The sequence below is a fragment of the Neoarius graeffei genome, chromosome 7 (assembly GCF_027579695.1).
Source record: "Neoarius graeffei isolate fNeoGra1 chromosome 7, fNeoGra1.pri, whole genome shotgun sequence".
NCBI classification, from domain to species: Eukaryota; Metazoa; Chordata; class Actinopteri; order Siluriformes; family Ariidae; genus Neoarius; species Neoarius graeffei.
In genome coordinates, this window is record NC_083575.1 from 13,775,527 (window position 1) to 13,899,412 (window position 123,886).

At 42.4% G+C, this 123,886-nt stretch overlaps 1 protein-coding gene across 1 annotated transcript; it reads right to left on the reverse strand.

The window, feature by feature from the left end:
• Positions 1-27,339: 27,339 nt before the first annotated feature.
• On the reverse strand, positions 27,340-110,909 carry ablim1a (actin binding LIM protein 1a). The gene is made up of 25 exons (XM_060925314.1): positions 110,822-110,909; positions 77,960-78,094; positions 69,022-69,205; positions 68,652-68,764; positions 54,941-55,067; positions 54,338-54,431; positions 48,641-48,728; positions 48,424-48,488; positions 48,193-48,237; positions 43,865-43,942; positions 42,993-43,148; positions 42,544-42,588; positions 42,007-42,042; positions 41,774-41,903; positions 38,739-38,822; positions 38,331-38,378; positions 37,932-38,069; positions 35,983-36,071; positions 34,275-34,386; positions 33,909-33,970; positions 33,751-33,811; positions 33,638-33,645; positions 32,366-32,440; positions 28,932-29,012; positions 27,340-28,440 (listed from the first exon to the last, which is right to left on the reverse strand). The coding sequence occupies exons 1-25, from the start codon at positions 110,907-110,909 to the stop codon at positions 28,327-28,329; spliced, it is 2,256 nt and encodes a 751-aa protein (XP_060781297.1). The 3' UTR covers positions 27,340-28,326.
• Positions 110,910-123,886: the final 12,977 nt, after the last annotated feature.

Below are 123,886 nucleotides of genomic sequence, written 5' to 3' on the forward strand. Positions count from 1 at the left end.
CATATTTTTTCTATTACCCAACCAGTAGAACGTCAAGTGGATAAGTCCGCACGCAAGTAGCAGTAACTAAAACCCTGAGTAAACAATCTCTCCATCATCCTTTACAAAGGCTAATGCTAGGAGGATTACAGTTGGTACGTGTGACCTAGCATTTGCCCACACACACATGCATCCACACCCAATGCAGCCTTCGTTTTTCCCACGAATGCTCAGAGTAAACAGTAATTCCTAAAACAGACAGCTGTGGGATGGCGTCAGATCGTCTCCTCGAAGCAAATATTCAGCTTCTTCTGGCATCATGTCAAAGTTCTCACCTTTTACACAAGCACCAAGTTAATGATGATGGGAACTGAAGGAAAATAAACAAAAGTCAAGTAATGCTGTTCCTGTTCTGGAACATAAGTGTGGGCATAAGCATACAAAACAGTTAGCAGTTAACACATCTATTTACTGTCCAACAATTCTGTACTAGTTAGCGACTGACTAAAACTCATATTGAATAACATTGTAGCAGTAACTCTTCTAGTAAACCAAGTCAAAAGCCAAAGTCCCTCCCACACCAGGAACTGGTCTTCCCAGGCAGTCTCCTGTCCCAATATTAACCAGCTTTGCCAATCTCCATTTTTATAGCCCCTGGCCTCTCGCCTATTATACAGCTAGGGTTACAGGGGGGCTAGCTCTCTAGTAACCATGAGAGTTTGACTCCCTAATCTGTATTGCAGTGTGCCTTGCCAAAAGGTACCATTTTTACGATGGTCTTTGGTATGACCCGACCACGACTAGAACTCACGATCTGCTGGTTGAGAGACAGACATGCTAACCATTAGGCCAGCTTGCAGCATCTAGAAAGCCAGTTATGTTATATGAAATGAATGGAAATGAATTGTTGTACATATTTCAGATAACTGGCTTCAGATGCAAAACTAATGCATTTCGCAACCCTACTCACTTCAGAGATGCTAACAATCACAGTGGGAACAGCACAGTTTAGTTTATTTATTATTATTATTATCATTATTATTATTATTATTATGTAGAGTTAGGGTGGCATGGTGGTGTAGTGGTTAGCACCTTACAGCACACCTTACGGTTTTCCCCACAGTTAAAAAACATGCAGATTAGGTAAATTACCCAGCCACTGGGGTTGCACAAGCCAGTGTATACTTGTCACATCTGGATAGATTAGGGAGGGTTGTGTCAGGAAGGGCATCCAGTGTAAAACCTATGCCACATCAAATTTGTGGAATAGATCTGCTGTGGCGACTGGGAGCAGCCAGAAGAAGAATTATTGTTACATAGAGTTCTCAACATTTGTAGCATGAAAATATATTGAAACCAGGGGCGTCACTAGGCCTTTTTTACTGGGGCACGTGCCCCAGTAAAAATCAGCTGTGCCCCAGTAAGAAAATGTTGAAAGATTTTCGTAACAAACTAGTTTCTTTGGCAGATCATTTATCTACTGTAAGTTGTAGGACAGAGTGTGTTTCAAACTTCTATTGCCTCTTCTTTCTAACTAATTTTCTGATTGGTCTGGGAGATTCTCATTGTAAACATAGCGTGCGTGCGGCGTGCCATGAGTCCATTTAGCCTACTGGAGAGATGAGTCTACTCTTTGGATAAGTCAGAGAATGGGCTCTGGATGAGTTAAGGTAGCGCGAAGTTTTTGCAACAAAACTAAGCAAACCATATTCTAACAAACCCATTAAACTACATCGAATTAAACGATATTAAATTACTTTTCCAGATGGATATCAGACAATTCTTCTCACGAAGCAGAGACAGGGGCAGGGAAACAGTGACAGATGAGGAGGAGGGTGAGAGAGGTAAGATTAAGGTTGTAGGCTATGTGCTAATCAGTCATAACTAACCAGCTAAGTTCGTGAATCGTGAGAGTTGAGGTGACACATTTAGCATCAGCATGCATTAAAAGCCCAAATGCCAACAATAAATTTTTTGGGGACTGGGATGTGTTTTCCGTCTCGTTGACCTATTCCTCGCATAACTTCATCCACGAGAGCATGAGAATTATCCACTTTGCATAGGTTGGGGACAGGAACGTTAAGGTGCATTGTGCGGGGGGCATTTTGTGTGTGTGTCAGCGGGGGGGCAGTGCCCCAGTAAAGCTTAATTCCTAGTGATGCCCCTGATTGAAACAGCTCCATATCTGTATATTCTAACAGCTCAGCCTCCATGGTAGTGCAGTGGTTGGCACTGTCACCTCATAGCAAGAAGTTTCTGGGTTTGAGCCCAGCGGTTGATGGGGGCATTTCTGTGTGAATTTTGCATGTCGTCTTTGTGGGTTTCCTGGCTACTCTAAATTGCCCATAGGTGTGAATGCTGGACGGTAACTGTTTGACACCTACCCTGTGTAGCTAGCTAACAAATACCCTGTCCACACTAGGGATTTTGTACCGATACGTAACTACTTTCATACCGCAACACCTGTCCACACTAGCAACTATGGACCCTTTTCACGTGACGTCACGACAAACGCGGCCGCCATTTTGGACATGTACTACCAGTAGTTTACCACAGCCAGCATTGAGGAACGGCAGCAAAGAAAGTGTTTATTTTCAGCAAGACTTCCATCATGCCACTATATTGTTGTGCACCTGGATGTAGTAACCATCAACAAACAAGGCAAGGTTTATCATTTTATCGGATCCCGACGGAGAAGATGGATAGCGGCCAGTAACAGATTGGCAGCCCTCGGCATACCAGCACTTGTGTAGTGACCACTTTGTTGGAGGTAAGACGAATAAAATTAGCCAGAAAAGGCATTACATTGCTGTTAACATTCTGTGGCGGCGAGTGTGTAACCAAATAGGCTAAAATAACCCATTGTAACCTCTTTGTTCTTCTGTAGTAGCTATTAGCTAACGACATTAGCTAGCGTTGTGTTCCTTTGCTGTTGGTAGACTGTAGGACAGATCAGAGGCAGTGTCCTACAAACAGCGCTTAATTTGAGGGGGAGCAAGCCGGAGCGCGCTCCGGAACCTCGGGCGTTGGCTCCGGCAGCTATTTACACTGGATCCAGTGATCCGACACCTCTTTTGACTATGTAACAAAAAAAAAAGATTGTCTTTAGGCTTGCCATCCTTCCACTTGCGAGTGGTAAGTGATCTGCGCTGGGATCACACACACAGCGGCTCAGTCCCGAATCGTGGCTCGTGCACTTCACTCGCGCGCTGTGTGAGCTGCGCAGGGCCGGAGTGCGCACCCTCCAGAGGGCACTCGCTGTTCAAGGCAGAGTGATTTGGAGCGCAGGATGCCTGCGGAGCCGAGCGTATCCGTGTATTGGTGTTGCTGTGTGCAGACGAATCGTGTATTGGTGTTGCTGTGTGCACACTAATCGCTTTTAAAAACGTTAATCTGATGATCCGCTGATACGGTCTAATGTAAACATGGGCTAAGTGTTCAAAACAAGAGGAACATGTATTTGTCTCTTAAATTCAGGCCGTTCCCTGTAATCTCTAACAATGGTTGGAGAAAGTAATGGCAAATAGTGAGTGCACAAACCATAGAAGGTAAACTGTACACAGCGCCAGGGCAGTGTGATGGTATGTCTACTTTTAGATTGTGTTAGCTTATCAATGAACACACTCGTCACTCGACAAGTTTCACGTCTTTACGACGGATACTTAAATGTGTGTTAGGTATTATTGTTGCAGTCTAAGCAGTCATTGTAGCAGCTAGATGAGCGAGAACCGAAAGGGTCTGTGCCATAAACCCTTATTTCTGTACGGCGTTGCTAATGTGTCGTTACTGTTGTTATTTCTCCCTCTGCTCGCCCTGTAAATGCCCTACATCGCTGGATAGTGAAGGTGTTTTCTGCATCTCACTCCTTTTTCTTGTATGTTCTCCGTTTGTCGCCTTCCTCGCATTCAAACCAATTCGAGCCGAAGTCCGCTACATGTCCAAAATGGTGGTCGCGTTTACGAAGGTCACGTGACTGAAAAGGGTCTATACCGGTACTGTAGCGGTATAACTGTATCGGTACGAAACCCACAAATGTATGGGTTTCGTACCGGTACAGTATCGGTACTGTAGCACTTCGCTGTAGTGTGGACAGATGAAGCGGCTCTGTATCGATACAAATATAATGCACATGCGCAAAGTCACACACCTCAATCGATGTCTTCGCTGAATAAAATAGTGAAGAACGGAGATTCGTTTGTTTCTCTCTCAACTGCCTCGCGCGTTTTATACAATTCGACTGAATAAATGACCACCAGAAATACAGACTGTACATTGACAACAAAAAGCACACACACGTTGTTTCATCCACCGTATATTCTCGGAAGGAAGGTTACTCGGTAACCACGGAAACATTTCGCGCACATGCATTTCAACTACCGTGAAAGAAAACCGCAAACATTTCTCACTAGTGTGGACAGATGCACTAAACTGTACCGGTATACTTTGTATCGATACAGTTATACCACTATCGTACCAGTATAAGTGTGAACTCAGCAAAATTTGCACTAAGCAGTCAACTTTGACTGCTGACGTATGAGAAGAAGAAGCTTTCAACATCAATGCTAATACCACTACTAGCCAAGCCTAGTCTCTGCCATTATTGAATCCAACACTTGCTCCAAAGTATCTGCTATTTGTAATAACAATGCACTGAATTGCTAGTCTGGCTAACGCGACTGCAAAGCTCTACGAGCTATTGGTCTGGCCAAGATATTAAGCCCAACCGTTTCCCAGAGCCCGTGGTTGACCCGCCTCTCTGAAATGCCTCAGTTTGCTACTGGTCGAAGCCAGAAAAGGCTGTGACGAAGCTTAAACCAATCACATCACTCTTTCCTCTGATGTATGTGACGCGACGGGGCTAACTGGTAGATTAAACTCTTACCGAAGCCGGTCGGGAGCAAGGCGAAAACGTCCTTCCTTTCAATAAATACCTCCAGGGCTGCTCTTTGCTCCGTTTTCAATGAGAACTTCCCGTTGAATGCTTTCAATACAGCATCTATGCGTAATAGATGTGGAAGCGTGAATGAAGCGCTTCCGGCATAGATTCTGTAAACAATCTATGGCTTCCGGTCGCAGTTCTACTACGTCACTGCCTTGAACATGCCTCTACCCAGGGCCGTTGGAGATGCTCAAAGTTGATTGGTTCCCGATTTTTCGGGAGCTTGGAAGAGCTGTAGATAGCTTGCCTGGCCAGACTAAGCTCACAACAGACCCTCATGTTGCGTCACGCTTAGGATGGGCGGGCCCAGGCTACTGAATTGCAGGAAACTGCACTGAATTAAGTTATGAGGAGTCCCCCACCACCACCACCAAAAAAAAGCTTCGAGTAGTCTACTAGATGCTATCTCCAGTAATAATATGAACAGTGGTACAAATGACAACCGTATTCAACAAGGCATACATACAGTTATACCTAGAAATCTGTCTATCCAGTGTTGTTGCCTTATACATCTGAGTCAGAGCAGATGGCGAAACATAATCCCTGTGTGATCCGCTGCATTTTTAATCCTGGCAGCTTTACACAAATCCAGAAAGGAAAGATGACTTCCCTAATGTTGCATTCTCACTCTCACTGCATCTTGTCTAAGCTTTCCAGATATTGACTGGCTTTTTAGTCATGTGATTTTTATATTGTGGTTGCAATATTTCATACCAAACGTAACTGGAGGCTAAAATTACTCACTTTACTTTAACAAAGCTGATAATATCGACTATGTGCACGTCAAAGCATTCAAAAGCATAGAAGCCTCATGGCTCGTCATGTCAAGGGTGTGTAAATGATCCCAGGGTCATTTATACTTATAATTGACTGCTCGAATACACTTCACTGAATAAGTCTTCAACAAGTAGCATCAGGGGTAGAAAATCACTTGATCATCATAAAGAGGGTAAGTTGATTTTTCGCTATCAAACCAACTCTCACTAATGTTTGTGAGAAACTTCTCGTAATGTAGCTAGCTAATGCTCAGATCAGACTACATGATATTTTTGTCTTTCATGATGGTCACTGTGTCAGATTAGGCAATCATAGTGCCATAAATTCTTGCCATGCAATTCTTGGTCAGGAGACTGGCAACACTACAAGTTTGACCTCGACCAATCATCATTCACGTCCTTGCACATAATTGAGGAGGAGAGTCAATAAATCATCAATCATGGCTACAGAAAGAACATCAATGAACACGTCGTAGGAGCAAGTTGTCAAACTAGGTGAGAAAATACAAAATCTTCTGACATGCTAGACTTTTTGTTGGAGTGTCATGGGCTTTCCCAGGCACCACATCACTGTTCTTCAATTATGTCACACTTTCAAGGTCTGTTCATCGTTCCTCGCATTCATATTCAGGCCTGACATTGAGAATTTTTCATCCAATTAATTCATGGTCTGATCCTGACATACCGTAACTAACACAGCTATAAGGAAGCATGACAGTGAGGATCTGCTCTACTGACAATACAATCTTCTTCATTAAGCTCCCACGCAAGTACATGGATGGATGCAGTTAATTTCTTTTTTGTTCCTCAAAATGGCAGCGATCTTAAGTGTGAAGTATGTCAACAAGGAAACCTTTCTGAATTTTTGAATTGAGAAAATGAACAATGGCCATGTTGATTAACTCAAGACAGCAGTTCGTGCTCATGTGTAATGTTTAAACCTACTTTGCCCCAATGCCTTTCAGTCATTACATTTACATTTCATGGACACTAATGTTATATGACATTTTATATACTGTACTAATATAGCAATATTCAGAATTTGATCCAGGTCATGTAAACAGTATTCCATTTGGGGATTCCAAATTTAGCATTTTTCTTATGAAGACGTAGGACATGCTGATATTATTTGGGTTTTAGGAGCATTTTTTGGACATGTATACAGCGCATTTGGAATGTGCGTCTCATCTAAGGTTTTTATAGCAGTTTGTGACACACAGCCTCTTGCCTGTTTATGGTATGAAATTTGAGAGCATTTTACATTAATCTGACTATGCATGGCTGCGTGTAAACAGCAACAGTAGTGGAATATTCATTTTCATTAGCCATGTAAACAGCTTATTAGGTATTTTATATATATATATATATATATATATATATATATATATATATATATATATATATATACCTCACAGTGTCTTGCAAAAGTATTCATCCCCCTTGGTGTTTGTCCTGTTTTGTCACATTACAAGCTGGAATTAAATTGGATTTTGGGGGGGTTAGCACAATTTGATTTACACAACATGTCTACCACTTTAAAGATGCAAATTGTTGTTTTATTGTGACACAATCAAAAATTAAGATAAAAAAACAGAAATCTGGAGTGTGCATAGGTATTCACCCCCTTTCATATGGAACCCCTAAATAAGAGCTGGTCCAACCAATTCACTTCATAAGTTACATAATTAGGATGCAGTGCTGCAGCACAGCAACCTATGGGCTCCCCTAGTGCAAAGCACTGCAACTATTGTTCTTCTACGTGTTTCTTCTTATTATTAGGATGCAGTGCTGCTGCACAGCAACCTATGGGCTCCCCTAGGGGAGCCCATAGGTTGCAGTGCAAAGCACTGCAACTATTGTTCTTCTACACGTTTCTTCTTCTTATATTTATCATTCCTACGCAAATTTCGATTTCAAATAACTCAATAACCGTACGTCGCACACAGACAAACAATATATCAAAACGTGCGGCTCGATCGGACTCGCTATGCTATTACTTTTCTCTACAGAATACGATTTTTTTGCGACATAGTCGTGAAAAAATCACCCAAAAAAACCCCATTCATTTCTATGGAATTAATTGAAAAAAAAGCACTTTTTCAAACATCCGCTGCTCTGGCATGCTTTCACCTAGAGACGTGATTCAAACTCTAAAATGTAGGAAAACTTCTCCTCTGTGGATCTGGCATTCAACTTTTCTGCTAGGTTCTACACTTTCGGATCAGTCCCGGCTCAAACGCCATGTGGGTTCCGGGAGAAAATCCGGCTTTTGAATGGGTGTCTATTGTGTTACACACCAGTGAGCTCGTTTAGTTAGTGTGTAGAGAGCTTGAAAAAATAGCTCAAACTTTCTCGCTTAAACTGTGGTTTCAGCCACAAATTTCACTCTACAGACATGCATTTCTCAAAAGTAGTAGTAAAACTTGTCCTGATTCACACAATGTGTCTACCTAAACGATAGGATTTACAGTTTTTGAATGAGAAGCCTCAAACTGAGGAGAGTGCAGCCGAGAGGCCTCATTGACACCCATTATAAACGTGACAGAAAAGTCACTCATTTTTAACTCGCTCTAGTGTCCTCATTTTTAACACTACAGACAAAAAATTACATCAGTTTATTCAGGAGACCCTTCTAGTGCTCACTGTGAAATAATTTTGTGAATAGCTGCTTTCGTTTTCGAGTTATTTGTCGTTGTTCGAGGCCTGCTCCTGAGCAAAAACCAGCAGAAAACTGACAAAATCTTGTGTGTGTGTCTTAACGCTCCTGCTCAGGCCCGTGGCCATGCTGACTGGGGCCAGTGAGGGAGCAGAGAGAGGGGGGGCTGCTGTCTCAAGCACACACATAAATCATGGCATTGTAGCTTCATAGCAGGTCACACATTCACGGCCAGCAAACATGCGTGACCGAATTGCTTCGTGCACTGCATCCTCTCACAATTTCCCCCGGGGAATTGTCCGGTCTAGTTATTATTCCTACGCAAATTTCGATTTCGAATAACTCAATAACCGTACGTCGCACACAGACAAACAATATATCAAAACGTGCGGCTTGATCGGGCTCGCTATGCTATTACTTTTCTCTACAGAATACAATTTTTTCGCGATGTAGTCACGAAAAAAATCGCCCAAAAAAACCCCATTCATTTCTATGGAATTAATTGAAAAAAAGCACTTTTTCAAACATCCACTGCTCTGGCATGCTTTCACCTAGAGACGTGATTCAAACTCTAAAACGTAGGAAAACTTCTCCTCTGTGGATCTGGCATTCAACTTTTCTGCTAGGTTCTACACTTTCGGATCAGTCCCGGCTCAAACGCCATGTGGGTTCCGGGAGAAAATCCGGCTTTTGAATGGGTGTCTATTGTGTTACACACCAGTGGAGCTCGTTTAGTTAGTGTGTAGAGAGCTTGAAAAAATAGCTCAAACTTTCTCGCTTAAACTGTGTTTTCAGCCACAAATTTCACTCTACAGACATACATTTCTCAAAAGTAGTAGTAAAACTTGTCCTGATTCACACAATGTGTCTACCTAAACGATAGGATTTACAGTTTTTGAATGAGAAGCCTCAAACTGAGGAGAGTGCAGCCGAGAGGCCTCATTGACACCCATTATAAACGTGACAGAAAAGTCACTAATTTTTAACTCGCTCTAGTGTCCTCATTTTTAACACTACAGACAAAAAATTACATCAGTTTATTCAGGAGACCCTTCTAGTGCTCACTGTGAAATAATTTTGTGAATAGCTGCTTTCGTTTTCGAGTTATTTGTCGTTGTTCGAGGCCTGCTCCTGAGCAAAAAACAGCAGAAAACTGACAAAATCTTGTGTGTGTGTCTTAACACTCCTGCTCAGGCCCGTGGCCATGCCTACGCAAATTTCACTCTACAGACACTGTGAAAGAATTTTGTGAATAGCTGCTTTCGTTTTCGAGTTATTTGTCGTTGTTCGAGGCCTGCTCCTGAGCAAAAAACAGCAGAAAACTCACAAGTCCTTGTGTGTCTTGGCTCTCCTTGCCAACTGGGGCCAGTGTCTTGGCTCTCCTTGCCATGCCAACTGGGGCCAGTGAGGGAGCGGGGGGGGGGCTGCTGTCTCAAGCACACACATAAATCATGCTCAAAATTTCAAACTTAAACTGTGTTTTCAGCCACAAATTTCACACTACAGACATAATTTTCTCAAATGTAGTAGTCACACTTGTCCTGATTCACACAATGTGTTTACCTAACCGATAGGATTTACAGTTTTTGAATGAGAAGCCTCAAACTGAGGAAAGTGCAGCCGAGAGGCCTCATTGACACCCATTATAAATGTGACAGAAAAGTCACTAATTTTTAACTCGCTCTAGTGTCCTCATTTTTAACACTACAGACAAAAAATTACATCAGTGTATTCAGGAGACCCTTCTAGCGCTCACTGTGAAATAATTTTGTGAATAGCTGCTTTCGTTGTCGAGTTATTTGTTGTTGTTCGAGGCCTGCGCCTGAGCAAAAAACAGCAGACACCTGACAAAATCTTGTGTGTCTTAACGCTCCTGCTCAGGCCCGTGGCCATGCCGACTGGGGCCAGTGAGGGAGCAGAGGGGGGGGGGCTGCTGTCTCAAGCACACACATAAATCATGGCATTGTAGCTTCATAGCGGGTCACACATTCACGGCCAGCAAACATGCGTGACCGAATTGCTTCGCACACTGCATCCTCTCACAATTTCCCCTGGGGAATTGTCCGGTCTAGTTAGTTGATTAAGATCCACCTGTGTGCAATGAAAGTGTCACATGATCTGTCACATGATGTCTGTATAAAGCAACCTGTTCTGGAAGGACCCTGACTCTGCTACAGGGGCGCCGCTAGAAATCTTGGGCCTTATGAAAGATTACAATTTAGGACCCCCCCAGTAAAATTTTCAAGCTCAAGCAACTGAATTTGAAGTCTGTTTTTGGCTGGCACTTCTACTTTACTATGCATGTGATCAGCTACCCCATATGGAAAAGAAATAGAAGAAACTTATAAAAAAAATATAACTTTCCATCACCTTCAGTTTATGTTTCATGTATTGTGCATCATATAAGGAATATGATTTACTCCTGAAAGTGGCCACTTTTGCATTACTGTCATATATTGTTCTGATAAATACGCAAATCATACAAGTTTCATTTTGTTCAAATTTACTAAGGATCTTATATCTGGTTTCACTGTTGTATGCTTTACATACAAGTTTCAGACAAAGGACATACAAATTTTATAAGATTTATCTACATCTTTTCCATATAGAACCTAGCAAGTTTAGGTGATACAATTATTTGGTATATGAACATTTTAAATGCAGAACTGTCAGAATTAGACTGAATAGACTGTTGCCTTAAAATGAAAATTCCATTATATATATATATATATATATATATATATATATATATATATATATATATATATATAATAAATTTTTTTTCTTTTATGAGCAACTATTATTAGGCCACTCAGTAGCCTATGGAGTTCATTCAGTCCAAATGTTTGTGTTGAGAGAAATTGCATGCATCACTGTATCAGTATGGATTTATAACATTCTGTATGCACATTATGGATACTCCAGAGCCCTCCAGCAAACATCGTCAATAATCAGGATTACAAAATGTATTCCTTTGTTTCCTCCATTTATTGACTTATTGTATGTGATCAAATGTATGCCTTGATGAATAACTACACTAGTTTTTTGATACAATTACAGAGTGCACTGCAAGAAATCCACTAAGTGTTTTTGGTTTCTTTAGGCATCACACATTTATTAGAAAACACAGCAAATGTTCAAATATTCAAGTTAAATACTTAGCAACAGTATCAATAAATCCACACATGAACAATAGCAATGATATCTATGACCACAGCTAATGTGCAAAATATTAAAGTTAAATACTTAACAATATCAACAAATCCACACATGAATAATGGCAAAACATCTAGACTTAATTATACAATAAAGATACCTATGAAAAAAGGTGATTTTTTTTCACACACAGTATGATATCCGAACTTCATAATTCATCACACCTGCTTCTGCTTAGCAACTTCTAGAATGTACAGCTCTGTTGCGCACATAGAAAAACTCCCAGCGGCTCTAAGCTGCGCTAATAGCGGCGCTGTGCACACACGGAGCTACACATTTCACTGTCCCGCTCCCAGAATCAGACTGTACCATTAGCAAAAAGGGTGGAGGGGTGAAATGACAATGTCATAAATAATTCAAGAAAAATGTTATAGCAAATCATAACCATGTATAATTTGCATATTTTAATAGATGAAATGAAATATTTTATTTCAAAAACTTACACAAGGCAATACTATTAAAATAATATTAATATCCCTCACAGGCCCCCCTGTCAGTGCCAGGCCCTTAGAATCGTCCTAACTTTTCCCCCCCTAGCGGCGCCCCTGCTCTGCTACACTACTAAGCAAGCAACATGAAAACCAAGGAGCCTCCAAACAGGTCAGAGACAAAGTTGTGGAGAAGTGTAGATCAGGGTTGGGTTATAAAAAATATCCCAAACTTTGAATATCCCAGGGAGCATCATTAAATCCATTATAGCAAAATGGAAAGAATATGGCACCACTACAAACCTGACAAGAGAAGGCCGCCCACCAAAACTCACAGACCAGGCAAGGAGGGCATTAATCAGAGATGCAACAAAGACACCAAAGATAACACTGAAGGAGCTGCAAAGATCCACAGCGGAGATGGGAGTATCTGCCTATAGGACCACTTTAAGCTGTACACTCCACAGAGCGGGGCTTTATGGAAGAGTGGCCAGAAAAAAAGACATTGCTTAAAGAAAAAAATAAGAAAACATGTTTGGAGTTTGCCCAACAGCATGTGGCAGATTACCCAAACACATGGAAGAAGATTCTCTGGTCAGATGAAACTAAAATTGTTCTTTTTGGCCATTATGGGAAATTTTGTCCACATAAACATAATGATTGTCCTCAGGCTGTTCGTACAGTAGGCAACATGGGGAGGCATTAAAAATCATCTCACTTCCTGCTAAGTGTTCTCCAAAGAACCATGGTAACCCACAATAGGTCCTCCAGCCTATACAGAGGGAATACCCACAGAGTCTATAGTCTTCCTCTGTGTACTTCTCTTGAATGGTTAACTCTTGTGTCTTCTTCAAAGTTGTTCAAGCACGAGTGGTGAAAACGATTAATTTTGTATTTCTGTTTAGATGTCAGCTTATCACAATGGCAAAACATTCTTAAGAACTAACCGGCAAGTAAGAACACAGCATGAAACGATTCTTGAACTCAGGAGGCATTGTCAGTCAAGCAAGAGAGATTTGATCATGCAGAAAGCAGTTGCATTTATTCAACTGATTATGAAATGGCCTACAGATGACAGTAAACCTGGTCTGCTTGAGCCTGCCTGTTCTGACAAGATAGCAAATAGGTTAGCATGGCATTTCACGCTTTTAACACTGTTTTTTTTGTTTGTTTTTTAAATCATCTTTCAACAATGAATCTGAGAAACTATGCATTTACCCCTTACAGGGTTTCTTCAAAGAAATGATTGACCTTAGAGAGGTTGTTTTTTTAAACCACTGAATGCACAAAATATTGCTAACTAACATCCATTCTAATGCTAAATTTTTTTTTATTAATTTACTTTTCAATAATTTCAATAACAGGGTTGAACAATATCACTGAAAATAAAGAAAAAAGAATGAAAGAACTTGCTTTTCCTCTTACTCCATTTTCTTCAGGAAATTCAGATGATGCAGCTTCCTGTTGGACATGTGACTTGTGGAATATTCCAATTGTAGTATTTCTTTGGAGTGAAAGTGTTAAATTAACAGTGTGAAGTAAATGTTATGAATGTGTGATAGTGGCTAAGTGTGCTAGCTTGTCAATCTTGTGGTCTTATGGATATACAGCATTAATAAGATGCCATCTACAAGTAAGCATGACGCTAATGCACAAGAACAAATACCTGGTTAATTAAGTAAACACAGCTAATTAACAACTTCTGTTCCTCTATGTGATTAGCATGATGTTAAACACCACACACCTCAGTCTACATTGTACAGCTTGAATTTTTAATTCCCTTGGATGACCAGTGCTGAGTTCTAGTACTGTATATGTAGTCTATGATGTTTGTACACCCCTACTCATTCATAGGTAGTGCTGTATTGTGACTATTTTCTACACTGAAGAACAATACTGAAGACATCAAAACTATGAAATAACACATGGAATATATATGGAATTATGTGGTAAACAAAAAAAAATCTTTAAAAAACCCCCAAAACGTTTCATATTTTAAATTCTTCAAAGTGTCCAATGTTTAGCTTGATGACGCTTTGCACACTATTGGCATTATCTTAACCAGCTTTATGAGGTAGTCACCTGGAATGCTTTTCAATTAACAGGTGCCTCATCAAAAGTTAATTAGTGGACGGGTTTCTTGCCTCCTTAATGCGTTTGAAATCAAACAGTAAATAGTAAATAATAAAAATACAGTAAATAGCCCTATACAACAACTATAGTAATCCATATTATGTCAAGAACCGCTCAACTAAGTAAAGAGAAATGATCATTACTTTAAGACATGAAGTGTCTTTTAATTAATAAAAACAAAGAAATAACACTGAATTAGAAGGTGTGTCCAAACTTTTGTCTGATTCTGTATGTTCTGGCCAGACTGGTTTGAGCTGACGGCTACTGTCACTCACTTTCTACAAACATGATGAGCAGAAAAGCATCTCAAAATACACAAAATGCAGGATTCGATTTAATCTCTCTCTCTCTCTCTCATTAATTTATATCCATGCTAGCGAAACTGTTCCAAACATAAAAATACAGGAGCTAGAAAATTGCTGTGTTTGCACCAGACATTCTGACACAGTTCATGACTCATACACTTTTCACAGTCATTAAGGCCTGGTGCTTAAAGACACCCTGCGGTCTCGCACGTAGCCTAGACACATAAGGAAACATTATGCTGAAAGCATTTTTACACCTTCACACTAAAATCAGCAACTCAGCTACCTAGGGGGTGCAGCACAGTGCACTTCAACACTCATTTACACGCTAACACAAGAATGTACACAGAAACCTACTCACTCCAAATACACTCATGCTTCAGCAGATTGTTCAACTAGGAAGCCAACTTGATTTTTAAGACTTACTCAACTATAGGCTAGTTCAGTTTCATTAAACCCTCTGTAATGACTGGGTTTTAAAAAGATAATGATGTTGATAATAATAATTAATAATAATAATAATAATAATAATAATAATATGAAGAGGTGGCTTAGTTTTTCACCAGGACCCATTAAACTGGCAAGACAACTATAATCTCGAGGCTTTGTGGTTATTTCTATTTGTGTATTTGTGTGTATTATCAGCCCCCAGGCTGAGGTGCAAAGGGCAAGCATGAGCTTTTTCCTAAATTAAAAAAAAAAGCTGAAGCTCACCCAAACCCCCAGCAGCTTACCCAGGAGGTCTGAGAGTTAACACATTACTGGAAGCAGTCAAGGAAGAGTAAACATTCACTCACCCCTGCTAACACACACGTGTGTGTCCCACGTGTGTGTAAAATGTTAGCATGACTTATGCATACACACTTATTTACACTTAAACTACGTTATTATTTTTGCATCATAACACTGTTCCACTTTTAAACACACACAGAGAGAGAGAGAGAGAGAGAGAGAGAGGATTGTTCACATATTCATCTGTGTAACTTATGTGTATCTAGAGGATTAAAAAGCCCTATCCACTAGGGGGAAACATTGGTATCAGTGGACCAATAAAACCTTTTAACTAGCCCAGGTGTTTAATTCCTAGTGGGAAAAACTTACCATCAGGTCTCTGTTCCTGTTCTCCAGCATTTTCCATCTCCATTAGTATCACACCTATTTCTATTTATTATTGCATGCTTCCATGTTGACCTGAAAAATCATTCTCATGCCAACTGTTCTGTCAAGCTTGTTTGTCGCTGTGTACGTGACATCACCGGATGTGGCTAACTGCAGATGGGCTGTATTAGCTTCTCTTCTGAACTTTCCACCTTAGATGTTCTGTGTACTGAAATGATGTCACATAATACTACAGCGCCTACTGTTGACACTGGAATTTCACCACGTGGTCGTACACAAGCGATGCTCCAAGCAAACTCAGGAAAGGTGCAGCAGCCATCTTGTGTGGAATTTATAGTGTGTTTGGGACAAAATAATCCAGCAATACAAAAATACTACAAAATATTATATTCTTTAACTTTCTGCATTGAGCCAAAGTTCCCCAGGGAACACTGACTAATTTCCCCATCAGCTTTCTCATAAGCTTTTGAATTGAATTGATACTGTATATTAAGCATATTTAACAGTTTCAGAGGGAAGAGGAAGAATTTGTGGTTATGAGTTACCAGCACTTGTGCAGGTAGAGATTTAAGGACAATACAATCTTAACGGGTATCAAAAGATACAAAAAGATGCTAATTCGCTCACAAGCATGTTTGTTAATAAATGAAGCCATTGCTCAATACTGCTCAGTCAAAGTAAATACAAAACAGCCCGCATTTTCATCTGATCATACATGGATATCACAAAACCTCCAGAAAAAAGTGCGAGTGTAGCTGGATTCAGGTTTTAACTCTCTAAGAACAGTTTTGGTATGGCTTTCTCTCATGGCTGCCATCTCAAAACCATTATTGAGAATGTGTAACTTTTGAACAGCTAATTTGAATATATTTACTTTTCATTTCCAAATGAAATAGCTAAATCTGTCAAAATAGACTGTTGCACTCCCAATTTTGTTCATCACTAACATTTGCTAGCTTCCAAAGGCCATCCTCTAATAATTAGCTAATCTGATGTCATTGGCTCAATGAAAGAAATGTGAATTGAGACCTGTGGTAACATATTTTAACCCAAACACCAGTCTCTATAATCAGAATCATCCAAAAGGAGTTCATGTTTCTTTCAAAACAAGATCAAGGTTCAGGAGCCGGCCAAAGGATCCGCCATAGTGATCCAATTTAAGCTCCTGTTACACTGGTTCCAGTTACTTTTATTCCCTATGAGAATTCTGATCTGCTTCCTTTCAAGAGGTCAAGGTGAATGACCTATTGGTAGGAGTGTCTACTGCCTGCGAGGTCCTCTGGGCATTCTAAATCAAGGGAGGGAGGAAAGAAACACATCTTTCCCATTTCCTGGTGTGGACGTCCTTCACATATCTACTGGGTAACTAGAAGAGCAGTAAAAGTGAGCTTCAGTGATGACTCATACAGGCTGATTGAGAGGAAATGCCCATGGGAGTGTTCTTGGCGAGAGAATGTTGTTCTCTTGACTCTTAAAGCCTTGAGCCAGCAGGAGTTTAATTAAAGACAGGATTGTTAACAACTGCACTCTGTGAGAGGAGTCATGGTATTGATTACTGTATGGTTCTTTTGCACCAACACACAGACGTAAACACACCCAGATAATAATAATAACAATAACTCAACAATAAAAATTGTTGCGATACATTTGCTGTTGAAGTCTCTATTCATTTCAAAGAGGAACACCTGTGGCATGACTGTTAAAATAAATAAATAAATAAATAAATAAATAAAATGTGTTCAGTTGTCAACAAACTGGAACGGTCACTTTACGTTCACACCAAATGCAGCGAGAGCGTTAAAATTTGCTCTGGCTGCCCTGCCTACCACATTGGTCAGTTCATGGATGCTCTGTAACGTAGATGAAACAAGCAGCTAAAAAGGTCGTTGAGAATGCTTCGTCTTGCAACCGTTATTTAAAAGAACCGCAAACACGTCAACTGGTACATTATATCTTAATAAAAATAATTTTTAAAATACAATAATTTAAATAACTAAAATAATAATTTAAAAATATAGTTAACAATACCATTAGGGAGACTTTGTGTCATGTTCTGCCCCGGACATCCACTCTGGAGATTACGCATCTCTCACGCCAGCGCCGATTCGGATCCGGGACAGGAATTCCACCTCACCTGTATTCACTTCCTGGTTTTCACCGCTGCCTATAAATACGCCATTCTCAGACTCTGACTTTGCCAGAACGTCTCATTTGCTACTCTAGCCGTTTCTGTGCCTTTTTGCGGCTCATAGTTTTTGCTCTAGCTGTTTTTCTGGTTCATGGCTTTTTGCACTAAGGTTTTTTCTTGTTCATGGTTTTTGCACTAGCGTTTATTCTTGTTCATGGTTTTTTGCACTAGCATTTTTGCCCTTACCTGTCTCGTGTCTTTGTCAAGTTTTTTGTCTCTTTTTTTTTTCCTGGACTATTTTTTGCCATTTGTTTTTTTGTCCTGTTTGTTTACCTTTTTGCCACACCCTTTTCCCCTGGATTAAATCACCTCATTTATTGGATAACTGTCTGTGTTCTGCTTTTGGATCCTATCTCACCACACCTCCACCACCCCTAACAGTATGTTCTGGCCAAACATGGATCCAGCAGAACTCACCCTTCTGAGAACGGCCATCCAACAGCAAGGGACTCTCCTCAGGACCCATCAACAAGGCCTCCAGCAGATCACCCAGAACCTCGCCACCCTGTCCAATTCGCTCGACCTCCTCACACAGATGCAGCGATATCAAGCCGTGCCTACCCCTGCCCAGCCGTCTCCAACTTCAGCTCCTGCCACTGCATTTCTCCACGAACCGAGACTCCCAGCACCTCAGCCCTACGATGGAGAGCCAGGTACTTGCAGATCATTCCTATCTCAATGCTCATTGATCATGGAGCTGCAACCTCTGACCTTCCCCACAGAACGCTCCCGGGTGGCATATATCATCACGCTCCTCACTGGCAAGGCCAGGGAGTGGGGAACAGTGGTCTGGGACGCTGATGCTCCCTGTTGCTCCAGTTTCAAAGATTTCTCCGAGGAGACGGGGTGATCTTTTGATTGCTCTCTGTCCGGCCGGGAGGCGGCTAGGGAACTCATGGAGCTGCGGCAGGGGTCCCGGTCTACCTTGGACTATGCCATTGAGTTCCGGATGTTGGCGGTGCTGTGCCGTTGGAACGAGAGCACCCAGGTCGACACGTTCCTGCATGGCTTGTCTGATGCCATTAAGGATGAACTGGTATCGCAGGAACTGCCGTCGGACCTCTCCAGTTTCATGGACCTTGCCAACCGTATCGACGCCTGGTTCCAGCAACGGAGGAGAGAGAAGACCCGCCCCAGCTTCGCCTTCACTCCACCTCCCGCCTCGTCCGTCGAACCCATGCAGGTAGACCGGGTACAGGTGTCAGCAGAGGAATGACAGCGCCAGCGGAGCACAGGGGCCTGTTTCTACTGCGGTCAGCGAGGACACATCTGCTGAGCCTGCCCGCTAAAGGGAACGAGACCACCAGCGAATCGAGGGGCCCTGGTGGGCAATGCTCGGAACCAGCCCCCAGCTGATTGACTGTTATTCCCTATCATCGTCATTCATGACAACCAGCATCACCATCTCCAGGCCCTCATCAACTCAGGGGCAGACAAGAACCTGATCTGCTCCGCCACCGCCAAGCGTCTGGGAATCCCGCTACTCGCCCTCGACGTCCCTCTCACAGTCCTGACACTCAATGGCACCGGCTTGACCACCATCACCCACCTTACCACCCCACTCACCCTGAGGATTTCTGGCAACCACTCTGAAACCATCCAACTCCACATTATGAACAACCCCCATGTACCCATCATCCTAGGATTACCCTGGTTAACGCAGAACAACCCCCACCTAAACTGGGCTGATAACACTAGGCTGGAGCCATTCCTGCCTAGCTTCCTGCCTGAACTCCGCTCTGCCTCCCGCCAAACCACCGCAGCCTTCAGCCAGCAAGTTTCCCAACCTCTCTCACATGCCTCCGGAATACCTGGACTGAAGACTTGTCTTCAGCAAGACCCAAGCAGTGTCCCTCCCTCCTCACAGATCCTATGACTGTGGAATCGACCTCCTGCCTGGGACGGCACCACCCAAAGGGCGACTCTACTCTCTCTCTCCTGCCAAAAGGCAAGCTATGGAGAAGTACATCTCCGAGTCTCTTGCAGTTAGGATCATCCGCCCTTCCTCCTCCCCAGCAGGGGCAGGATTCTTCTTCGTGGAGAAGGACAAGTCACTCCACCCCTGCATTGACTATCAAGGTCTCAACGCCATCATGGTCAAGAACCGCTACCCACTACCGCTCATGACCACGGCCTTTGAACTACTCCAGGGAGCCCCTGCTGGCCTGCTAAGACCCCTCCCGATTCCTCATTGACCCTGGTCTTACATCGCCCTGGACTTCATCACAGGACTCCCCAACTCAGGTGGCAACACATGCATCCTCAGTTATTGACCGTTTCTCCAAGACAGTCCATTTCATCCCTCTACCCAAGCTTCCCACAGCTAAAGAAACTGCCGAATTACTCATCCTTCACATTTTCCGCCTACACGGACTCCCCACTGATATCGTCTCTGACCAGGGTCCTCAGTTCACTCCGCAGTTCTGGAGGGCCTTCTGCAAACTCATTGGGGCCTCCTGTAGTCTCTCCTCAGGGTTCCATCCTCAAACCAATGGCCAGGCAGAACAGGCGAATCAAGATTTGGAGGTGGCACTCAGGTGCATGGTGTCCAGGGATGTTCTTGGAGTAAGTACTTACCTTGGGTCAAGTACGCTCACAACACTCTCCTTTCATCTGCCACAGGTCTCTCGCCCTTCCAGTGCTCCCTAGGTTACCAACCACCACTCTTCCCCTGCCAAGAGTAGGAGGTCACCATAACCTCAGCCCAGACCTTCATACGCCGCTGCAGGAGGACGTGGGCATTGCCCCGGAGAAGACTCATTCGCTCCGCCCTAGTATCCAAGAGGCAGGCTGACAAACGCCGCTCTAAGGTACCCACCTACCAGGTGGGGCAGCAAGTCATGCTCTCCACGCGGCATCTGCCACTCAGACCCATCTCCCGCAAGCTGGCCCCCAGATACCTAGGACCCTTCCTCATCAGCAAGGTAATCAATCCATGTTCCGTTAGACTGGCATTACCACTTATCATGCAACGTATTCACCCCAATTTCCACGTGTCACAGCTTAAACCTCTGGTCTCTAGTTCTTTGTTCCCACTCTCCACTCTGCCTCCTCCTCCCAGGCTCATTGATGGCGGCGAAGCCTACATGGTCAAAAAGCTGCTGAAGGTGCAGTGGCGAGGCAGAGGACTCCAGTACCTGGAGAACTGGGAAGGTTATGGTCCCGAGGAGAGATGTTGGGTCCCCGCCAGGTTCATCTTGGACCCAACCCTAATCTCTGACTTCCACCGGCAACACCCCGACGCTCTTCCTAAAGCGCCTGGAGGTGCTCGTTGGGGGGGGGGGGGGGGTAGTGTCATGCTCCGCCCCGTACATCCACTCCGGAGATTATGGATCTCTCACACCAGCGCTGATCCGGCTCCGGGACAGGAATTCCACCTCATCTGTATTCACTTCCTGGTTTTCACTGCTGCCTATAAATACGCCGTTCTGAGACTCTGACTTTGCCAGAATGTCTCATTTGCTACTCTAGCCATTTCTGTGCCTTTTTGCATCTCATGGTTTTTGCTCTAGCTGTTTTTCTGGTTTATGTTTTTTTGCACTAAGGTTTTTTCTTGTTCATGGTTTTTTGCACTAGCGTTTATTCTTGTTCATGGCTTTTTGCACTAGCATTTTTGCCCTTACCTGTCTCATGTCTGTCAAGTTTTTTTGTCTCTTTTTCCTGGACTATTTTTGCCATTTGTTTTTTTTGTCCTGTTTGTTTACCTTTTTGCCATGCCCTTTTTCCCTGGATTAAATCACCTCATTTATTGGATAACTGTCTGTGTTCTGCTTTTGGATCCTATCTCACCACACCTCCTCCACCCCTAACACTTTGTTTTTACTGTTTTTTGTCTTGTTAAAAAAAATTGGCAAAGGTGACTGCTTTCATTTTAACATACCCAACCTACACATCTCATCTCGCAATACCTTCTAAGTCGCATGTCAGTAACCAGCCAATACTCTTTTGCATGCTATGGTGCAAGTTAGTATGCAACTCCCTCCTATCGTCACAAAGTACACTTCACCAACACCTACAGCTTCCGACTCCTTGGTTCATGCTTTGTTTTTTAGTTATATCCCTGTACACAACCAGGGACACATCATAAATAAAAGGGAAACCCACCACCGCGATTATCAATTTCTCCTCCATGGTAGGCTACTTGGGAATGGTTTGAAAGGAACCAAAATTTACACGACTGTGTTCTCTGGGACTCTTTACAGCGGAGCACTTCTAAATTACAATTGGTTGCTGCCAAACCACATCATAGCTTATTACCATCAAGTTGCCTGGACTTCAACTTTATTGCAATGCCCCCACCACCCAAGAGATGTTGGCTGATATAGAAAATGAATGACTTCCTGTCGTTTTGACACTCTGGCTGCATTTGGTATGAGTGGAGGATTATAGTTCAAGATCCTGACAACTAATGTACCACAGCACTGTTGAATTTTCAAATCTGATTGGTCAGAAGATGTTAATTAAGTTTCTATAACATACATATATGTGGTAGCAGAACTAACTTGACTATAACATCAACATTCAATTTGACTATGAACAAATAATAAGTGCATGACAGTATTTAATAAATTTTAAAAATGGCTGGCAGACTGAATAAAACACTTCCCAATAGGTAAAAAAAAAAAGCACAGCAAGGCAGCAAGAAATCTCAGTGCCTCAGGATACTTGAGGATACAACATTGTTTTCGTCAAGTGTTCACTCTCAACTGGGGAAAAAAGTGAGATAAAGCAGCACTAGATGAGGATACAGTGTATATAATAGATAATTTCTTGGGACCTGTGTACACTGGATGTAGCCCAACCCTGTAACCAAAAACAGGGTTTGTTTGTCTCTCAGTTTGAGAATTTATGGGCCACGAAGCTGTAAAGCAGCTGAGCTACTTAACCTACTCTGCTCTCTTTATGGTTCTGCTTCTTTGTCCAAAATCAGACAGCCATGATACAGTGTCTTGCAAAAGTATTCCTCCCCCTTGGTGTTTGCCCTGTTTTGTCATATTACAAGCTGGAATTAAAATGGATTTTTGGAGGGCTAGCACCATTTGATTTACACAACATGCCGAGAACTTTTAAGGTGCAAATTGTTTTTTATTGTGACACAAACAATAATTAAGATGAAAAAACAGAAATCTGGAATGTGCATAGGTATTCACCCCCTTTCATATGAAACCCCTAAATAAGGGCTGGTCCAAAAAAATTAACTTCATAAGTCATGCAATTCCTTGATTAAGATCCACCTGTGTGCAATGAAAGTGTCACATGATCTGTCACATGATGTCTGTATAAATCAACCTGTTCTGGAAGGACCCTGACTCTGCAACACTACTAAGCAAGCAACATGGAAACTAAAGAGCACTCCAAACAAGTCAAAGACAAAGCTGTGGAGAAGTATAGATCAGGGTTGGGTTATAAAACAATATCCCAAACTTTGAATATCCCAGGGAGCACCATTCAATCCATTAGAGCAAAATGGCACCACTACAAACCTGACAAGAGAAGGCCGCCCACCAAAACTCACAGACCAGGCAAGGAGGGCATTAATCAGACATGCAACAAAAACATCAAAGATAACACTGAAGGGGCTGCAAAGATCCACAGCAAAGATGGGAGTATCTGTCCATAGGACCACTTTAAGCCGTACACTCCACAGAGCAGGGCTTTATGGAAGAGTGGCAAAAAAAAGTCATTGCTTAAAGAAAAAAAGTAAGAAAACACATTTGGAGTTTGCCCAAAAGCATGTGTCAGACTCCCCAAACACATGGAAGAAGATTCTCTGGTCATATGAGACTAAAACTGAACTTTTTGGTCATCATGGGAAATGCCACGTGTGGTGCAAACCCAACAGTTCCCTGAGAATACCATTCCTACAGTGAAGCATGGTGCTAGCAGCATCATGCTGTAGGGATGTTTTTCATCTGCAGGGACAGGAAAGCTGGTCAGGACTGAAGGAAAGATGGATGGCACTAAATACAGGGCAATTCTGGAGGAAAACTTGTTTGAGTCGGCCAGAGGTTTGAGACTGGGACAAAGGTTCATATTCCAGTAGGACAATGACCCTAAACAAACTGCTAATGCTACACTGGAGTGGTTTAAAGGGAAACATTTAAATGTCTTGGAATGGCCTAGTCAAAGCCCAGACCTCAATCCAATTGAGAATCTGTAGCATAACTTGAAGATTGCAACGCGACCAACACAACCCATCTAACTTGAAGGAGTTGGAGCAGTTTTGCCTTAAGGAATGGGCAAAAATCCTAGTGATGAGATGTGCTAAGCTAATAGAGACATACCCCAAGAGACTTATAGCTGTAATTTCAGCAAAAGGTTGCTTTACAAAGTATTGACTTTTTTTGGGGGTGGGGGGGGGGGTGGGGGGGGGTGAATACCTACTGTATGCACATGCCAGATTTCTGTTTTTTCATCTTAATTATTTTTTGTGTTACAATAAAGCAACAATTTTCACCTTTAAAGTGGTAAGCATTTTGTGTAAATCAAATGGTGCTAACCCTCCAAAAATCAATTTTCATTCCAGCTTGTAATGCAACAAAACAGGACAAACACCAAGAGGGAGGAATACTTTTGCAAGACACTCTGTGAAGTGATCTGGTCTGGTATCTACCACTGGCAGATCTAATAATTCAGGATAAAAATACTTTATCTCAATTGTCTTCCAAATTCAAAGAGGATAACATTAAAAATGAAATAGAGAGCACTTCAGTCTCTGAAGAACAATGAGGTCATGGTTCAGGATCATGTGTGTCAACTTGGCCATAGAGCAACTTGAAGTGATTACATTGTTGCTGTGAAAATAATCTGGAGTGAGATGTAATGAATGAACACCTCTCTGGAGAGCCTAGTTATAGACCACAGGAAATTTTTTCCGCAGGGCTAAGTGCGAGGAATGAGCTCACAGTGTCTCAACTAAACCTTAGTTTAACCTTATAGTGCCATCTGGTGTTGTGACCATGTGTTTCTGATCAGGTGTAAAATATTTGTATTTCCAGATAGATACAGTATATTTTATTGCATTAATATATAGATAGAACAGTGAAAAATAGCATGAAATTATCTGAATATTAGGATATAAATATGTAATAAAATTTAATTTTCTCTAAAGACATACAACTATGGATTGTTGATTATTTTCCTGTAACAGCATGCTCCATTGTATTTTATTGCTAATTATGACTTTGAATATTGTATAGATGTATCTATAGTATCTAATCATGTGCTATTGGAATATCTTTCAGAAGAATGCTATTCATTCCTGCAGTATATACAGTGCATTAAATAAGTATTCCCCCTGAGTTACAACTAATGAAATGAAAGTGATTTAATTGGGATTGTCATGAATCTCCATCCATCCATCCATCCATCCATCCATTATCTGTAGCCACTTATCCTGTTCTACAGGGTCACGGGCAAGCTGGAGCCTATCCCAGCTGACTATGGGTAAGACGCGGGGTACACCCTGGACAAGTTGCCAGGTTATCACAGGGCATCATGAATCTCAAGTACAAAATATAATATTGAAGTGGTTGGAAAATTAAAATAGCTTGCAAAATTATTTATAAATAAAACAGTTCCAGTATGGTGATTGAACACATTCACCGCCCCATGAAACTCCTCAATAATTTCTGGAACAATTATTTGCCATTAGGAGTCACATGATTAGAGAAGCTGAATGAAGTGTACCTTTGTGCGCTTGTGACATCTGAAGTTTCAGACTCCAGAGCAAACAGTATCAAGGAGAAGTTTTGGAAGAGTATGAAGAATTCAACCAGATAACAATGGTGAACAAAACCATGGTGAGCAGAAAAGCATGTCTTCCAGATTCCTGATGTTAGCTGACAGGAAAGGGACCTGATGGTCTTCTACTGATGTTGCTCATCTGCCTCAAAATTCAGTGTGTTGTGCTTTCTGGGAGGCTTTTCAGCTCAGCGTTGTTGTAAAGAGTGGCTCTTTGAGTTAACCTAGCCTTCCTGGCAGCTCGAACCAGTCTGGCCATTATCTTCTGACTGCTCTCATTAGCAAGGCAGTTTTCCAGAAGATCTTTATTTTCTTCTTATTTTTTTCCAGCAGCTTCTGAAACACACAAACCTGGCATCTGGTACCAACAAACATGCCATGGTCAAAGTCACCAAGATCATATTTTTTCCCATTCTGATGTTTGGTGTGAACATTAACTACAGTTTGTGACTTGTATCTGCATGATTTTCTTGTACTGCTGCTAAATGAATCACATTTCTTTGTCTTGACGTACTTGTAGACAATCGTATTCTTCACCAGAAGTTATGCAGTATGACAAATTTAGGCTACATCCACATGACAACGGCAACGAGATTTTTTTTTTAAATATCGCGTCCACATGGGCAACGGATCAGTAAAATATCAGGTACATATGGCAACGCAACGCTTGCTGAAAATGATGCAATGCACATGCCACACCTCTACGTGTGCTGTAAGACGGTCCCATCGGAGACACCAGAACAATAGAAGAAGTAGACGCATGTGCATAAACCCCTTCTTCTGTAGCATCAGCCACATAAAGTTTTGATTATTAATCAGTAGCGTAAAATGAAAAAAGCGGAAAGAGGAATGAATGGGGGTAGATGGAAGCCGGTACACCAACATTCTGATATCCTCCAGAATTCTTTAATGGTCCGGAATAAATTGAATGCTACACGTTGATGGATTACTTTGTTCTTCTACGCCCTTTTTGAGGAATGTATTGTCAGACTTAAACCAACATCTGAAGAGGTGAGATCGCTCCTTTTTTTTTCCTATTTTTGCTGGCGGGATTGTTTTTGTTTTTGGAAAGCGCACGGGCGGTGCGCGGTTTGGTACTGCTTCCGCAGTGTTTGGACTAAAGACTCTGCCCTAAGGGCTATTCTCTCACTCTCTCTCTCTCTCTCTCTCTCTCTTTCTCTCACTTTGCACCATTACACAATAAATATTCACAGTGAAAATATTTTGTAAGCGCGTTTCATGAACCAAGTTATAGGATTTGTTGACAACTCGCATCGAGTTCGTTACACTTCTACCCAGCGTGAAGCACTGACAGTCATGTGGTTGTGACGTCATCGTAAACAAATCCGTTCTACTCATCCAGACGACTTCGCAACGGCACCGTTGCCAGATTTTTCCACTCTGGAACCCGTTCTCAAAAGATTTCATTTTGGGGCACCCAAAACGCCGGTGCCGTGTGGATGCCAGGCCAAAACGATAAACAATTTTATCAGATTCACCTGAATCCGTTGCCGTGTGGACAGGGCCTTAGACAACACCCTTTTATTTTCAATTAAATTGTAACAATAAGTATGAAATCTGCCATTATTTTATTTGCAACACTGAACTTTAAGACTGACCTCGGACAGTACATACAGTAACAAACTACTTCATGGCTGTTTGACTCAAAATGTTATTAATGCAATGTACATTTTCCCACCATTATTGTTTGTCACCAAATAATTACTGTCACAAAAAGGAATGAATGACAGTTTGATGGAAAAACAAAAGGGTGGTCTGAGTTTTGCATAACACTGCAAATGTGACATGTGGTGTTGCAAAACAGTCAGAAACAAAGACAGAAATATGCCACCTGATTTGCTGCATTTTATTAATAACGAGAAGCTTGTTACATCAATAAAATATTTCATCCTTGAAGAGTTTATGTTTGTTGCTTGTCAAATCTTTGCATTTTGCAAGCAGTTGGATTAACAGGGCAATTAGTTTCAAACAACAAAGAAAGTTGAAAGAACTTGTTACTGTGTGTATGGTTTTGAGTGTGAAGACACAGAGAGAGAGAGAGAGAGAGAGAGAGGAAAAAGCCATGCCATTCCTTGACCTACCACCAAGCCAAAGCTACAACAAAAATTGCTCTGACGTTGGTATCAGATACTGTAATTTACACGAGCAATAAATGTTTGGTCCTATTAAGCCTTCAGTGGAAAGGATCCTGAGAAATACCCAGTGCTATACTTTACAGTATTTGCTCTCTTCGGCATGGCAATACCTTTGGTGTTGCTGTCTATCGCACAGTTTATCAATCGTTTTGCTTGTAATATCATTCATACATACAATAAATGGCAGTGCGGATTTCTGTTTGAATAGAACAAGCCAGATACAGCTCGTTTTCAGGATGCGAAGTGTACAGTGCAAGTTTGAGTGAAAGTTCAGCACTGCTTTGATCATTAAATGATGAGGACAAAAATACAAGCCTACATGAAAGCTCATTACATCTACGTTAATTAACAGTGAACTCATAGTGAACTGAACAAAACTTCTTATTACATGAGTGGGAGTTACCTAAGAAGTGAGGAGAAAAAGAAAAGGTAATTTATTGAGGAAAACAAGCCCAAGATACATAAAGACAAAGTTCTGAACATCTGATGCTTGTGCACTAATGCAATGATTTGCCACTTTTTAATTTAAAATAATGGGACCATCATATTATGTTCCGCTAACCAATCAACATAAACCAATGAAATCACTTAAGATCCCTTCATATTCACACACAAGGGCCACAAGAGAAAGAAAAAGAGATTACAAGCAAACAGCTACCTTACAGAAGGGTATGGCATGTTTTTATGGTTAAAAGAGTCTGGCTTTCTTCTTCATGTCGTTGCGTTTCCAAAGAGGTAACTTGTCGAACTCCTGAATCTCCATCCCAAATAGCTCAAAGAACACTTCTGGAGCCAGGTGCCGCTGAAAAGAGCATGAAAGGGGAACAAAATCCTTTGAGAAATTCAGTAAGTTTGGGTAACATTTGCTACCTAACATTAGCAGTAAAGGTTATGAACATTTACGAATGTAGCATAACTCCAGTGTTTCTTCATGTAGGTTCAAAGAACTGTCTTTCAGTCCCACTTGGGAACTGAACCCACAGACATGCACATATTCACAAAGGCCAAATTCAAACCAGCAACCACAAACCCACAAAATGTCACATTGAGTTTATCCTGAATTCCAACAGGCCAGAGAAACCATAATGGATTATAATGAGTGCGTTAATATAATCCTGTGATTTTGAGCATCCCTACTGTCAGAGCTGCTGTTCTACAGGGAATAAAACACAATAATCAATGCAAGTATGATGCAGTGCAAAGTAAAGCAGAGTTACTCTTATGAAAGCCCTAAATGTTTTTACAGTTACATGAAACTTCCATAAACACATTGGAGGACTGGAGGACCATTACCTCCAGCCGGGTTCTGTCCACGTCTCTGGGCAGCATGGCTCGGCCACGGCTGGTGACTATCAGCATTTCGTATGGATATACCTTCAAGAGAGATACCCATCAGTCAAGAATCAGAAGTGCAAGTGGTTATTAATTCAAATGTTTGAATTCTAGACTAAGCAGCTCATGCAACATTATGCAAGACAACATATTTTACATATTATGTAAAATATGTACATGTCAGTATATACAGTCTGAGCTTCACGTCATTATGATTATCTGCTTGGAGTTAATTTCCAGTCAGGAGTGACAGCATGTGACTGCAACACAGAAACTGTACCAAAATTATAATTTTATGAATCGCAATTCTTGAGGTCCCTGATGCTATCCACCTGGTTCTGGCCCCTCCCACTGAACTCTCCAGAGATGCCTACTTCCACCTGGCATCCCAGCCCCACCCACCCCATCAACTGCTTCGAGCTGTCCCCCTGAGTCTACCTTCTGAACCACATGGAGTGATCTTGCTGGTCCTGCCCTCTCAGCCCTTTAGAGCTGTTTACCTAGCTCTACCCCCTCAAGTTCCAGGATCTGTCAACCTGGTCCCACCTCTTCAACTTCCTATCTAGCCCTGTTCTCCAAACCATTTCCCATGGTCCGACCCTATCAGTGTTCTAGACCTGTGCTCTTGACCTACAGTAACTCCCTCAACTCCCTGAAGCTGTCAAACCCTGGTCCTCAGGTCTCTGGAGGTCTCTGCTTGGCCCTAGTCCTTTGGGAGCAAAACTATTGATTGGTAAATAGTATGACTGAGCTGTAAGTATTGACTCAGTGGCAGCTCAATTAACAGTCATTGCACATGATTGGAAGATTGTGAGTTCAAATCCCAGGACTTCCTGAAAGTTCAGCAAGGTCCTTAAACATTACTTGATTTGATTGTGTCTTCTCTTGAATGTAAGCCATTTTAGATAAAAGCATCAGTGATCTGGGGATAGTACAAGGATCCAATCACATTTGCAGATTTATAAATCTGCTTATGGATTTGCAATTCATAAAATTATGTTGTCATACATGCAAATACTTTTGAAAGGAAAATTAATTGCACAAATCATGTCATATGTCTGAAATGCTAGATTTCATATTTGTACGACTTGACACCTGTTATTTATTCATAGCAATGAGTGAATTTTAGTACTGAGAAGTAGCGAGTTGGTTAGTAATTGTAAGACACTGTACAAGATTAAATATTTAAAGAATGGAGAAATGTAATTATTCATACAATTAAATTTAATCCCACTAACTGTTAGTTATACAATTAGCTAGCAGATTATTGACATTAGTGCATCTTATAGCATTCTCCTTTAGTAATACTATATCCATGTCCATTGTTAAAGACATGCTATTTTAAATTTATATGATGATGGAAACATCAGCATTTGGGCTAAATCAATGACAGAAGGAAACACTGAACAGCAATGGTGTGCATGACAGGGTTGCAAGGAGAAAGCCACTGCTCTCCAAAAAGAACATTGCTGCTCGTCTGCAGTTTGCTAAAGCTCACGTGGACAAGCCAGAAGGCTGGACTCCACCAATCCCATTGATTGAAATCAGGTGTGAGTGGGCACCCTGTTTTATTTAAAGAACAGGGATCTATCAAAGTTTGATCTTCACAACACATGTTTGTGGAAGTGTATCATGGCATGAACAAAGGAGATTTCTGAGGACCTCAGAAAAAGCGTTGTTGATGCTCATCAGGCTGGAAAAGGTTACAAAACCATCTCTAAAGAGTTTGGACTCCACCAATCCACAGTCAGACAGATTGTGTACAAACGAAGGAAATTCAAGACCATTTTTACCCTCCCCAGGAGTGGTCGATCAACAAAGATCACTCCAAGAGCAAGGTGTGTAATAGTTAGCGAGGTCACAAAGGACCCCAGGGTAACTTCTAAGCAACTGAAGGCCTCTCTCATTCTTTGGTAGAACAACTTGTGTGCTTAGGGTCGTTGTCTTGCTGCATGACCCACCTTCTCTTGAGACTCAGTTCATGGACAGGTGTCCTGACATTTCCTTTAGAATCCGCTGGTATAATTCAGAATTCATTGCTCCATCAATGAAGACAAGCCGTCCTGGCCCAGATGCAGCAAAACAGGCCCCAACCATGATACTACCACCACCATGTTGCACAGATGGGATGAGGTTCTTATGCTGGAATGCAGTGTTTCTCCTTTCTCCAAACATAACGCTACTCATTTAAACCCAAAAGTTCTATTTTGGTTTCATCTGTCCACAAAACATTTTTCCAATAGCCTTCTGGCTTGTCCACGTGAGCTTTAGCAAACTGCAGATGAGCAGCAATGTTGTTTTTGGAGAGCAGTGGCTTTCTCCTTGCAACCCTGTCATGCACACCATTGCTGTTCAGTGTTCTCCTGATGGTGGACTCATGAACATTAACATTAGCCAATATGAGAGAGGCCTTCAGTTGCTTAGAAGTTACCCTGGGGTCCTTTGTGACCTCGCTGACTATTACCTTTTACAGACTTTTACTAATACTTTTTACCTATTATCGCCTTGCTCTTGGAGTGATCTTTGTTGGTCGACCACTCCTGGGGAGGGTAATAATGGTCTTGAATTTCCTCTATTTGTAAACAGTCTGTCTGACTGTGGATTGGTGGAGTCCAAACTCTTTAGAAATGGTTTTGTAACCTTTTCCAGCTTGATGAGCATCAACAACATTTTTTCTGCGGTCCTCAGAAATCTCCTTTGTTCGTGCCATGATACACTTCAACAAACATATGTTGTGAAGATCAGACTTTGATAGATCCCTGTTCTTTAAATAAAACAGGGTGCCCACTCACACCTGATTGTCATCCCATTGACTGAAAACACCTGACTAATTTCACCTTCAAATTAACTGCTAATCCTAGAGGTTCACATACTTTTGCCACTCACATATGTAATATTGGGTCATTTTCCTCAATAAATAAATGACCAAAGTATAATATTTTTGTCTCATTTGTTTAACTGGGTTCTCTTTATCTACTTTTAGGACTTGTGTGAAAATCTGATGTTGTTTTAGGTCATATTTATGCAGAAATATAGAAAATTCTAAAGGGTTCACAAACTTCCAAGCACTACTGTACATGTGGGAACTTGTTATATTACACAAACAAGAAGTTTGCTAGCCATAGTAGCCTACTAATTTAATTGAAGAAACAATATTTGAACAATCAGCATGCCTCTACTTACTGAGCTGAGGTAAGTGAAAAATTCTGAGATGATGGTTTTATTAATGCTGATCATATGGATGGTATGATCCATGGTAATAGAATCAGGGATGCAAGCTTGCTTATAATAATAAGGTATGGGATACATTTTCATATTTTCCCAATCATAGAGTATTATGAAATATTTGTGCATGGAAGAAAGATCAGTAACCACTGCACAGGTTTGATACTTGCTTTTGGTTCCAGCATATTGGGCATCGAAACCCCCCTGTCCATTCTGCTGACAGGCTGATGGCCATCCTGCAAGGGCTATGAACACACAAATGGACTGACTGTCAAAAATACCACAAAACTAGATTTTAATGTTCATGCAATTCAATAAAACAAACAAAAAAAAATGATTGGTCCAAAATTGTTCTCGGCAGAGTTTATTTTATTATACGGACATCGTACGATTGTGACAGCCATCAAAAATCGATACATTACCATATTCTCTTAAGTATGGAGCTCCGCTCCACTAACTTGCATCTGCTGAATATTAATAATTTCCAAATGGTTTTGATCAAACTAACTTTAGATGGTGGATCACAATATTCCAAAAATGATCTAAAAACATTCCTAATGATTGATCCTCATGGCCCAAATGTCACAAACCTGACAAAAAACAAAACAAAACACAAACCTTAATAAAACAGTAACGTTATCTCTGAAAAACAAGCTTAGAATTTCAATCAAATCCATCTAATACACCCTCAGTTATAGGCTGACTGTAGATAGTTCATCTATACATGACAGCTGTTTCAACTTCATTACTTATTTGTGCTAGCTAGTCAGTTGCAACTGTCCTCGGTTTAAAGCAAACTGATTGTAGCTGATCATCTCATCTCATTATCTCATCTCATCTCATCATCTCTAGCCGCTTTATCCTGTTCTACAGGGTCGCAGGCAAGCTGGAGCCTATCCCAGCTGACTACGGGCGAAAGGCGGGATACACCCTGGACAAGTCGCCAGGTCATCACAGGGCTGACACATAGACACAGACAACCATTCACACTCACATTCACACCTACGGTCAATTTAGAGTCACCAGTTAACCTAACCTGCATGTCTTTGGACTGTGGGGGAAACCGGAGCACCCGGAGGAAACCTACACGGACACGGGGAGAACATGCAAACTCCGCACAGAAAGGCCCTCGTTGGCCATGGGGCTCGAACCTGGACCTTCTTGCTGTGAGGTGACAGCGCTAACCACTACACCATCATGCCGCCCCTGTAGCTGATCAATCGCCAGCAAAATTAATACTACATAATTAACCCCTTCATCATATTGTGAGAGAAAGTCCATCAGGACATGTTAGATTTAGCATGGAAATGCAGTATGTAGGTTCTGGAGCAACTGATGCATTCATGACACTGAGCCAAATAATTTCAGCTACATTCAACTGAAATATGAAAAAATGGTGTAATGTAAGGCAGGAAGTGAATGTCTGATGCTGTCACACTTACCTGAAACTCTGTAAAGAAGGAAGGAAGGCAAAAACAAATTCAGTAAATTTGAACTGACTATTAACTAATAGGATTTAACTACTTAAGGGAAGGAAATGTGTTTGTTATCTAACCTCGTCCTCCACTAGAGATATCGCCATAGCTGTCGTACTGTGTAAAATCAGTTGACTGAGGCTGCAGAAAGGATGGAAGGCAAGACAGTCTCATGAGGGAGTTAAAACAGATATAAACTGACTGCAGTTTCAAAAAATTAATAAAATAAGCTGCTTACCCGATGCAGCCCACTTCGTCCGTAGCCAGGAAGTGAGCCTGTTTTGGCAGGAGAATTTGGATCTGCAATTTCAAGAATACAATAAGTAAATATTAGGAAAACAAGACATCATTTAAAAAAAAACCTCTTAAATCTAATATCTATCGATAACTTGACAATTGTGCTATTAGGATTGAGTAACACATTCTATTTTTTCAAGAGTCATGGTGTCAGTTGAACACTGTGAGTCTCCTTGTTTTGTCAGAAATGTAGATTTTTTCTGAAGTCGTCTGAAGCTAAAAAGTCACTTTATGGTTTTCCAAATGTAGGACTACAGTGAAAATATATAAATAGTGAATAGAAAGTGGAGTTACCAAGCACACACACCTGCGTTGCCGTTTGTTTGTCTTTGTGCAGACAGACTTCGTGCGTGACGTTCTTGAAACAACTGCTTTTCCTTCTCCTCCTTCAGAATGAGCTTCCCAAGACCAGATTGCATCTGTTCTCACACACAGTCCAGTTTACACTGATGTGTTTATCATGCATTGAGTTGAATTAGAATAGTTTACAGTGAATGAACCACCTGAACACAAAAGGAATAAAAATTAATTTAAAATACTATTTAATATAGTATTTAATATTCATGATGTATGACCTAATTCATTGCTGTGAGAGTTAAATTGGTACTTTAGCCAGGAGTGCTACCTCATGATGAGTTGTGAAAATAAAGAGACTAGTGCAGATTTGATCAAACATTCATCATTTATCACCTCATTCTTTTTTCTTTTTTTCTTCTTAAACACATTTATCGTTCAGACCCAGTGGTGGCTTACTATAGGGGAAGGTGAGGCAGAGCTCCACTGTTTATATCAGCAGCCATTTAAACAAATGTAAGTCTTCCGAAAGTCCTCATTTTAGACAGATACCAGCTAATGTTCTGTTCACTTGCTTGCATTAGATGTTCCACAAGCACTACCCCACTTATGCTTCCATAGAGTTATTACTGCACCTAGTAGTTGTCAGTGCAATAATTGGGGAAGGATACCTAATAGTGAAGGTGGAACAGTGGACAAGGCAGTTCATGACAGGGTTGCCAGATTGGGCTAGTTAAAAAAAAAATCTAAGGATGCTCAGAGAGTGCAGACCTCCACCAAGGCCAAAAGTCGTATCTCACAGCTTTACCAAAAGTGAAATTAAATGCATGGATCCTCCCCGTGACTCAGATCTGCGCCAATATTTAATGGGTTCTTTGTTGACCCATGCTACACCCTTTCACCAAATTGAATTGAAATCAGGTTAGTAGTTTTTGCACAATCCTGCTTACAGGCAAACAACCTGACAGACAAGAACTTGTAGAGAATCATTTCTATTGGAATATAGTATATTGCAAATATTAGAAGATGGAAAGGGAGATTGTGGAATAATGTCCACACCTCAGAAATATGTAGAAAACAAGTATTTTCCATGCTGAGAAAGACTGAGAAAAAGATGAAAATGTCTCCTTTATCCGATGTCCATTTTTGGGGTATACTTTCAGGTCTTCTGTGTGTTTTTTGAGATGAAGTTGGGCTAGAATTTTTGCTGAAACTTGTCAACCCTGGTTAATGACATGATCTCAACCACAGTTATACAAAAGTATGTTTACAACTAGCCAAAATGAGCTGTTAACTGTGCACAGGACGACTGCATGATGACGACCCTTGACTGCCTGTAACAGGGTTACTCTAAAAATTCACCAGACTGTAGCCTATAGCATAAATCAAGTGTGATAGCTTCTCAGATTAATTTTGTTTAAGGCTACATCATTATTAATGTCATTCTACTGCATCAAAATCTGTGTTCATGAGCCACTGCTGCTCATACAACAAAACTACGACTAACATGAAGGTTGTGAATAAATATTCTCGAAAGAAAGACAATGGTAAAACATGTGAATGGAAACTCATCACTTTAACTCATTAGTAACTGATAATCATCCATCACTGGACTGTGTCCTTTGTGTTGGCTCTGTGTCATTTTTTGCATTTAAGCAAACTGCCTTGCTCATCCATTGGCGTGGGTAGTTTTTCTTAGTTCTGTCCATGTTTGAGATTACCCTGGTGAGATGTTCTTCCTGGAGTTGTCTACGTTTTTGTTGCTCCTCCTCATCCTCCTCTCGGGATCTCCGTCTCCCTCCATCAGAGCCTGAAATATCAACAGGAAATGTCACATACCTAGGGTTCAATATGATTCAATATGTATCATGAATCAATATTAAATATGATTTTTAACACACCCTTGTTGACTGTCCTTTCAAAGCTATTAAATAAAGTGAATCATTTTAAGCTTTTGTGATTTTAAGTATTTTATTGCATTTACATTCGAAAAAGAATTGGCTTCAGATCACAATTCTCATTTGGTTCTATAGTCAAAACTCACTTGTCCATGACTCACTCCAAGAGGAAAAGGGAGAGGACAAGTTCACAAGGGCATATTTTAAAAAAAAGTACAGTCTATTCCACTTCACACTTCATCCTAACTTTAAAATCTACATGTACAAAGTTTTCCCTACACCTTTATGACAATGAATAAACGGATGAATAATGATATATTTCATGGTTGTGAAAAATAAAGATGAAATCAAGACAAGCAGGCTGATGTCAGGTGACTGGATAGCTGTTGCAGCAACTTTATAGGCACTTGTTCTTGCGAAATAGTTAAAAAAAACCTGTAAAGCAGCTGCAACAACAAAAACACACTCTTAAAAAAAGGTTTCTCAAAGGTTCTTTGAAAAATTAATGGCTTTAACTGAAGAACCTTGAAGTGTGTCAAATTTATAATTGTTTTCTAAGAGTGTGGGAGTTTTCCCATCTCTGTCCTTGCACAAATTTTGGCAACTATTATTGTCAAAGTCATTAAAAAGTTTACAAGGGCAGAGATTAAAGAAACAGGTAGGTGTTTACACGTGCAGTGATCAGTTTTCACCTTCAAATTAACTTCATACATTTTGACTTTGCAGCTGTCATGTAAATACAACTACAAGGTAAACAAACCTTCATGTCTTTACCAGACAGACATTAATAATGAGATGCCATTACAGTGACTTACATAAATATTCACCCCATCCCACCCCTTCGGACCTTTCGACATTTTCCACTGTTATAGCCTGGAATTTAAATGAACTTAACTGGGATTATAAATCATGGATCTACACAAAATTGCCTTTAAAGTGAGGGTAAAAGACAGAGGATATTAAAGTGAGGGTAAAATAAATGTAAGTTCTATTAGAAGTAGAAACAGAAACATTAAAAAAAATAGTGATCCACTGGTGTGAAATTAGTTCTGGTACAAACAGGGGATTATTCAGCAAAGCAACCAAGAGGCCAAGAGTAACTTAACATGATACTACCACCATTATGCTTCACAGGATGGCCTTCTCAAAGTAATAAGCAGATTTTTTTATTTGTAAACTATATAATTTTGCAAACTATGTTGATTATCTCCCTAATTCAACATTAATTGTTATTTTGTGAAGATTCTTGACATATTATCCCAATTACTGTATTAAATCCATTTCAGTTCCTGTTGTTTTCACTACTCCTGGTGGTGAATACATATGCAAGACACAGTACGTAACATATAGTATATTTCCTCCATGAATCAAGATTTTAAAAATGTTAAAATGAATATATAATTGCATATAGTTTGTTGATCATTTAGGTGAAAATGATGTGATTGCATAGCTGAAAAGGTTAATAAGAACCAAAGCTCAAATTACAATTGAAAAGAAATTTGAAGAAGCTTTTCCAAACACCAATGCAGCTTCATAAATCTATTTAAAATACGAGCAACTGCTTTTCCAGTGCGTTCAACAAAAACAGAAGGAAACTAAAGGGAAAGCCATCACTCTGCATCCACTCCTTAGTTGCACAATTGAAAGCCTCAGTGGACAAATCCATTTAATCCATTAAAAGGGGGAGGAGGGGGACAGCAGGCCAGGAGCAAGCCAGTAGTGGTGGCCATAACAAACAGGCTTATAGTGCGGACATACAGTACCTAGGGTACCACTGGTTGACACACACAGCCAGCACTCGGTCTCTATCTGAGGTACGTCTTCAGGTTCGGGAGCAAGTGCAGAGGGAAATTTGGCCAATTTGATGATGTCGTCTGCAGAACTGCTTTCGGCTGTAAAGGCAGCCAGATCTAGATTGTAAAGCAGGGGGAACTAGAATATAAAAATGAGGCTGGCCCAAAGGTCATTTTATAAACAACAGGATCAAAGATGTATACAGCAGTGGGATTTTTTTTAATTATCTTATTATGCACTAGGCATCTTGATTTGGGCTGACTGATCAGGATTTTAACTGGAATGCTGCAATCCTGTTGCTAGCTCATGTACATAGGCATTTAAAGCTTTGACTTGAACCTTGCATTAGCATAGAAGAGAAACTGTTCTGTCTGTACCATGCTGTTTGTAGATTGGTGGCTTCCTGTACATGTTGACGCTCTGGTCTGGAAGAGAAAGACAACAAGGTCAGTAATTTAATAGTAAATCACGATTTAAAAAAGAACTCTACCACTAAGAGATCTACGAGCAATAGATCTGCCATGCATCATCACAAGACATGGTAGAGAGTGTAAAGCAGTTGCTATGAAATGGTGTCCCTGAAAGGTGGGAACGAAAAAGAAGAAAAAAAATTCACAGAACTTTTCAGATTTTAATTTTTCTCACCAAGGTTCCTCATTTAACACCAAACATGACTCGACCATGTGAACACACAATACAGCTCGAGGACAACATACGAAGAGTGAACCATCACGATCTGACTACACACACACAGGACATTAGGAGTTGCATCACATCCTCAATACCTGGCAGATGGAAATGTTTCGGGGTTGGGGGGAGGGGGGGCGTGCTAGCCCCAGGGGAGCTCCGCCCGCTGGACGGCTCGGGGCCTTGAATCAAAAAGGTCATAGGTCAATGAGGGAGGAAGTTTAGGGCTGAAGACACCCTTAATAACCAAAACAAGTGAATGACTACATGAAGTCCATATCAGGTCCAGAAGACAATCATTAAAATCGTATGTTAGAGGAGGATGTGTGTGTGTGTGTGTGTGTTACTGTGGAATGAAATAGCAGGAGCTACAACAGCAAACACAATAATCAAATATCAATTATTTGTTATTGTCAGTTAAATATTCAATTACATATTAACATATTCAGATGTATTCATAACAGTTATTCTTTTTTTCATATTGCTTAAATAACATTCAATTGTTTAAATAACATTCTTAAATAATAATGTATCTAATAGTTTGCTGATATGAAAAAAGATATCATATACATTTATAAAATAAATTCAAGAATAAAACAGAACAAGCTGAATGAACAAATAAGAACAGGTACATGCTAGGGGTGCCAGAATATAGTGTCATGGCATGCTGTGATAATTTAAAAACAAACAAACAAAAAAAGTATGTATTGTTGTGGCATATATTTAAAACATTTAAAAATATAGTTTATATAATAAGTATAGTCATTTTTAAGATCAAAAGCATTTGCATATTGTCAGATAAACACGGATTTCTATCACTTAAAGTTAGACGGCCTTTCGATTTCATAAAATCGGTGAAATTTATTTCCCTCTGAAATTTGGTCATTGTGTTATATGTTCATCTCATCTCATTATCTCTAGCCGCTTTATCCTGTTCTACAGGGTCGCAGGCAAGCTGGAGCCTATCCCAGCTGACTACGGGCGAAAGGCAGGGTACACCCTGGACAAGTCGCCAGGTCATCACAGGGCTGACACATAGACACAGACAACCATTCACACTCACATTCACACCTACGGTCAATTTAGAGTCACCAGTTAACCTAACCTGCATGTCTTTGGACTGTGGGGGAAACCGGAGCACCTGGAGGAAACCCACGCGGACACGGGGAGAACATGCAAACTCCACACAGAAAGACCCTCGCCAGCCACGGGGCTCGAACCCAGACCTTCTTGCTGTGAGGTGACAGTGCTAACCACTACACCACTGTGCCGCCGTGATATATGTTTATTTCTGTAATATCTCACAAAATATTAGGCCATTCTGTGGCTGGGAAGTTGTTTAATTTGAGGGGATTCTCTAGCAAATAATGTGCATGAAATCACTTGCTTCGCGCAGTCAAGCAGACAGAGGAAGTCAGTGTGCGCATGCGCAGGTTTAACTGCTTCTTCCTCTTTTGGGTTTTATGGCAGCTGGCATCCATAGTGTTGCATTACTGCCATCTACAGGTTTACCTTTGACCGTGCACCGACAGTTAGATTAGAGATTAGATTAGACAGAACTTTATTGATCCCTTTGGGAGGGTTCCCTCAGGGAAATTAAAATTCCAGCAGCATCATTACAAGATAAACAGAGGATAGAAAATAGAGAAAACTTCTAGATAAATTAAATTAAGTATTTACATATACAAATATAAAAAAAGAATAAGATATGGAAAAAGAAGAAAGAAAAATTTAAAAAAAATCCAGCAGGAGAGGTATTGCACATTATATTGCACATTGTCCAGTATTGCTTTTTGTCAGGCTAGGCTAGGCTACTGCTCCTTCCCGTCCTCTGTCCTCCTGTTACCCTTCCTCTCCACCCCCCGCCCCCTGAGAGGAATTGTACAGTCTGATGGCATGAGGGACAAAGGAGTTTTTGAGTCTGTTAGTCCTGCACTTGGGAAGGAGCATTCTGTCACTGAACATGCTCCTCTGGTTGCTGATGACGGTGTGCAGAGGGTGACTGGCATCGTCCATGATGTTCAGTAGTTTGTCCATAGTCTTCTTCTCTGCCACCGTCACCAGAGAGTCCAGCTTCATGCCGACCACAGAGCCGGCCCGCCTGATCAGTTTGTCCAGCCTGGATGCGTCCTTCTTGGATGTGCTGCCCCCCCAGCACACCACGGTGTAAAACAGGACACTGGCGTCCACGGACTGATAGAACATCCACAGGAGTTTCCTGCAGATATTAAAGGACTGCAGCCTCCTCAGGAAGTATAGTCTGCTCTGTCCCTTCCTGTACAAGTAGTTGGTGTTGCAAGTCCAGTCCAGCTTGCTGTCCAGCCACAGCCCGAGGTGTTTGTAGGAATCCACAGCCTCCACCTCAACTCCCTCAATCAGAACTGGTCATGACCTCCCAAAGTCAATGACCAGCTACTTGGTCTTCAAGGTGTTGAGCTGCAGATGGTTCCTGTTGCACCAGACGGCAAAGTCCCTCACCAGGCTCCTATACTCCTCCTCTCTGTCGCTAAATGACAGATAGGAGGAGTATAGGAGGAGTTACATCATTCTGTCGCTAAACAAACAGCTGATCACACTGAGGTGCTCGCTGACTGCTGATATTTATTAATTTGGTCCTGTGTTTCTTTTCCTTCACAACATAATGTCTTTTCTTCTCGCTTTCCATTACTGCAGTCAGTCTTTCATGTTTCATTCGCACACTCACCTGTTTCAAATTTGTATCCCACAATGCCTTGTGCAAATGGGGAAAGCCCACCACATGATGCATGATGTAGTATATTGAATTGGATCATGGTGATGCAGGAAAAAATAGCTGAAAATTTAGGGCCATGTGGCCCTACATTCATTAACTGTTCTATTAAAAAAAAAACTAATAAAATTGGAAGTCTGTCGTTTGAATTCAGTCACTTTCGGTCCACTAAACAAAAATAATTGGGTGTCAGGGAAAATTATTTTTATGACCTACACTTGAAAAATCTGAAAGGCAGTCTACCTTTAAGCATCTTCACTTAACTAGTCTTAAAAAATATTTATCAAAATAATAAAGAAAATTCTTGCCATTTTTAACGATTCGCTAAAAATTTCTCATACCCATAATGTATGTGTGCAGTTGAAGGCAGAAGCTTTATCTCACCTGGCCGGTGAAAGTGCTGGGGTGAGCGAGACATGGTCGGCGTATAACAGTGGCGATTATAGATGGGCGAACCAATAGATCCCTGACTTGTAGACCGCTGCAGCATGTGACCCCTCATGTCATAAAAACTCTAAACACACGCACAATTCATGTCCAATCACAAACTAATGATCAAAACCTGTAAACTGTTTAGTGTGTGAAGAATGATACTAAGACATAGGTACTGTACGTACATCTGCAGATGGGATTGGTGACATGGTTCTTGGTGTCTGAAAAAATTCAAATAAAAACAGTTTCATGTAGTCTCATTGGAGAGAATGAATTGCAGTGTTGTTGTTTTTTTTAAATATTCATTTCACACATTATTGCACTGTGCAGTGTTGGCAACTCTGTGACTTTTTAAGACTTTATTTTAAAAAAAACCCAGATCACATCATAGCTCGTGGTTATACGGGTTGATGATATACAAATGAATTGTTTCAAAAAAGAGCTGAAATGAGTTAGCAACACTGGACTGAGGATGGAGATGAAATCATGAGAAGGAAAAAGAACTCATTTACGACTTAGAAGACACTGATGTACACACTGGGGAAAAATGTGGCTCTCATATTCAAAAAATAAACCCACTCTTGCGACATGGATGTGACTACTGACACACACACACAAGCATGCATATGACTGATCCATACAATGAAAGCAACTGTGGCTTATAGACAATGTGACGAGGTAAAGGTCACATGTCAAGGTCATCTATCTGGAGCACGACTTACTCGGTCATCTGGCATAGAAGAGCGCTCGCGCCTCAAGGTCTGAAGCTGTTAACAAAGTGTAGGGGCCAAAAGTCTGAGTCCACTACCAAGAACTGCTTTTATTTCATGAGTTATGAACAATTTATGAGTTATATTTCGATATTAAAAAAAACAACAATAAAACAAAAAAACAAACAAATGAAAAACCATGTGGCATGCAAACAAGAATAGGTTAAGCAACTGATTTGTCTTAGGAAATAATATAATAATGATATTGGATCATAGATTTCAACATAATTGAAGATAATTAATAAAATAAGAGCAGTTATTATTATTGGACTCAGACTTTTGCACCCTACTGTTAAAATAAGGATATAATTTATATACATATCGTGCAATTATATAGTGCTGTTCACACACACACACACACACACACGAATAAACACCGTGCTCTTGGAGTTTTATTTTACCTCTCCCACACTCTCTCTCTCCTCCATCTCATCAAGGGAAGTGGTGTAAAGTGGCTCATAGTTGATCAGATCGGGACGTTCAATGTCATAAATGGCTTTGACTTTGGGAATAGCGGCGAGATCCCTATAATCAAGGATCTCATTGTCTACTTTTGCCTGGAGGGAAAAGACATCACACAAGCACAAACAGGGAGTGATGATAAAAGGACTCTGCGTATTACAACATGACTCCAGCACCAGCACAAACATTCACATGGACAAGTGGTTATATATGTATATATATATACACACACACACACAAGAATAAAGAACAAATCAGACTTTTTATACTTACAATTAATGTTGTGGAAGGGCCACAAAACACGTTATCACTTACATTACAGCAGCGACAATCATTCTATAACAAACCTTAATTTTATTCTCTCTTGAAGTTAATAAGACAAAAAATAATAATAATACATCTTGTCTTGAAGACTTTTCCATGTTGAAAAAGTTCCAGGTTTACCTCTGATTGTTATGAAGCACCGACACTGGAGACTCCATCCAGAAATGTTAAATAAACATCTTATACTCTTTTAAAAAAATATTTTTATGTCAAGTGTCCACCATTAGATACATTCCTGGGTAAGCTGTTCTGAGAAATTATAAGGTATTATTTGCCTTGTAGTTTAACTGTTTTCCAAGCTGCTTTTATTGAGGAATATTCAAAACCAATCCTCCTGACCAATCAGAATTGAGAAGTGAACATAAGATAGGAAGATATAAATAGCAGATATAAGTAAAAGAAAGAATTTTTTGAAAAGGTAAGTGAGCTGATGTTATCGGCTGTTATGATCACATATAACTGTGTGTGTGTTTTTGACAGCACTTACATATATGGTGTGACCCGGTGAGCCAGGTATGCTTGAACCAGGTCTGGAACACACACTCTCAGATGACGAGCGTGTCGGCTGTGGAGTGAACACAGGTTTAGAACCAGCAACTCACACACTCACTGTTAAGGCCTATCCACCAGCTTGCACTTTGGTTGCTAATGAAACACACACACCCACAATGAATGGCAGGATCATCTGAGTGGTAAGCAGGAGGGACTGTTTTGATATAAATTGTTTATCAGTAAATAAATCTAATGCATCTAACTGGTTTGCACACTGTTTTAGAAGGCATCTCTACTAGAGGGGTTGCCAAAACTTTGTGTTTGCTAATTCTATGCTAAAAACTCAAATCAAATGTGATTATTGTCAGAGATGGATTAACAGCATACATTAAAAGTTCTCAAACGACAGAAAATAAAGTTGCATTTTTTAAGACTTAATAAACCAAATGGCAGCACAGTCAAGGAATCCCCCATGTACGTCTGAGTTACGAGGAGAAGTCACCAAGGGTGTGGTCAAAGTAACACAGGAACCCACCCAGAGCATGATGATCAGTTGTGGGAGAAATAATGAATGTAATTATGAGACAGGTTAAACATGATTTACAGAGAGGAATGATGGCCTATGATGGAGCTATTCCTTTAGGTGAATACATTTCAAGTGACACCTTGTCCAAACCTGATCCATCAGAAAAACTGATGATGATTATGACCTGAGCTCAGTGCCAGAGATGGAGAATTATATTAATATTAGTATATACCGCAGGGTCCAGAGGTCTCATGGGTCTGAGTCTACCACCAACACCTTTATCTGTTTCAAATTTCATGAAGTTTAAAACGAGCACTTCTCAGTTTGTCCCGCTGGTGGAATCCTTAAAAATTCATCAGCAGAGGTTTTCCCTTGAAAAGGCTTAAAGTACAACAACTTTAGAAGATAGAACCATTTGCCAAACAAAGAACCTTTTGAGGAACTTTGGTTATGTTGTACGTTAAGGCAAGTTTGAACTTATTATCAAATAAAAACATTAGCAATAAATAACACACAATGCAAATTTACCTAAACAGGTTCCACAATGGTTCATTGGATAGGTAAGAGTTCTTTGGTTACTAAAGGGTCCTACTCAAGCCTTTCTGAAACCCTTTGTTAAAGGTTCTATGTAGAAAAATTAACCGTTTCCCAAAAGTGACAAACTAAAGAGCACTTGCAAATTGATATCTGCATATAATTCGTTTTCATGTAAGTACTTGCAACCCTGATTCCAAAAAAGTCAGGATGCCATGTAAAACATAAATATAAACAGAATGCAATGATTTACAAATCCTTTTAAACCAATATTCAATTGAATACAATACAAAGACAAGATATTTAATGTTCAAACTGACTTGTTTTTTTGTAAATGGAAACTCATTCTGAATTTGCTGCCTGCAACACGTTCCAAAAATGTTGGGACAGGGGCATGTTTACCACTGTGTTACATCACCTTTTCTTTTAAAAACACTCAGTAAGCATTTGAGAACTGAGGACACTAATTGCTGAAGTTTGAAGAGTGAAATTCTTTCCCATTTTTGCTTGATATATGACTTCAGTTGCTTAACATTCCAGGGTCTCTGTTGTCGTATTTTGTGCTTCATAATGCACCACACATTTTCAGTGGGAGAGAGACAGGCCAGTTTAGTGCCCACACTCTTACTACGAAGCCATGCTGTTGGAATGCATGCAGAATGTGGCTTGACATTGTCTTGCTGGAATGAGCAAGGACAGTCTGGCAGCATATTGCTCCAAAACCTGTATGTACCTTTCAACATTAATGGAGCCTTCCCCGATGTGCAAGATACCCATGCCATGGGCACTAACACCCCCCCATATCATCACAAATGCTGGCTTTTGAACCTTGTCCTGGTAACAATGTGGATGGTCCTTTTCCTCTTTAACCCAGAAGACACATCCTCCATGATTTCCAAAAGCAATTTGAAATGTCGACTTGTCAGACCACAGCACACTTTTCCACTGCGTCAGTCCATCTCAGATGAGCTCGGGCCCAGAGAATTTGGTGGCGTTTTTGGATGTTGTCTATATATGGCTTTCGCTTTGCATGGTTGATGCAGTGACAGCCCTTGTTTTCTGAAGTGTTCCTGAGCCCAAATAGTCATGTTTTTTATACAATCATGTCAGTTTTTAATACATTACCACATAAGGGGTCAACGGTTACAGATGTTCTATGTTGGTTTTTGGTCTTGCCCCTTAAGTGCAGAGATTTCTCTGAATTCCCTGAATCTTTTGATGATATTATGGATTGTCGATGGTGAAATCCATAAATTCCTTGCAATTGTATGTTGAGAAACATTGTTTCTAGACTGTTGGGCTATTTGCCCACACAGTTTTTCACAGTGGTGAACCTCGCCCCATCCCTGCTTATTAATAACTGAGTCTTTCCAATTACTAATTAACCTGTAGAATGTTCCAAGCAGATTATTTTGAGCATTCCACAACTTTCCCAGTCTTTTGTTGCCCTGTCCCAACTTTTTTGGAATGTGTTGCAGGCATTAAATTCAGAATGAGTGTACATTTACAAAAAAACAATAAAGCTTATAAGCTTGAACATTAAAAATATTGTCTTTGTATTGTATTCAACTGAATATAGGTCAAAAAGTTTTTGCAAATCATTGCCTTCTGTTTTTATTTACATTAAGACAATGTCCCAACTTTTTTTGGAATCGGGGTTGTATAAAAAGTTCATGCTTACACAAGTGATTCAACAACTGAAATGCTATTTAACCCCCATAAAACATAAAATTTATTTTCTATAATTTCTGCATATTGATTATTAAACAAAAACATTAAAATCTGTTCAGCCATCTCAGGCCAAAAAAACTGCCCTTATTTGGGGACATGGGTTGAACTTATTAACATAGAATTAGCAAATACACAAAACATGGTTGACTAGCATCCATATTCATGCCATAATGAGATTAAGAACATCCCAATGATTTACTTTTTGAATTTACATTTACTTTCAATCTATAATTTGGGTAACATGGTTGTACTCTCAAAGTCAAATCACAGCTTTATTTAAAAAAAAAAAAAGGGAATTCAAGAGCTTCTCTTTCTTCTTCCCATGATCTATATGAAATTTGGATGATGCAGCTTCAGGTAGCAGGGTTAGGTGAATGCTGTGGAATACTAAAATGTGCATTTTTAAAAAATAACATTTCATTCCAAAATATTATTTTTGAAGGATTTTAATGATTATATTTCAATGTAATGTGTACTTTACCTTGGGCTACAACTTGCAAAATGTACTTCTATAATTGAGAGAGGTTTTGCATGTGTGTGCATGTGTGTGATCACTGCTTCAGATGGGTTAAATGCAGAGAGGAATTTCACAAGTGTGTGATGAATAAAGTTGTGCTTTCTTTCTTTTATTAAGGCTTTAAGTTACTGACCTTATACCTTTACTTTAGTTCCATATTTGTAAGGATATAAATAACACCCCAGTGGTGGAATCACCATCATGAAAAAAAAAAAAGATCAGTCATGGACTCAGACATTTGAACCATGCTGTATATACAGAAATAGCGTTTTGTTGTGTAAGCAGGTGCTTGTGAATGTGGCTGAATTTTTGCACGTGTGCTGGCTAAGTGACCATCGGCATGTGCACTTGATAAGGTGACACGCATCAAAAACCAACACAGATAGCATTAAAGCTGCAGTTTGTAATTTTTCAAAGAGTTTCTATAGTAACCATATAATGTCTAAGAAATTGTGGTTGAGAATATGGACTCCTTTCAGTGACGCTCTTTTCATTTAGTTTGTTCATTTTAGGCTTCTGTTTAGATTTTTTCTGGCACATAAATAAGCTCCACCCTTTGCTGAAGAAGAGCTTGTACATTATGTAACATTAAGTACACATAATTTCAGCTGAGGGAGTGTGAAATGGAAGGATTTGGTGGAAATGGAAGGCTGGTTGCTATTTTTCTTAAAATTCCAATTGTAAATGCAGGTAGCAGAGGGATGGAGAAATTACAAACTGCTTCTTTAAGCACGATACACGACATGGCCAGTATAATGGCTCATGAGAATCTGGAATGTATGAAGAGCTATATTAGACAATCCAGCAAAAAAGGTAATCAATCACAATGTCATGTAAGACTTTTTCAGCCAATGGTGAGGTGAATCACACAAAGCTAATCAGAGCATTGATAATTGTGCTAACATCTCAATGAGAAAATGCCAGTGGCTGATCATGTGAGCATTCTGACTAGCAATGGAGCTCTGAGCCAGGGAGCATGGCATCCGTGTGGCGCAGCCGAGAGCAAATACAGTACCTGCCTTTCGGATTTGGCGAGGAGCGCTAGCGACGCAGGCAACAGCTGTGGAGGAAGGCAAAGTGGAAGTTGGACAACACCTCTGGTGTCTAGGTATTGGGATAACCTAAATACGGAACCTTCATACCCTAATGCTCTGAGAAATCTTAGTGTCACATGTATTTACATACAAAACAGAGAGACAGGAGGACAGGATGAAGCACGTCGGAACAGGTAAAGACATGATAAGACACTCACCCTTTGTCTATCCTCTGTTCTCGTAGAGCTCTTGCATCCTGGATGCCAAACAGTCGATCCTACAAAAAAAACCCACCCATATACACAGAATTAAGGAACACAATAGTTGGAATGTCAGTGAACTAGAACCTCAAGAATCTGTTTGTTTCAGAAGGCTGAGAAAAAACAACAGTCAAATGTTTTCGAGTTTATGTGAAAGTTACAATCGAACCTTGCAGGTACATCTCCTCTCCTTCAGTGAACATCTGATTGCATCTGCTACAGCGAGCACAGCTGGGATGGTAGTGTCTGTCCCCTGCCTAGAGATCACACATACATCAATACATGGCCATGTAATATGTTCCATTATATGACACACATTACCACTATACAGGCAAAAATATGCGGACACTCGACGTATGTCAGTCTTCCCCAAACTGTTGCCTCAAAGCTGGAAGCACACAAGTATATTGGATATCACTGTGAGATGTAACATTACAATTTCTCTTTCATCATCCAACATCAGACCATGACCTCATGAATGTTCTTATGGCGGAACGAACGATTAATTCCCCATAGCCACATTCCAACATCTAGTGGAAAGCCTTCCCAGAAGAGTGGAGGTTATTCTAATAGCAAAGGAGAGACTAGATCTGAAATGGGATGTTCAACAAGACATATGGGTGTGATGGTCAGGTGTCCACAAACCTTTGGCCACAGAGTCATATTTGTAGACTGTTTTCCAGTAAAATATTTTGGAGACAGATATGTTAGAGATTAAGAATATATTATAGATTTCAAATTCTTCTGTATTGGAATTAACTATTGCTGCACTAAAGTCATTTTTTTGGTGACACGCCCCATATGTAAAAATAACAGTAGCCATTTAAACATTGCGACAACTTGTTCGAGGTCAAGTTGCAAAATACCAAAAAAATAAAGGGGTGATGAGACCAGAATTGTGTTTGCTTTGTGAAATTCTTCTTCTTTTTAAATAAATAGTCAAGTCAAGTTTATTTCTATAGCGCTTTTAATAACAGACATTGTCGCAAAGCAGCTTTACAGCATTTGAATGACTTTAAACATGAGCTAATTTTATCCCTAATCCATCCATCCATCCATCCATCCATCCATCCATCCATCCGTTATCTGTAGCCGCTTATCCTGTTCTACAGGCAAGCTGGAGCCTATCCCAGCTGACTATGGGCAAGAGGCGGGGTACACCCTGGACAAGTCACCAGGTCATCGCAGGACTGACACACAGAGACAAACAACCATTCACACTCACATTCACACCTACGGTCAATTTAGAGCCACCAATTAACCTAACCTAACAGTCTTTGGACTGTTGGGGAAACCGGACCACCCGGAGGAAACATCCCTAATCTAAAATAATAATAATAATAATAATAAAATCTAAAATAGCGGATTTGGACTTCAGAAGCCAACCAAAATAATAAATAAAGCTAGCTATACACAGAATAAACTAAGTTTCTAGGTCAAACAAACAAAAAATTAAGCTTCCTAACCCATAAAAAGGAGAAAATAGAAGAAAAAATAAATGGAGTTGACTTCCAGCTTATCACTATTTATGATGTATTTGTGTACAAGTGTGTGTGCGTGTGCGTGTGCACTTTATGGAATTGACATACAAAGTGAGCCACAATAAATGTCCACAAAATAAGACTGCCATTTAATCTAATTCATGATATTGACCATAAATGCTCACCGGAAATTTAGATCAAACCCCAATTTCTGCCTCTGCATGAACACTAAATCTGCGCCACACCACATAGAAGGTTCTAGAACCCTTACAAGATAATTTACATGCACACTGACAGCTGTTAAACTGTTTAGAGCACATCATGCCATATAATAATGTTTATTTGCATTCACAACATGCACTTAAAAAGGTAAAATCTTGCATTTTACTTCCATATTCTTGTATTACAACTGTGGAATATTTAGAGATGTTCTTGTTTCTGTACTCACCTGCCTGAAGCTCCTAAAGGGGCTACGTACTTTGCTGACTCCTAAACCAAAGTGCACTTTATATGTGTAGAAACAAGACCCAAAAGCCGTATTCACTTTCAAGAAGCTCTTAGATGAGAAATTACCTTGAGTGTGAGAACTCTCTCTTTCTCGCTCGCTCTCTTAAAGATGCCACTAAGTAATTACTCATATAATTACAGCTAAAAGTGTTGCAAGAAGTAGAGGACATATTCTCGAAGCTACAAGTGCTCATAATCGCAAACACACCCGTCTCTTGCTTTTGCATAAGCTTACCCACACACACCATTGTGTCTAAAGTCAGTCCTGTCATGTGGCTGTGCTCCAATTTAACTTTGAATGAAACCCGTTAAAACATGTCATGTGGAGCGTAAATGTCTGCAACATTCTACATACAGAAGGATATGCAGAAAAGTCAGAAGAGGTGGCGCCATCTAATACTGATAACCAATCAGAGAGCAGTTGTTTGCAAGGGTTTTTTCATGTTAAGTATGAGAAATCAATTTTAAAGGTGCCATAGTATGGAAAACTGTATACACCTTGGCAAAGTGGAAAAAGAAGACTTTAGTATCTGACTGACAGTAGTGTAACAATAGACACTCAAACACTGTTGAAACGCTCTTTCAAAGGCATGCAAAACAGGCCAATTCCTAAATCCTGGGGTGTTTCTTAACAGTCCAGACTCATCAATATTCATGTTCTAAAATTTGCATACACCTGCTCATGTTCTAGCTGGGGAATTACTTCTGCTTCCATCATCAGTGGCTGTTTTGCCTGTAGCTCTGTCCAAAATTTCCTTTGGATCAATAAGGTATCTATTTATCTATCTATAATGAACCTACACAACTGAAACTTCAACAGTTCTACAGGTATTGTTAAGAATCAAACAATGAAAAATTCACCAGGGGATTCACCAGCCATCCTCCCCAGAAAACAAAGCCATGACAAGCCAGAGTGCTCATAAGAAATGCCACGGAGCTCTTCAGAGACATGGCTTTTGACTGGAACGAGCTCCTATTCATCGGTGGCTTAACACTGCAAAATAATCTTCTGGACTTTACATTTCTCCAAAAAACTCACATGGGGATTCACCAGCCATGCTCCCGGAATGGAGCTCATGGGAAACACCACGGATTTTGACTCAGCAACAACATGGTCGAATTGAAACTGCTGGTAAGAACGACAAGTGGCTTTTCAACTGCTTTCTGCTTCAGTGAGACGTGGTTAAATGAAACTACTCCCAGTGTTGCAGTGGAGCTTCCTGGCTTGCATTGCGCAGAATGGACAGGGACCCCACACACTCAGAAAACCAAAGGCGGAGGTACTGTAAATAGCTTGCCATACTGTGTGATTTTATCCACTTTATGACGATTGAAGATCATTTTAAAAGGAAAGTTTCAGATTTAGCTAACAACTTTCATTTATTGTTGTTGTGATCAAAAGCAATAATGTTAGCTATGAGCAAGCTTCAAGTAGCTAACATAGTTAACTAGACAGCAGGCTTGTAGTACTCGAGTCCAACTTGTGCCCTAATTTTAATTTTTAGGGGCGGCACGGTGGAGGGGCGGCACAGTGGTGTAGTGGTTAGCATGGTCGCCTCACAGCAAGAAGGTTCCGGGTTCGAACCCAGCGGCTAGCGAGGGCCTTTCTGTGTGGAGTTTGCATGTTCTCCCTGTGTCTGCGTGGGTTTCCTCTGGGTGCTTCGGTTTCCCCCACAATCCAAAGACATGCAGTTAGGTTGACGTGGGGCGGCCTTGGGCTGAGGTGCCCTTGAGCAAGGTACCTGACCCCTGACTGCTCCCTGGGCGCTTTGGTGTGGCTGCCCACTGCTCTGAGTGTGTGCGTGTGTTCACTGCTTCAGATGGGTTAAATGCAGAGGATGAATTTCACTGTGCTTGAAGTGTGCATGTGATGAATAAAGGTTTCTTCTTCTTTTCGTGACCTGACTTGGACTTGAGCACTGATGACTTGGACTTGGACTCTGACTTGTGCATTAACTGCATTCGGACTCGTAAATTAGAGATGAGGACTTGGATTTTTTCTTTATTTTTTTGTAACATGCCATAATAATTTGGCTTAAGATATTTATATCTACATTCATTTTTATACTAATTTCGTGCAAGAGAATGCACATTCACCTGTTCATGTCATGTTCAGGAACAAACTAACATTAATGGCGTTAAAATGCATGGAGAGAACGCCCCTAGGATTGTCCACCTTGCTTATACAGACTTCTCATGCAGTGGGAAAAAATGCACTGCTATGTGTTCCATATGTAGAAGAACTACTGAGGAGATGACGGGGACAACCTCAAACTTCAATCATCATTTGGCAAGACTCCACCCAGAGAAGTAAGTGACACGCTATGTTCATTGCTTTGTTGATAGCAGGGCTTGCTTGCTAATCGATGAACTAGCTAGTGTTAACCCTGTCTCATGTTATTTGCCCTGTTGATAGTGGGTGGGGCTTGCTGAGCGATGAACAACCTTTTTATCTGGAGCCTATTAACTAAAATGGGGCAGGCAAGCCCCATTTTGTTCATTTAGTCCAACACAGTAGCAGAGACGGTTTCACATAAAGGCAGCAACAGCCACTGTCAAATGGTACGGTTGGAGTCTAGTTCTCTGACTCGACTCAGATCAATAGTGGACTCGACTTGAAATTTTCTTTAATGACTTGGACTTGGGGTGGCATGGTGGTGTAGTGGTTAGCGCTGTCACCTCGCAGCAAGAAGGTCCGGGTTCGAGCCCCGTGGCCGGTGAAGGCCTTTCTGCGCGGAGTTTGCATGTTTTCCCTGTGTCCGCGTGGGTTTCCTCCGGGTGCTCCGGTTTCCCCCACAGTCCAAAGACATGCAGATTAGGTTAACTGGTGACTCTAAATTGACCGTAGGTGTGAATGTGAATGGTTGTCTGTGTCTATGTGTCAGCCCTGTGATGACCTGGTGACTTGTCCAGGGTGTACCCCGCCTTTCGCCCGTAGTCAGCTGGGATAGGCTCCAGCTTGCCTGCGACCCTGTAGAACAGGATAAAGCGGCTAGAGGAGATGAGATGAGACTTGGACTTGAACATTGGGGACTCGAGACTGGACTTGGACTCAAGGTTTAATGACTCGACTACAACACTGCTAGACAGTATGATGACCTACATTATGTCCACGGAGGATCATTTTGTTTTCCTACCCATGTCCCTTTCAAGAAATAGGCTGTGTTGTCATATAAATCTGTCATGTTGGGACCAGATGGTGTTTCAAAGCAGGACTTCTGTGTCGCATTTTCAGGCTGTATTTCCCAGAGTGCACTGCAACTTACGAACAATCACGCGCTAATGAGGCAAACCTTCAGAGCAGAGCTCAACAACATATTAATAAGCCCAACAAAAAAAAGGGAATATAGGTTGTTTCATTCTAGGGCCGGAGTTTGCATGTTCTCCCCATGTCTGTGTGGGTTTCCTCCGGGTGCTCCGGTTTCCCCCACAGTTCAAAGACATGCAGGTTAGGCTAATTGGTGGCTCTAAATTGACCGTAGGTGTGAATGTGAGTGTGAATGGTTGTCTGTGTCTGTGTGTCAGCCCTGCGATGACCTGGCGGCTTGTCCAGGGTGTACCTCGCCTCTCGCCCATAGTCAGCTGGGATAGGCTCCAGCTTGCCTGCAACCCTGTACAGGATAAGCGGCTACAGATAATGGATGGATGGATGGATGGATGGATGGATGGATGGATGGATGGATGGATGGATTCTAGGGCCAAATCATAGGGTTGTTAAACTGCATCAGCGCATTTTTCACCTTGAACAGGAGTGAAAGGAGTCACATACCTTCTATACAGACATCAGAGAACAATTTAAAATACTGAATACAGTAAATACATTCGATGGCACCTTTAATAAATGACCAGAAGGAACAAGGAAGAGGAAATCTTTCTACCTCCAGTACTTTGCCAGTGATGAACTGGTGGCAGGCTTCGCAACGCACTCCAAAATGGAGCTGATAATCTTTCTCACAGTACGGCGCGCCATCTCTGGAGACCACACATAGTAAAAACAACATAATTAGAAAGAGGCAACAAAGACAGTATTTAAGGTAAAACAATCTAAATATTTCCTGATTAATCATACTGCTTTGATCACAGTATCAATTGAGTCGTGTCAATTTTATCAGTGGAGTTTCAAGATACTGCAACTATGCTATGCTATGCAGCTGACATTTTTTTTTCTATAATGTAGCAACTATTATCTGCACCTGTCATGTTCAACATAATTATATCACAGCACTGGTGAATTCTTGAATCCTGTCTATAATGTATAAATACAAATACAGTATGATTTTTTTAGTTCATTTAGAAATGCAATTGTTGGCAAAGTGTTGTGGTATAAGAGGAATAAAACGTCCATCCATTCGTCTATCAATAATCTGAATCTTGAGTCCAGAAAATCGACTTAACCAGGTGCTTAATCCATCTCACAGTCTGGAAAATTGAAAGTCCATGTAATAGGTTAGAATATGTGTGTGTGTGTGTGTGTATCTTACTTGCTGATGTACTCTCCTGTCAGTACTTTGCCACAGGCTTTACATTTGAAGCAGCCCAAATGCCACTGTCTATCCAAAGCCAGCAGAGCCTGTCCATTCTTAATGTCTCTGCCACAACCTGCACAGGCTGTAACACACACACACACACACACACAGGTATCTCAGACATTTCTTGGGTACCTGCACAAAAGTGGTCACAAAATTATTGTTCAGTCTGTAGAGTATGTGTTATCCAAAGGTCACACATGAAAACACTAGATGGCATCAGAGTTGCACACGATTCCTCTTATCTGAGCTCTAAAGCATACTTTGGTTTAAAAATAGCGAAATATTAAAGCAGAACAATCAAGTGAATCAAAGATTCACAGCAACACAAAAGATAGATATTCATTCTTGGTCATGCATCATAAAGAAGTGTTTTGTCATTTGAAAGCAAAGGGTTAACTGGGTGTCTGTGAATATAATGACAATAGGGAACTGAAGAAATTTCTGGTGTGAAATTGGCTCATGTCTCTGGTCTTTGCATTCCTTTTATTTATTTCTAATTGGACAATTCTAATTCATGTTATTTTTTAATAATGTATTTATTCTACACTCACTGGCCACTTTATTAGGAACACCCATCCACCTGCTGTTTTATGCAGTTATCTCATCAGCCCTTGACAACAGCACAATGCATCAAATCATGCAGATACAAATCAAGAGCTTCAGTTAACATTCACTTCAAACAACAGAATGGGAAAAACTGTGATCTTTGTGACTTTCACTGTGGCATGGGTGTTGGTTTGAGCCAGATGGACTGATTTGAGTATTTCAAAAACTGCTGATCTCCTGGGGTTTTCACACACAACTCTAGAGTTCACACAGAATGGTGCAAAAAACAAAAAACATTGAGTGAGCGACAGTCCTGTGGGTGGAAACAAATGCCTTGTTGATAAGAGAGGTCAGAGGAAAATGGACAGATTGGTTTGAGCTGAGGCGGTACGGTGGTATAGTGGTTACGCTGGTTTACACACTTCCTGGTTCCTTAGTTGTTTGTGCCGAGTCCTTTTTCCCGCGAGTGCCAGCATTAATTACTAATCCTTTTTTTAAAACTTTTTTCTACAAATAAATTTCCAGTATCCTCTTCATTTTTATTGTACTGTCGCTTTCCTTTTTGTACTTTTCACTTTCCCTTTCTTTTTTCCGGGTTTTTTTTCCGGTTTTTCTCTTTCTTTTTTCGGAAGAACGCCGAGACCGGAAGCTTTCTTTTTCTCTCCTCCTGTGTAAAGACCACAAGTGGAGGCCATCCACATCAGATCTGCTTTAATATCAACAGATCTTCGTTTAAGGTACGTGAATCTTTTCATCATGGCACACCTTCTGCCTGTTCAGTGTGCTGAGTGCAGGATGTTTAGTCATTCTTCCTCCGTCGCTAGCGATAGCTTTATTTGTGATAAGTGCAGATTAGTTAGCTCTCTGACGGAGAAGATTACAGTGCTAGAAGCGCGTGTCCAGGCTTTAGAGCAGATTAGTGAGCGTGAGAACAGTGTAGCTTCTGTAGGGGAAAGTCTGGATGCCCTAGGTGGAGTTAGTAATCCCCCAACTCCGGCATTAGAGCCCTTACAGTGGGGCGAATGGGTGACGGCTCGGCAGCATAAGCGTAGAGCCAAAGCTACCGCTGAGGCTCGCCCACGGGAGCACCACTCCTCTCCGCGTCACATGCCGAACAGGTTTGCTCTCCTTAGTGATGCACCCGCTGAGAAACCTGAAAGAACTCTGGTTATAGGGGACTCTATCATACGGCATGTGAAATTAGCTCAGCCTTTAGGGGCACCAGCAGCTTTAGTCAGGTGTATACCAGGAGCCAGGGCGCCGGACATAGCAGGTAATCTTAGGGTCCTAGGCAAGCACAGGTTCCCAAAGATAGTTATCCATGCAGGAGCTAATGATATACGCCTTTGTCAGTCTGAGGTTACTAAGAGTAACTTTGTAGAGGTGTTTAAATTAGCGAAGGCGATGTCCGATGCTGTAGTATGCTCTGGCCCCATCCCAATGCGGCGTGGTGATGTAGCTTACAGCAGGTTATGGTCGCTGAACTGCTGGCTGTCCAGGTGGTGCTCTGAAAACAGTGTGGGCTTTATAGATAATTGGGCTAATTTTGAGGGCACTGCTGGCCTGTTAGGGCGGGACGGTATCCATCCCACTCGGGAAGGTGCTGCTCTCATTTCCTGCAGCATAGGTCATAGTCTCAGAACAGGCCTAGTTAATTTCTGACAATCCAGAGCCAAGGCCAGGGAGCAGACGAACAGGCTAAACCGACTGTCTGCTAGCTGCACAGAGTCATCACTCAGGGTCCACTACATCGAGACTGTGTCTGTTCCCCGGGCTAAACTAAAAGGAAGAAATTTTCAGAGAGTTTGTTCCAGTAACCTAATCAATATAAAATTAGATCATACTGACTGTACAGCTGCTGCCAGCACCTTTGATCTAAAGGTGGGGCTATTAAATATTAGATCTCTTACATCTAAAGCGCTAATGGTTAATGAGCTCATTACTGATCAGGAGTTTAATGTACTTTGTTTAACTGAAACATGGATTAAGCCGGGCGGCACGGTGGTGTAGTGGTTAGCGCTGTCACCTCACAGCAAGAAGGTCCTGGGTTCGAGCCCCGTGGCCGGCGAGGGCCTTTCTGTGTGGAGTTTGCATGTTGTCCGCGTGGGTTTCCTCCGGGTGCTCTGGTTTCCCCCACAGTCCAAAGACATGCAGGTTAGGTTAACTGGTGACTCTAAATTGACCGTAAGTGTGAATTGAGTGTGAATGGTTGTCTGTGTCTATGTGTCAGCCCTGTGATGACCTGGCGACTTGTCCAGGGTGTACCCCGCCTTTCGCCCGTAGTCAGCTGGGATAGGCTCCAGCTTGCCTGCGACCCTGTAGAAGGATAAAGCGGCTAGAGATAATGAGATGAGATGGATTAAGCCAAATGAATATATAGCATTAAATGAAGCGAGTCCTCCTGGATACAGTTATATACACCAGCCTCGTCTAACTGGCAGAGGAGGAGGCGTTGCGGTTATTTATAACGATTATCTAGGTGTAACACAAAAACCTGGTTATAAATTTAATACATTTGAAGTTCTTCATACTCATATAATGTATGTAGCCTCGAAAAATAAGTCTACCCAGTTAATTCCATTGCTTATTATTTACAGGCCCCCGGGGCCATATTCTGAGTTTCTTTCTGAATTTGCAGATTTTATCTCAGATCTGGTTATTTCCTTAGACAAAGCTTTAGTTGTCGGAGATTTTAATATTCACTTTGATAACCCAGAAGACCCTTTAAAAACAGCGTTTGTGTCCATCTTAGATTCAGTCGGGATTAAGCAGAATGTCATAGGACCGACCCATAATGGTGGTCACACCCTTGATCTAATACTAACATTCAGATTAAACGTAGACAATATAGTCATACTTCCACAGTCTGAAGTTATCTCAGATCATTATCTCATCTCATTCAAACTATGTCTGAGTAATAATATATGCACCTCACCACGCTACTGTATTAAACATACTTTCACGTCAACTACTACACAGAGCTTTATAAATGATCTCCCAGAGTTGTCAACTTTGATTGGGTCACTGTCAGCCCCTGCAGAACTTGGTCAGGCAACTGAATGCTTAGAGTCAACATTCCGCCATACTTTAGATAATGTAGCTCCTCTAAAAAGGAAAATGGTCAGAGACAAAAAATTAGCACCCTGGTATAATGATGACACTCGCACATTAAAACAGACCACTCGAAAATTGGAACGTAAATGGCGTCAAACAAAATTGGTAGTGTTCAAATTAGCTTGGAAGGAGAGCTTCCTGAAGTATAGAAAAGCTCTTAGTGCTGCGAGATCAACATATTTCTCCTCCCTAATAGAAGATAACAAAAATAATCCTAGATTCCTATTTAATACTGTAGCAAAATTAACCAGGAATAAGTCCACTATCGACACATGCACACCTGCAGTATGTAGTAGCAACGACTTCATGAATTTTTTTAATGACAAAATTGAGAATATCCGACACAAAATTCAAACTACTAATTTAAGGTCAGACAATGAAAGTGACCTTGTAGTTAACTATATATAACTGTATCAGATCATCAGTTAGAATGTTTTACTCCCCTTAAAGAAACTGAATTACTTTCATTAATCTCTACATCAAAAGCCTCAACTTGCGTACTAGATCCCTTACCTACACATCTATTCAAACAGATAATGCCTGGAGTAATTGAACCGCTTCTAAAAATAATAAATTATTCTCTTATGATTGGCTATGTACCCAAATCCTTTAAACTAGCAGTTATCAAACCCCTGATTAAAAAACCTGACCTTGATCCCTGTCAGCTGTCCAATTATCGGCCAATATCAAACCTCCCCTTTATCTCCAAGATCCTTGAAAAAGCTGTGGCACAGCAGTTATGCTCATATTTACATAGGAATAACATCCATGAAATGTATCAGTCAGGATTTAGACCTCATCATAGCACAGAGACAGCACTGGTTAAAGTAGTAAACGACCTACTGTTGGCGTCTGATCAGGGCTGTGTCTCGCTACCTGTGTTGCTTGACCTTAGTGCAGCATTTGATACCACTGATCATTCCATTCTTCTGGATAGACTAGAAAATGTTGTGGGAGTTAAGGGAATGGCCCTCTCCTGGCTCAGGTCTTATCTAACTGATCGTTATCAGTATGTTGATATAAATGGTGATATTTCTAGACGTACCGAGGTAAAGTTTGGTGTTCCACAAGGTTCTGTCTTGGGTCCACTGCTTTTTTTCTCTACACTGTAAAAAAAAAAATTGTTGTTTTAACTTAAAAAAGTTAGTGCAAGGGCTGACTTAAAATTTTGAGTTCACTGGAATTCACATAGTAAGTTAAATTGTTGTGGTAAATTGTTACTAATTTCAGTGAACTCAAAATTTTAAGGCAGCCCTTAAGGCAACCCTTGCACTAACTTTTTTAAGTTAAAACAACAAATCATTTTTTACAGTGTATATATGTTACCTCTGGGTGATATTATTCGTAAACATTGTATTAGTTTCCACTGTTATGCTGATGACACACAGTTGTATGTCTCTGCAAAACCTGATGAGAGACACCAGCTTAATAGAATTGAGGAATGTGTTAAGGACATTAGACACTGGATGCTTATTAATTTTCTTCTGCTTAACTCTGACAAGACTGAAGTACTTGTACTAGGACCACATACAGCTAGAAGTAAGTTTTCTGATTACACAGTCACTCTGGATGGCCTTTCTGTTTCTTCACGTGCAGCAGTAAAAGACCTCGGAGTGATTATTGACCTCAGTCTTTCATTCGAAACTCACATTGATAACATCACCCGAATAGCTTTCTTTCATCTCAGAAATATTGCAAAGATAAGAAATTTAATGTAATTGCGTGATGCAGAAAAACTAGTCCATGCTTTCGTTACCTCCAGGTTGGATTACTGTAATGTCTTACTGTCTGGATGTTCCAATAAGTGCATAAATAAGCTCCAGTTAGTTCAAAATGCAGCAGCAAGAGTCCTTACTAGAACTAGAAAATATGACCACATCACCCCTGTCTTATCCACACTGCATTGGCTCCCAATCAAATTTCGTATTGATTATAAAATACTACTATTGACCTTTAAAGCACTAAATGGTCTCGCACCACAGTACCTGAGTGAACTTCTGCTCCTCGATGACCCGCCACGCCTACTTGGATCAAAAGGTGCAGGCTATCTGCTGGTACCTCGTATAGTGAAAGCTACATCAGGGGGCAGAGCCTTTTCTTACAAAGCCCCACAGTTATGGAACAGCCTTCCAAGTAATGTTCAGGAATCAGACACAGTCTCAGCATTTAAGTCTAGGCTGAAAACATATCTGTTTAGTCAAGCCTTTTGTTAATGGTGTTTATGAGGTAAAGGTGTAGATCTAGAGGGTCCTCAGACATAGAGTATTTTGGTAAACTGGGATGTATGGATGCTGTCAGTCCCCACTCGCTTGCTCACTCGAGTTTGTTGACGGTGTAGTGGCTGGCTGCTTTATGTCCCAGGACTCCCTCATGCCTGTGTTACCTTCTGGCTCTCTCCTTTTAGTTATGCTGTCATAGTTAGTTGCCGGAGTCCCTGCTTGTACTCAGTGCAATATGGCTCCTACTTATTCAGGTGACATTGGGCATACCTAACAACCTGTGTTTTCTTTCCCTCCCATCCCCCACCCCAAATCTGTCCCTCTGAGTTACATGGAGTCAACAGGAAATCTTTTGGTGGAGAGGGTGGAGACCTCGACTGGCTATCGTAGTCTGCAGGGAATCGGCCGTCAGACTTTCTGTCGCATGTCCCAGACCCGGTGAAATGTAACTGAATTGTCTTGGCCAGCCCTAAGGGTCCCATCTGCATCTCATCATTGCTGAGGAGTGTGCTCCCATCACCCAATCAAGCATCCAGCCAGAGCAGGTCATGATATATTTTTTACCATATTAACATGCCATTGTTGTGTGTTATGCCTGATGTAAAGACTCTCGTCTCTGCGAGCCTACCACACAGATTTAATACTTGTCATTTTTAGGGCATACCTAACAACATGTGTTTTCTTTCTCTCTCTCTTCCCCCCAATCTGTCCCTCTGAGTTGCATGTTGGTCCTGGGGTTGAGGTGCTGGCCTCTTCTGCCCCTCGGACCTGCTTGATCCATCCTGGTGCCCTGTGTCTGGTCGGAGTTTTATCGCACCGCTCCTGTGGAGGACGGCCCCATGAGGACAGTTGAGGGTTATACCTGGAGGATGCTCTGGACTCTTACAGTAATGCTTTTATGGCTGAGGACTACAGTTGTCTTGCTAACTTTAGGACTGCAGTTATCATGAACAGTTTTGCACTCAAGTTTCCATCAATGAAGAGTTATAACATCAACAAAACTGTCCTCATGTTAAAACTGTTAATATTATAGTCAGGCTGTCTGTTGTTGCCCAAATGAGGATGGGTTCCCTTTTGAGTCTGGTTCCTCTCGAGGTTTCTTCCTCATGTCGTCTGAGGGAGTTTTTCCTTGCCACCGTCACCACAGGCTTGCTCATTGGGGATAGATTAGGGATAGATTAGGGATAAATTAGCTCATGTTTTTAAGTCATTCAAATTCTGTAAAGCTGCTTTGCGACAATGTTTATTGTTAAAAGCGCTATACACTTGACTTGACTTGGTTAGCACTGTCGCCTCACAGCAAGAAGGTTCTAGGTTCAAACCTAGTGGCTGACAGGGGTCTTTCTGTGTGCAGTTTGCATGTTCTCCCCGTGTTTGTGTGGGTTTCCTCTGGGTGCTCCGGTTTCCCCCACAGTCCAAAGACATACAGGTTAGGCTAATTGGTGGCTCTAAATTGACCACAAGTGTAAATGGTTGTTTGTCTCTGTGTCAGTCCTGTGGCATGATGGGGAACAGGTGTGCTCCTAATACTCAGGCGGGGCGATGTGGCGCTTGGGAAATATAGTCCGGAGCAGCCATGTTTGGATGCCGTGCCGAACTTAGACTTTCGGCACTATTACTGACACACTGTTACATATAATTTTAATAATGTGTAATTTAATAACCTTGGTGAATAATAGTGGACATTCACAAAAATGGGTTCTCAGCACTGTTACTGTACCTCTCAGTCAAGTCAAGTTAATTTGTATCGCACTTTTAACAACAGACATTGTCATAAAGCAGCTTTACAGAAAATTAAAGACTTTAAACATGAGCTAATTTTATCCTGAATTTATCCCTTATTTATTTAAGCTGTGTGCCTGTGCAGTCTTGCACTTCTGATTATACTCCCAGTGTATAATAAATTTGTGAATGGACCATTTCATAGGTGTCACAGTAGTGTAGTGGTTAGCACTGTCACCTCACAGCACAAAGGTTCTGGGTTTGAGCCCAGTGGCCGACAGGGGCCTTTCTGTGTAGAGTTTGCATGTTCTCCCTGTGTCTTTGTGGGTTTCCTCTGGGTGCTCTGGTTTCCCCCAAAGTCCAAAGACATGCAAGTTAGGTTAATTGGTGGCTCTAAATTGACCGTAGGTGTGAATGTGAGTGTGAATGGTTGTTTGTCTCTATGTGTCAGCCCTGCGATGACCTGGCGGCTTGTCCAGGGTATACCCCGCCTCTCACCCATAGTCAGCTGGGATAGGCTCCAGCTTGCCCGCGACCCTGCACAGGATAAGTGGTTACAGATAAAGGATGGATGGTTTAAGCTGCCAGAAAGGCTATAGTAACTCATAGCAACTCTTTATAAATGTGATGAACAGAAAACTGTGGGTGGTAAAAGAGAGCAACTGGACTTGCTTGAAGATTCTTGAAGACGTTTCACCTTTCATCCGAAAGGCTTCTTCAGTTCTGTCTGACTAATAGGGAGTATCAGGTATTTATCCTCTCATGGATGAAAAGCAATCCTAAAGTGTCGTTGAGTCATCCTGTTGGTGTAGCTCACTGGGGGCTGGGTGCGAACGGCCTAGAGAGTCGTTGGGGGTCAGTGGGTTGCTGGTTCTCTCTGTCCTCCTGTGAGTCACTGAAAACAGCTGGGTTTTGGTGTGCATTCAGTTGTCTGGGAAGTGTGCCAAGGACTGCATTGTAGGTGGCTGATGAATGGTGTCTTAGACCACCACCTCTGTTCAGTGATGGCCGTTCCAGGTTGACGAAGATGGCTTCTTTAACTCCTTGCTCATACCAACGATCCTCTCTGGCTAAAATGCATATGTTGCAATCCTGAAATGAGTGTCCTTTGTTGTTAAGATGAAGATAGACAGCAGAGTCCTGGCCTGAGGAACTGTCTCTCCTGTATTGAGCCATGCGCCTGTGAAGCGCTTGTTTTTTTCCCCAATATGTCTATATTGGGGAAAAAAAACAAGCGCTTCACAGGCGCATGGCTCAATACAGGAGAGCCAGTATTCAATACAGGAGAGCCCTTTCACTGACATCACCCGAAACCGGAAGTAAACAGACCCTGCGCCATATTGGAAGACCAACAAACTCGTGATTAGGGGGAAATAACGGCAGCGGTATGTGAACCCACGAGAATAAAGTGGAGTGGCAAATGACTTAAACAAACAAATCTGAGCTGTTTTATTTATGATTTATTGGCCCAACAGTAGACTTGAAAGAAACCTGTGTGAGACTTGGCAAAAAACTGTGGATATAATGGATAAGTCTGTGCATGATCTGTGGACACTTTGAGGTAAGCAAACGCAAGAAATTCAGATTTAAAACATGCTAAATTGGCCCCAAGTTGATAACTGTATGAGGAGCAAGCCTCCCAGACTTCTACAATTTAATAATAATTTAGGATGGTTTGGGGCTTGCTCGCTGCTGCCAGGTTGGTTGTTGAGTAGCCTGACTGTTTGTTTGTTTTTTTCTTGCGTGTGGTATCATTGTTGACACGAGGTTGTTTTTTGAACATGCCAATGCAGACACAATTTCCCCTGATGAGTTATGACTTCAGACGCGATGCGTGTGTGGAGGTGTGGAGTCCGCGTGATATGTGCGTAAGATAGGCTTCTCATGTGTTTGGAGATCCACGCGCCGAGACAAGCGCAAGGCTTCTCATGTGTTTGGAGATCCGTGCTCCGAGACAAGCGCAAGCGCCCCAAGGGAAAAAAAGGGACCCCCCGAAAATATCGGCATAGTTCGAACACTGAGTGTAGGCACTGGGTGTAAACAACAAATAGTTTACAATGTCTGGGTAGCAAACAGATGGCAGAATTGGTGTCAGGTCCTCCTTATGTTTCCATTCTCCCTTGCCGCGAGTCTTATCATATGGGTCAAACCCATCAATCACAGCCAGTTTCTCCACATACCGTGCCCTTTCTGCAGCTGGTAATGTACTCACATAACCCGAATTATCATCCATCGTGTCACTTTACTCTCGCTCGTACTTTGTTTTATATTGTGAGTGCATGTACTTGGTCTTCCAATATGGCGCCTAACAAAATCTCGCGGCGCGGTGACGTCATGTGAAAGGGGTCTATATGAGTCCGTGCATTCCTCACTGCACTGAATTGCATACACTAACGTTGTCCTGTTTGTGTCTGGGTATTCTGTCCTTAGGGTGGACCAGTTTCTGCTTCAGGGTGTTACTGGGTCTGAAATGTACCGGAATATTGTGTTTGTAGAAGAGCCTCCTGAGTTTCTCAGATAGACCAGAAATGTAGGGAATGACAATGTTCTTGCATTTGTTCCTGTTATCTTCCTTGTCCGTTATGTTCCAGTTGGGATACCCGCAGTTCTGAAGTGCTTTCTTGATGTGATTTTGCTCCTTCTCTTTTCCTTCTACCATTGTAGGAATGTTCTGAGTCCTGTGTTGCAAGGTCCTAATGACCCCCAATTTGTGTTCCAGTGGGTGGTGTGAGTCGAAGAGTAGGTACTGGTCTGTGTGTGTGGGTTTCCAGTAGAACTCGATGCTAAGGCTTCTGTCTTGTCTAATGTGTACATCACAATCCAAGAAGGCTAGATTATTCCCACTGACTTGGGAGGACCCCAACTGGGCTTTCTTCAAGAGCAGAAAAAGGAACATAATGGACAAGGAAGATAACAGGAACAAATGCAAGAACATTGTCATTCCCTACATTTCTGGTCTATCTGAGAAACTCAGGAGGATCTTCTACAAACACAACATTCAGTACTGGGTACATTTCAGACCCAGTAACACCCTGAAGCAGAAACTGGTCCACCCTAAGGACAGAATACCCAGACACAAACAGGACAATGTAGTGTATGCAATTCAGTGCAGTGAGGAATGCACGGACTCGTATATTGGGGAAACAAAACAAGCGCTTCACAGGCGCATGGCTCAATACAGGAGAGACAGTTCCTCAGGCCAGGACTCTGCTGTCTATCTTCATCTTAACAAGAAAGGACACTCATTTCAGGATTGCAATGTATGCATTTTAGCCAGAGAGGATCGTTGGTATGAGTGAGGAGTTAAAGAAGCCATTTTTGTCAACCTGGAAAGGCCATCACTGAACAGAGGTGGTGGTCTAAGACACCATTCATCAGCCACCTACAATGCAGTCCTTGGCACACTTCCCAGACAACTGAATGCGCACCAAAACCTAGCTGTTTTAAGTGACTCACAGGAGGACAGAGAGAACCAACAACCCATTGATCACCCCAACGACACTCTAGGCTGTTCACACCCAGCCCCCAGTGAGCCACACCAACAGGATGACTCAATTACACCTTAGGATTGCTTTTCATCCATGAGAGGATAAATACCTGATACTCCCTATTAGTCAGACAGAACTGAAGAAGCCTTTCGGATGAGAGGTGAAACATCTTCAAGAATCTTCAAGCAAGTCCAGTTACTCTCTTTTACCACCCACAGTTTACTATGACCTGGATGACTGAGAATCTTCACAGAGATGAGCAGAAAAGCATCTCAGCATGCAAGAAGACCACATTGGGTTCCACTCCTGCAGCCAAGAACAGGAGTCTTAGAATCAAGAACGAGTTCCTATTAAAGTGGCTGGTGAGTGTATATATTTAATTCGACCACATTTCTGTTGAATTCTCTCATTTATTTGGTCAGAAGGTGTTGATTAATTTTCTATAACAGCAGCTCTGATAACAGTAACCTCTGTAATTGAAATGATAAGCTTATATTAATGCACTGTGTCATGCAATTATATGTACAGTACCAGTCAAAAATTTGTACACCCTGACTCATTAATAGGTTTTTCTGCATTTTGTATTTTCTACATTGTAGAATAATACTGAAGACATCAAAACTATGGAATAACACATGGAACATATATGGAATTATGTGGTAAACAAAAAAGTGTTTAAAATTATTATTTTTTTGATATTTTAGATTCTTCAAAGTATCTAACATTTACACCTTGATGATGCTTTGCACACTACTGGCATTATCTTAACCAGCTTCATGAGGTAGTCACCTGGAATGCTTTTATGTGTGCTTCGTCAAAAGTTAACTAGTGACCAGTTTCATGCCTTTTTAATTTGTTTGAGATCAAACAATGAATAGTAAATAATAAAAAATATAGTAACTAGCCCTATTCAACAACTGTAGTAATCTATGTCAAGAATTGCTTAACTAAGTAAAGAGAAATGACATCCATCATTACTTTAAGACATGAAGTAACTTTTAATTAATAAAAATAAAGAAAAACCCTTGAATTATAAGGGTGTGTCAAAACTTTTGACTGGTACTGAAATTCTGCGAATTCCATTAAAGCTGAGGTAAAACTTGAGGTTGTCTGACATGGGAGCTTCTTCAGGATGGAGGAGTTTATATTTTGCAGTTTCACAGTTGCATGACAAGTTGCGTATTTATAGCTGCTACAACAGAAATGATAACAGGTACTAACTTGCTTCATAGATGTTCCACACCAAGAAATGTGACTATAAACAGATTTTTAAAAAATATGATTGGCAAATTGCTGTACTATGAAGAGTGAAACACTTGCTAGTAAAGGAAAATGTGCGGAGCTGCATCACACCACCTCATCACTGATTGTTTTCCTCTTATAGCATACCACAAAGTGTTTTGTTCCTCATACCATAAAACTAAATAGAAATTCTAAGGCATTGCGGTAATCCCAGCACTGTAGTACTGGATATCATGCTTCATAAGTAATAGAGCACAAATGATTACCATGAACAATGATAATCTCTATTAGCTTATATGTCAGGAAGAAAATATATAGGGGGAATATTGTGATAGGAAAATAATCAATGACAAAAGTTAGTGTCCAGTTAATTTTTTTCAGTAATAACTAGGGCTGTCGAAGTTAACGCGATAATAACGCATTAACGCGATCTCAATTTATCGCGATTAAAAAAAATAGTGCCATTAACGCAAATTCTAATTTGGCCCTGCGAGTCACCCGTAGTTCCTGTTGAGTCTTGTCGCGCGCTGTGTCAGTAAGAGTAAGTGTGAGTGATGGAGAAAGGTCTGTTAAACAGGAAGTTTCATTTCAAAAGAAGAGTGTGATTGAGTTGGTTTTGGTATGCACTTTGCAGTTCTAAAATACTTTTGTAAAGTGAGATTTCAGTATGCTGTAGCACTGTGATATGACACTAAATGTCTTTATTGAAGTCCAACTGCAATTTATTTTTGTTTGCACAGTACTGTGAAGTCCTATAGGCTGTGACTGAATACAATTCCAGCACAACTGAAGTTTTATTTCATTTTTATTTTCTTTTGTCACACATGTCTGAACTGAGACACAGTAGTATGTGACTACATGTTTTATATTTGAGACTACAGCTCCCTAATCCATCACAAAATCCAATTTTGTGTTTTGTATGTTCAGTACTGCCTAGTATGTGAGTGAATAAACTCCCTTACCATTTTCTCTTGTCCCAGCAGTTTTTAACAAGTACTTTTACCATAAAATGTGTTCACCATTTTAATTGTAACATTTCACTTTAAAAGCCTTATTAATTTACACAGATTAAAAAAATGCGATTAATCACGATTAACTATATGAAATTCTGAGATTAATCGCGATTACATTTTTTAATCATTTGACAGCCCTAGTAATAACATGTATAGCCATAGCAATTTGCCAAGGATTACCAGTGCTTTATCCAGAGTGAGTTAAAAGTGAAGTCAATCCAAGCACGTTCTCCATGGTGAGTTGTGAAAGGTAAGGAGTTCTATGGTATGTTGTGCAAGTGTGTATGTAGCGCGTGAAGTGTGTTTAGTGATGACTCACTGCCCGGTCCAATGATGTTCTTGGAAGGGATGGGGGACATGGGCTCAGCACAGTACTGACACAAGCAATCCTTTCCATTGAACGTCACTCTGTCTCCAGCAGGAAATGGCCTTCTGTGGGACAACAACAAAAGACAAAAACAAGGCCGCTATAACATCAGTGACAACAGGAACTAACTTCTTTGCATGGACCTTCTATAGTGTTATATAATAAATGTTAAACATGTAATGTGGGACATGCTGGTGGACAGTCAAGGAAGGATACCATGTTTGACATGAATATGAAATTAATAAAGTCTATTATTATTATTATTATTATTATTATTATTTATGTTATTATGATCATGATTATTTGACTTTTGATGTCTTACTTGCAGGCGGTGCAGACGAAGCAGGAAGGGTGGTAAGTTTTCCCCAGTGCAGTGACCACCTCGCCCTCCACAAACTCACCGCACGTGTTACAACGAGTGCCGTGGATCTGCTGATAGTCCAGCGTGCACAGATAATCTCCATTTTTCATAAAGAACCCACCTTGTGCCAGGTCACAACCACACACTAACACAAAACACACAAATACCCAATATTAAAGCATAAACATTGCTAACATATTGTATATTTCCATATAATTTGGAATACAGTCAGGTTTGTACAATTACACCATTTTTTCTGAACGTTATGTATTCAGAAAAATCACATACATTTAATTTATGACCATGTTGTTTTTTAAAAATATATGTGCTTGTGTGAGAAATTGCAAGTGAACTCAAGTCTACAACAAAAATTAACACGTGAACATGATAAAGACTCATTACATTAATGGCATTTAGCAGATGCTCTTATCCAGAGCAGCCTGGAAAGCCATTGGGGGTTAGGTGACTTGCTCAAGGGCACTTCAGCCATTTCTACTGGTCCTGGTTCGATTCGAACCAGAGACCTTTTGGGCCCAAAACTGTTTCTGTAACCATTAGGCCATGGCTAACATGTGAACATGAATTAGCCAAACAAAATCATATGTAAAAATTAAAGAATCATGTGGTTAAAAAAAAAAAACACCACCGCATGCAAATCATGTAAAAATCACGATTGAATGTGTACAAACTGAATGTGAAAATGATTGAATCATGTGTAAAGCAATCATACTATGTAAAAATAAGAATAAGATAAAAAAAATACATACATATAAAAGAATTGTGTAAAAAGAATAACTTGTGAAAATAAATGAATTTTTGGAAAAAATTTGATCTGAAAATGATAGAATCATGCGTCAAGAATCATTTATGAAAATAAATGAAGCATGAGAAAATTTACATCTGAAAATAAAAGAATCCCATTGAAAGAATCATTTTGTGGAAAATATGTGTGCCAGTAACAGCATTGAGAGCACAAGCTCGAAACAGCCTCCAAACATGGACACTTCAAACAACACTTCCCACGAATCACAGCGCCCTCTGTCCCCTGTCTATTATTTACACCTGTCACGCATTTCCTGGTTCATCAACTCAGTACTTAAACCCCTCTCTCACTCAACACGAAGTATCATTCAGTGTTTCTCTCCTGTCGTATCAAGCCGTTTACAGTCTGCCTGACCTCTCGTATTCTCACTTTCCCCAACCTCGCCTTCTCGTCTTGCCCAGTACATCCTGTTTGCCGATTGACCGACCCCTGCCCGTTTCTCTGACCATGATTCTCGTCTTCTGATTTGGCCCAGTCTACAGTTTGCTTCTCCCGCTCTCCCCTGCACCTACATCCGTAAGTGCCTGCACCCTGACAGGATACTTTGCCCTCAATGGATGCAGCAGAGGAGGTGAAGCAGACTGCTCTGAACGCGCAAGGGTGCTTCTTAGGAGAACATCAGCAGATGCTCAGCGACCTCAACACCAGGATGGTGCAGCTTGCTGCTGTGATGTAGCAGGCCCTCCTAACGCGCCCTGAGTCCTCCACAAGCTCCAATAAGCTCGTCTTGCTACCCGAGAAATACACCGGCGATGCTGCCAGCTGTAAGGGATTTCTTCTCCAGTGTTCTCTGTATTTCTCATCTCTCGCCGGTATATCTGAGAAGCAAAAAAAAAATAATAATTTTAAAAAATTTTTAAATTAAAATCGCCAAGTTTCTCTCACTACTGACCGGAAAAGCTCTGCAATGGGCGAGTGCTGTGTGGGAGTGTGGAGGTGAGCACATAATGTCTTACAACCATTTCCTCAAGTTATTCAAGCGAGTCTTCAGTCACGAACCAGAAGGCATCAAAGTTGGTGAAAGTCTGCTGACGATCAAACAGGGTTCAAGAAGAATTGCAGAATATGCCCTGGACTTCTGAACCCTCGCGGCAGGTGGCGGCTGGAACAAACCGTACGGAAGTGTTCTGTGAGCTTGCATGTAGAGATGAACACCTCACCCTGGACTCACTCATTGATCTTGCCATCCAACTGGACCATCTAATCAGCAGTTGGCTGTTTCTAAAGAGTACTGCCAGGCCAGCTCCTGTCACCAACACACCCACAGAGATATCACAAACTCGACTGAAACGCTCTGAAAGAGAAAGAAGAAAGTGCGAGGGTCTCTGTTTCTACTGCAGGGATTCTAGTCATCCCATTTCCAAGTGCCCCATTCATCCTCCACGCACCAGTCCCATCAAAATCTGGCCCTGCCCGGTGAGTTCTCTGACACCACTTAAAGCTCAGTCCTTTAAAATACCAGTCTTGTTGAAACTATCCTCGTCAACACACGTGTTATCTGCATTCGTTGACTAAGGGGCAGAGGGAAGTTTCATCGCCAGCACAACTGTCCAGAGGTTCAGCCTGCCCACTAACATCCTGCAGAGACTGTTCAGCATCAGCACCATTGATGGAGGTCTCATAGGGGATGGACTCATCGCCACTCGCACATCCCCACTGCACCTTCAGGTGGGAGTCCTCCACTCAGAGTTCATCTCACTTCTGATCACCTTCACAGCACATCACGAAATTATTCTGGGCTACCCATGGTTACAACTATATGACCTGTTGATATCCTGGCAAAATAAGGACATTCTCCAATGGTCACCCACCTGTTTTCAGAAGTGCCTTTTGCGTCCCCAACTGACCCTCACCTCCACATCTGTGGGGAGTCCCTCACCTGACTCACTGGATAATGTTCCCGAATGCTACATGGACATGAAGGAGATCTTCAGTAAAGGAAAAGCTTGTGGCCTGCCCCCACATCGCACCTATGACTGCGCTATTGACCTCCTCCCAGGTACTTCCCCTCCACGCAACCGCATCTATCCTTTATCACAGACTGAGCAAGCTGCTATGGAGGAGTATGTGCAGGAAGCACTAAAACAGAGGTACATCTGCCCATCCACCTCACCAGCCTTAGCGGGCTTCTTCTTTGTGAAGAAGAAAGGGGGTGGCCTTCATTGACTATAGGGGCCTTAACCAAATCATGGTAAAAATACCCTTAACCTCTTCTACTGGTTCCTTCAGCCCTAGAACAGCTATGTATGGCCAAGATCTTCTCCAAGCTAGACCTACGCAGTGCTTACAACCTGATCCAAGTCAGAGAAGGAGATGAGTGGAAGGCAGCCTTCAGTACCACTGCTGGCATTTGGAGTACCAGGTGATGCCATATGGCCTCTCTTCGGTGCCCAGTGTCTTCCAATGCCTGATCAATGACGTGTTCCGAGACCTTTTGGGGAGATTTGTCGTGGCGTATATCAACGACATCCTGATCTACTCCCCAGACAAAGAAAGCCATCTTGGACATGTCAGATCGGTACTCACCCATCTTCCAGAAAACTATCTGTATGTGAAAGCTGAGAAGTGCGAGTTTCACGTGCATCAGATCTCCTTTTTGGGGTGTATAATCAGTACAGAGGGAGTCAGTATGGACCAGTCCAAAGTGGCCACTGTCACATCCTGGCTAGTGCCCTTGTCTGTCAAAGAACTTCAACGTTTTCTGGGCTTCGCCCCATTTCTCTGACCACGATTCTCATCTTCCGATTTGGCCCAGTCTACAGCTTGCTTCTCCCACTCTCCCCTGCGCCTACATCCATCAGTGCCTGCACCCTGACAATGTGAATCGTGTGGGAAAAATTACATCTGAAAATAAAAGAATTATGTGTAAATAATCATTTGTGGAAAATAAATGAATTGTGAAAAAATTTGATCTGAAAATGAAAGAATCATGTATCAAGAATCACTTGTGGAAAATAAGTCAGCTGAAAATAAATGAATCATGTGTAAAGAATCATTTGTGAAAATAAATTAATCGCATGAAAATTTACATCTGAAAATAAAAGAATCATGTGTGAAGAATCATTTGTGAAAATGAAGTGAATCACGTGAAAATTTACATCTGGAAAAAAAAGTATGATGTATAAAGAATCATTTGTGGAAAACAAATGAATCATGAAAATTTACACCTAAAAATAAAGATGCATGTAAAAAAAAAAAGTGAAAATAAAAAATCACATTAAGAAAAGTAATGTGAAAATAAATCACATAGAAAAGAATCAATATTCTCAGGTACAATACTATTACATAATGAAACTTCCTATTATATTAACATCTCATCTCATTATCTGTAGCCGCTTTATCCTGTTCTACAGGGCCGCAGGCAAGCTGGAGCCTATCCCAGCTGACTACGAGCAAAAGGCGGGGTACACCCTGGACAAGTCACCAGGTCATCACAGGGCTGACACATAGACAACCATTCACACTCACTTTAGAGTCACCAGTTAACCTAACCTGCATGTCTTTGGACTGTGGGGGAAACCGGAGCACCCGGAGGAAACCCACGCGGAGAACATGCAAACTCCACACAGAAAGGCCCTCGTTGGCCACGGGGCTCGAACCCGGACCTTCTTGCTGTGAGGCGACAGCGCTAACCACTACACCACCGTGCCGCCCTTATATTAACATAATAACATAATAAATTAATATTTACTTCTTTCCCCAAAAACAGTCATAAACTTTCATTAATTATTCTTTCCCCCATAAAGAGACCATGATTCATTTCCCCTCATCTCAGACAAACAAGTCCAGAAATAAATCTGGATAATGGATGTTGAAACGTCCTTGAAAAAAGTCCTTGATCATTTTGCTTCTTTATTATAGAGATCCCACAAGGTTACAATCTGTTTAGCATCCACTGTGTTTGCTTAAAAACGAGGCCATTGTTCTTAAAATAGCTTTGACTAATATTCTTCAGTGTTCCCAAAATTCAGCACCCAGTGTCATCGACATGAAGTCATTAACTGAGACAAGAGCTCTGTCTCTGCCACAGTGTGCTTTATATAGTCCAGTTAGTGAGTCATGTATGTGAAGTGTGTGAAAATGTAACAGCCTCTCAGTACAGGTTGTAATTTATTTCTTGACTTTAGATCAGGCAAATCAAGCAAGATGCTCAGAGCAGGCCATGTCATGACACTTATTTGAGTGAATAACTTTATATTGCTAATACCAATAACCTGCCTGTTTATATGACTACAATAGACTATGAAGGCTGTCAAGCTGGTAACTTTATAAAAATATATGTCACACAAATACATTTCTATAACCTCTCATTGACATTTGCTAGCATTCACGGCAGCATTATTCATCCCCTATGCTGGATTTAGCTAATTTTTTACCTGGTCCTACATTCATACTTGTATGATGATTGGTTTAATAGTGCCTTTGAATGTGAAATTCTCAGCAATCTGCTAGGGTTAAGTGAAACAAATGATTAAAAGTTTATGTCCTGAAAGAAATATGCCCCTCGTGGAACGCTGGGCATTGGACATTCAGAATCCACTTTACGTTTCAATTACAAAGACATTGACACTGGAGAATGAAGCCAAATACTGTAACTTCAAATCAAGGACCTCTAGTGGATAAATTAGTAACTACATCTGAGTGTCAATAGAAGCCAGACGTTAAGAAGAAGAAGAAGAAACCTTTATTCGTCACATGCACACTTCAAGCACAGTGAAATTCATCCTCTGCATTTAACCCATCTGAAGCAGTGAACACACGCACACACTCAGAGCAGTGGGCAGCCACACCAGAGCGCCCGGGGAGCAGTCAGGGGTCAGGTACCTTGCTCAAGGGCACCTCAGCCCAAGGCCGCCCCACAAGAAGTTGAAAATTAGCAGCTAAATCAGGAACTGGAATGAGCTTTCCCCCATATTTGACTCATCAGTTGGCCAGACCACAGATAGAGGTTAGAGGTTCCAACATAGTGTTGCAACATAAATCTTTAAAGCATGATTAAAATCATGATCATATGGAGTTCAGAAGTTTGAATCCATCCATTGCTAGGAAGCAAAGAGTGAAAGTGGCCATGCTTTCTGGTTGGGAGAAATGGAATTCTCTCTCTCTCTCTTTCTAGAGAATCACAGTAACAATAGCTGTGTATGCAGAAGAGGGCAGACAGCACTTTCTGCTGAGTGTGTCTACTGCACTGTGATGGAGCATGAACTGCAATTTTGGAAATACAATATGTGCTTGTGTTAGCCATCACCCTCCCCTGTTGGTAGCTGTCGTATGATCGAGGAGAGCTGGCTGGGGTCAAGAACTGGTAGGTGACCATATTAAAGAGAAAATGGCTGGAAAAAGTTACTATAATAGTCAAAGAAGCTGCTCTTGTTTCTCTTATAAACTACGTTCTTCTTGTATATACAGTATTGTCAGAAGCAGGTGGACTGTAGGTAGATATTGATTTCTCATCAAAATGTCCATCTTGAAGAATGTGGGTAAACTTACCAGCCCACCTGACTAGGAACTGAGTGAGCATGAGCAAGATGTCTGTTATATTTGTGTTTTATTCTAGAAAGAGGCTAAAAATACCAAAGATGCATGGAAAGATGTCATGCCTGTATATGTACCAGAGGAACCTTGGAGCTTCTGGATTGTCTAAGCTGACTGTTAGAAGCTGACCAATCGTGTAGCATGTAATGGAAGTCTGCATTGTGATCTTTGACACTGTCAAACCGTATAAGGTGTTCCTCATGTTGCTGAACCCCTTGTAGATTTGTCACAAGATGCCATGTGTTTTCTGGCAGAGTAACAAGCAGAAGCAGTTGCCCTTTTTCCTCTGGAAATGAGGATGAGTCACTGTTCCAGAGTGAGATGATGAGCCAAACTAACTGAGGAATAGACTGTATTGCTATCTCCACAGAATTCAATCTGAAATTCCATCCTGATGCATCTCTGAGGGGTTCTCCAGTTTCCTCCCACCTTCAAAACCTGCCAGGTTTTAGCTTAGCTACTTTAAGGATGAATGTTCTGGATGTGTGTATGGTGTCCTGCGATGAACATCCACCAATGTGTATTCCCACCTCATGAGATAGACCACCCCGACCCTGACCAGGATAAAACAGTGACTGAAGATGAATGAATTGATGAATACATTTACCACATCCATAGACAATGTCCAGAATAAGATAACATGAGATTCAGCTAAAAGAAAACACAACAAAAGAATATGTGTTACTACTTAAAATCAATACTCAGGAGCTGTAATGAACTTTCAAAAGTCATGACTCCAAAGCGAGCGAGAGAGACATAAAGGAAGAAAGGAAAAAAGTACTGTAGTACAGAGATAATAAGCTATCAGCTTCGTAAGAAAGAAGGAATGACATTTCCGGAATCACGTACAGTACACAGTGATCCAGATGAAGAGAGCCGACACACAGATATTCAGATTGCTATCATAAGAGTATCAGGACTTCAGTCTTGAATGAACTTTGTCTTTACTGTCTCCATAAATGATTTTTAACAAAGTTGTAGCTTGACGATCCTCTGCAGACAAGCTGGCTTTCATCTCATGAAGCCTCAGACACAAAGGAATACACTGAATTTGGATTCCAAGTACAGTATGATGGATAAGCTCAACACAAAGGCATCACCATTCATAATGTCCATAATGAATAAATGGAAACCAGGCGTTATTTCATTCATTCATTCATTCATTTATGCAAGCTCTGCTTTCTTTTGAGAGGTTTGAAAACATGAGTCATGTCAAACACAAGTCAGAATCATTCTGTTTGAGAGCAAGTGAGGAGGCCTGAGGAGGGAAAAATTTATCTGGAAGGGTGGAACAGAGATCACGGTCTATGAAGGTTTTCAGTCATCCAGGTCATAGTAAACCACAGGTGCTAAAGAAGGCAACTGGACTTGTTTGAAATTCTTGAAAATGTTTCACCTCTGGGGCGGCACGGTGGTGTAGTGGTTAGCGCTGTCGCCTCACAGCAAGAAGGTCCTGGGTTCGAGCCCTGGGGCCGGCGAGGGCCTTTCTGTGTGGAGTTTGCATGTTCTCCCCGTGTCTGCGTGGGTTTCCTCCGGGTGCTCCGGTTTCCCCCACAGTCCAAAGACATGCAGGTTAGGTTAACTGGTGACTCTAAATTGACCGTAGGTGTGAATGTGAGTGTGACTGGTTGTCTGTGTCTATGTGTCAGCCCTGTGATGACCTGGCGACTTGTCCAGGGTGTACCCCGCCTTTCGCCCGTAGTCAGCTGGGATAGGCTCCAGCTTGCCTGCGACCCTGTAGAAGGATAAAGCGGCTAGAGATAATGAGATGAGATGAGATGTTTCACCTCTCATCCAAAGGGTTTCTTCAGTTCTGTCTGACTAGTGGGGAGTTCCAGGTATTTATCCTCTAGTGGACCAAAAGCAATCCTAAGGAGAGTCATTGAGATCTCATGGGTTGTTGAGCCATTCAATGCAGCAAAGAATGAATGAACCTGTACATTGGGGAAATGAAACAACCGGTTCACAGGTACATGACTCAACACAGGAGAGCCAGTTCCTCAGGCCAGGACTCTGCAGTCTATCTTCATCTCAATAACAAAGGACACTTGTTTCAGGACTGCATTTTAGCCAGAGAAGACCGGTGGTTTGAAAGAGGAGTAAAAGAAGCCATCTTTGTCAACCTGGAACAACCATCACTGAATAGAGGAGGTGGTCTGAGACACCACTTATCAGTCACCTACAATACAGTCCTTGGCATACTTCCCAGAAAACTGAATACACATCCACACCAAGACTCAGTTGACTTCAATGACCCACATGATGGCAGAGAGAGCCAACGACCCACCCTAACAACTCTCTAGGCTACTAACACCATTCACACCCGGCCTCCAGTGACCCTAACAGGATGACAGAGGGTCAACAACCCATGTGACCTCAACAGCACTCCTTAGGGGTTGCTTTTGGTCCACTAGAGGATAAATACCTGGAACTCCCCACTAGTCAGACAGAACTGAAGAAGCCTTTCGGATGAGAGGTGAAATGTCTTCAAGAATTTCAAGCAAGTCCAACAGAGATCACTGTAATTCCTGAATCACTCACCTTTGCATGTAAAGCATTTGATATGGAAGTGCTTGTTCTGCACTCGTAACACCTCGCCCTTGCATGGCTGGCCACACTTATAGCACTGGATGGAAGGCTTCTCCTGGTGGTGCTGAGCATCATGCGCATGGGTCACTGCTGAACACACAGAAAAGCTACATTAGCATGTGTTTGGTCCTGTCTCAACAAGCCTAAAATGGATGTTTGAAAAATAGTGGAGTCCTCAACCTCTCAAGTACACACAGTACCAGAAAAAGTTTGGACACGTCTTCTAATTCAATGTTTTTTCTTTATTTTTATTAATTAACAGACACTTCATGGCTTCAAGTAATGATGGACTCATTTCTTTTTACTTAGCTGAGCAGATTCTTGGCATAATATGGACTTGAATTTGGAACTTAGTCCAATTTTTGGCCTCATGTGTTAGCTTGAAGAAATTCATAGCCTTTGTTTAGTATAAGTAGAAAATTATAGCTTCGAGAAGATTTAAAAACTGAATCTTAAGAAATTAAAATTCATGTTCAAATTGGAAAGAAATTCGATGCCACCAATATACAATACTTCATCCAAAGACGAATTGGTATTGTCAGTATCGCAAAGTCGGTATTGTTTCAAGAATTATTTCTTCATTTTCCACACACCTTTCTCCTTAATTCAAAGAGTGCAGTATCATCATAAAAAAACAGTGGATGACAATCAAGAGAAGCCTCAAATACTTTGAACCATAGCTCTCAATCATAACACAACAATCAACAAAGAAACATCGGTTTTGCAACAGGAAGCAGCGATGACCATTTCTGATCCCCTCGGGACAGATTTCATTGTTACACAGGCAGGCACCAAATAGCAACGCATTTTAACGTGTATATAATTGGCACTGACTCCATATACACATAATTCAATAGACTCTCAGGTTCATGACCTTTGTGTATGTACTTAAGGATGTCCTATTCATTAGCACACGAACATAACATGGCCTTTGAAGCCTCTGTTCATAAATATTCATCAGCACACTCATTTCCCCCATTGTGAAGACTCCCGCCTGTCATCCACCCGCCCCCGCCCCATCCCATGCTATCTCAGCCCAAACAAAGCCCCAGCATGAAGCATAACAAGACGACGTGACCCTATCTCGCTCTGCCAGACACAGTGTGATTTCATGCTCATCCAAATCCATTAACACCTAGCAAGAGATTATGAAAATGACTCCACTTATATGAAATATAACTACAGCACATTATAAGACTCCATTAACTCGATACCTCGCTACATTCGGATCATATTAGAGCTAAAAACAGCTTGTATAAAATCAAGCCCATAAAAATGAAACATTATTTATCAAAGAAAAAATGTATTATCCTTGATATGGTAAGGTTTTCAGGAAGGAGTCTCCAGTGTCAGGAGGCATGTTTTCATTAACCTGCTTAATAAGCAATTTTAAATTTGAAAACAAAAATGTTTTTATGCTCACATAACGTGGATTTTCTGCTGATTCGATAAAGCAAGACTTTGTGAAATATTTTTTGCATTTAAGTCATATATGACATGACGAGCAAATGGAAATGCTACCTTTCTGAAAAAAAGAACGCTGTCAGAGCTACTGCGAGAGGAGAAAACTCAGCTTTAATATACAGGCCATCACTCAATGGAAACACAAACCATTCACAATTGAGTTTTGTCAAAATTTTTAAACCATCATTTTTATTTTGTGCAAAACTGTAACGGAAACTTGGTTAATGTCAGTGTTAGGAGTTAGGAGTCAGTGGCCAAAGTTAATAACTTGAAGAGAGAGAAAAAAGACAGACTGCTAAGGAAACAACTGTTTGTAGCTGCTATAAAAGCATCATGTCATATTTTATTCCTTAAATACATGCATGATAATTCCAGGAAACCAAACTGAATTGAAAAAATGGATGTTATTATTAGTTTTCAGGAATATTAATAGATGTTATTTATTGGCTTTGCTGAATTGGTTGGATCTGATGCAGGAACAAAGATTTTATATATATATATGATAGATAGAGATAGAATTAAATATGATGAAATTTTGACCAAATAGCCAGACATAAGCAGAAAGCAGAGAGAGAGAGAGAGAGAGAGAGAGAGAGAGAGAGAGAGAGAGAGAGAATTAAATATGATGATAAAGAGATCTAAACAGCCTGACATCAGCAGACAGACGGACACAGAGAGAGAGAATAAAATATGATGGAACAGAAATCTAGACCAAATAGACTGATATAAGCAGAAAGCAGACAGGATAGCTAGATATAGAGAGAATGATGAAAAATAAATCAAGACCAAACAGCCTGATATAAGCAGAACTTTGCTCCTGTTTCCATCCATCACCTGCAGAATCTCACTGAGTCATCCTTACAGAGCTGCATCCATTCAATCCAGATAAAAAACACACTAGGCCGGGCTGTGTTTTTTTATCGGGAGTGTATCAACGAGGGGTTCAAAGCGCCGTTTTGTCTAAAAGAGGCCGTCACAGGACAGCCGACAATGTACTCCACCTCTAAGGAGGGTGTGTTTCCATGGTTACAGCTGCGGGGCACCCCATGAGTGTGCGTCCCATTTAAAAACGCAGCACTGCAACGCAGCAATGGCAGGCGTAGTACAGCATTTATAGCAGAGTCTCTAAAATTGCTTTCATCAGTCAGTTGGTCACGCTTGCTTATTCATAGATCATTTAAGCCCAGTGAGTTGGAGCATAAACAGCTCAACCTGACACAACAGTGTGGAAACTTAAAAGGTTTCAGAATCAAACGACATAAATGACTCAGTGAAACGTTGTGCTGTTTTCGATTTATATAAATAAAATAAAATCATTTTAAAGACATGAAGCAGCACTGCAGCATCTCGGACCATCACGTCGAACTGCTTGTGAAGTGTGGCGTCTTTTTCAGCGTGGCTCTAAAGATCCAGGAGAAACACATCATCTACTGTAGGTGTTTCATTTGATGCGAATCAAGTGGGAACATATAAAACAGCTGGATAAAGACTTCATGATAGTCAGAGCACCTGCCTCATAAACATACACACACACACACACATCACCTTTCTTCTTGACCATGACCATCAGCAGTGAGATGAAGCTTGAGTGTTAATCCTTCCCGATGCTTCAGTAGCCGTGGGAATAGAAATTGAGTAAATAAAAGATGTGAATTGGGTATGCATAAACGCAACGAGCTTATTCCCCGACTCCCAGTGTTTCTTTCTCGCTTTTCTCCTCCTCATCCCCTCCCCCTCCCTCATCCCACTGTGGGCTCACCCATCCCTCGCTGCAGTATCGGGGTTGCAGGGGCTGCCATGTGACAAGACCAGGACATACTACACAGATACACTCCTCTTAAAGGGCACACAAATATGGAGCTTAGAAGCGGACATAAAATTAATATCTGAATATCAAATTTTTATATTTGACGTATATGTGACGTGTGTTTAATCAGTTTTCATTTTGGCAGGGGCGTGTACTGAGATCATGGGCTTAGCCTACATGTTGTCTACATGATCACCCCCACACACCATACTCCGTTCTATCTTCGCATCCCCTTTCCTTTGCGTCTTCATTGAGAAGAGAAATGCAGTCATGCAGTTCAGAAATATTCAATATTAGTATTAAAGAACTTATCTGCAAAGCAACAAAAAAAATTCTCATAGAGTTCGCAATGGGGCGGCATGGTGGTGTAGTGGTTATCACTGTCGCCTCACAGCAAGAAGGTCCGGGTTCGAGCCCCGTGGCCGGCGAGGGCCTTTCTGTGCGGAGTTTGCATGTTCTCCCCGTGTCCGCGTGGGTTTCCTCCGGGTGCTCCGGTTTCCCCCACAGTCCAAAGACATGCAGATTAGGTTAACTGGTGACTCTAAATTGACCGTAGGTGTGAGTGTGAATGGTTGTCTGTGTCTATGTGTCAGGCCTGTGATAACCTGGCGACTTGTCCAGGGTGTACCCTGCCTTTTGCCCATAGTCAGCTGGGATAGGCTCCAGCTTGCCTGCGGCCCTGTAGAACAGGATAAAGCGGCTAGAGATATTGAGATGAGATGAGTTGGCAATGACAGAAGTTTTGATAACACTCACAAGGAACATAGAAGCTGATCAGAAAAATGGGACTTGCTGTCCTGTTTTGCATACTTGAATTGAATTCATATGCAAATTCCATATGGGGGTGTCGATATAAAAGTGTAAATACTGTATACAGAATGGAGTTGATGCAAATAAATTCATTTTGCACCCACAACATGATCTAAGCCTGCGAAACCACTGTTCCTGGTGACTGGATGCACAAATTAGTACAACCAAAAGTGGGTAAACTGCAACCCCACTACAATGAACTCCTTGGGGCCGTCCAAATAGTTCGTTATACAGTGGTGCTTGAAAGTTTGTGAACCCTTTAGAATTTTCTATATTTCTGCATAAATATGACCTCAAACATCATCAGATTTTCACACAAGTCCTAAAAGTAGATAAAGAGAACCCAGTTAAACAAATGAGACAAAAATATTACACTTGGTCATTTATTTATTGAGGAAAATGATCCAATATTACATATCTGTGAGTGGCAAAAGTATGTGAACCTCTAGGATTAGCAGTTAATTTGAAGGTGAAATTAGAGTCAGGTGTTTTCAATCAATGGGATGACAATCAGGTGTGAGTGGGCACCCTGTTTTATTTAAAGAACAGGGATCTATCAAAGTCTGAGCTTCACAACACATGTTTGTGGAAGTGTATCATGGCACGAACAAAGGAGATTTCTGAGGACCTCAGAAAAAGTGTTGTTGATGCTCATCAGGCTGGAAAAGGTTACAAAACCATCTCTAAAGAGTTTGGACTCCAACAATCCACAGTCAGACAGACTGTGTACAAATGGAGGAAATTCAAGACCATTGTTACCCTCCCCAGGAGTGGTCAACCAACAAAGATTACTCCGAGAGCAAGGCGTGTAATAGTTGGCGAGGTCACAAAGGACCCCAGGGTAACTTCTAAGCAACTGAAGGCCTCTCTCACATTGGCTAATGTTAATGTTCATGAGTCCACCATCAGGAGAACACTGGACAACAATGGTGTGCATGGCAGGGTTGCAAGGAGAAAGCCACTGCTCTCCAAAAACAACATTGCTGCTCGTCTGCAGTTTGCTAAAGATCACGTGTACAAGCCAGAAGGCTATTGGAAAAATGTTTTGTGGATGGATGAGACCAAAATAGAACTTTTTGGTTTAAATGAGAAGCGTTATGTTTGGAGAAAGGAAAACACTGCATTCCAGCATAAGAACCTTATCCCATCTGTGAAACATGGTGGTGGTAGTATCATGGTTTGGGCCTGTTTTGCTGCATCTGGGCCAGGACAGCTTGCCATCATTGATGGAACAATGAATTCTGAATTATACCAGCAAATTCTAAAGGAAAATGTCAGGACATCTGTCCATGAACTGAATCTCAAGAGAAGGTGGGTCGTGCAGTAAGACAACGACCCTAAGCACACAAGTTGTTCTACCAAAGAATGGTTAAAGAAGAATAAAGTTAATGTTTTGGAATGGCCAAGTCAAAGTCCTGACCTTAATCCAATGGAAATGTTGTGGAAGGATCTGAAGTGAGCAGTTCATGTGAGGAAACCCACCAACATCCCAGAGTTGAAGCTGTTCTGTATGGAGGAATGGGCTAAAATTCCTCCAAGCCGGTGTGCAGGACTGATCAACAGTTACAGCAAATGTTTAGTTGCAGTTATTGCTGCACAAGGGGGTCACACCAGATACTGAAAGCAAAGGTTCACATACTTTTGCCACTCACAGATATATAATATTGGCTCATTTTCCTCAATAAATAAATGACCAAGTATCATATTTTTGTCTCATTTGTTTAACTGGGTTCTCTTTATCTACTTTTAGGACTTGTGTGAAAATCTGATGATGTTTTAGGTCATATTTATACAGAAATATAGAAAATTCTAAAGGGTTCACAAACATTCAAGCACCACTGTATCGAAAGGTTTATAATACTGAAATGGACTCGCTTGTCACACTAAGCACTCATGTTATATGCAAAATTTTAGGCACATTCTCCTTATCACGAATTTCTCCTTCTGAGTCACTATTGCAATTCACTGACTGAGTTAAAGGATCACAAACAGAGGTGATGATTTCTTCATCTGTTATGAAAATGACAGAGGTTACTGGTGTATCATTGTCAGTATCCACTCACTGACTCGCAATGTTTTCTACAACCCCGATTCCAAAAAAGTTGAGACAAAGTACAAATTGTAAATAAAAACGGAATGCAATAATTTACAAATCTCAAAAACTGATATTGCATTCACAATAGAACATAGACAACATATCAAATGTCAAAAGTGAGACATTTTGAAATTTCATGCCAAATATTGGCTCATTTGAAATTTCATGACAGCAACACATCTCAAAAAAGTTGGGACAGGGGCAATAAGAGGCTGGAAAAGTTAAAGGTATAAAAAAGGAACAGCTGGAGGACCAAATTGCAACTCATTAGGTCAATTGGCAATAGGTCATTAACATGACTGGGTATAAAAAGAGCATCTTGGAGTGGCAGCGGCTCTCAGAAGTAAAGATGGGAAGAGGATCACCAATCCCCCTAATTCTGTGCCGACAAATAGTGGAGCAATATCAGAAAGGAGTTCGACAGTGTAAAATTGCAAAGAGTTTGAACATATCATCATCTACAGTGCATAATATCATCAAAAGATTCAGAAAATCTGGAAGAATCTCTGTGCGTAAGGGTCAAGGCCGGAAAACCATACTGGGTGCCCGTGATCTTCGGGCCCTTAGATGGCACTGCATCACATACAGGCATGCTTCTGTATTGGAAATCACAAAATGGGCTCCGGAATATTTCCAGAGAACATTATCTGTGAACACAATTCACCATGCCATCCGCCGTTGCCAGCTAAAACACTATAGTTCAAAGAAGAAGCTGTATCTAAACATGATCCAGAAGCGCAGACGTCTTCTCTGGGCCAAGGCTCATTTAAAATGGACTGTGGCAAAGTGGAAAACTGTACTGTGGTCAGACGAATCAAAATTTGAAGTTCTTTATGGAAATCAGGGACGCCGTGTCATTCGGACTAAAGAGGAGAAGGATGACCCAAGTTGTTATCAGCGCTCAGTTCAGAAGCCTGCATCTCTGATGGTATGGGGTTGCATTAGTGCGTGTGGCATGGGCAGCTTACACATCTGGAAAGACACCATCAATGCTGAAAGGTATATCCAGGTTCTAGAGCAACATATGCTCCCATCCAGACAACGTCTCTTTCAGGGAAGACCTTGCATTTTCCAACTTGACAATGCCAAACCACATACTGCATCAATTACAGCATCATGGCTGCATAGAAGAAGGGTCCGGGTACTGAACTGGCCAGCCTGGAGTCCAGATCTTTCACCCATAGAAAACATTTGGTGCATCATAAAACGGAAGACACGACAAAAAAGACTTAAGACAGTTGAGCAACTAGAATCCTACATTAGACAAGAATGGGTTAACATTCCTATCCCTAAACTTGAGCAACTTGTCTCCTCAGTCCCCAGATGTTTACAGACTGTTGTAAAGAGAAAAGGGGATGTCTCACAGTGGTAAACATGGCCTTATCCCAACTTTTTTGAGATGTGTTGTTGTCATGAAATTTAAAATCACCTAATTTTTCTCTTTAAATGATACATTTTCTCAGTTTAAACATTTGATATGTCATCTATGTTCTATTCTGAATAAAATATGGAATTTTGAAACTTCCACATCATTGCATTCCATTTTTATTTACAATTTGTACTTTGTCCCAACTTTTTTGGAATCGGGGTTGTACATCTTCACCATTGAAGGGTTGGTTTCCCAAAAGCCTCTTAATGCTAAGAGCATCTTAACTAGGAGGGAGACTGTTCATTGTGATGCTCATGATGATGACAATGATCTTTGTGCTACGATGCTTTTGGGAAAACCTGGCCACTGATGTGCTGCAAATCACTAATGATGTCATTTATGTCGCGGGGGGTGGGTGGGGGGATGGTATAAGTGCTGGTACACTTGAACTCAGTCAGTACATTTACATGCACATCCAAATCGAGCTGCTGTCGGTAATCGAGCAAAGGGTCCCAGCAGGGGTGCCAGAGAAATCCAATCCTACATGCACACAAGGAAATCGAGCTATTGTGTGAGGTACATTGTGCACCCGAGCCACAGGTAGCGCTACACGCCCCATCGTGTTGGTACACTTCCGGTTGTCGTCATGAAGAAGAGCTATTCAAGAGTGTAAACAAAGTTATCAGTTCCGTGTTCTCCATTGCGCGTTTTTCTCCCGTCCATGAATTTTAATATATTCAACTCCTTAAGCTGAATGAGCATGAACTCTGTCTCCTCATTGCTCCAGAAGTGCACGTTTCTGCTCACCATTTTCTCTTCTTCGTTTGTTCCTCCTGACCTCTTCTGCTGCTCGCTACTACTGTTGTCATGTCGACCGAGGCTGTCGTGTTTCCCGCTTGTGGTCTCGTCACTCGTCACTTCCGGAAGGGGCAGTGCTGAAGTAAGTAGCTCGACTACGTAGCTCGATAGGGTATACATGCACTAAGTAGCTCGGCAAAAATCGCATAATCTAGGTCGTGTAGCTCGATTACGAGAAATCAAGTTCGGTTCAATTTCAGCCTAGCTAAGGTGTTTTCATGGCATTTAGAACTTCGATTTCAGTCGAGCAACGGCAGAAATTCAATTTTCTCTATGTGCATGTAAATGCACTGAGTGTTAAGTTTAGCTATATCAGCAGTCATTTCATCCTTTTATCAATCCTTTGATCACCGTTCTCGTTAATTGTTAGTGATCGACACCTAAGTGAGGCTCGTTAAGCCTTTGTTTTATGGCATTAATATGTATTGTTAATTTGACTGCAGACTTTATGACTTATTGTTTCTCTTGGTGGGAAGAGGAACATATGGCTCAGTGTGTCATGTAAGCAGGCGAATGACAGCTGTAAATGCATTGTTTATTTACAAACAGGCAGGCACACAGTTCAAAAATGTAAGACAAAGGTAGGGTCATGAAATGGGCAATGGTCATGTGAGGCACAAACAGAATGGTTGAGGCAAAGACAAAAGGCAGAGGCCAAATAGAGGCCTTGTACCATCACATGACCCCATAGCAATGGTAACTATGCTGCCATGACAGGAGGCACACTTGTATTGCTTCATTCAGCCGAGTTAATTGTTATTGATCAGTATGGGAAGGTTTTGCTGTTTTTGGATGTAAAAATCATTTTTGAACGAAACAAAGACATCAGAATTTTTAATTTACCAAAAGTAATTCATCATCAGGGCGGGATCTATTAGAAGTTGAAAAAAAAAAAACATTTGGCGGGACTTGGTGTCAAATGGACAGGTCAAAAACCCTATGGGATGCTCACTTCATTTCCACTAAGGTAAGAATAAAAAAAAAAAGTTAATTTCACAACTGCAGCAAGGTATTCATTTTTATACAATGAAATGAACATGAGCCTCAACACAGCGGCTCTGCACAGCCTAACCTTCACCAAGACTTACCCTGTGTCCGAAACCACTCACTACTCACTATATAGTGGACTATATAGTGAGTTTGCCATTTTGTAGTGCTGTCCGAATATATAGTGAGAATTATTACACCCTATATAGTGGGCTCATAGTATCCCACAATGCATCATGAAAAGTAGTGTACAACCGATGGTCACTAACCATCATGCATTGCGGTTGCACTGAAAGAAAAGCTGTAAAAGCTGTTTCATAAGGACCATTAAGTAGTTTAGATTGAGTATAGCAGTAGTTTGTTTTTCCTTCTGACAACAGACATGAGACAAATTTATAAGTTGTGGTGCAAAAATGGCAATAATATTGTAGTGTTGGGGGTGAACAGACGGAGGAAAAAACCCATTACAAACAGACATTCAAGTACAATTAAAAATAGTAAGAGAATAGAAAATAAGCTAAAATAGAATAAGGCATGAAACAGGGCAGCACGGTGGTGTAGTGGTTAGCACTGTCACCTCACAGCAAGAAGGTCCGGGTTCGAGCCCCATGGCTGACGAGGGCCTTTCTGTGCGGAGTTTGCATGTTCTCCCCGTGTCTGCATGGGTTTCCTCCGGGTGCTCTGGTTTCCCCCACAGTCCAAAGACATGCAGGTTAGGTTAACTGGTGACTCTAAATTGACCGTAGGTGTGAATGTGAGTGTGAATGGTTGTCGGTGTCTATGTGTCAGCCCTGTGATGACCTGGCGACTTGTCCAGGGTGTACCCCGCCTTTCGCCCGTAGTCATGTTTATGACTAGCCATGTTTGTGCCGAACTGCTGTGCTGATGCTCATGTTCACTTTACCGTATAAGAATGAATACCACGCTGCAGTTGTGAAATTTATTTTTTGGAATTCTTACCTTCGTGGAAATGAAGTGAGGCTTTTAACCTCTCCATTCAACAGAGTCCCACTGAATGTCTTTTTTTCCATTTTTCCCTTCTCCATTTAGAAATTTCTCTATTTTTCCCCCAATGATGAATTACTTTTGGCAAATTAAAAACATCTAATGTCTTTGTTTTGTTCAAAATGATTAGTACATCCGGGCGGCACGGTGGTGTAGTGGTTAGCGCTGTCCCCTCACAGCAAGAAGGTCCGGGTTTGAGCCCTGTGGCCGGCGAGGGCCTTTCTGTGCGGAGTTTGCATGTTCTCCCCGTGTCCGCGTGGGTTTCCTCTGGGTGCTCCGGTTTCCCCCACAGTCCAAAGACATGCAGGTTAGGTTAACTGGTGACTCTAAATTGACTGTAGGTGTGAATGTGAATGGTTGTCTGTGTCTATGTGTCAGCCCTGTGATGACCTGGCGACTTGTCCAGGGTGTACCCCGCCTTTCACCCGTAGTCAGCTGGGATAGGCTCCAGCTTGCCTGCGACCCTGTAGAAGGATAAAGCGGCTAGAGATAATGAGATGAGATTTGTACATCCAAAAACGCAGCAAAACCTTCCCATATTGATCATAGACAACCTTTATTGTCATTCAGTATGCAACAAGTGTACACAGAATGAAATTTCATTGCAATTTGGCTCAGCACGGAATTAAATATAAAAGTATATTAAAATATGCAGCAGCAAAAATATTATAAAGTGCAGTAGTATAAAGTGACCTGTGGAATTAGGAATTGTTCAAGTATAAATAGAAGTTTAGAGTTCAGTTTAATTTAGAGTTTGGATTTGGAGTTCAGCAATCTGGTGACCTGGGGGGAAAAAGCTGTTACAAAACCTGGTGGTCCTGCAGCGAAAGCTTCAGAACTTCTTTCCAGAGGCCAGGAGGGAGAACAGTCCATAGTGAGGGTGTGAGGGGTCACTGATGATGTTTCTGGCTAGGGACATGCAGTGCTTAGGTGTGATGTCCTGAATGGAGGGAAGAGAAGTGCCAATGATTTTCTCTGCTGTCCTCACCACTCTCCTCACATTCTTCCAGTCAGAGGCACTGCAGCCTCCACACCACACAAAGATGCAGCTGGTCAGAACGCTCTCTATGGTGCTTTTGTAGAATGTAGTGAGGATGGGCGGGGGCAGATGGGCTCTCCTCATCCTACGCAAGAAGTGCAGATGCTGCTGTGCCTTCTTGACCAGTGACACGGTGTTCACAGACCAGGTGAAGTTGTCCGTGATGTGCACCCCCAGGAACTTTGTGCTATTGACCACCTCCACAGCTGTGTTGTTGATGAGAAGTGGAGTGTGGCTGGGCTGGGTCTTTCTAAAGTTGACAATGATCTCTTTGGTTTTGTCCACGTTCTGGATCAGGTTGTCTTCTCTGCACCAGCCTACCAGCTGCTCCACCTCCATGTAGGCCAGGTTGTTTTCATCCCTGATGAGGCCCACCACTGTTGTGTCATCCGCAAACTTCACAATTCAGGCCTAGAAATTCATATATTTTTTCACCAGCCAGCCGGACTAGTTACCTTCCAAAGTAACTAGCCAAACAGAAAATCAACTAGCCAAAATTTGTTCATGTATGAATTTTCATCTCATCTCATTATCTCTAGCCGCTTTATCCTTCTACAGGGTCGAAGGCAAGCTGGAGCCTATCCCAGCTGACTACGGGCGAAAGGTGGGGTACACCCTGGACAAGTCGCCAGGTCATCACAGGGCTGACACATATGGCCCTTTTCCACTACCCTTTTTCAGCTCACTTCAGCTCGCTTCAGCTCACTTCAGCCCGACACGGCTCGCGTTTCGACTACCAAAAACCAGCACGACTCAGCTCGTTTCAGCCCTGCTTAGCCCCTAAAACTCGCACTGTTTTGGAGTGGGGCTGAAGCGAGCCAAGCCGTGCCGAGTGAGGTTGGGGGCGTGAGCAGACACTCCCCTGTGCACTGATTGGTGAGGAGGAGTGTCCTCACATGCCCACACACGCCCCGCGAGCGTGCTGGGATCTGTAAACACCGCAAACCCGGAAGGAGAATAATTACGAATTACGAGAATTTCTGAAGCCTTATGCGCCTCGCCTCATCTAGACGCTCTTGCCAGTATCTGTCCGCGTTGTCGGTGACAACAAGCCACAGCACCAAGACCAGCAAAACTAACGACTCCATGTCCTCCATGTTTATTGTTTACTATTCGGGTCGTGAGACTACCGCTTAAAAGCTCACTGATGTCACTGTTTGCGCTGCTTAACGACATCACCTGATGTCCACCCACTTTCGCTAACTCCACCCAATGTGTCCACCCACTTCCAGCCAGCACGGTTGTAGTCGAAATGCAACTCCAACAGCCCCGCTCAGCCCGACTCAGCATGGCACGGCTCAGCCGCGTTTGTAGTGGAAAAGCGGCAATAGACACAGACAACCATTCACACTCACATTCACACCTACAGTCAATTTAGAGTCACCAGTTAACCTAACCTGCATGTCTTTGGACTGTGGGGGAAACTGGAGCACCCGGAGGAAACCCACGCGGACACAGGGAGAACATGCAAACTCCACACAGAAAGGCCCTCGCTGGCCCCGGGGCTCGAACCCAGGACCTTCTTGCTGTGAGGCGACAGCTCTAACCACTACACCACTGTGCCGCCTGTATGAATTTTACTTTTGTCAAAAATAACGCAAAAGAGAGTAGTTACCATTGTTCATGACTAATGTGCATTTATTTCAAGACCCAAGTATTTTGATAATGCTGTTAAATACATAAATGAGAACAACACAGAGCACCATAATATAATATCAACAAATAATAATATATTGGAAAACTTGGCAACTTGGTGTATGAGTATTGAAAACAAATATACTTACTATCATGACTATAGCACCCAAAATATGTCCAACATGCTTTCTGTATTTAACCTTTTATGAGAGAGAAAGCATTAGGAGCTTCATATTGACAAGGAATCAACTTGAAAAAAATTAATTATTCCATAAAAATCGTATCGCAGCCAAGGCCTACCCTGCTCCCACGTTTGCTTAAGTCCTTTGTTGTTTCTCCTTCTCATACGCTTTGTCGGCGGCCTTTTTCTCCTCTTCAGACCGAGGTCACTTTGTCCCCGTCTCTGGCGGTTTCTGTACACCTTTCAGAAAATTCCACATCGCAATGTAGCTTTGGCAGATGTTGATGTAAACAACAACAAAAACACGTGTTTAAATGGGTGATAATGTGGCCACACCTATTGAATTTGATAACATGATGTGGCAGCGGGGGCGTGGTCAAGCATTGGTCTGTGAATGGAGGGCAGAGTCAGGGAAGGTAAGTGGTGGAATCATTGCACCTGATGGGGATTAACCTGTGTTTGTGTATCTTCCCCAGTGACCGCACTCAAAGGAGACAAAGGAGAAGAGAGCAGAGAAAGGGAGCTCTCCCCAACCAGAACACGTGTGTGTGCGCGTGCGTACGCACGCAGGTGGCTGGCAAGTGATAAAAGGCTGAAAAGCTAGCAATAAATAGTTCATTGAGAACTCAGTTCTGGCCTGCCATGCTTCTGTGCTCTACCCACCTGGTCCAATACTACACGTGATTACCGCGATATTCAACAAGATGCGTTATATGCATGTGCAGTAGTGAAAAAACTGACAGCCTGACTCGTACATGATATGATTCGGAATTCTTCGGTAGTTTCCGTCCTGCCGATAAACACATCGATTAACACAGACACGGCACATGCTTAATATGTGGCAGCTTTAGTTGACGGTGTGTCTGAATCTTCGCTTCATATATATTTTTTATTTTCAACTAGCCAGCTGGGCTGGCTAGTGACAGGAATTACCCGCCAAATGACAAATGAAGTTGCCTCGGGCGACCAGACCACCGCGAATTTCAAGCCCTGCAATGTGGTTGCTGGCAGCCCTGGGGATGCAGTCGCGTGTCATCAGAGTGAACAACAGAAGGCTCAGAACACAGCCCTGAGGGGAGCCTGGGCTGAGGGTGATGATACTGGAGGTGTTCTGTCCAACCTGCACTGACTGTGGTCTTTAGGCGGCACAGTAGTGTAGTGGTTAGCACAGTCGCCTCACAGCAAGAAGGTTCCGGGTTTGAACCCAGCGGCCGGCGAGGGCCTTTCTGTGTGGAGTTTGCATGTTCTCCCCATGTCTGCGTGGGTTTCCTCCGGATGCTCCGGTTTCCCCCACAATCCAAAGGCATGCAGTTAGGTTAATGTGGGGCGGCCTTGGGCTGAAGTGCCCTTGAGCAAGGTACCTGACCCCTGACTGCTCCCCGGGCACTCTGGTGTGGCTGCCCACTGCTCTGGCTGTGTGTGCGCGCATGTGTTCACTGCTTCAGATGGGTTAAATGCAGAGGATGAATTTCACTGTGCTTGAAGTGTGCATGTGACAAATAAAGGTTTCTCTTTCTCTTCAGTGAGGAAGTCTAGCAGCCAGTTGCACAGGGGGTGCTGAAGCCCAGGGGACCCAGTTTGTTCACCAGATGCTGTGGAATGATTGTATTAAACGCTGAACTGAAGTCCAGGAACAGCATCCACACAAGTGTTCTTCTCCTCCAGCTGTGCAAGGCTCCGGTGAAGAGCGGAAGAGATAGCATCCTCAGTGGAGCGGTTTGGCCGGTAAGCAAACTGGAAGGGGTCGAATGTGGGAGGGAGCCTGAAGGTGACATGCTCCTTTACCAGCCTCTCAAAGCACTTCATCATAATGTGAGTGAGTGCGACGGGCTGGTAGTAGTTGAGTGATGAGATTTGTGTTTTTATACCATCTTGGATGATAGTGGCAGTCTTGAAACATGATGGGACTTTGGCTTGATCTAGAGAGATGTTGAAAATGTCTGTGAGAACATAAGCCAGCTGGTCTGCACATTCCCTGAGCACTTGACCAGGAATATTATCGGGGCCCGGGGCCTTCCGTGTGTTGACTGTTCTCAGAGTCCTCCACACCTCAGCTGTATCAAGACAGAGTGCCTTTTCATCCTGATGGGGAACAGCTTCCACTGCAGGATTGCTATTTAGTGCCTCAAACCTCCCAAAGAAGTTATTGAGTTCATTGAGGAAGTCCGTGTCGTCATCACAGTTGGGAGGGGCCATCCTGTAGTATGTGATAGCTCGTATGCCTTGCCACATATCCCTGGTGTTAGCGGCGTAGTGGAAAAAGTCCTGAATTTTTTGACTGTGAGTGCGCTTTGCTAGTCTGATGGCATGGTTCAAGTTGGCTCTCGCTGTTCTCAGTGCCTTCTCATTGCCAAACTTGAAGGCTGAGTTCCGTGCCTTTAGCATTTTGCATACTTCATAAGTCATCCAGGGTTTTTGGTTGGCCCGGGTGGTGATGCTCTTTATGTCGCTGACGTCCTCCATGCATTTGTTGATGTAGGCTGACACAGACATTGCATACTCATCTATGTTGATATGATCATTATAAGTGGCAGCTGCCTTGAACACGTCCCATTCAGTGCACTCAAAACAGTCCTGTAGTGCCTCCATAGCCCCCTCAGACCACACCCTCACCTGCCTCACTGTAGGTTTTCCTCTGATCAGCAGGGGCTTATATGCAGGGATTAGCATAATGGATAAATGGTCAGAAGAGCCAAGGTGGGGGCAGGGGGCTGCTCTGAATGCATCCTTCATGTTGGTGTAGGCCATGTCTAATTTGTTTGCTTCCCTGGTTGTACAATCCACATGCAACATGAAAATGAGGGACAACTGTTTTCATGTTGGCCTGGTTAAAATCCAAAGTCACAATGAAAAAGCCCTCAGTGTGAGCGGATTGCAACTCACTGATAGTCTGGTAGAGAACACTCATAGCCTCCCTTTGTGTTAGCACTGGGGGGCATGTACACAACAGTGATGGAAATTAAAGTAAACTCCCTGGGCAGATAGAATGGTCGACAGCTTACAGTCAAAGCTCAATGTCCAGTGAGCAATGGCTTGAGACAAACTTAGCATTTTTACACCAATTGTAATTGATATAAATACACAAACCACCCCCTCAGGATTTACCACTTAGTGCGCAGCTCCTGTTAGCATGAAATGTAGCTAGCCCCTCGATGCTGACAACATTGTCCGGGATTGATAAGTTAAGCCATGTCTCTGTCAGAATTATTGTGCAGCAGTTCCTCATCTCTCGTTCTGTTGTTAATTCCAGCTGCAGAGGATCTCTTTTGTTCTCCAGGGAGCGAATGTTAGCAAGGAAGATGGATGGAAGTGGCATTTTATAGGGGTTAGCTTTTAGCTTAGCTGTTATCCCCCCCGACAGCCACACTTCTGCCTTCAGTCACACCACCTCTGCTTGCCCCTCCGTCGGTTTATGCTGCTAGAGGAGTCTGCTGCACCATAGGCCCCTGGGTCTTGCCAGTGTAGCACTCCGAGGCTACGCAAACACTCCCGAGTAGTCGTGTCTACAAAGCCGAAGTCACTGGATGATCATAATTCCAGCAAGTGCTGGCAACTATAAACTAACTTACTGAGAGTGTTGACTATTACTGACATCCTAGGTGGTGTATTATGATTGGTTTTTCCAATCTTTTTTTTTAATAACTAACTTGGCTGAATGAAGCACTACAAGCATGCCCCCTGTCATGGCAGCTTAGTGACTGTTTCTATGGGGTCATGTGACAGTGCAAAGCCTCTATATACACAAAACAAAGTAAAAACCAGAAAGACAACACACAGATACAAGGCTTGGTAATGTTAGACACTAGGTATAGTGCGTATACTTCAAGTCTGTGTGTTTATTAGAGTCCTTCCAAGCATGCGCTGTGATTTTGCTCTAATATGGAACAGGTACTGGACTTAGTCCTAATGGTACTCAGAGTGTGCAGCATACGCAGTGCCAACATGCATGGACATGACACAGTGATGTTTTTTTCTGAAGACTGCGCAACGGATCCTGATGTGGGTGCAGCACAGAAGCACAGCAGGCAAGAGTTGTTGTTCACACAGACACTTTATTTTGCTTATTTTCTTTAACTTTTCAGTTTTTCTCACTCACACAGTCACACATGCAACACACATGTGTTCTGGTTGGGAGGGACTCTTCTCTGCTCTCCCCCTCCTTTTATGCTCCATCCCTGCAACAAACACACCCACATGAATTGACACCAGGTGACAAGACTTAGCCACTTACCTTCCCTGACCCTGCCCTCCATTCACAAACTGCCACTTGGCCACACCCCCATTGCCACATACCCCCACCACCCGACTCAGGCCGGGGAGCCGTCCGGCCTGAAGCAGACTCCCCCCCCGATGGGACAGGAAGTCCTCCACCACCATCTGCACCCCTGCCCTGTGGACCACCTTGAACTTAAACAGCTGGAAGGCAAGATACCAACGAGTGATGTGGTGGAGCCACGGGAGGAGCACGTGGTCTGAACAGAGGGTGAAAGGGCCCCCTAGCAGGTAGTATCGGAGGGTGAAGACTGCCCATTTGATGGCAAGGCACCCTTTTTTGATGGTGCTGTACTTGCTTTCATGCATCAAGAGTTTACAGCTGATGTACAGCATGGGACGTTCCTCGCCCTCCACCTTCTGGGACAAAACGGGCCCCAGCCCTCTGTCCGATGTGTCAGTCTGCAAAATAAAGGAGACAGAGAAGTCAGGGGAGTGCAAAGGTGGCCCCCCCACACAATGCAGCTTTTACTTTAGAGAATGCCTGTTGGCACTGCTCTGTCCACTGGACCGGATCTGGAGCCCCCTTTTTAGTGAGATCAGTTAACGGGCTGGTGACATCCGAATAAATAGGTATAAACCTACGATAATAGCCAGCCAGCCCCAGGAACTGTCTCACCCCCTTTTTGGTCTTGGGCCTTGGGTAGGCCACAATCGCTGCAGTCTTGTTAATTTGGGGACGCACCTGCCCATGACCCAAGTGGAACCCCAGACACTGTACTTCCACCCGCCCAATTGCACACTTTTTTGGGTTAGCTGTGAGGCCCGCACGCCTCAGCGACTCTAGGATGGTCCTAAGGTGTTCGAGGTGTTGTGGCCAATTATAGCTATAGATAATGATATCATCAAGGTAGGCGGCAGCGTAGGTGGCGTGAGGGTGGAGGATCCTGTCCATGAGCCACTGGAACATAGCGGGAGCCCCAAACAACCCAAAAGGAAGTGTGACAATTGGTGTAACCCAAATGGTGTGGAAAAGGCTGTTTTTTCTCAGGATAAAGGAGTCAAGGGGATCTGCCAATATCCCTTCATTAAATCCAGTGTCGAATAAAAGCGAGCAGAGCCTAACCGATCGAGCAACTCATCAATGCAAGGCATTGGGTATGCGTCAAATTTAGACACCGTGTTGACCTTTCTATAGTCCACACAGAACCAAACCATCGGTCTTGGGAACCAGGACCACTGGGCTGCTCCAGGTGGTAAGGGTGGCTACGCACCACCACCCTGGGGGACATCTCAATGTGGCGTTCTATGAGGTGGGTGCAGCCAGGTAGGGGCAAGAACACGTCAGAAAATTCCTCCTGCAACTTGGCTACCTCTGTGAGTTGGGTCAGTGAGAGGTGGTCTCCACAGGGGACTGGAGTGCTTTAAGATGTTACCTTTTTTACCTCTGGCCCCAGCTCTGCCTTCTCTGGAACTACCGATGCCAACGCCACGGGGACCCCCTCATTCCAGGGTTTTAAAAGGTTGAGGTGGTAGATTTGCAATGCCCTGGCCCTATCTGTTCGCCTCACCTCATAGTGGACGTCCCCAGCTCGCCATGTGACTTCGAAGGGCCCTTGCTACTTGGCCACTTAGCAATTTAGAACTTGACGTGGGCAATAATATGAGTATTTTGTCTCCTGGCGTGAACTCTCTAAGGCGCGTGCCCGTCATACAGCCAGATTTGACGTTCTTGTGCCTGCCGCAAAGTCTCCTGGGTTAAGTGCGTGAGGGTGTGGAGTTTTGCGCACAAGTCAAGAACGTACTGAATTTTGTTTTTACTAGGCGAAGGTCCCTCCTCCCAATTTTCTTGTAGCACATCCAAAATGCCATGCGGCTTATGCCTATATAATAATTCAAATGGAGAAAACCCTGTGGAGGCTTGCAGGACCTCTCGTACTGCAAATAACAGGGGCTAGAGCCACTTATCTCAATTACATGCATCCTCACTTACAAATTTCTGAATTATGTTTTTGAGTGTTTGATTAAAACGCTCCACTAAGCCATCCGTTTGTGGGTGATGGACACTGGTGCGGATAGACTTAATTCCCAGTAACCCATACAGTTTGCGCAGTGTGTGAGACATAAATGTAGTGCCTTGGTCTGTCAGGATTTCTTTCGGAATCCTGACCCGGGAGATAATACGGAAGAGTGCTTCTGCAATACTGCATGCTGAGATATTGCAGAGAGGCACTGCTTCCAGATATCGTGTTGCATAGTCCGCCAGAACTAAAATAAAGTGATATCCCTGTGCTGACTGATCGAATGGCCCAACGAGATCCATCCCAATTTACTCAAACAGAGTCTCGATTAAAGGGAGAGGGTGCAAAGGCACTTTTGGAGTGGCCGTGGGATTTACTAATTGGCATTCGTGGCACGCCACACACCACTGACGGACATCCCCACAAATCCCTGGCCAATAGAACTGAGCCATTATTCGGGCTAGTGTTTAATCTTGCCCTAAGTGTCCAGCCATGGGATTAAAGTGAGCTGCATGGAATACGAGTTCCCTATGGCTCTTTGGGATTAATAATTGGGTTATTCGTTCACCAGTTTGAGTGTCCTGCGTCACTCGGTACAATCTATCTTTAATAACAGCAAAATAAGGGAAGGCCGGTGTCGCGTTCGGCTGGAGAGTTTGACCATCGATTACTCTCACTTGGTCAAACGCATGCCACAGAGTCTCGTCTTGAGACTGTTCTAATGGGAAATCCTCAAGGGAATTCCCGAAAGAGGGAGGAGGAGCGGGCTGCTCCTCACTCCTCGTGTTGCTCTGATGCAGTGCTGACGTAGACAGCTCTGTGACAGCTTCTCCAGTCAACACCACACCAGGAACTTCCTGTGACATACTAGTGTAGGACCCACTATGTGTTAAATGTTCCATCAGCTTTTTAAACCCTGGCCAATCAGTTCCCAAAATCAACGAGTGGGTGAGACGAGGATTAACCGCCGCCTTTATTCTATGCATTTGGCCCCGGAATAGAATACGGACAGGCACAAAGGGATAATTGTGAACATCCCCGTGCGCGCACACAACACTTTCACCGCTTGTGCTCTCCTCAATGCCTCACCTTGCACCAAGTATTGGTAAATTGATTCTTTTAAGTTCGTTTCTTAAGACACGTATTTTTAAGTATGTTACCTCGCTTGTTGACAGTTTCGGCGAACATTTCCGCCTTCTTCAAAACAGTCACCAGATGTCGAGTGGTGACGTGCCTTATCAGCTGATGTTACTCTATGGAGGCGTGAATGTCCTGCCCAATTTGACAGGTAGTCCACGCCTCCTGCTGTCAGGTCGCTGGCCCAGGACTGCGCTCCAGGTGTGTGACAGCGCGTACGCTCCCTCATCCCGGTTCATCGTCCTCTGCGCCCGCTTACGTATCTCCACTGCCTCCAAAATCCAACGCTGATATCTATTCTCTTCAGCGCGAATGACTCTGGCCTCTTCCCAATTCATAATATGATTTTGTCGTTTGCAGTGGTCTGAAATGGCTGATTTTAAGTTTTCTTGGCTTGCTTTTTCTTTTTCGGATCTTGTGAGTCTTTTTGTTGTTTCTTTTTCACATTCTAATTGGTGTTCTTTCCTGCAAGTGTGGAAGCATCTGCCCGTTTCACCAATATAGACTTTATTGCATAAACAGCAAGGGATTTCATATATGATATTGCATTTATTGTCCAGTTGTATTTTATCTTTGGGGTGAACTAGCATCTGTCGGAGGTTCTTGTATGGTTTGACCAGGGTGTTGATATGGTATTTCCTCATGGATCGTTGGATGCGTTCTGTAACTCCTTTTATATATGGTAATGTGACAAAGCCCCGGTTTGTTTTTTCTGTGTTTTTTCTTGTTTGTTTGTTTCTTTCCTTTTTTTGTGTCTGTGATTTTCCTTTTCGAATTGCCCACGGTGGATATTGGCAGTTTTTTAATGCCTGTTGGATGTGTTGTTCCTCCTCCTGTCTGTCTTTCTCCTCCGTGATGTTCTGTGTTCGGTCGTATAGTGTTCTGATTACTGACATTTTGTGTGCGATGGGATGTTCAGATGTCCAGAGAAGATATTGGTCGGTATGTGTGGGTTTTCTGTATGTTGTAATTCTGATGTTCCCTTCTTCTGTGTGGTGTATTTTTAGGTCCAGAAATGCTATTGTCTTGTCCGTTTCCATAGAGTAACATCAGCTGATAAGGCACGTCACCACTCGACATCTGGTGACTGTTTTGAAGAAGGCGGAAGTGTTCGCCGAAACTGTCAACAAGCGAGGTAACATACTTAAAAATACGTGTCTTAAGAAACGAACTTAAAAGAATAGTTATAATTATCAGACATAATGAATTTTCACTACATATTGGTAAATTGAGGTCTGATTACAACCGGAATCCACCAACACGTGATATGTATCCCCTTGAACACTTACTGGTATGAGAGACATTCCGGCCCAATCGGGGGCGGTCTCTGGCACGTCGGGGATCAGGATTACAGTTCCCACCTCCCTTGCAGAGCTCTAGCTCTGGAGATGCTCTGGCTCCCCGCTGCACCAGCACACCGGCCCAGGCTTTCCCTCTGCATCAGTGTTATGGGAGTCACTCACCTGAGGAGGAGACAACACAGACATGGAAGAGGGAGATGGGAGGACACCACGGATGTGACGGGCCGGCTGGGGAGGAGCTGGCCACTGCCTCCACGGTGGGGGGAATGGGGTGGGGAGGGGAAAGAGAGACAGAGGGGGAAAAAGGAGAGAGAGAGAGGAGAAGCAAGGAGAGATGCCTCATCTGCTTGCCATCGTAGCCGCCTCCAGATGGTCCTCCGCCAACTCGATGGCTTGTTCTAGTGATGCCCGGCGATGACATTGGGCCCATTCCACCATTCCTTCCAGAAGTTGAGAGATGAACTGTTCCAGTGCCACCAGATTGATGATCTCATGGGCGTCGTGATCTTCCACCCTCAGCCACCGCTGAGGCTTCATCCTGGAGTTGTTGGCCAAATGCAAATGGCTGGCCGACCTCCTCCAATGCCAGCGTCCGGAAGCACTGGCGATGTTGTTCCAGGTAGCGGCCGACCTGCTGCAGGATGGCTTTCTTCAAGTCAGCATACACCAGTCGGCTGTCAGCAGGGAGCTGCTGCACTGCGAGCTGCTGCGCTGTGAGCTGTGACTCGCCAGTCAAGAGCGGGAGGAGGAACACCGCACGCTGCTCAAGCAGCCACCCCCACGTCTTGGCTGCTTGTTCGAAGAGGGCAAGGAACGCTTCTGGATCATCCTGCGGGCCCATCTTTGTGAGGGTGTCAGCTGCGGTGATGGTCGACGCCCCTGCTGATGTGAGCAGCTGCCAGAACGCCTGGCGATCTTCCTGCTGGGCCAGCATCAAGGCTTCAAAGCATTGCTCTTGTTCCTTTCGGAGGGTGATCAGCGCTTGATGCTGGTTCTTCTGGGTGGTAGCGAGGGCAAGGATGAGCTCTTCAAATGGGGAGGACTCCATGGGGTGGTTCCCTTCTGTGCTCCTGGGTTTCGGCACCACTGTAACAGATCCTGATGTGGGTGGAGCACAGAAGCACAGCAGGCGAGAGTTGTTGTTCACACAGACACTTTATTTTGCTTATTTTCTTTAGCTTTTCAGCTTTTCTCACTCACACAGTCACACACGCAATACACGTGTTCTGGTCAGGAGAGACTCTTCTCTGCTCTCCCCCACCTTTTATGCTCCATTCCTACAACACACACACACACACACACACACACACACACACACACACACACACACACACACACACACACACACATCAACACCAGGTGTAATGACTTAGCCACTTACCTTCCCCAACCCCGCCCGCCCTCCATTCACAAACTGCCGCTTGGCCATGCCCCCATTGCCACACTCTGACTCATTGTCATTAAAGGCAGGGAACACAAACTTAGTTCATTATCTGTGAAAGTCTGTAGTAATAGAATTCCTTATAGCAGGGTTGCAGTGTACTATCCTTGCAGATTATTAATAATTTTGGCGATAAGAATTTTTCATATGAATATTGCATGACAGTAGATGCATCGGAGTCATTTATGGATAGAGGTAAATGTGTTGGGATATACATTTACTTAAAGTGTCATTGTAATACCTTATAAAGGGTTGAGTTTCTGTATTAGGAGGTTAAAGTCAATCATATAAGTTTTACTCTTAGCGAGCTAGCTTATTTTCTGAAGGTCAATATGGAAGAAAAATCAAGTCACCATTGCCATTATATACTGTATAGATGGTATTTTGTGGCTAATTTATTGCATTACGATAACATTTCAGTTCTGATCAGAAAGAAAAATGCTCTGTCTTTTAAAGGCAGTGATATTTTGTATTAAATCCTTTCTATTTCACAAGGCTTATCAACATTTGTATTTTTTGCCTTGAATAATTACACAGCAATGAATAATTATGACTCATCACTGTTTACATAACATGGATGCACTCTGTGCATTTTGAAGTAAGCATTCAGTAACTTCAAAACTATTCCATTAGCTGAAATCACTGCTTCAGCTTTCTTACCCTCAGCACTTCACAGAACTCACTGCTTCTAAATAAATGCATCATTCATACCTTTGGATAGAATGTAGCTCCAAGTAAAAGCAGCAAGTGATGGAGAATAATATAGTAGTCTTTTGAACCAAAACTTTAGGATAGTTAAGTAACTTATGACAATTTGGTATATAAAATAATTGAAAAACACCTCTTACAAGCTGCTGTACAATCACATCATTCAAATCAAAGCAGATTGTCAATGTGCTGTTAGGAAAATGAGCATAATGATGATCTTGCATGATCATTAACACAATAAAGAACTGAGGTATAGACTAATAAAAGGAATGATAACCACAGGAGTTTTAACAATACTGTTCTGTTTATTTTATCTTTTTTATTTATTGTGTTAGACATTTTTGTTGGAATATTGAATGAATGTTCACATGATGGACCTCGGATAAGAACCGCAAGAAAATCTAGAGATTTCTTCAACAACTCAAACCATTGCCAAATGTAATATTGGTATGCCATGATTTATGGGATTCAATTATTTTTACTTCCTAAATATAGGGGTGGTTTACCTCCTGCAAAGTTAACTTATTACAACGTTATATAGCATGTTCTTTCATAAGCATCTCTTATACTGCATATCAGACAAGATAATTAAATAATTTCTGTCTGGTAACTAACACTGAAGCTATGGTTGGTGCCTGTCAAATTCACTTTCGTAATCTTCTTGAGCCCATTCACAAGGAAACAGTAATAATATAGGGACATGGAAGAATTATTTTAAGATTATTAATAGATTATGTGTATGCAAGAAGTTAAAATTGGCTGTTGCAGTACAAATCAATAGTGCAAAAATAAAGAACCTGTTTTTCTGGAACACAATCCCAAATATCTGAAAACACATATGCTAATGGGAAACTACTCCAGTATTGGCATAAATAAAGTATTCCAATATTTGCTTCTATGCTTTTGGGTGGTCTTGAACTCTTAATTCCCAAGGCAGCAATGGATTGATGGGCCTCCCACCACCATGGACCCACCATGTTTACATACAACACAATAAGGTTCAACAATACACATGAATTAGTAAGTGTAATTAGAACCAAATGGCAAGGAGGCATTGCATACATGTGGAATTCCAGCCTTGCGGCATCAGGACTCACTGTGGTTCCGCAGTTTTGCATTCAAGTTTCCATTAATGAAGAATTATAACATCAATGAAACTGATTTCATGTTAAAACTGTTAATGTTATAATCATGTTGTCTGTTGTTGTCCAGGTGAGGATGGGTTCCCTTTTAGGTCTGGTTCCTCTTGAGGTTTCTTCCTCGTGTCATCTGGGGGAGTTTTTCCTTGCCACCGTCGCCACAGGCTTGCTCATTGGGGATAGATTAGGGATAAAATTGGCTCATGTCTTGGGTCATTCAGATTCTGTAAAGCTGCTTTGGGACAATGTCTATTGTTAAAAGCGCGATACAAACAAACTTGACTTGGTTCCTGAAGATGGATGAATAAAATTGAACTGATTTTAGATTCAGTTTGCAAAGACAGGCATTTACTACCATTGCTACCATTATTGTCATCATTTCCATATTATTACCATATTACTGTCTGTGTGGAGTTTTGAAAGTTCCCCCTGTGTCCATTTGGGATCTCGCTGGGTTCTTAGTTGACTAAATAGATGGCCTGAGCATTAAAATAGCCCTTGGGGTGCCAGTGTCATCACCTTGTCAGATGTGAAGTGTCAACTGTTATCCACCACAGGAAAGTCTTCAGGACAGAGGAGTTTGTTCTTTCTGGTTTCTCAATAACACAACAAGTTTTTGTGTTGATAACATCAAGAAAGAGAAAGGTTGATGAGGGAACAACTGTTTATCCCCATCTTACGTGATAATAGGAACTAACTTGTTTCGCAGCCATTCCACAATATGAATGTAACTCTAAACGAATAAAAAGTACGACATATCATGAAAACAATTCACTTCAGGGTGGTAACAGTAACTCCGCCAATCCCATTCCAATCAGATTCAAAGGTTTACCTGCTGATTATTCTTCCATTCTCACAGAATATACAAATAAATCAATAAAATCATACAGAAATTTCATTTAAATTGGCATCAGTTGGTTTACTCTCTTCTGATTCAGAGTACTTGAGATTTTTATTCAAATTAAAAGGTTCTGACTACAAAGTTGAATTCTGGGCAAAAATGTTCTATTTCTATTGCTGTTGGAGTTTCGAGATGTTTCGCATTGATTTGAATTTGATTTGTAGTTGATTTGAGGAGTTGCGCTGCTGCACACACTGTGTATCCTATGTGTAAATGTTTTGCTGAGATAAAATGCGTCCCGCATTTTATGATTCTGGAGCTTGGAGAAGCAAGTGAACAACAATGTCATGTGACCACTGTGGGGTGGGTTTGACCTACTTTTAACCAAAACAAGTTGGCATGGGCAAAGATGGCAGACTCCACTCTCCCACCAGCTAAAAGCCAGTGGAAAAGAAAAGGAAAATATCAAAGTGAATCAGCCAGAAAGCATCCCAGAAAAGTGATAGAAATCAAAAGGTTGTCTGCAAGAATTTTTGTGAAGGGACAGCTCGACCGCTGGAATCGATTGAAGGATGAAACAAGCGTGAAATTTGATGAATTTACAGTGCTCATCGTGGATTGGGGAGTCTGAGTAAGGAGTTATACACTTAATGTTTTGATCTTACAGAGAAAGAAATGATAACATAAAAGCAGTAACAGAGAAAAGATATATTCGTCTTTTGTTTCAAGGATCTATTCGCAAATGTCAACCACAAATTATATACCAGCAACTCAAAATTTTCCAAGATCAATGCAGAGTCACAATGTTTTCTGCACATCACCATCTTGGTGTGACCCAGTTCCACAGTTATGCTAATTAATTCAAATTCTTTGCGTTCAGCTGTTTTGGTGAGGCCATACTGTTTGGCTCCAAAAGGTAGGAAAATGGTCCCAAAATGGAGGAAAGCAACCCTGAGCACATCAGAATCATTACATCTCGTCCACAGGATATTGTTCTGGCGGCACATATAGGAAAATGCCATGCACAAAAAAAAAAAAGTAAAGATTTCAGATGACTTTGCAGTCAGTAGTAGGTTGCATGCAAAATGCACCCCTTGTACCCTAAACAAGGTACAAGAGACATATAACCCACAGATCCATCAGCAAAAGTATGAATAAAATGCAGACTACAGTAATACCAACTACACTAAAGTGCAAAGAATCATCGATCAAAATGAAGTTGGCAGGGAGGTATGAAGATGGTGCAACCCAGACAAAGCTTAAGAGTCTATGCTCTACTCAGCAGAAAAACCTGGGCACCATATTGAAAGCTGATTGTAAGTCAAGAATGGTTGGATGAACTGTCTGATTTGGTAGCTCATGCATGAATAGCAGGTTACCAGGGTTGTGGTTTTAAGCCAAAATGGAATAGTCTATGACTATCAAGTTGTGTTTTTTTTTTAAGTTTTGGCCAGGCACTGCCCAAACTAATCATCACATCATCAGTTTTTGTTTGGCTAATCAGGCACAAGATACGCCACTGCTCCTGCTGGAGCAGTTGGGGGTTAGGTGCCTTGCTCAAGGGCACTTCAGCCACTCTTGCTGGTCCAGGGAATCGAACCAGTGACCTTTTGGTCCCAAAGCTGCTTCTCTAACCATTAGGCCATGGCTTCCAAAGTGGCCAGCAAGTTCTTATTTTAAAGCAAATAATCAGAATGGAGTTAAATCAATTTCGATAAGCATAGGCAATGGCAAACAAAGGGAAAGTGCAAGTGCAGAAAGTGTAGCTATATATCGAATCATTTCTGTTCCAAGATATTAGATAGAAAATGGGAAAAGAGTATCCTGTACCAGGTGATGGTGATTATTGCAGTATTGCAGATACTCCAAATCAGAAATGTGTGCGCACTATGGTGAAGACTGAGGGGAAATACCTCCCTTTTTTCAAATTTATTTTCCAAAGTCTGTTTGTGCAGTTTATGAGAAGTAGTTGGGATGGCAATTTTATAAAGACCTGGCAACTCTGCATAAATAACACTTTCAAGAACTTGAGTGTTTGAAACCATTTCCTCACCATACCTGCAGCCAGATACGTTCTATACCCTATGAAACTTGGGTGTGAGGCAGGAATACATCCTGGATTGCATGCATGGGCATCATTAACAAAGAAATTTGCACACATCACATACAGGGACTATTTACTGTAGCCAATTCATCCACCAGCATGTTTTGGGAGGTGGGAGGAAAATGGAGAACCTGAAGGCAACCCGCAAGTGTGTGATGAATAAAGTTGTGCTGAACACAGAGTGATCAAGGATCAAGGAGTGGTCAGCATCAAAAGGGAGAACCTGTTGCACCAATTTTCTCTCAGAAATATCCACTTTTAACCACTTAAAAAAACAAGCAAACCCACTTATGTTCAAAGATTGATGGTCTATCAGATGTTACCATCAGAACTCTGCTAGGAAGGACAAAGGAATAGACTCAGAGTGAGACCTATAAACTTCAACTCATGCAGATTGGCAGACAGAATGCACTGTTTGAGTGCCCCTGATGCTGGATCATGAGCTCTTTGCCTTTCCCTAAGAGAATTACAGCTGAGATCTCTACGATTATCTCAACTAATGCCGACACAGCAATATTTCCCAGGCTTGATCACTGTGATACTGTAAAAACTCTCCACACACCAGTCTTATTCTGGCTCCATCATGGCCAATCCTTGTTTTGATTTTTTTTTTTAATCACTTTTCTATTGACTTATCACGACAAGGTCACAACTGGGCCAGTGTTTGTAAAGCTTCTGAGAATTACTCTTTCAATAATTCATAGTAAAAATAACAATGTGGAGTAGCAATGTGTTATAAAAGGTATCCGAGTGACTCATAGTGAAGGGGAAGAGTTCACTGGAGGACTAAATCTTAAGCATTAAGTAAAACCAATCAACCACACCCAATTTCTGGAGTATGAGCCAATAGTGTTAAATCCTATAGTTGGATTTGGTTTCAACCTGACGAGTTGGGATAAGCAAATGGTTTTCCAGGATGTTAAAGGCAACTAATGGCAACTAATATCTAGCCATTTTATGCACCACCACCAGAGTGTGAGAAAACATGGTACTTGTTCAGAATACAGACAAATCAAAGTCTATTATTTACATGTCAAACTCTACTAAAAACCATGAATAAAATGTATATCAATATTCATTTTGCCACAAATTGTTCATGGCTGAAATGGTCCATTCTGCCACCACACACTTCAACAGACACATCATGATGGGCACAGAGCCAGCCCAGGAGTCACTATAACAGCGAAAGCAAAGTAACTGTTTAAGAACCAAAGCACTTTATATAACTGAAATAGGTGTCTTTTTATATTCACACATTCTCAAATACATCCTGCCATTTTATTTGAGATCAAATGAACAGAGCAGCCAGATGACCACAAGAGGCATGTCCCAAATAGGTGGCCTCAATAAGCCATTATTACATTATTTCTTGTCGTGTCACTGGGATATCCATCCATCCATTATCCATAACCGCTTATTCTGTGCAGGGTCGCAGGCAAGCTGGAGCCTATCCCAGCTGACTATGGGCAAGAGGTGGGGTACACCCTGGACAAGTCACCAGATCATCGCAGGGCTGACACATAGAGACAAACAACCATTCACACTCATGTTCACACCTACGGTCAATTTAGAACCACCAATTAACCTAACCTGCATGTCTTTGGACTGTGGGGGAAACCGGAGCACCCGGAGGAAACCCATGCAGACACAGGGAGAACATGCAAACTCCACACAGAAAAGCCCCTGTCAGCCACTGAGCTCGAACCCAGAACCTTCTTGCTGTGAGGTGACAGTGCTCACGACTACACCACTGTGACGCCCTGCTGGGGATATTTAATACAAATTAATTCCATGGGAAAAATACAAAACAAAAAAACATTATGAGATCAGCAATAAACCGTTATACATCTTGATGAGTACAGACTTTAGTGGGTGTCCTATTTAAGAGTACTTTTTAAGCCTTAGGAAGCTTTATACACTTATTCTTATTCCTAAGTATATGAATACATTTCTTGTTTTCAAAGAATTTCAATGTGACAAAGCTTTTTGAGTATTTTGACTATTTGGGAGCAATCTCTGATGTTTTCCAGATTTGATTTGATTAAGCAGCCATTCATGACTGAAGATAAAATTGTTAATGTCTTGGTCTGCGTTTCTGACCATTACATTACATGTGGTTTGATGCATCAGAAGAATGCAGTAGATATGGCCATGAACAGTTACGCCACACCTTTTCTTCCACATCTGCGTCCTTCGTCTCATTACCAGCTTCACCAATGTTTGGACAATGGCTTCTTGGAATGCTTCCAAGCACTTAGAGCCTTTTACCCCCCAGAGGCCCTGATTCTCCTCCTCCACAAACAGCCACACGACCCTTGCTGCTTTGTGTGACTATTACTCAACAATTAAAACAACCATATAAAATGGTTTTGTATCTCCACCAGGTCAATGTGATATGTTGGTACTGTATATCTGTTTTTGTCTTTCAGAAGACTGCATTAAATAAGTAAAACACTGTTCTAGTAAAATAATCTAGTGTCCTCGAGTCAAGTTTATTTGTACAGCGCTTTTAACAGCAGACATTGTTGCATAGCAGCTTTACAGAAAATTAAAGACAGTAAACATGAGCTAATTTTATCCCTAATTTATCCCTGATGAGCAAGCCTGTGCCAATGGTGTCAAGGAAAAACTCCCTCAGACGACATGAGGAAGAAACCTCGAGTGGAACCAGATTCAAAAGGGAACCCATCCTCATTTGGGTGATAACAGATAGTGTGATTATAAATACCTTGCTTCTATAATAGTGTCCTATAAAGTCACAAAGTATAACTGGAAAAACCAGGAAATTCATTATAGCTTTAACATGAAGTCTGTTTTGTTGAAGTTATAAACTGTTCATTAATGGAAACTTGAGTACAAAACTGTTCATGACAACTGCAGTCCTAAAGTTAGCAAGTCAACTGTAGTCCTCAGCCATAAATGTTTTACTGTAAGTGTCCAGAGCCATCTTCCAAGTGCGACTTCTGATTGTCCATATGGGGCCGCCCTCCACAGGAGCAATGTGATGAAACTCCAGCCAGACGTAGGGCATCAGGATGGATCAGGTGAGTCCAAGGAGCAGAAGAGGTCAGCACCACTGGTGTCTCAGGATCGACATGTGACCTGACTCAAAGTGGATGTACTGTTCCCACCTCAAAATGGATTATTTTCCAATAACAGTATGCTTTATTCCTTTTACACCACAGCAGTTTGCTTACAATGTTTAATTTATTCCCTATTAATGTATTAACAAACATGCTTTTTATCCATTTATAGTTACATTTAATGCTGTCGAATGTCCAGGAGACAAGTTAGCTCCTTATCACTTGTGCTATAGCAGTTAGAGTATAAACAGTTGTTACCTCAGCAGCTTTTCTTTCATTCCTCTGTCTTGAAGTTAAAAAGCCAAAACACACAGCTTGTCAAAGAACCAAGAAACCAGAAACCAATCATAAACTGATCTCCCAACTGACCGTAACCAAGCGCCGACACTGGAGACTCCTTCCAAATAAATTACTTCATATCAATGATAAGGTTTTTTTATGCATTTATAGTTAGGCTTATATTATATATAGCACATCATACACCATACAAGTACCTGTGAATGAGTTACTGTAGAAATGATATTAGAATAAGTGCCCGTGATTTGAATTGCAGCCTGGTAGTCATAGACTACTATTCAAGAAATTCCAATAAGCTGTAAATTAATCATCTCATTGTTTTATTTTGTGGTGCCCACAAAACTCCATAAAAGGGAACGCTCACAGAGCTGAAAATGACAAAATGGCAACTAGACAGTGCAAGCACTTGTGCTAAAACTTCCAGTAATACAGCTCAGCCATTGCAGCGTACCGACTACCACATGGTACACACAATAACTCTTCCTCTTGTTCTACAGCAACAGTTCTTTTCTCCAAATCATTGGTTAGTCTTAAGAAGTAAGACAGCAAAAATAATATATACATTTGCAGGAACTCACCAATTAAACAATCTGAAGCCAATAAATCAAAGTTCACATTAAAGACAGATGCCTCATACATAAACATGCACAAATATAGGGGCTGTTGAAGGACTCAAACATTTTTCAGAACTAGCTAGATTCCATGAAAACCACATTTCTTATGGAAATGCACCTGCAAATGATTTATGAATAAATACATTTGTATCTACAGTAGTTTCACAAATGAGGTTCAGTATCTGTATTTCAGTAACTGGTGGTTGTAATTTGAATGAAAGTTGGTGTTGTTTCTCGTGCTGTTCCACTACATTTATGGTCCTTACGGAGCAATGACGAGAGGAAACGAGGTTCCCCACGGATCCTACGTTCATTCGTCTTTTATAATTTTCCATCACATGGCAGGCTGATCAACTAGACACCACTTCTCTGCTTTAACTTGTGCTCAAGTTGGCAGACATATTAACTTAGCACTACTAAAAATAGTTCACACTCCAAAAAAGGTTAAATGCAGATGAGGACAGAGCCTCGATGAGTGTTCGTTTCACCTCAGCTCACTCGAGACTTCCATTCAATAAGCTAGCATCAGTCTCACTGCTGAGATTTAGGGACAGCTCCCAAACATCAGGGAATACACTCTCACACCAAAAAACTGACACATCCACACACATGCTCATCAAGGTCAGACTCTGAACACATATTCGCAGCTTTTCCCAAAAGCCTTACCATCAAATCCGAAGCATGAGGTGATTTTTTGGGCGTAGTTGCACAAACCATCATAAGCAGGCTGCTCCACTGCACTCCTTTCACCCATCTCTGTTGAGACAAACACACAGAGCACTTGCTTCTACTCATACACTCCCAGGACGGCCTTGGCAGGACATTCTGAGCATCCGTACTCATCAATAATTCAGCCACACGCACGCTCAGAGATACAAATACACTCAAAAGTGCTGAGACAGGGCATCCTTTCTGTGTGTGTTCTAATGGCAGAAAAGTACAGGTAGTGAAGAGCAGGCTGGTGCAGAGGAAGGGCGGGGCTTTTACAGGAAAAACACTGCTAATGCTAGGCTATTGACCCACCTCCATACACACAAAGGATGCTCAGTAAGAAACAGGGACATTGCAAAACCCAATCTGGATCAGTATTTGGACCACAAGTAATTGGACCACAAGTAATTAGACAAGCTAACACTCATAATACATTTAATTGTCATTGTTAATACTTGGTTGCAAACCCATGGCAGAATGCCATAAACAAATAAATTACATACTGCTTTACAGTTTTCTTCAATCCTGTCTGTTCTTGGGGGTTATTTTGCCTTCAGCAAGTGAAATGCATGCCCATTGCAGAACATTCTACTTCTTTGACAAAAATACAGTGGGGCAAAAAAGTATTTAGTCAGCCACCAATTGTGCAAGTTCTCAAACTTAAAAAGATGAGAGAGGCCTGTAATTTTCATCATAGGTATACCTCAACTATGAGAGACAGAATGGGGGGAAAGAATCCAGGAAATCACATTGTAGGATTTTTAATGAATTAATTGGTAAATTCCTCGGTAAAATAAGTATTTGGTCACCTACAAACAAGCAAGATTTCTGGCTCTCACAGACCTGTAACAACTTCTTTAAGAGGCTCCTCTGTCCTCCACTCGTTACCTGTATTAATGGCACCTGTTTGAACTTATCAGTATAAAAGACACCTGTCCACAACCTCAAACAGTCACACTCCAAACTCCACTATGGCCAAGACCAAAGAGCTGTCAAAGGACACCAGAAACAAAATTGTAGACCTGCACCAGGCTGGGAAGACTGAATCTGCAATAGGTAAGCAGCTTGGTGTGAAGAAATCAACTATGGGAGCAATTATTAGAAAATGGACGGCATACAAGACCACTGATAATCTCCCTCGATCTGGGGCTCCACGCAAGATCTCACCCCGTGGGGTCAAAATGATCACAAGAACGGTGAGCAAAAATCCCAGAACCACACGGGGGGACGTAGTGAATGACCTGCAGAGAGCTGGGACCAAAGTAACAAAGGCTACCATCAGTAACACACTACGCCGCCAGGGACTCAAATCCTGCAGTGCCCCCTGCTTAAGCCAGTACATGTCCAGGCCCGTCTGAAGTTTGCTAGAGAGCATTTGGATGATCCAGAAGAGGATTGGGAGAATGTCATATAGTCAGATGAAACCAAAATAGAACTTTTTGGTAAAAACTCAACTTGTCGTGTTTGGAGGAGAAAGAATGCTGAGTTGCATCCAAAGAACACCATACCTACTGTGAAGCATGGGGGTGGAAACATTATGCTTTGGGGCTGTTGTTCTGCAAAGGGACCAGGACGACTGATCCGTGTAAAGGAAAGAATGAATGGGGCCATGTATCGTGAGATTTTGAGTGAAAACCTCCTTCCATCAGCAAGGGCATTGAAGATGAAACGTGGCTGTGGGTTTCAGCATGACAATGATCCCAAACACACCACCCGGGCAAAGAAGGAGTGGCTTCGTAAGAAGCATTTCAAGGTCCTGGAGTGGCCTAGCCAGTCTCCAGATCTCAACCCCATAGAAAATCTTTGGAGGGAGTTGAAAGTCCGTGTTGCCCAACGACAGCCCCAAAACATCACTGCTCTAGAGGAGATCTGCATGGAGGAATGGGCCAAAATACCAGCAACAGTGTGTGAAAACCTTGTGAAGACTTATAGAAAATGTTTGACCTCTGTCATTGCCAACAAAGGGTATATAACAAAGTATTGAGATGAACTTTTGTTATTGACCAAATACTTATTTTCCACCATAATTTGCAAATAAATTCTTTAAAAATCAGACAATGTGATTTTCTGGATTTTTTTTTCTCATTTTGTCTCTCATAGTTGAGGTATACCTATGATGAAAATTACAGGCCTCTCTCATCTTTTTAAGTGGGAGAACTTGCACAATTGGTGACTGACTAAATACTTTTTTGCCCCACTGTAAATAAATAGAAATTCTTGGGTTGCTCTTGAAGTATGCTTCAGGTCATCATCTGGCTCTATATGAGCACATAATATAGCCCTATACACTTGAGAATTCATCCTGATTCTGTTGTGAGCAGTCACATCATCAATAAATACAACAGAACCAGTTCCCTTGGCAGCCATTTGTTCCACAACTTTAAAAAAAAAAAAAAACCCACACTAATCTGGTCTTCCTATTTTTGAGGCTTACAAAACATCATGGGGCAGGTGGCATGGTGGTGCAGTGATTAGCACTGTTGCTTCATAGCCAGAAGGTACCGGGCTTGAAACTCCTAGCCAACGGGGGCCTTTCTGTGTGGAGTTTATGTGATCTCCTTGTGTCTGTGCGGGTTTGCTCCAGTTTCCTCTACAGTTCAAAGACATGCACATTACGCATACTGGCACAAGCCAGTGCATGCTTAGTGCTGGTCTCAAGCCCGGATAGACTGGGGAGGGTTGCATTAGAAAGGGCATTCAGTGTAAAACCTCTGCCAAATCAATCATTAGGGGTAGCCACAGATCTGCTGTGGCTACCCCTAATGGGAGCAGTGGGAAGAAGAAGAAATATCCTTTAAAGAACTTTAAAGTAGTTTAGCACTGACCAACCCAGCCTACATGCTTTTCTGAGAATGAGAGTTTGATTCTCCATTAAATTTACCTCAGGAAATACCAGACATCACCATCATCTCTGGCTCTATATAACTGGATTACTAGCATAAATTATTTATTGTTTTCCTGGTTTTACCATCAAGCATACCCATCTCTCTTGGATGGCCTACATGAAAAATCATTGCAGAGTCCATACAAAAGTACTGCAACAATATTCAAGAATTTGCTGAACGCATGCTGTATGAAAGCCCCAACTGTGTTCTTTGCCCTCAAAAGTAGGGTCAACATGTGCACTACCTAAAACGACTTATACAGTTTGCAATAGATGAACTACAAATGATGGATAAATGACAAATGCAGACTATTTCATGTCCCCTTCTCTGCAATTTGAAGAATAAGATTTGGTTTCAAATATCCAATGTGTAAAGAATTCGAAAGATGTACTAAGTGCCAGACGTTCTTGGAAGAATGTGGACTACGAACTTCCAGACAAGTGATTAATCACTCACGAATCACTATTGCTAACTGTGCTCAGGAAATAACAGGCATCGTTCATTTCCATTCCATTTCCATCCATCTGCTTTACTGTTCTCCATTATTTCCATCAAATACTTCAGTTCCAATGGTCAAGAAAAAGATAGACCCTTTGCAATGGCTGCAGATACAATACAAATAGTTAATGTATTATTTAAGTGGCTGCATCACATCATCTCATCTCATCATCTCTAGCTGCTTTATCCTGTTCTACAGGGTCGCAGGCAAGCTGGAGCCTATCCCAGCTGACTACGGGCGAAAGGCGGGGTACATCCTGGACAAGTCGCCAGGTCATCACAGGGCTGACACATAGACACAGACAACCATTCACACTCACATTCACACCTACGGTCAATTTAGAGTCACCAGTTAACCTAACCTGCATGTCTTTGGACTGTGGGGGAAACCGGAGCACCCGGAGGAAACCCACGCGGACACGGGGAGAACATGCAAACTCCACACAGAAAGACCCTCGCCGGCCACAGGGCTCGAACCCGGACCTTCTTGCTGTGAGGTGACAGCGCTATCCACTACACCACCGTGACGCCCCTGCATCACATCAGTGTTGTTCAAATACCTGCTTACATGAGTCATCTATATACTTGATCATCAGTTTACATCATTAAAGCATAACTTTTAACTTTGGCAAGTAATCCATCTTTGGAAGCCCTTTACCATCATGGAGAAAAACCAGATTTTAGTCTTCTCTCATGGTGACTTCTTTGGTCAAATAAGTACCCTTCAGAACCTGTGTCATATACTTTTGAAAAGTGATACTGTACTATTGCTTAAAAGGACATCTAGTGACCATATGGAAACTTGACCTCTTGTTCATCAGAATGATGGTTTTATACTTTTAGTTTCTTTTTAATCTCTTCAATCTACCATTTAAAGAATATCTTACTCCTATTTTTTAAACTTTTGCCTCATTCTACATTTATTTTACTATGTTTGATATTCGAACACAATTTTTCCCCAACCATGGTCCTGGAATATTCTGTCATTTGCTTATTATAGCCCCCCCCCAACACACCTGATTCAACTAAATCAGCTCATTAACAGCCTTTAGGGAGAGGAAGTGGGTGTGTCAGAGCAGAGAGAACACCATAATGTACAGAGGAAGGGGTTCTCCAAGACCAGGGTTGGGAACCTATGCTCCGACAGTAAGGCCTTACTTCTAAAGTTCAAAACAGGTCGTGTTCAAAAATGATGGTAACTTCTGGCCAAGTTGAATCTGAACTAGGTCCTGAAATACCTCCCATTTCATTTGCCATGAGTAATAGATGTTCAAGCTGTGCAGCCACAGAACTGGTTTCTCTGCGCAACACTTACTTTCCATTACCTCAGGGAATACAGGTTTACCTTCCAGTGTCAAGCATCCCAATTTAAAGTCCCATTTTCCACAAGGTGCATATGGGTAACCTTGTTTCCTCTGACTGCCACTGGAATACCTGCTTCTGGGTGTTCTCATCAAGTATCAAGACATTCCGATTCAAAGTCACATGGTGCATACAGCTTCTCCTCTGAGGTGGGGTTTACATTAGACCGTATCAGCGGATCATCAGATTAACGTTTTTAAAACGATTAGTGTGCACACAGCAACGCCAATACATGGATACGCTCGGCTCCGCAGGCATCCTGCGCTCCAAATCACTCCACCCTGAACAGCGAGTGCCCTCTGGAGGGTGCGCACTCTGGCCCTGCGCAGCTCACAGAGCGCGCAAGTGGAGCGCACGAGCAGTGATTTGGGACTGAGCCGCTGTGTGTGTGATCTCAGTGCATGTCGGGCATGCGCGTCACTTACCACTTGCAAGTGGAAGGATGGCAAGCCTAAAGACAATCATAACTACACAATGGGCAGTATTTGCATCAGTATTTGCAGTATTTTCATACTTTTATACTCTTTAATGAAAGGTGATACAAGGCGGAAGTCCGCGCCGTTTTTCAGCAGTCGCGTCACATGACCAACGCCAGCAAATCAGGAAGGTGGATGTCACAGTGACGTTGTCCAATGACGACGCCAGCTAGAGCTCAGCCCAGCGTATCTGCGTATTCTCAATGTTTATACAGCACCGGACCAGACACGATCTGGATTGAATACGTGGACCCTGGCGGATTCCCGTTTCCTGGCGTTTCCAGGCATTTTAATGTAAACGCACAGTGCATCCGCAAAGAAAACGAGACAGATACGGTCTAATGTAAACTTGGCCTGATTCTCAGTGGAATCAGGATACTGCCATATCTGGATAACCTACTCTTCTATGTTCTCACCAAGGAGCAAGCCAGCCAAAACACATCCATCCTCTCAAATTGGAATCACAGGTCCCATTCACACCTGGAATTAACATGCATCCTGAGAAAGTTGTGAATGGGGTCAATTGTTCATAATGCCAGGTGTGAACTGCTATGCGTCTTAGGCTGACAACACTAATAGTAGGTGTCAACAGTGCCTCAGAAAAGAGCTCCCTAACGACAAGCTGGTTCCAGGTCATTGACCTGAAAATGAATGTGAGCCACCCCATTAGATTAGATTAGATAAAACTTTATTGATCCCTTTGGGAGGGCTCCCTCAGGGAAATTAAGATTCCAGCATCATCATTACAGATAAACAGAGAAAAGAAATAGAGGTAAACTTCTAGATAAATTAAAATAAATTTACATATACAAATATAAAAAGAATAAGATATGGGGAAGAGAGGAAGGGGGGAGGGGGGAAGGAGGGAAAGAAAAAAAGGGTGGGGAGAAGAGGGGGCGGCGGCAGGAGAGATCTCATCTCATCTCATTATCTCTAGCCGCTTTATCCTTCTACAGGGTCGCAGGCAAGCTGGAGCCTATCCCAGCTGACTACGGGTGAAAGGCGGGGTACACCCTGGACAAGTCGCCAGGTCATCACAGGGCTGACACATAGACACAGACAACCATTCACACTCACATTCACACCTACGGTCAATTTAGAGTCACCAGTTAACCTAACCTGCATGTCTTTGGACTGTGGGGGAAACCGGAGCACCCGGAGGAAACCCATGCGGACACAGGGAGAACATGCAAACTCCGCACAGAAAGGCCCTCGCCGGCCACGGGGCTCGAACCCAGACCTTCTTGCTGTGAGGCGACGCTAATCACTACACCACCGTGCTGTCGGCAGGAGAGATATTGCACTTTATATTGCACATTATATTGCACATTGTCCAGTATTGCTTATTGTTAGGCTAGGCTACTGCTCCTTCCCATCCTCTGTCCTCCTGTTACCCCTCCTCCCCGCCCAGAGAGGAGTTGTACAGTCTGATGACATGAGGGACAAAGGAGTTTTTGAGTCTGTTCCTCTTTGGGAAGGAGCATTCTGTCACTGAACAGGCTCCTCTGGTTGCTGATGACGGTGTGCAGAGCGTGACTGGCATCATCCATGATGTTCAACAGTTTGTCCATAGACCTCTTCTCTGCCACTGTCACCAGAGAGTCCAGCTTCATGCCGACCACAGAGCTGGCCCGCCTGATCAGTTTGTCCAGCCTGGATGTGTCCTTCTTGGATGTGCTGCCCCCCCAGCACACCATGGTGTAAAACAAGACACTGGCGACCACAGACTGATAGAACATCTACAGGAGTTTCCTGCAGATGTTAAAGGACTGCAGCCTCCTAAGGAAGTATAGCCTGCTCTGTCCCTTCCTGTATAAATGTTTGGTGTTGCAAGTCCAGTCCAGCTTGCTGTCCAGCCACAGCCCGAAGTACTTGTAGGAATCCACAACCTCCACCTCAACTCCCTTGATCAGAACTGGTTGTGACCTTGGTCTGGACCTCCTAAAGTCAATGACCAGCTCCTTGGTCTTCGAGATGTTGAGCTGCAGATGGTTCCTGTTGCACCACACAGCAAAGTCCCTCACCAGGCTCCTATACTCCTCCTCTCTGTCATCACTGATACACCCAACAATGGCTGTGTCATCGGCAAACTTCTGAATGTGACACAGCTCTGAGTTGTAGCAGAAGTCCGCGGTGTACAGGGTGAAGAGAAGAGGGGCCAGCACCATGCCCTGGGGTGCTCCGGTGCTGATAATCAGTGTCAGACGTGATGTCCTTCAGCCTGACATACTATGGCCTGTCAGTGAGGTAGCTGTAGATCCAGGTGACCAGGCAGGGGTCCACTCGCATCCTGTTCAATTTGTCCTGAAGCAACAGGGGCTGGATGGTGTTGAAGGCACTCGAGAAGTCCAAGAAGAGGATCCTCACTGTGCCATTTCCCTTATCCAGATGCGAGTGGGCTGGGCGTAGCAGGTAGAGGATGGCGTCTTCCACACCAACACCTGCCCGGTACGCAAACTGCAGACAGTCCTGGGCATGTTGTACCTAGGGTCTGAGGAGGCTGAGGAAGAGCCGCTCCAACATCTTCATCAGATGTGAAGTGAGTGCCACCGGTCGGAAGTCGTTCAGCTCACTGGGCTGATTCTTTTTGGGAACTGGAATGATACATGATGTCTTCCAGAGGGTGGGCACTCTCCCCAGCTGCAGGCTGAGGTTGAAGATGCGTTGGAGTGGTTCACCCAGTTCAGCAGCGCAGGTCTTCAGTAGTCGGGGACACACCTTGTCCGGGCCTGCTGCTTTCCTGGGGTGAAGCATCCTCAGTTGACCTCTGACCTGGTCTGTAGTAATGCATGTAGGAGTCTGTGTTGAGGTAGGGGATGAGGGGGAGGAGGGGGCTGCTGTGATGACTGGGGGGGAGGTGTGTTGAGGAAAGAAGGAGAGATGGCTGCAGTGAGGGAGAGGGTGGGGGGGACGTGGGCTGGTTGAACTGATTGAAGAAGTCATTCAACTCATTCACCCTCTCCACTGTCCCCTCAATGACTCTGGTCTTTGTATTGTGGCCTGTGATGGTTTTCACACCTTTCCAGACCTCCCTCATGTTGTTCTCCTTCAGCTTCTGCTCCACCTTTCTCCTGTAGCTGTCCTTAGCTTCCCTCACACAGCATTTTACCTCCTGCTGTGCTGCTTTCATCGCCTCCCTATCCCTGCTCCTGAAGGCGGCTTTCTTCCTGTTGAGGACAGCTTTGACTTTTAACTTTTGTGCAGACGTGGTCTCCCCCGCTAAGACTGTACGGTGTTACCCTAATAACAAGCCATGGGTAACACAGGAGTGTTACCCATGGCTTGTTATTAGGGTAACACCGTACAGTCTTAGCGGGGGAGACCACGTCTGCACAAAAGTTAAGGTAATCCGTCAGACAGTGTGGGCTAAGCAGCACATCCCAGTCCGTGATGTCATAGCATTAACTGAGCATGTGGTTGATATGCACACACTGCTGACAACAGATGCGTCGATAATGCTCAGAGGCTTACTAAATTTGTGGGTGTTTTGAAGACTGGTCTTAAGCGTGCAACTGGAATGGAGCTCAAATCATTGGCTGACTGGGATTTCAAGGCATTTTTAATGTAAGGAATTCAGATGGGGCAGTTCCCCAGTGGACAGACAGGGTCACCAAAGATGTTGCCCCTCATTGCCTGGGGAGGCTGTCTGGTCCCATAGAGGTACTAGGGATGTGTCCCTTGGAGTAAGGTACATCAAACAACTGAGGTTGAAGGCAGTCTGTGGCAGCTGGGGTGTGGCCAAGCATCAGTTTGTGAATGGAGGGCAGGGCCGGGGAAGGTGAGTGGCAAAGTCATACACCTGTTGTTGATAAATGTTGTGTGTTTGTTGCAGTGACTGTGGAGGATAGAAAAGGAGGGGGAGAGCGAAGAGAGGGGATTGCTCCCGACCAGAACATGTGTGTGTGAGCAGCAAATGAGCAAGTGAAGCTGAAAAGCAACAAAAGTAGAAGAAATAAAGTTGAGTGTGAACATCATCTCCCACTTGCTGTGCTTCAGTACTCCACCCACATCAGGAGCTTACTACAGTGGTGCTGAAACCTGGGAATACTGAAGAGAACCACACATGGAGTCCTCCTCATTCAAGGACCTGATCCATGCCCTCACTACCGCCCCCAACAGAACCAGCACCAAGTGCAGATCGCCCTTCAAAAGAAGCAAGAACAATGCTTTGAAGCCTTGTTGCTGGCCCAGCAAGATGATTGTCAGGTATTCCAGCACCTGCTTGCGTCGGCGGGGTCCTCAATTGCCACCGCAGCGGACACTCACTACATCACCCTCCCAAAAATGGGGCTGCACGACAATCCAGAAGCCTTCATATCGCTCTTCGAGCAAGCTGCTGAAGTGTCAACTCATCGATTGAGGAGGGGTGTGTGCCGGAGCGCTGGAAGGTCACCATTGTGATACCACTGCTGAAAAAACTTGGGTTGGACTTGATTTTAGAGAACTTCTGCCTTGTAAGCAATCTTCCATTTGTTTCCAAAGCAGCCGAAAAAGGAGTTATTGGTCAGCTTCTTGCACATTGTTCGCTGCACGTACCACTTCCGGAGAATCAGTCATCATATCGTCAATGTCATTCAACTGAAACTGCACTCTTAAAAGTGCATAACGACATATTGATGAGTATGGACAGACAGGAGGTCACTCTCTTAGTCCTGTTGGAGCTCAGTGCAGCTTTTGATACCATTGAACATGACATCTTGCTTGACATCTTAGAATCTGATTTTGGTGTGGTCGGCAAAGCAAAGCAGTGGATTGCGTCTTTTTTATCCAGCAGGTCACAGAATGTTCTGATTGAAAATCTATGCTCCAAAAGCTTCAATCTGGATTGTGGGGTCCCTCAAGGCAGCTGTCTTGGACCTATACTGTTTATCCTTTATGCCAGTGGAATATTCAACACTGTCAACACTGTCATCTTCCTAATGTCCACGCCTATGCTGATGACACACAAATCTATCTTTCCTTCAAGCCTGCAACTCCATTAGCGGAAGAGGAGGCTTTGAAAGCGATTGAGCTTTGTGTTTCCAAAGTGCGAGTATGGATGGTTACTCATCGTCTGAAAATGAACTACTCAAAAACGGAATTCCTTGTCATCGGGTCTCAACAACAACTTGAAAAGGTGAACGTTGATAGTGTTTCGGTTGGTGGATCAGAAATTAAGAGACTCTCACATCTTAGGAATTTGGGAGTATGGTTCGATGAAAATATGTCGATGAATGTCCACATAAGCAAAGTTTGCAGTAAGGCATTCCACGGTCTCTATTCCATCAAACAGATCAGACAGTATCTGACGGAAGACGCCTGCAAAGTGCTCATTCATGCCTTTGTAACGTCGCACCTGGATTATTGTAACTCTCTTTTGTACCGTATTCCCCAGTATCAAGTCAACCGCCTACAACGTATCATGAAGGCTGCTGCACGTGTAGTACACCTGGTGCCCAAGTTTGATCATATCACACCAGTTCTTATTGATCTTCACTGGTTACCAGTATTATTTAGAGTCTGGTACAAAATACTTCTGCTTGTGCACCACTGAATATATGGGACTGCTCCAGTCTATTTGAAGTCTTTGCTCTCTCATAGTCAATCGTCGTACAACCTACGATCAAGTAAAACTATGGTATTAGCTGTTCCGAAGACAAACTGTAAGACCTTTGGCGACAAGGCATTTGCTCATGCAGGCCCAGAACTGTGGAACACTTTACCACCCCTCATCAGAGGGATAAAGGGATTAAATGACTTCAAGCAGGCCCTAAAAACACATTTCTTTCATCTTGCGTACCAGTTATAACTTGGATAACTTTTTATATAGAACTTGTTTTATGTATTTATTTATTTTTTATTTACTTTTGATTGTTTTGTGAATGTATCAGCGCTTTATAAATAAATATTGTTGTTGTTGGTGTGGAGACGGCTGGTCGAGCAGTGCACAGCACTCCTACTTCCGCTACTGACTAGAGAGGTGCAGCTCACCATGCAGCAGCTCCCCGCTGACAGCCGGCTCGTCTACGCAGACCTGAAGCGAGCCATCCTACATCATGGGTGTTGCTCCCCAGAACAACACTGCCAGTACTTCCAGATGCTGACATTGGAGGTGGTTGGTTGGCTGTTTGCATTTGGCCAATAGCTCCGGGATGCCTGCTGGTGGTGGCTGAGGGCGGACGAGCACGATGCCAAGGGGATCACGGACCTGGTGACACTGGAGCAGTTCAATCACATGACTTCCAGAAGGAATGGGAGAGTGGGTCGAGTATCATTGTCGGGCCTCACTGGATCAAAACCATCAAGTTGGTAGAGGACCATTTGGCGGCGGTTCCAGAGGCAGGCGGCCATGTCGCCTCTTCTCTTTTTCTCTCTCCTTCTCCCCCCCATTCTGTTCCCCCACCAGTTGGCCTGCCGCACCTGTGGTATCCTCCTGTCTTTCCCTTCCATGTCTGTGTCTTCTTCCCCCAGGTGGGTGATGCCCTTAACACTGGTGCAGAGGTGAAGCCTGGGCCGGTATGCTGGTGCTGCAGGAAGCCTGGGCATCTCCAGAGTCAGTGTTCCACGATGGGAGGTGGGAGCTGTGGTCTGGATCTCCAATGCACCAGAGACCACCCTCGATCAGGCTGGAGTGTATTGTATACCGGCGAGTGTTCAAGGGGATATGTACCACTTGTTGGTGGATTCTGATGTTATCAGACCTCAATCCACCAAAGCCTGGTGCAAAGTGAGGCATTAGGGAGAGCACAAGTGGTGAAGGTTGTGTGTGCGCATGGGGATGTTCACAATTATCCGTTAGTGTCCGTCCACATTCTATTTCAGGGAGAAAAGCACAGCATAAAGGCGGTGGTTAACCCACGTCTCACCCAACCGCTGATTCTGGTGACTGATTGGCTGGGGTTTAGAGGCTTAACGGAGCATATAGTAGGGGGTGGGTCCTACGACAATATGTCACGGGCATGTGGCATTGACTGGGGAAGCTGTCACAGAGCTGTCTACATCAGCACTGCGTCAGGGCGATACAAGGAGTGAGGAGCAGCTCGCCCCTCCTCCCTCTCTTGGGGATTCCCCATTAGAGCAGCCCTGAGACGAGACTCTGGGTCATGCATTTGACCAAGTGAGAGTAATCGAAGGTCAATCTCTCCAGCCAAATGCGACACCCTCCTTCCCATATTTTGCTATTATTAAAGATAGGCTGTATCAAGTGATGCAGGACACTCAAACTGGCAAACACTTAACCCAATTGTTAATCCCAAAGAGCCGTAGGGAACTTGTATTCCACGTGGCTCACTTTAATCCAATGGCTGGACACTTAGGACAGAATAAAACAGGAGCCCGAATAATGGCCCGGTTCTATTGGCCAGAGATTCGTGGGAATGTCCGTCGGTGGAGTGTGGCATGCCACGAATGCCAATTAGTAAATCCCGCGGCCACTCCAAAATTGCCTTTGTACCCTCTCCCTCTAATTGAGACCCGCTTCAAGAGAATTGGCATGGATCTCGTCGGGCCATGACTGATCGGTCAGCACAAGGATATCACTTTTAGTCCTGGTGGACTATGCAATGCAATATCTGGAAGCACTGCCTCTCCACAATATTTCAGCATGCAGTATTGCAAAGGCACTCCATGTTCTCTCCCGGGTCGGGATTCCAAAAGAAATCCTAACCAACAAAGGCACTACATTTGTGTCACGCACACTGTGCGAACTGTATGGTTTATTGGGAATTAAATCTATCCGCACCAGCGTCTATCACCCACAAACAGATGGCTTAGTGGAATGATTCAATCAGGCACTTAAATATTTAATTTGGAAGTTTGTA

Excerpts from the sequence above, each read along its gene's own strand:
- ablim1a (XM_060925314.1), bottom strand. The coding sequence starts at position 110,909 with ATGGGTGAAAGGAGTGCAGTGGAGCAGCCTGCTTATGATGGTTTGTGC. Across the intron at positions 38,379-38,738 it reads GAAACATTTCCATCTGCCAG|ACCAGAGCGTCAACATGTAC; the intron begins GTATTGAGGATG and ends TTTCTCTTCCAG. Across the intron at positions 33,971-34,274 it reads ACAAACAAACGGCAACGCAG|ATCCAAATTCTCCTGCCAAA; the intron begins GTGTGTGTGCTT and ends TTGAAATTGCAG.